At 42.8% G+C, this 120,090-nt stretch overlaps 3 protein-coding genes, 1 long non-coding RNA gene and 1 other non-coding gene across 5 annotated transcripts in view; 3 read left to right on the plus strand and 2 right to left on the minus strand.

The window, feature by feature from the left end:
- Positions 1–21,389, plus strand: part of LOC135503630 (uncharacterized) — a 25,410-nt gene extending 4,021 nt beyond the window's left edge. The window contains exons 2-4 of the long non-coding RNA XR_010449978.1: positions 6,624–6,943; positions 10,293–10,426; positions 21,166–21,389. This is a non-coding gene — a long non-coding RNA (uncharacterized LOC135503630). The remainder of the gene's footprint in view (positions 1–6,623; positions 6,944–10,292; positions 10,427–21,165) is intronic.
- A 7,413-nt stretch (positions 21,390–28,802) lies between these two features.
- gpr157 (G protein-coupled receptor 157) lies at positions 28,803–39,525 on the plus strand. The gene is made up of 4 exons (XM_064922066.1): positions 28,803–29,365; positions 36,155–36,368; positions 36,661–36,855; positions 38,430–39,525. Exons 1-4 carry the CDS (start codon positions 28,992–28,994, stop codon positions 38,667–38,669), a joined length of 1,023 nt encoding a protein of 340 aa, XP_064778138.1. The 5' UTR covers positions 28,803–28,991; the 3' UTR covers positions 38,670–39,525.
- An 8,713-nt stretch (positions 39,526–48,238) lies between these two features.
- Positions 48,239–73,661, plus strand: ca6 (carbonic anhydrase VI). Its single transcript, XM_064922068.1, is given in 13 exon segments — positions 48,239–48,608; positions 50,278–50,457; positions 51,414–51,562; positions 54,590–54,685; positions 59,284–59,350; positions 60,544–60,574; positions 60,576–60,605; positions 60,841–60,928; positions 65,401–65,527; positions 66,953–67,036; positions 67,123–67,155; positions 71,383–71,588; positions 72,776–73,661. Coding segments are annotated over 13 exon segments (1,590 nt in total). The 5' UTR covers positions 48,239–48,523; the 3' UTR covers positions 73,190–73,661.
- Positions 54,827–54,902, minus strand: trnaa-ugc (transfer RNA alanine (anticodon UGC)). Its single transcript has one exon. It is a non-coding gene; the product is annotated as a tRNA-Ala (tRNA).
- On the minus strand, positions 73,525–108,903 carry LOC135503889 (solute carrier family 2, facilitated glucose transporter member 5-like). Its single transcript, XM_064922067.1, has 12 exons — positions 108,756–108,903; positions 107,482–107,580; positions 107,080–107,240; positions 106,206–106,330; positions 105,537–105,689; positions 105,173–105,298; positions 92,336–92,523; positions 90,836–90,946; positions 90,439–90,540; positions 87,596–87,671; positions 83,112–83,239; positions 73,525–76,492 (listed from the first exon to the last, which is right to left on the minus strand). Exons 1-12 carry the CDS (start codon positions 108,801–108,803, stop codon positions 76,268–76,270), a joined length of 1,542 nt encoding a protein of 513 aa, XP_064778139.1. The 5' UTR covers positions 108,804–108,903; the 3' UTR covers positions 73,525–76,267.
- Positions 108,904–120,090: the final 11,187 nt, after the last annotated feature.

The following is a 120,090-nucleotide window of genomic DNA, read 5'->3' on the forward strand; positions in this document are numbered from 1 at the left end:
TTGTTGGGGTTTAGGCCAGGTTGTTGGGGTTTAGGCCAGGCCAGGTTGTTGGGGTTTAGGCCAGGCCAGGTTGTTGGGGTTTAGGCCAGGTTGTTGGGGTTTAGCCAGGCCAGGTTGTTGGGGCCAGCCAGGTTGTTAAGGCCAGGTTGTTGGGGTTGGGGTTTAGGCCAGGCCAGGTTGTTGGGGTTTAGGCCAGGCCAGGTTGTTGGGGTTTAGGCCAGGTAACTGTGAAGCATGTTGTGACAACTGCTGACGTTTAAAAAAAGGTTGTTGGGGTTTATAAATAAAGAGGTTGTTGGGTTTGAGGTTGTTGGGGTTTGAGGTTGTTGGGGATTGATTGGGATTGAGGTTGTTGGGGTTTGAGTCTTCCATGAGGGAACGATTGATTGAAAATGAGCAAAAAAGAACATATCTTCAGTAGCGTGAGGATGAGGATAAATATCTGTAGTTATTCTCTAGCAGGACAGAGGACAGGACAGGGGACAGGACAGAGGACAGGACAGAGGACAGAGGACAGGACAGAGGACAGGACAGAGGACAGGACAGAGGACAGGACAGGGGACAGGACAGAGGACAGGACAGAGGACAGGGGACAGGACAGGGGATAGGACAGAGGACAGGACAGGGCAGAGGATAGGACAGAGGACAGGGCAGAGGATAGGACAGAGGACAGGGACAGAGGACAGGACAGAGGACAGGACAGAGGACAGGACACAGGACAGGGCAGAGGATAGGACAGAGGACAGGACAGGGCAGAGGATAGGACAGAGGACAGGACACAGGACAGGGCAGATGATAGGACAGAGGACAGGACAGGGCAGAGGATAGGACAGAGGACAGGGGACAGGACAGTGCAGAGGATAGGACAGGGGACAGGACAGGGGACAGGACAGAGGACAGGACAGAGGACAGGACAGGCCAGGACAGAGGACAGGACAGAGGACAGGACAGAGTACAGGGCAGAGGACAGGACAGGCCAGGACAGAGGACAGGACAGAGGACAGGACAGAGGACAGGACAGAGGACAGGACAGAGGACTGGACAGGCCAGGACAGAGGACAGAGGACAGGACAGAGGACTGGACAGGCCAGGACAGAGGACAGGACAGGACAGGACAGAGGACAGGACAGAGGACAGGACAGGACAGAGGACAGGACAGGACAGAGGACAGGACAGAGGACAGGACAGAGGACAGGACAGGACAGAGGACAGGACAGGACAGGACAGAGGACAGGACAGAGGACAGGACAGAGGACAGGACAGAGGACAGAGCAGAGGACAGGACAGGACAGGACAGAGGACAGGACAGAGGACAGGGACAGGACAGGACAGAGGACTGGACAGGCCAGGACAGAGGACTGGACAGGCCAGGACAGAGGACAGAGGACAGGACAGGACAGAGGACAGGACAGGACAGAGGACAGGCGGCTGATACTGTGCCAGAACTGGGGCCTGCCATCATTCTTAACATCTGCAGTTTTACTAAGGGGGGTCTTTCTCTCTCTGTCTCTTATTTTTACTGAGGGGGCAGGGGGTTCTCTGTCTCTCCTGATTGGGGGGGGTGCTCTGCTGCAGCTGCACTGACAGAAATCACATTGCCGCACTCACCTGATGTTCTTTCCTTGCACCTCAACCCTCCCCCTTCCCCTCCTCTCTAGTTTCCTTTTACTGTAGTCTCCCTCCCTCCCTCCCTCCCTCCCTCCCTCCCTCCCCCTCCCTCCCTCCCTCCCTCCCTCCCTCCCTCCCTCCCTCCCTCCCTCCCTCCCTCCCTCCCTCCCTCCCTCCCTCCCTCCTCTCTAGTTTCCTTTTTCTGTAGTCTCCCTCCCTCCCTCCCTCTCTAGTTTCCTTTTACTGTAGTCTCTCTCTCTCTCTCCCTCTCCATCTCTCTCTTTCTCCATCTCTCTCTCCATCTCTCCCTCCCTCCCCCTTCTCCTCCTCTCTAGTTTCCTTTTACTGTAGTCTCTCTCTCTCTCCCTCTCTCCATCTCTCTCTCTCTCCATCTCTCTCTCTCCATCTCTCCCTCCCTCCCCCTTCTCCTCCTCTCTTGTTTCCTTTTACTGTAGTCTCTCTCTCTCTCTCCCTCTCTATCTCTCTCTCTCCATCTCTCTCTCCATCTCTCCCTCCCTCCCCTTCTCCTCCTCTCTAGTTTCCTTTTACTGTAGTCTCCCTCCCTCCCTCCCTCCCCCTCCCTCCCTCCCTCCCTCCCTCCCTCCCCCTCCCTCCCTCCCTCCCTCCCTCCCTCCCTCCCTCCCCCTCCCTCCCTCCTCTCTAGTTTCCTTTTACTGTAGTCTCTCTCTCCCTCCCGCTCCATCTCTCTCCATCTCTCTCTCTCTCCCTCTCCCTCTCTCTCCATCTCTCTCTCTCCCTCTCCCTCTCTCTCCATCTCTCTCTCCATCTCTCTCTCTCTCCCTCTCCATCTCTCTTTCTCTCCATCTCTCTCTCTCTCCATCTCTCCCTCCCTCCCCCTTCTCCTCCTCTCTAGTTTCCTTTTACTGTAGTCTCTCTCTCCCTCCCTCTCCATCTCTCCCTCCCCCAATCTCTCAAGAGTCCCATTGCCCCTGCACAGTGCATCACAATCATACTGCTCTGCACCTATGTAATTCAGGACCCCTCCCCCTTTCCTCCTCCCCTTCCTCCTTCCTCCTTCCCCCTACCCCTCCTCCTACCCCCTACCCCTCCTCCTTCCCCCTCTCCCACTCCCTTCCTCTTACTCCTCCTAAAACTGTAAACTGTAGGCAGCAGCAGAGCACTGGTTCTGTTCTGTCCCACCATTACCACTCTCCATCATCCTTGAGCAATTTGCCTGAGTGAGGGAAAAGATTGTGTGTGTGTGTGTGTGTGTGTGTGTGTGTGTGTGTGTGTGTGTGTGTGTGTGTGTGTGTGTGTGTGTGTGTGTGTGTGTGTGTGTGTGTGTGTGTGTGTGTGTGTGTGTGTGTGAGCATCAGCCAGCCAGCAGAACAGAAAACAGCAGCAGCCCTGCAGTGTCCTGCAGCAGTGTGAACAGTTAGCTCAGTTGCTGAATTCTGCAGTGCTGGTTGGACTATTGTGGCAGTAGGCAGGCACACTCTAGTCAGCAGTCACATGGTGCAGAGAGAGAGAGGTAGCTACTGGCCAGCTTTGAGCGGTCTGTCTACAGGCTGGGGGTGAGTGAGTTGGGGAGAGGACAAGGAACGGGGGGGGGGAGAGATGCCTGCGTGAGCAGGAGGAGGCCCAGAAGGAGGAAAGGGGGGGGGGGGTGTACGACCATTCATTTACCAGATCAGCTGCCTGCCTGGCTGTCCTCCTCGCCTCTCATCCCTCTCTCCTCTCATCCTCTCTTCTCCTTCCCCTTTCTCCTCTCCTCCCCCTTTCTTCTCTCCTCCCCCTTTCTTCTCTCCTTCCCCTCTCCTACTCTTCCCCCTTTCTCCTCTCCTCCCCCTTTCTTCTCTCCTCCCCCTCTCCTCCTCCTCCCTTTATCTCATCTCCTCCCCCTTTCTTCTCTCCTCCTCCTCCCTTTTTCTCCTCTCCTCTCCCCCTAATGGTGCATTGTCCCATTCAGGCGCTAGCTCCACTTCCTGATGATGTAATAAATGCAGCAAGCTTTGAACTTGCTGGGGTAAGGGTTCTCTCTTTTTTCCCTCTCGTTTCCCCCACTGGCACGTTACCCTCCAAGAGGGAGGGATAGATGTGTGTAACTGTGGGGCAGTTGGGGCCTCCTTCAATATATGTGCCAGAAATTAACGCGTTAAAAGCGGGGAATGTGATGATATGATGAGGTTGTAACAACAGTTCGATTTTCATTTATTACAAAAAAAATAAAATTGTAATGCTTATTTAGGATTTTTTTTTTTTTAAAGCAGATAAATACGCATTATGAATGATTTGGTTATCATGATCTCACCAAACCAAAAGGGTATATAGTAATGAAAATATAAACTATATCTGATTTCATAAAATAATGCCACGGTATTAAAATGATCTTGTTCAGTGACAGCCCTATATTATCATCAACATCATCATAGTTCCTCCTGTCAGCAGGAATACACAGCTGATTAATACTAAAGTAGCTTTTACAGAAGAGTCGCTGAGCTGTACTGGAGGGTACAAGGGCATAATATAGCATATATTAAAACATGATACATTTACATGATAAACCCAGCTCTGATTTTATATATAAAATTTTTAAAAACGATCAACGATATCATGCAAAATCAACATGCAGCGGATTATTTTATTCTATAGCTTCTACTGGAACGAGATGTAGTGTGTATCCCAAACTACTATAGTGCACTACACGGGGATAGAGCAGTTCCACTCTGAGTTCCACTGGAGGGTACTGTGAGGTCATCACTGCACTAGCGGAAGTTGTGGCAGAATTGTGGAGCTATACCTTCTCTGTACCTTACTGGAGCTATACCTTCTCTGTACCTTACTGGAGCTATACCTTCTCTGGTTCCATCTCTCTCTCTCTCTCTCTCTCTCTCTCTCTCTCTCTCTCTCTCTCTCTCTCTCTCTCTACTGCAGAGGGGCGGCTGGGACACACATCCACACACATACACACACACAGAGTGAGAGGAGAGAGGAGAGAGAGAGGAGAGAGTGAGGAGAGAGAGAGAGGTGAGTGAGGAGAGGGGAGAGAGTGAGGAGAGAGGAGAGAGACAGAGAGAGGAGAGAGAGAGAGGAGAGAGACAGAGAGAGGAGAGTGAGGAGAGAGGAGAGAGACAGAGACAGAGACAGAGAGAGAGTGAGAGACCTTATAATTTTACAGTGATCTGGGATTTAGCATTTTACACAAAAAGTGACATGATACATAGAGTCAGAGATCTACCTGCAACACGTTGGGCGGTGCTCCAGATCTGGTTGCGCATATCCAAGATAAATCAGGAAAAGTATTGCCAAAAAACAATATCCTTGTCTTTTTTGCACGGCTGCAATATTCCTAATGATAGAAAAGGAGAAATATTATGCGACCTTCCCAGTTTAACATCTGGAGCCCCTTCCATTGCCATCTTCGACCACTGAAGGTAGTTCTTGATACATTTCATTAGAAATATAATGAGATTATTTTTGTAAATGTTTTTTTTTCTTCCTAAAACATAAAACTTACACTTTTTTATGTGAATTGAGCATCTTCATCCACGATGTCATGTCTTAACCATATTCATATGCATGGTTGCCATTGGTAACTAATATTCATGGTTGCCATTGGTAGTTCATATTCATGGTTGCCATTGGTAACTAATATTCATGGTTGCCATTGGTCGTTCATATTCATGGTTACCATTGGTAACTAATATTTATGGTTGCCATTGGTAGTTCATATTCATGGATGCCATTGGTAACTAATATTCATGGTTGCCATTGGTAGTTCATATTCATGGTTGCCATTGGTAGTTTATGTAGGCCTGTTGGTAATTAATATGCATGTTTGCCATTGGTAATTCATATTCATGGTTGCCATTGGTAGTTCATGTAGGCCTGTTGGTAATTAATATGATGGTTGCCATTGGTAGTTCATATTCATGGTTGCAATTGGTAGTTTATGTAGGCCTGTTGGTAATTAATATTCATGATTGCCATTGGTAATACATGTAGGCCTGTTGGTAATTAATATGCATGGTTGCCATTGGTAATTCATGTAGGCCTGTTGGTAATTAATATTCATGGTTGCCATTGGTAATTCATGTAGGCCTGTTGGTAATTAATATTCATGGTTGCCATTGGTAATTCATATAGGCCTGTTGGTAATTGTAGGTAGTCTGCAGTGTGTGTTTTCTGGATGTAAACGAGCAGCATCAGCAGAGTAAGGGCTCTATTCAATCCGCATTGCGGAAGTTCGGCTTTACAGCGTGATTGAAATTTAAAGGCAGTGTTCGTGCTTTCAGAGGAGACTGCATTGACGTTAAACACCACTACACATGTCTGCTCAATCTGAGATGACCTTCACATTCCTATCATGGAACCTGTTATGCTTCTGCTTGAATAAAGCCCTAGCACTATCCTACGCAGAGACTTTGGGAGAATCTCAATTGCATATTCCTTGCATCCCTCCCTCTCCCTCCCGCTTCATTCTCAAATCCCATTAGAGGGGAAGATCAGTAAGGGGAGGGGGACCTATGGCTTTCTCATCCAATGGGTTTTGAGAAGGGGGTTGAGGAGCGAGAAGAGAGGATGTAATTGAGATTCTCCCTGAGAGAAGGCTACCAGAGTCATGCAGATTCTACCACTATTACACATTTGCCAAACGATTTATAATTCCTGTAGCTGCTGGTCATTGAAGATGTTTTCTGGAAAAGTAAAACTCTGATTTTTGCACTTTCACTCCAGGAAATCCAGTAGGTCTATTCTACTGTAGTGAGTGACCTCTACTGCAGTGAGGGTGCGGAAAGATGAGATCAACAGACATTTCAAAAAGTGAAAACTATCTGAAGGGGAAATAGTACATACGTTTTAGAGGTCAATGTCATACATTTTCTGACTCAATATACATGTCAGTTTAAAGTTCCTCCAACAGTCGGTCTTTCTGGATCTTTCCACTTCTGTTGGTTTGTTTCTGATATGCTCCTACAAGGTTTTATAATCATACTATATGACCCCCCCCCCCTCACTCTCACTCTGCTCCTCCCCTCTCCTCCCACCTATAGTGTGTGAGTAGATTCACTCTGATGTCCTCTGCCTGGGCTGGCTGAGCTGTGCGTGTTGAAACATGCCTCGACGTGTACTGGCTCGCCTGGCCGAGGAAGGAGAGAGAGCCTTGAGCCCTGCCCTCAACGGTTTCACCATGCCCTGCTTGAAGTGACCCTCGGGCAGACAAACAAGAACCAGCAGAGCGGCTCAACACTGGCAGTTGACTGTCCTGGACACTCAGAGTGGACGGACACACTGAACAGAACCAGAACAGGACCCGGGATCTTCAGCGGTAGCCAGTCTATAATCTGTCCTCGATCCCAACACTACTTTACAGGTAAGTCCGATGTTTAATATGTTCCCTCCTGAATGGACTTCATTTAGCCTAATCAAACTGTAGGTACCCTCTACTAGCTCTCTCAAATAACTGCTGGTCTCTTACTTCTACACTACTGAGAAAATTGAGAAAATGGCATTTCACTGTTCCACTGACATGTAGCTACAGTATGTAATGGTAGTCTACTGTTCCACTAGCATGTAGCTACAGTATGTAATGGTAGTCTACTGTTCCACTAGCATGTAGCTATAGTATGTAATGGTAGTCTACTGTTCCACTAGCATGTAGCTATAGTATGTAATGGTAGTCTACTGTTCCACTAGCATGTAGCTACAGTATGTAATGGTAGTCTACTGTTCCACTAGCATGTAGCTACAGTATGTAATGGTAGTCTACTGTTCCACTAGCATGTAGCTACAGTATGTAATGGTAGTCTACTGTTCCACTAGCATGTAGCTACAGTATGTAATGGTAGTCTACTGTTCCACTAGCATGTAGCTACAGTATGTAATGGTAGTCTACTGTTCCACTAGCATGTAGCTACAGTATGTAATGGTAGTCTACTGTTCCACTAGCATGTAGCTACAGTATGTAATGGTAGTCTACTGTTCCACTAGCATGTAGCTACAGTATGTAATGGTAGTCTACTGTTCCACTAGCATGTAGCTATAGTATGTAATGGTAGTCTACTGTTCCACTAGCATGTAGCTACAGTATGTAATGGTAGTCTACTGTTCCACTAGCATGTAGCTACAGTATGTAATGGTAGTCTACTGTTCCACTAGCATGTAGCTACAGTATGTAATGGTAGTCTACTGTTCCACTAGCATGTAGCTACAGTATGTAATGGTAGTCTACTGTTGTTCCATGGTAGCATGTAGCTACAGTATGTAATGGTAGTCTACTGTTCCACTAGCATGTAGCTACAGTATGTAATGGTAGTCTACTGTTCCACTAGCATGTAGCTATAGTATGTAATGGTAGTCTACTGTTCCACTAGCATGTAGCTACAGTATGTAATGGTAGTCTACTGTTCCACTAGCATGTAGCTACAGTATGTAATGGTAGTCTACTGTTCCACTAGCATGTAGCTACAGTATGTAATGGTAGTCTACTGTTCCACTAGCATGTAGCTACAGTATGTAATGGTAGTCTACTGTTCCACTAGCATGTAGCTACAGTATGTAATGGTAGTCTACTGTTCCACTAGCATGTAGCTACAGTATGTAATGGTAGTCTACTGTTCCACTAGCATGTAGCTACAGTATGTAATGGTAGTCTACTGTTCCACTAGCATGTAGCTACAGTATGTAATGGTAGTCTACTGTTCCACTAGCATGTAGCTACAGTATGTAATGGTAGTCTACTGTTCCACTAGCATGTAGCTACAGTATGTAATGGTAGTCTACTGTTCCACTAGCATGTAGCTACAGTATGTAATGGTAGTCTACTGTTCCACTAGCATGTAGCTACAGTATGTAATGGTAGTCTACTGTTCCACTAGCATGTAGCTACAGTATGTAATGGTAGTCTACTGTTCCACTAGCATGTAGCTATAGTATGTAATGGTAGTCTACTGTTCCACTAGCATGTAGCTACAGTATGTAATGGTAGTCTACTGTTCCACTAGCATGTAGCTACAGTATGTAATGGTAGTCTACTGTTCCACTAGCATGTAGCTACAGTATGTAATGGTAGTCTACTGTTCCACTAGCATGTAGCTACAGTATGTAATGGTAGTCTACTGTTCCACTAGCATGTAGCTACAGTATGTAATGGTAGTCTACTGTTCCACTAGCATGTAGCTACAGTATGTAATGGTAGTCTACTGTTCCACTAGCATGTAGCTATAGTATGTAATGGTAGCCTTGTTTTGTTAATTGTTTTTTATTTTTTATTTCCCCTTTATTTAACCAGGTAGGCCAGTTGAGAACAAGTTCTCATTTACAACTGCGACCTGACCAAGATAAAGCAAAGCAGTGCGACACAAACAACAACACAGAGCTACACATGGAGTAAAACAAACATACAGTCAATAACACAATAGGGGAGGGAAAGAAAGACTATATTACAGTGTGTGCAAATGGCATGAGGAGGTAAGGCAATAAATAGGCCAATAGTAGCAACGTCATTACAATTTAGCAAATTAACACTGAAGAGATGCAGATGATGATATGAATGAAAGTAGAGATACTGGGGTGAAAAAGAGGTGGTGCTTGTTCCCCCCCCCCAAAAAAAAATCCCACAGAAAGAAACAGAAGTAGCTCATAAGTTATTACTGTGCCGTTACCGTTTGACCATGTGATCTCTGGGTAAAGGGGCATTTTTATCGTACAATAAGTGCATCTGTAACAGCAAGTTACCAATTATACACTTCCAGCCTCTGGATTGTCCTCTATGAATGACTAAAAACACACACGTTATTGTCATATGGGGTGGCAGGGTAGCCTAGTGGTTAGAGTGTAGAGGCGGCAGGGTAGCCTAGTGGTTAGAGTGTGGTTAGAGTGTAGAGGCAGGGTAGCCTAGTGGTTAGAGTGTAGAGGTGGCAGGGTAGCCTAGTGGTTAGAGTGTAGAGGCGGCAGGGTAGCCTAGTGGTTGGTTAGGGTAGCCTAGTGGTTAGAAGAGGTGGCAGGGTAGCCTAGTGGTTAGAGTGTAGAGGCGGCAGGGTAGCCTAGTGGTTAGAGTGTAGAGGCGGCAGGGTAGCCTAGTGGTTAGAGTGTAGGCGGCAGGGTAGTCTAGTGGTTAGAGTGTAGAGGTGGCAGGGTAGCGTAGTGGTTAGAGTGTAGAGGCGGCAGGGTAGCCTAGTGGTTAGAGTGTAGAGGCGGCAGGGTAGCCTAGTGGTTAGAGTGTAGAGGCGGCAGGGTAGCCTAGTGGTTAGAGTGTAGAGGCGGCAGGGTAGCCTAGTGGTTAGAGTGTAGAGGCGGCAGGGTAGCCTAGTGGTTAGGGTGCGGCAGGGTAGCCTAGTGGTTGGTAAGAGCCTAGTGGTTAGAGTGTGGAGCCTTGTGGTTAGAGCGTAGGGGTGGCAGGGTAGCCTAGTGGTAAGAGCGTTGGACTAGTAACCGGAGGGTTGCAAGTTCAAATCCCCGAGCTGACAAGGTACAAATCTGTCGTTCTGCCCCTGAACAGGCAGTTAACCCACTGTTCCTAGGCCATCATTGAAAATAAGAATTTGTTCTTAACTGACTTGCCTAGTTAAATAAAGGTAAACAAAATATATATATTTCCTATTGGCTGGAGAAAGTTTATAAATGACCTTTCCTTCTGAAAAGGAGCAAAAGTAAGTCAATGGACAATATTACTAATTTTTATTTTATTTTTTAAAAGGTACTTATTTTCTCTGCTCCTCTAGCCTAGCTCTTGGGGATTCCTCTTCACAGGGAAACCTCCTCTTCATCAGCTGAGACAGCAGGCTTCCTCCACTTACCTACCAGCTGCCACAGAGGAACCACAACGTTTATCAAGGTGGGAAGCAGGCAGACTTGGGTAGGAGACGCTATTCATTTTCTATTTGTGTTGCATGTAATGAACAGTGATCTGCCCTTTGATGTAGGCATATAGAAGGGAAGAAAAGAGCCCATCAACAGAAGTAATATTCAGTAAGTCCTGTAGTATTATTACAGATCAGATGTGTGTAATCAGGATCCCTGGATGTTCTTCCCATCTCGCCAAACTACACAACCAGGTTGGTAGTTACCGAGTCAACAGTGTTAGTGTTTTGTGGTAACTAGGAGTGTTAAAGCTCCCGATGTGGCACAGTGATCTAAGGCACTGCATCTCAGTGCTAGAGGCGTCACTACAGACCCTGGTTTGATTCCAGGCTGTATCACAACCGGCTGTGACTGGGTGTCCCATTGGCCCAGCATTGTCCGGGGAGGTCACCGTGGTAAAATAAGAATTTGTTCTTAACCGACTTGCCTAGTTAAATAAAGGTTAAATATTTTTTTAAAATTATAATAATAAAGCTTGATGCATTTTTGTGTGAGGTAAAGCTGTTGAATTACAAACACAAGCCAAGGTGAGACAGTGAGACAGACATATTGTAGAGAGAATGCGGCACTATTCAATCCATATTGCCGATGTTCTGCTTTATAGCGATTGACAATTAAAGGCGATGTTCAGCTTTATAGCGCGATTGACAATTAAAGGCGATGTTTAGCTTTATAGCGCGATTGACAATTAAAGGCGATGTTCAGCTTTATAGCGCGATTGACAATTAAAGGCGATGTTCAGCTTTATAGCTGATTGCGATTGACAATTAAAGGCGATGTTCAGCTTTATTTGACAATTAAAGCGATGTTCAGCTTTATAGCGATTGACAATTAAAGGCAATGTTCAGCTTTATAGCGCAATTGACAATTAAAGGCAATGTTCAGCTTTAAGCGATTGCGATTGACAATTAAAGGCGATGTTCAGCTTTGACAATTAAAGCGATTGACAATTAAAGGCGATTTTCAGCTTTATAGCGATTGACAATTGACAATTAAAGGCGATGTTCAGCTTTATAGCGATTGACAATTAAAGGCGATGTTCAGCTTTATAGCGCGATTGACAATTAAAGGCGATGTTCAGCTTTATAGCGCGATTGACAATTGACAATTAAAGGCGATGTTCAGCTTTATAGCGCGATTGACAATTAAAGGCGATGTTCAGCTTTATAGCGATTGCGATTGACAATTAAAGGCGATGTTCAGCTTTATAGCGCGATTGACAATTGACAATTAAAGGCAATGTTCAGCTTTTTATATGACAATTAAAGGCGATTGACAATTAAAGGCGATGTTCAGCTTTATAGCGCGATTGACAATTAAAGGCGATTTTCAGCTTTTATAGCGATTGACAATTGACAATTGACAATTAAAGGCGATGTTCAGCTTTATAGCGATTGACAATTGACAATTAAAGGCAATGTTCAGCTTTATAGCGATTGACAATTAAAGGCGATGTTCAGACTTTATATGTTCAGCGATTGACAATTAAAGGCGATGTTCAGCTTTATAGCGCGATTGACAATTGACAATTAAAGGCGATGTTCAGCTTTATAGCGCGATTGACAATTAAAGGCGATGTTCAGCTTTATAGCGCGATTGACAATTAAAGGCGATGTTCAGCTTTATAGCGCGATTGACAATTGACAATTAAAGGCGATGTTCAGCTTTATAGCGCGATTGACAATTAAAGGCGATGTTCAGCTTTATAGCGCGATTGACAATTAAAGGCGATGTTCAGCTTTTTGGCGCGATTGACAATTAAAGGCAATGTTCAGCTTTATAGCGTGATTGACAACTAAAGACAATGTTCCCTGCGGTCACAGTAAACACTAAGTATGCTTCATAGGGTCACGGTAAACACTAAGTATGCTTCATCTGGTCACAGTAAACACTAAGTATGTTTCATAGGGTCACAGTAAACACTAAGTATGTTTCATGGGGTTACGGTAAACACTAAGTATGCTTCATGGTCCCCTGCGGTTACGGTAAACACTAAGTATGTTTCATAGGGTCACAGTAAACACTAAGTATGTTTCATGGGGTTACGGTAAACACTAAGTATGTTTCATGGTCCCCTGCGGTTACGGTAAACACTAAGTATGTTTCATGGTCCCCTGCGGTTACGGTAAACACTAAGTATGTTTCATGGTCCCCTGCGGTTACGGTAAACACTAAGTATGTTTCATGGTCCCCTGCGGTTACGGTAAACACTAAGTATGTTTCATGGTCCCCTGCGGTTACGGTAAACACTAAGTATGTTTCATGGTCCCCTGCAGTTACGGTAAACACTAAGTATGTTTCATGGTCCCCTGCGGTTACGGTAAACACTAAGTATGTTTCATGGTCCCCTGCGGTTACGGTAAACACTAAGTATGTTTCATGGTCCCCTGCGGTTACGGTAAACACTAAGTATGTTTCATAGGGTCACGGTAAACACTAAGTATGTTTCATGGTCCCCTGCGGTTACGGTAAACACTAAGTATGTTTCATGGTCCCCTGCGGTTACGGTAAACACTAAGTATGTTTCATGGTCCCCTGCGGTTACGGTAAACACTAAGTATGTTTCATGATCCCCTGCGGTTACGGTAAACACTAAGTATGTTTCATAGGGTCACGGTAAACACTAGGTATGTTTCATGGTCCCCTGCGGTTACGGTAAACACTAAGTATGTTTCATAGGGTCACGGTAAACACTAAGTATGTTTCATGGTCCCCTGCTGTTACGGTAAACACTAAGTATGTTTCATAGGGTTATGGTAAACACTAAGTATGTTTCATGGGGTTACGGTAAACACTAAGTATGCTTCATGGTCCCCTGCGGTTACGGTAAACACTAAGTATGTTTCATGGTCCCCTGCGGTTACGGTAAACACTAAGTATGTTTCATGGTCCCCTGCTGTTACGGTAAACACTAAGTATGTTTCATAGGGTTATGGTAAACACTAAGTATGTTTCATGGTCCCCTGCGGTTACGGTAAACACTAAGTATGTTTCATAGGGTCACGGTAAACACTAAGTATGTTTCATGGTCCCCTGCGGTTACGGTAAACACTAAGTATGTTTCATGGTCCCCTGCGGTTACGGTAAACACTAAGTATGTTTCATGGTTCCCTGCAGTTACGGTAAACACTAAGTATGTTTCATGGTCCCCTGCGGTTACGGTAAACACTAAGTATGTTTCATAGGGTCACGGTAAACACTAAGTATGTTTCATGGTCCCCTGCTGTTACGGTAAACACTAAGTATGTTTCATGGTCCCCTGCAGTTACGGTAAACACTAAGTATGTTTCATAGGGTCACGGTAAACACTAAGTATGTTTCATGGTCCCCTGCGGTTACGGTAAACACTAAGTATGTTTCATGGTCCCCTGCGGTTACGGTAAACACTAAGTATGTTTCATGGTCCCCTGCGGTTACGGTAAACACTAAGTATGTTTCCCTGCACTAGTGCCCTTTTGAACAGATGACCTCATGTCTGTTCTCTTCATCTGTCTATTCTTCTCCCTCATTTTTAAAAATTTAACTAGGTAAGTCAGTTAAGAACAAATTCTTATTTACAATGACCCCCCCCCCCCGGCCAAACCCGTAACCCGGACGACGTACGATGGGACTCACAGCCGGTTGTGTTACAGCCTGGATTCGAACCAGGGTGTCTGTAGTGACGCCTCTAGCACTCTGGAGTCCTCATACAGTCCTCTGATCTGTCTATTCATAACCTGCCACTTCCTGATAGAAACAGCTTTTATCCGTTCATTTCTACAAGATGTTTAAGATGAAGAGATGGTTTCAAAGCCATCATCTTGAGTAGGGAGAGACACCATCTAATATGACAACATGTAGTGTAGCTGGTGTGTGGAATATGGTATCTCAATATTCTATAACATCTTATTGTTGACTTTGTTCTCAGCCTGAGGAATGAGACGGGAGTGTGACTGACTGCCAGACTGTTGTGTGTGTGAGAGAGACAGATAGAGAAAGACAAAGAGAAACAGAGAGCAAGACAGAGAGAGAGAGAGCGAGAGAGAGAGATGGTATGCTCAATGAAATGATCAAATATACAGACAACAAATTCCAATTGGCTATACTAAAACTCTTTAACATCATCCTTAGATCTGGCATCTTCCCCAATATTTGGAACTAAGGACTGATCACCCCAATACACAAAAGTGGAGACAAATTTGACCCCAATAACTCTCGTGTGATATGTGTCAACAGCAACCTTGGGAAAATCCTCTGCATTATCATTCACAGCAGACTCGTACATTTCCTCAGTGAAAACAATGTACTGAGCAAATGACAAATTGGCTTTTTACCAAATTAACGTAGGACAGACCATGTATTCACCCTGCACACCCTAATTGACAAAGAAATCAACCAAAACAGAGGCAAAGTCTTCTCATGCTTTGTTGATTTCAAATAAGCCTTCGACTCAATTTGGCATGAGGGTCTGCTATACAAACTGATGGAAAGTGTTGTTGGGGGAAAAACATACTACATTATAAAGTCCATTTACAAAAACAACAAGTGTGTGGTTAAAATAGGCAAACAATACACACATTTCCTCCCACGGGGCCATGAGGTGAGACAGGGATGCAGCTTAAGCCCCAGCTCCTCAACAATTGGCGAGGGCACTAGAACAGTCTGCAGCACCCGGCCTCACCCTACTAGAATCTGAAGTCAAATGTCTACTCTTTGCTGATGATCTGGTGCTTCTGTCACCAATCAAGGAGGGCCTGCAGCAGCACCTAGATCTTCTGCACAGATTCTGTCAAACCTGGGCCCTGACACTAAATCTCGGTTAGACCAAAATAATGGTGTTCCAAAAAACGTCCAGTCACCAGGACCACAAATACAATTAAAGGCGATGTTCATCTAGACACCGTTGCCCTGGAGCGCCACAGGTAACTTCCACAAAGCTGTGAACGATCTGAGAGACAAGGCAAGAAGGGCCTTATATGCCATCAAAAGGAACAGAAAATTTGATATACCAATTAGGATCTGGCAAAAAATAATTGAATCAGTTATAGAACTCATTGCCCTTTATGGTTGTGAGGTCTGGGGTCCGCTCACCAACCAAGACTTCACAAAATGGAACAAACACCAAATTGAGACTCTGCATGCAGAATTCTGCAAAAATATCCTCTGTGTACAACGTAGAACACCAAATAATGCATGCAGAGTAGAATTAGGCCGAAACACGGTATTTATCAAAATCCAGGAAAGAGCCGTTAAATTCTTCAACCACCTAAAAGGAAGCGATTCCCAAACCTTCCATATCAAAGCCATCACCTACAGAGAGATGAACCTGAGTCCCCTAAGCAAGCTGGTCCTGGGGCTCTGTTCACAAACACAAACACACCCCACAGAGCTCCAGGACAGCGACACAATTAGACCCAACCAAATCATGAGAAAACCAAAATATAATTACTTGACACATTGGAAAGAATTAACCAAATAAAAAAGAGCAAACTGGAATGCTATTTGGCCCTAAACGGAGAGTACACAGTGGCAGAATACCTGAGCACTGTGACTGACTCAAACGTAAGGAAATCTTTGACTATGTACAGACTCAGTGAGCATAGCCTTGCTATTGAGAAAGGCCGCCGTAGGCAAACCTGGCTCTCAAGAGAAGACAGGCTATGTGCACACTGCCCACAAAATGAGGTGGAAACTGAGATCCACTTCCAAACCTCCTGCCCAACATATGACCATATTAGAGACACATATTTCCCTTTGTACTTTAACCATTTGCACATGGTTACAACACCGTAACCATAATTATTTTCGAACTTCTGTGAGTGTAATGTTTACTGTTCATTATTTTGTTTATTTCACTTTTTATCTACTTCACTTGCTTTGACAATGTTAACATATGTTTCCCATGCCAATAAAGCCCCTTGAATTGAATTGAGAGAGAGAGAGGTAGTGAGAGAGAGAGAGCACTGTACTGACAAGCAAAACTATTTGTATTACAATGCACAGTTATGTCAATAAATATCACTCCTAGTGAGGTGATAAAAGAACAAGAAAGAAATTGCCATGGGTTTATTGTCAAACCTAATACTTCCCTGGTAACAGAACAATACCTCAAACCCAGCTCCTATAGAACATGTTAAAATGTGACTCAAGAAACCCACCAGTATTAGTTAACCCAGTTGTGGGTAACCCAGGGCGATAAGTCATGCCACAAAAAGACAACACGCCTAACTACCCTACACAGATAAGTAACAGTCCTAACTACCCTATACAGACTACCTAACTATACAGATAAGATAACAGACCTAACTACCCTATACAGATAAGATAACAGTCCTAACTACCCTATACAGATAACAGTCCTAACTACCTTATACAGATAACAGCTCTAACTACCCTATACAGATAAGATAACAGTCCTAACTACCCTATACAGATAAGATAACAGACCTAACTACCCTATACAGATAAGATAACAGTCCTAACTACCCTATACAGATAACAGTCCTAACTACCCTATACAGATAAGATAACAGACCTAAATACCCTATACAGATAACAGCCCTAACTACCCTATACAGATAAGATAACAGTCCTAACTACCCTATACAGATAAGATAACAGTCCTAACTACCCTATACAGATAACAGTCCTAACTACCCTATACAGATAACAGTCCTCACTACCCTATACAGATAACAGTCCTAACTACCCTATACAGATAAGATAACAGCCCTAACTACCCTATACAGATAACAGTCCTAACTACCCTATACAGATAAGATAACAGTCCTAACTACCCTATACAGATAACAGCCCTAACTACCTTATACAGATAACAGCTCTAACTACCCTATACAGATAACAGCCCTAACTACCCTATACAGATAACAGCCCTAACTACCTTATACAGATAACAGCCCTAACTACCCTATACAGATAACAGTCCTAACTACCCTATACAGATAACAGCCCTAACTACCCTATACAGCTAAGATAACAGTCCTAACTACCCTATACAGATAAGATAACAGCCCTAACTACCCTATACAGCTAAGATAACAGTCCTAACTACCCTATACAGATAAGATAACAGCCCTAACTACCCTATACAGATAACAGCCCTAACTACCCTATACAGATAAGATAACAGTCCTAACTACCCTATACAGATAAGATAACAGCCCTAACTACCCTATACAGATAACAGACCTAAATACCCTATACAGTAATAACCTTACAACCTACATCTATATAACCTCATCTGAATCTAACCTAAGTCTATATAACCTCATCTGAATCTAACCTAAGTCTATATAACCTCATCTGAATCTAACCTAAGTCTATATAACCTCATCTGAATCTAACCTAAGTCTATATAACCTCATCTGAATCTAACCTAAGTCTATATAATCTCATCTGAATCTAACCTAAGTCTATATAACCTCATCTGAATCTAACCTAAGTCTATATAACCTCAACTGAATCTAACCTAAGTCTATATAACCTCAACTGAATCTAACCTAAGTCTATATAATCTCATCTGAATCTAACCTAAGTCTATATAACCTCATCTGAATCTAACCTAAGTCTATATAATCTCATCTGAATCTAACCTAAGTCTATATAATCTCATCTGAATCTAACCTAAGTCTATATAACCTCATCTGAATCTAACCTAAGTCTATATAACCTCATCTGAATCTAACCTAAGTCTATATAACCTCAACTGAATCTAACCTAAGTCTATATAACCTATACAGACAGATAACAACCTCATCTGAATCTAACCTAAGTCTATATAACCTCATCTGAATCTAACCTAAGTCTATATAACCTCATCTGAATCTAACCTAAGTCTATATAATCTCATCTGAATCTAACCTAAGTCTATATAACCTCATCTGAATCTAACCTAACTCTATATAACCTCATCTGAATCTAACCTAAGTCTATATAACCTCAACTGAATCTAACCTAAGTCTATATAACCTCATCTGAATCTAACCTAAGTCTATATAATCTCATCTGAATCTAACCTAAGTCTATATAACCTCATCTGAATCTAACCTAAGTCTATATAACCTCAACTGAATCTAACCTAAGTCTATATAACCTCATCTGAATCTAACCTAAGTCTATATAATCTCATCTGAATCTAACCTAAGTCTATATAACCTCATCTGAATCTAACCTAACTCTATATAACCTCATCTGAATCTAACCTAAGTCTATATAACCTCATCTGAATCTAACCTAAGTCTATATAATCTCATCTGAATCTAACCTAAGTCTATATAATCTCATCTGAATCTAACCTAAGTCTATATAACCTCATCTGAATCTAACCTAACTCTATATAAGCTGTGTCAGACACAGGGGGCTGATGGTAGGCTCATGGTGTGTGTTAGTTACTGTCAGCCAACCAACCAGCCAGTCAGCCAACCAACCAACCAGCCAGTCAGCCAACCAACCAACCAGCCAGTCAGTCAGCCAGTCAGCCAACCAGTCAGCCAGTCAGCCAACCAACCAGCCAGTCAGCCAACCAGTCAGCCAGTCAGCCAACCAGTCAGCCAGTCAGCCAACCAACCAGCCAGTCAGCCAACCAGCCAACCAGTCAGCCAACCAACCAGCCAGTCAGCCAACCAACCAGCCAGTCAGCCAACCAGTCAGCCAGTCAGCCAACCAACCAGCCAGTCAGCCAACCAGTCAGCCAACCAACCAGCCAGTCAGCCAACCAACCAGCCAGTCAGCCAACCAGTCAGCCAGTCAGCCAACCAACCAGCCAGTCAGCCAACCAGCCAGTCAGCCAACCAGTCAGCCAGTCAGCCAACCAGTCAGCCAGTCAGCCAACCAGTCAGCCAGTCAGCCAACCAGTCAGCCAGTCAGCCAACCAGTCAGCCAGTTGGGAGGTGGTTGTTTCCCCGAACCAGAGTTCTATTCTGCTATAATGTATTAGTAAAGGGTTACATCAAGACTAAAGCAGGAAGGAATTCTTGTTGTCATGTGGTTACCGTCGCCACGGCAGCAAGCGTCTGGCTCACACGCATATACACACACACACAACCAACTGCATTCATTTAGCAACTGCAGCAAAAAGCAGGTCATGAGGTGTGTCTGTGTGTGTGTGTGTGTGTGTGTGTGTGTGTGTGTGTGTGTGTGTGTGTGTGTGTGTGTGTGTGTGTGTGTGTGTGTGTGTGTGTTAGTTATTCTATCCTTGTGGGGTCCTAAAATCCCCAAAAGTCCCCACAAGGACAGTAAAACAAGGACAATTCTGTCTCATGGGGACATTTCCCACATTTCCATGAGGACAAAGGCAATTTTAATCTTAGGGGATAGGTTTAGGGTTAAAATTAGGGTAAGAATTAGGATTAGGGTTAGGTAAAATAGGATTTTGAATGGAAATTAATATTAGGTCCCCACGAGGATAGATTAACATGATGTCTATGTGTGTGTGTGTGTGTGTATGTGTGTGTGTATGTGTGTGCGCGTGTTCCTTAGTCAAAATATTGTGTCTTTCCCTTGCTACCCCCCCCCCCCCAGAAAAAAATGACAGCATCCCCTGCCTAAGGTTAACACTCAGCACATGCTATAAAACACAAGTCAACAACAACTAAACAAGTAAACAACAACTCCAACAGCGCCATAACGGGCTCCTTTGTTTCATTCCAGAGGCACGTGACCTCATGGCTAAACTGCAATGCTAACTCTGTGTCGCACTCATAGCTGTGGATTTCAACAGTGATGCAGTCAGAGCCCTCCTCCCTTCAACTATGCTTGATTGCTTCTTCATAGGACAATGTGGTCACATACTCTAGCAGCTAGTGCTAAACACTAATTAATACTAATCCCCCCCCTTAAATCGTTCTAGTTTAATGTTCCAAGGACGAAGCACCCCTTCAGCGATGCAATATATTTTAAAAATTCTTAGTAAAGAGAGCCAGCCCCTAGTGAGCAGCACGAATACTACAGCTATTAACTGTGTTTGAGTAGAGTGCTGATCTCCCTTCCTTCATGCTCCTTGGCAGTACCTTCCCACCCTGCCACCCTTTACGGGTCCTCTATGTCTCTCTCTCTCTCTCCTCTCACTCACAAGCTACCTGAAGGCTCTCCCATAGCACTATTGTCCTGTCAGCAGAACCTTTGCCAGTGAGGGGCTGAGGAAGTGTATTGTACTGTAAGGAATGGACACTCTGTCCGCCTGCTCAAAATAACTCTGCAGTGAGGGAGGCAGACTGATAGCACAAGCGTGCACGCACACACACACACACACACGCACACGCACACGCACACGCACACACACACACACACGCACAAAAAAATAAGTTCTGAATCAAAACTAATCTTTTTGTTGCAAGAGTATAAATCACGGTAAGGCTATTTTTAGTTGAGGAGGTGTTTTTGGTTCATGTTGTGTACACTCACCGTGTACAGTGATTCTGTGCTTTTCCTCTCCTCTACGTGTGGCCAGAATACGTGTCACAAGAATACCAGTCAGAAATGGTTCTCCCAATGCATCATGTTTGTCCCTGCGAAACTTATTGTCCTGGCACAGCCCCTTGCTTTCAGTTCGTATCAGTGGTACATTCAAATTAATCTTCCCACAAAAGGCTCATTTCTGTGTTTGAATATAGCATGACTGGAAACTGATGGAGAGGCAAAAGGTTAACCTCTTAATTGACCGTTACCTCTTAATTGACTGCCATTCAGATTGTGACCTTTGCATGACCTTTACTGTATACATCTCATCTCTTTCAGAATGAAAGTCAAAGGAGGACTGCATCACTATTCCCCTTTCGAGGCAGAAACCTATTGAACTGACCATTCTCTGACAACGTCACAGGTCGGACCTGACAGTGACCACCGTGTGTGTGTGTGTGTGTGACGTGTGTGTGTGTGTGTGTGTGTGTGTATGTGTGTGTGTGTGTGTGTGTGTGACGTGTGTGTGTGTGTGTGTGACGTGTGTGTGTGTGTGTGTGTGTGTGAGACGTCTGTGTGTGTCAGTGTGTGTGTGTGTGTGTGTGTGTGGACTTGTGTGTGGTGTGGTGTTAGATTCCCTGTTGGAAACATAGCAGAGGGAAACTGTACCAGCCAGTGATGATGAAGAGGCCAGTAACGCCGGATCTGCTGGATGGATGTGGCTGCTGGGAGTGTTTCTCTGGCAGTGTCTTAGCTGGTTGTTGTGAGGGAGAGAACGAAGCAATCAGCAAGTATACTGCCGCAGAAACTCTTCGCACTACAAGCCCAGGCCCCTGGAATCAGCAAGAAGGCCATTGGCCCCCTGGAATCAGCAAGTAGGCCATTGGCCCCCTGGAATCAGCAAGAAGGCCATTGGCCCCCTGGATTCAGCAAGAAGGCCATTGGCCCCCTGGAATCAGCAAGTAGGCCATTGGCCCCCTGGAATCAGCAAGTAGGCCATTGGCCCCCTGGAATCAGCAAGTAGGCCATTGGCCCCCTGGAATCAGCAAGAAGGCCATTGGCCCCCTGGAATCAGCAAGAAGGCCATTGGCCCCCTGGAATCAGCAAGTAGGCCATTGGCCCCCTGGAATCAGCAAGTAGGCCATTGGCCCCCTGGCTCTCAGATGTCATTCCCCCAGAGCGACAGAAGGAATGAGGAAGAGAAGAGCACTATTTTTAGTATGATTATTACCCCTGGACTCGTGTGGGATGATAGACTGATAATGCTTTTGGTATATGTTGACATTGTGTGTATAACCTGAGTGTGTGTGCTATTCTGTTTGAAACCAATGCAATCCTCTAGCGCCATCTTGTGGCTCAGATGTTAAATTGAACCAAATTGGACATACCGATAATGTGTTGATGTGTAATTAAGTTATTATAGTTATTGCCGGTTTGTATCTCTTAAAATATATATTTGCAATGCTTTTTGCAATCACTTGCTCTGGGTTATTGAAAATAAACAGAAAATATTAAAAAATAACTGTCAATATAGTCACGTCTATACCTTGTCTTTGTCATTCGTCATTTCCTGTTTGATCTGCATTTTTATTTTACAATACCTGTCCAATCTTAGCACAGACCCAGGCTTAAAAATGATCTTGAGTCAAGAGAAACATTGTATGTGTGGTAGGTAGTCTTGTGGTTTAGCGCGTTGGGCCGGTAACCGAAAGGTTGCTGGATTGAATCCCAGAGCTGACAAGGTAAAAATCTGTCGTTCTGCCCCGGAACAAGGCAGTTTAACCCACTGTTCCCCGGTAGGCCGTCATTGTAAATAAGAATTCGTTCTTAACGGACTTGCCTAGTTAAATAAAGGTTTTCTAAAAAATGTATATTGGCTACAGTTACTTGAGTTTGTTTGACTGTCAGATCCATTTGCATTGTGCTGTTATCATGTAGCAAATTGCAAATCCACATTATACAAACATGGGAATATAAACATGGAAGTAAACATTAGATATGTAATCTGCTAACATTCACTACCAGTCAAAAGTTTTAGAACACCAGCCATTCATGTGTTTTTCTTTATTTCTACATTGTAGAATAATAGTGAAGACATTAAAACTATGAAATAACACATATGGAATCATGTAGTAACCAACAAAGTGTTAAACAAATCAAAATATATTTTATAATTGAGATTCTTCAAATAGCCAAACCTTTGCCTTGATGACAGCTTTGCACACTCTTGGCATTCTCTCAACCAGCTTCCCCTGGAATGCTTTTCCACAGTCTTGAAGGAGTTCCAACATATGCTGAGCACTTGTTGATTGTTTTTCCTTCACTCTGCAGTCCAACTCATCCCAAACCATCTCAACTGGGTTGAGGTCAGGTGACTGTGGAGGCCAGGTCATCTGATGCAGCACTCCATCACTCTCCTTCTTGTTCAAATAGCTCTTACACAGCCTGGAGGTGTGTTGGGTCATTGTTCTGTTGAAAAACAAATGATAGTCCCACTAAGCCCAAACCAGATGGTATGGGGTATCACTGCAGAATGATGTGGTAGCCATGCTGGTTAAGTGTGCCTAGAATTCTAAATAAATCACAGACAGTGTCACCAGAAAAGCACCCCCACACCATAACACCTCCTCCTCCATGCTTCACAGTGGGAAATACACATGTGGAGATCATCCGTTCACCCACACCGCATTTCACAAAGACACGGAGGTTGGAAACAAAAATCTCACATTTGGACTCCAGACCAAAGGACAAATTTCTAATGTCTAATGTCCATTGCTTGTGTTTCATGGCTCAAGCAAGTCTCTTATTATTATTGGTGTCCATTAGTAGCAATTCAACCATGAAGGTCTGATTCACAAAGTCTCCTCTGAACAGTTGATGTTGAGATGAGTCTGTTACTTGAACTCTGTGAAGCATTTATTTGGGCTGCAATTTCTGAGGCTGGTAACTCTAATGAACTTATCCTCGGCAGCAGGGGTAGCTCTGGGTCTTCCTTTCCTGTGGCGGTCCTCAAGAGAGCCAGTTTCATCATTGTGCTTGATGGTTTTTGCGACTGCACTTGAAGAAACTTTCAAAGTTCATAAAATTTTCCGAATTGACTGACCTTCATGTCTTAAAATAATGATGGACTGTCGTTTCTCTTTGCTTATTAGTGTAATTCAGTAGTGTAATTCAAATCAATATTTTGAAAAGTATAGAACAATGAAGATAATACTGTAGCTATAGATATAGAAGTAAAACATTTAAAACACAGGAAGAACAGCTATTTTATAAAAATAGGTACAATTTTCTTGTTTATTTAATTTACGGGTAGCCAGGGGCACACTCCAACACGCCGACATTTTACAAACTAAGCAGATATGTTTAGTGAGTCCGCAAGATCAGAGGCAGTAGGGATGACCAGGGATGTTCTCTTGAGAAGTATGTGAATTGAACCATTTTCCAGTCTTGCTAAGCATTCAAAATGTACTTTTGGGTGTCAGGGAAAATGTATGGAGTAAAAAGTACATGATTTTCTTTCGAAGTGAAGTAAAGTTTAAAAAATATATATAAATAGTAAAGTACATATACCCCCAAAAACTATTTAAGAAGTACTATACAGTATTTTTACTTAAGTATTTTACACCATTGCACACTCAAACTAAAGGGCAACAGTAGGGCCAAATATAGTCCTTACTGCTTCTTTTTAAAAGTCTTTAGTGCAGTTTACCCAACTGAATGGTTTCCGGGTGAATGTTTTAAGGAGAGTCAATGAGGGGTTAATATGTCCAGCAGAGAAACTTTTGTGTGGGTTTCCTACCAGTGTGTAACCAACATTAGCATGAGCAACAATAGTGCAATCCGAGGTTCGCTTTCAAAATAAAAGTCCCCCGATTGAAACATGCGACAACATTCCAACTTTTTTAGAATTTCTATGGTTCCCAAACTTTTTATAGTCCAGTACCCTTCAAACATTCAACCTCCAGCTGCGTATCTCCTCTAGCTCCAGGGTCAACGCACTCTCAAATGTTGTTTTTGACATCATTGTAAGCCTGCCAAACACAAGAATGAGTGTGAGTTTTTGTCACAACCAGGCTCTTGGGAAGTGACAAAGAGCTCTTATAGGATCAGGACACAATAATAATGTATAATTTTTCTCTTTATTTAGGACAGAACAACAGCCTCTGATGAGACACAGGGCGGGGGCCTACGCATATATGTGAACAAGAGCTGGTGCACGATATCTAAGGAAGTCTCAATGTTTTTCTCGCCTGAGGTGGAGTATCTCATGATAAGCTGTAGACCACACTATCTACCTAGAAAGTTTTCATATGTATTTTCTGTAGCTGTCTACATACCACCACAGACCGATGCTGGCACTAAAACCGCACTCAATGAGGTGTATACTGCCATAAGCAAACAGGAAAACGCTCATCCAGAGGCGGCGCTCCTAGTGGCCGGGGACTTTAATGCAGGGAAACTTAAATCAGTTTTACCTCATTTCTATCAGCATGTTAAATGTGCAACCAGAGGGGGAAAAAACCTCTAGACCACCTTTACTCCACACACATGTACAAATCTCTCCCTCGCCCTACATTTGGAAAATCTGACCATAATTATATCCTCCTGATTCCTGCTTGCAAAAATTAAAGCAGGAAGCATCAGGGACACGGTCTATAAAAAGTGGTCAGGTGAAGCAGATGCTAAACTACAGGACCGGTTTGCTATCACAGACTGGAACATGTTCCGGGATTCTTCTGATGCCATTGAGGAATACACTACATCAGTCACCGGCTTTATCAATAAGTGCATTGATGACCTCGTCCCCACAGTGACTGTACGTACATACCCCAACCAGAAGCCATGGATTACAGGCAACATTTGAAAGGCTGGTCATGGCTCACATCAACACCATTATCCCAGAAACCCTAAACCCACTACAATTTGCATAACGCACCAACAAATCCACAGATGATGCAATCTCTATTGCACTCCACACTGCCCTTTCACACCTGGACAGAAGGAGCACCAATGTGAGAATGCTATTCATTAACAACAGCTCAGCGTTCAACACCATAGTGCCCTCAAAGCTCATTACTAAGCTAAGGACCCTGGGACTAAACACCTCCCTCTGCAACTGGATCCTGGACTTCTTGACGGGCCGCCCCCAGGTGTTAAGGGTAGGTAACAACACATCCGCCATGCTGATCCTCAACACGGGGGCCCCTCAGGGGTGCATGCTCAGCCCCCTCCTGTACTCCCTGTTCACTCATGACTGCACAGCCAGGCACAACTCCAACACTATCATTAAGTTTGCTGATGTCACAACAGTGGTAGGCCTGATCACAGACAACGATGAGACAGCCTATAGGGAGGAGGTCAGAGACCTGACCATGTGGTGCAAGGACAACCTCTCCCTCATCGTGATCAAGACAAAGGAGATGATTGGGGACTACAGGAAAAAGAGGGTTTCAAGTTCCTTGGCGTCCACATCACCAACATGGTCCAAACACACCAAGACAGTCGTGAAGAGGGCACGACAAAAACCTATTCCCTCTCAGGAGACTGAAAGGATTTGGCATGGGTCCTCAGACCTTCAAAAGGTTCTACTGCTGCACCATCGAGAGCATCCTGGCGAGTTGCATCACCGCCTGGTATGGCAACTGCTCTTCTTCCAACCGCAAGGCACTACAGAGTGTAGTGTGTACGGCCAAGTACATCACCGGGGCCATGCTTCCTGCCATCCAGGACCTCTATACCAGTCGGTGTCAGAGAAAGGCCCTAAAAATTGTCAAAGACTCCGGCCACCCTAGTCATAGACTGTTTCCTCTGCTATCGCAAGGCAAGCGGTACCGGAGCGCCAAGTCTAGGTACAATAAGCCTCCTAAATAGCTTCTACCCTCAAGCCATAAGACTCCTGAACAGCTAATCAGCTGCTCCTACTCTATGTTATTATCTATGCATAGTCATGAACACCTTATTTGTTCATCTTTGTGAATAACTCACCACAGGTTAATGAGAATGAGAAGGGTTTGTGCTTGAAAGGATGCACATCACTCTGCAGTGTCGGGATGTATGGGAGAGAGTCTCAGTCTTAAATCGTTTTCCACACACAGTCTGTGCCTGTATTTAGTTCTCATGCTAGTGAGGGCCGAGAATCCACTCTCAGATAGGTACGTGGTTGGAAAGGGCATCAGTGTTTTAACAGCGCGATTTTCCAAGGCAGGATACTCTGAGCACAGCCCTATCCAGAAATCTGTCAGTGGCTTCTCATTAAATCACATTTTCACAGAACCGCTTGTTGCAATTTCGATGAGTCTCTCTTGTTCAGATATGGGTAAGTGGACTGGAGGCAGGGCATGAAAGGGATAATGAATCCAGTTGTTTGTGTCGTCTGTTTCGGGAAAGTACCTGCGTAATTGCGCACCCAGCTCACTCAGGGGCTTCGCTATATCATATTTGACATTGTCTGTAAGCTTGAGTTCATTTGCACACAACAAAAATCATACAATGATGGAAAGACCTGTGTGTTGTCCTTGTTCATGCAGACAGAGAAGAGCTCCAACGTCTTAATCATAGCCTCAATTTTGTCCCGCACATTGGATATAGTTGCGGAGAGTCCCTGTAATCCTAGATTCAGATCATTCAGGCGAGAAAAAACATCACCCAGACAGGCCAGTCGTGTGAGAAACTTGTCCTCATGCAAGTGAAAATGATGGTCAGTAATGAAAACGTTAAGCTCGTCTCTCAATTCAAAACAACGTGTCAATACTTTGCCCCTTGATAACCAGCGCACTTCTGTATGTTGTGAAAGCGTTACATGGTCGCTGCCCATATCATTGCATAGTGCAGAAAATACACGAGAGTTCAGGGGCCTTGCTTTAACAAAGTTAATCATTTTCACTGTAGTGTCCAAAACGTCTTTCAAGCTAGCAGGCATTCCCTTGGCAGCAAGAGCCTCTCGGTGTATGCTGCAGTGTAGCTAAGAGCCTCTCGGTGGATGCTGCAGTGTAGCTAAGAGCCTCTCGGTGGATGCTGCAGTGTAGCTAAGAGCCTCTCAGTGGATGCTGCAGTGTAGCTAAGAGCCTCTCGGTGGATGCTGCAGTGTAGCTAAGAGCCTCTCGGTGGATGCTGCAGTGTAGCTAAGAGCCTCTCGGTGGATGCTGCAGTGTAGCTAAGAGCCTCTCGGTGGATGCTGCAGTGTAGCTAAGAGCCTCTCGGTGGATGCTGCAGTGTAGCTAAGAGACTCTCGGTGGATGCTGCAGTGTAGCTAAGAGCCTCTCGGTGGATGCTGCAGTGTAGCTAAGAGCCTCTCGGTGGATGCTGCAGTGTAGCTAAGAGCCTCTCGGTGGATGCTGCAGTGTAGCTAAGAGCCTCTCCGTGGATGCTGCAGTGTAGCTAAGGGGCATCGGGAGCAACTGCTTGCACATGTGTTACCACTCCACTATGTCTCCTTGTCATTGTTTTTGCTCCATCAGTACAGATACCAACACATCTTGACCACCAAAGTCCATTTGATGTCCAGTACTTTAAAAATATCCTCTCCTGTTGTCCTGGTTTCCAGTGGTTTGCAGAAGAGGATGTCTTCCTTAATTGACCCCCCATAAACGTCTGTTGACTCATCCAACTATAATTCACTGGCTTGTATGTGAAGCAGTAACTTTTTCAAAACATCTCCAGCCATGTCACTGACGTGTCGTGAAACAGTGTTGTTTGATGAAGGCGTTGTCCGTATAGTTTTTGTTGGCCTTTTCATCACCCAAATGTATAGTCCCGTTGGAAAATCTAAATTAACTGTTTGAAAATGTGAATCACATTTTTATTTGGCATACCCCCGACGGCATTGCGCGTACACTTATCCCAGTTTGGGAATAGCCGATCTAGTTCAATTGTGTCATGAGTCCACATTCGAATCCCTTTGCATGTTTCGATGGGGGACCTTTATTTTGAAGGCAACCCGCCGATTCCATGAGTGTGCTCACGCTAATGTTGTTCATGACACACACATTAACTTTACAACTACCTGGGTACACTACAGTTTTCAGGACCCTTTGACGCGGTGACTTGTTCATCCAAGCAACTCGGCCTATTCGTTGATGGAATAAGTTTATATTGGAATGCTGGAAAACTATTCGTGCCTTGTAAGTGAGTGTAGATTGACCTAGCGCGCAGTAGTTTTGGATATCATGGCCGTTGATCAGACTGTTGTATACATTTCAGAACAGATAGTTATTTTGATTTCGTGTGCCCTGTCTTTTTTGGGCTCTTTACTTATTATCTTTACGTACATCATTTGGCCAGATTTGAGAACAACGCCGAGAACACTTCTGGTCTTCTTGTCCGTGGCTGACTTGTTGTCTGCGGGCTCGTACGCATACGGAGTTTGGAGTGTCTTTGAATCAAACTCTGTGGATTGCGTCGTTCAAGGAGCGATATCTACTTTCGCCAACACGAGTTCGTTTTTCTGGACTGTCGCTATCGCTATATATCTGTACATTTTAATCGTCAAGTCGAATCAAAGACAAGCTGACAGCTTCGTGTTATGTTTTCACGTTATCAGGTGGGTACTTGTGCTTGATTCATTTTCATATAATCAAAATAATAACAGTTGTATAAACTGTGAAATGTTTTGATTGATTAGATTTGAGTTTGGGATATGGTCTGTGAAATATCAAGGCCAAGAGTCACCTGATCCAGCTATGTTGTTTCTCGACTCTAGTATGACGCGTTTATGAATATTCATGAGGAATATATTACCTTACAATACCTGGGAACTTCAGCACTTCTGACGTTAAGACATTTCACCATGTAACTTGGTATTAATTCCGCGTTCACATGCGAGTCGCAACTATGAAACGGACATTTCCAACCGAACTGATAGTTATGTAGTTATGTAGTTATGCACGTGCTCCGTTTAAGGAATCAGCAAGTCAGACATTTCCGAGTTTAGTTCGGACTAGCATGTGAACGCGGCATATAAATTCTGTCACCTGGTATTGTACATATGGTATTATACATCGTACTACGAACTGTACTGTAAACTATTGATACTGTTTCAAACCTTATGAAAATTAGACTGAGCGTCTTCAGGGCTACACCTGAAGCACATGCGCACCTATTGTCTCCTGTTTACTCAATTTGGCTAAATTAACACCCAATTAATACTCAATTAATGGTCAATTAATACAGAATGACACATTAGAGCATGTTTTGCAGTACACCTTACATCCAGTCCACTGAAATAGAGTTGAATGGACACCACAGAAACATGATAGGTTTCTTATTGATAAACAATACAGAAAGGATAGTCTGCCTTTTGGACAATTCTTCACTGAGTTGCTATTTAAGCAATAAGGGCTGTTCTTAGGCACGACGCAATGCGGAATACCTGGACACAGCCCTTAGCCATGGTATATTGGCCATATAACACAACCCCCCCCCCCCCCAGGTGCTTTATTGCTATTATAAACTGGTTACCAATATAATTAGAGCAGTAAAAATATATATTTTGCCATGCCGGTTATATTCGGTCTGATATATCACAGCTGTCAGGACTTGACCCACCCAGTTTATATATTTTTTGTATATAACATCAAAACCCTTTCTCCACCTCAGAGCCCAGGCAGTGGACATGCCTTGTTACAATGCGTGTTGTGTTCTATAATGAATTCTCCAGTGATCCCTTTTCTATTGAACCTCGCACAACAGAACCATTTCACACAACAAGGCCATTCATAGTACATGAATAATAACAAACACACAGTTGAAGTCGGAAGTTTACATACACCTTAGCCAAATACATTTAAACTCAGTTTTTCACAATTCCTGACATTTAATCCTAATAAAAATTCCCTGTCTTCAGTCAGTCAGATCACCACTGTTTTGAGAATGTGAAATGTCAGAATAATAGTAGAGAATGATTTATTTCAGCTGTCATTTATCACATTCCCAGTGGGTCAGAAGTTTACATACTCAATTAGTATTTGGTAGCATTGCCTATAAATTGTTTAACTTGGGTCAAAAGGTTCGGATAGCCTTCCACAAGTTTCCCACAATAAGTTGGGTGTATTTTGGCCCATTCCTCCTGACTGAGCTGGTGTAACTGAGTCAGGTTTGTAGGCCTCCTTCCTTGCACACACTTTTTCAGTTCTGCCCACAGATTTTATATAGGATTGAGGTCAGGGCTTTTGATGTCCACTCCAATACCTTGACTTTGTTGCCCTTAAGCCATTTTGCCACAACTTTGGAAGTGTGCTTGGGGTCATTGTCCATTTGGAAGACCCATTTGCGACCAAGCTTTAACTTCCTGACTGATGTCTTGAGATGTTGCTTCAATATATCCACATCATTTTCTTTCCTCATGATGCCATCTATTTTGTGAAGTGCACCAGTCCCTCCTGCAGCAAAGCACCCCCACAACATGATGCTTACACCCCCGGGCTTCACGGATGGGATGTTGTTCTTCAGCTTGCAAGCCTCCACCTTTTCCCTCCAAACATAATGATGGTCATTATGGCCAAACAGTTCTATTTGTGTTTCATCAGATCAGAGAACATTTCTCCAAAAAGTATGATCTTTGTCCCCATGTGCCGTTGCAAACCGTAGTCTGGCTTTTTTTATGGTGGTTTTGGAGCAGTGGCTTCTTCCTTGCTGAGCGGCCTTTCAGGTTATGTCGATATAGGACTCGTTTTTCTGTGGATATAGTACTTTTGTACCTGTTTCTTCCAGCATCTTCACAAGGTCCTTTGCTGTTGTTCTGGGATTGATTTGCACTTTTTGCACCACAGTACGTTCATCTCTAGGAGACAGAACGCGTCTCCTTCCTGAGCGGTATGACGGCTGCGTGATCCCAAGGTGTTTATACTTGCATACTTTTGTTTGTACAGATGAACGTGGTACCTTCAGGCGTTTGGAAATTGCTCCCAAGGATGAACCAGACGATTCTTTTTCTGAGGTCTTGGCTGATTTCTTTTGATTTCTCCATGATGTCAAGCAAAGAGGCACTGAGTTTCAAGGTAGACCTTGAAATACATCCACAGGTACACCTCCAATTGACTCAAATGATGTCAATTAGCCTATCAGAAGCTTCTAAAGCCATTACATCATTTTCTGGAATTTTCCAAGCTGTTGAAAGGCACAACTTAGTGTATGTAAACTTCTGAGCCACTGGAATTGTGATAAAGTGAAATAATCTCTGTAAATTGTTGGAAGAATTAATATTGTCGTGCACAAAGTAGATGTCCTAATCGACTTGCCAAAACTATAGTTTGATATCAAGAAATTTGTGGAGGGTTTGAAAACCAAGTTTTAATGACTCCTACCTAGGTCTATGTAAACTTCCTGACTTTAACTGTTTATGTGATTATAGGTGCCAAATCAGACTTTCGTTCCAGTACTATTTGAAATCATTTGTAATACTTTATCTGGCCTTGATTGAGCTTGCCTGCTGCAACGGAAGCAATAGAAATAGTTGCAAAAGTGCAACCCCCATCCTGCACTCCAGACAGACAGACCAGAGCAAACGCTGAAATTATTCGTAAGACGTTGAATAGAATTTGAACCAAGTTTTGATCCCAGTACACTTTTTATATGAACCATCTCAAAAAGAGCAGTTGATTGAGGTTTCGGTACCTTCAGCTGTGTCCCAAATCATGCCCTTACAGTGCATTCGGAGAGATATCGGATCCCTGCCCTTTTTCCACATGTTGTTACGTTATTATTACGCCTTATTCTAAAATGGATTCGCTTGTTGTTTCTCCCTCATCTATCAACACGCAATACCTCATAATGATGAAGCAAAAACAGTTTTATTTAAAAAAAATCCTTATTTACATATGTTTTCAGACCCTTTGCTATGAGACGGCAGGGTAGTCTAGTGGTTAGAGCATTGGACTTGCAAGTTCAAACCCCTGAGCTGACAAGGTACAAATCTGTCGTTCTGCCCCTGAACAGGCAGTTAACCCACTGTTCCCAGGCCGTCATTGAAAATAAGGATGTGTTCTTAACTGACTTGCCTAGTTAAATAAAGGTAAAAAAAAAAAAAAGACTCAATTGAGCTCAGGTGCATCCTGTTTCCATTGATCATCCTTGAGATGTTTCTACAACTTGATTGGTGTTGTCTCTACCTTCTTGCCCTTTGTGCTGTTGTCTGTGCCCAATAATGTCTGTACCATGTTTTGTGTTGCTACCATGCTGTGTTGTCATATGTTACTGCCTTGCTATGTTGTCTTAGGTCTCTGTGTTGTGGTTTCTCTCGTCGTGATGTGTGTTTTGTCATTATTATATATATTTATTTTTAATCCCAGCCCCCGTCCCCGCAGGAGGCCTTCTGGTCAGCCGTCATTGTAAATAAGAATTTGTTCTTAACTGAATTGCCTAATTAAAGGTTTAAATAACAAACCATTGGAGTCCACATGTGGTCAATTCTATTGATTGGATATGATTTGGAAAGGCACACACCTGGTCTATATAAGGTCCCAAAGTGGACAGTGAATGTCAGAGCACCAAGCCATGAGGTCGATGGAATTGTCCGTAGAGCTCCGAGGCACGATTGTGTTGAGGCACAGATCTGGGGAAGGGTACCAAAAAAATGTCTGCAGCATTGAAGGTCCCCAAGAACACAGTGGCCTCCATCATTCTTAAATGTAAGTTTGGAACCACAGACTCTTCCTAGAGCTGGGCGCCCAGCCAAACTGAGCAATTGGGGAGAAGGGTCTTGGTCACAGAGATAAAACCTTCCAGAAGGACACCCATCTCTGCAGAACTCCACCTATCAGGCCTTTATGGTAGAGTGGCCAGACAGATGCCACTCCACAGCAAAAGGCACATGACGGCCCGCTTGGAGTTTGCCAAATGGCACCTAAAGGACTCTGACCGTGAGAAACAATATTCTCTAGTCTGATGAAACCAAGATTGAATACTTTGGCCTGAATGCCAAGTGTCACATCTGGAGGAAACCTGGCACCATCCCTATGGTGAAGCATGGTGGTGGCAGCATCATGTTGTGGGGATGTTTTTCAACGGCCGGAACTGGGAGATTAGTCAGGATCGAGGGAAAGATGAACAGAGCAAAATACACAGAGATCCTTGATGAAAACCTGCTCAGGACCTCAGACTGGGGCGAAGGTTCACCTTCCAACAGGACAACGACCCAAAGCACACAGCCAAGATAACGCAGGAGTGGCTTCGGGACAAGTCTCTGAATGTCCATGAGGGGCCCAGACTTGAACCTGATCAAACATCTCTGGAGACCTGAAAATAGCTGTGCAGTTCCCCTCTAACCTGACAGAGCTTGAGAGGATCTGCAGAGAAGAATGGGAGAAACTCCCTGAATACTGGTGTGCCAAGCTTGTAGCCTCATACCCAATAAGACTCGAAGATGTACTTGCCGAATACACTGTGTTTATGAATGGCCATACCCATGCCTCCTGTAAGACTCTGTTTCATCTGTATGTGCTACGAAGCAAAAATGTGTCTCATGAAGATTTACCGCTTCCTCCCTAATATATGAGTAGTATTTAGAATTTGAAAACCTTTTTTTCTACATTTTTAATTTATAAATATTGAAAAATGATACATTAATATTGAACTATTTTTGATTTTGTAAATGTTTCTATATATTGTTTAACATAATATACTCTACGAGCATATATATATATATTTCAGAGTGGGATCACTGGGTGAAAAAAAAAGAAGATATTTCAGTTATTTTTGTCTTTTTATTAATTTGCTAAAATTTCTAAATGTGTTTTTGCTTTGTCATTTATGGGGTATTGTGTGTGGGGGAGGGGGGGGGGGTTATTGTAATCCGTTTTAGAATAAGTAACAATTGATGACTACAATGTGGGTCAATGTGGAAAAGGTCAAGGGGTCTGACTACAATGTGTATATAATGGTATGTGGAAAAGGTAATCCAATGTGTATATAATTTCAATGTGGAAAAGGTCAAGGGGTCTGCAATGTGTATATAATGCCCTGCAATGTGGAAAACAATGTGGAAAAGGTCAAGGGGTCTGACTACAATGTGTATATAATGCCCTGGTCAATGTGGAAAAGGTCAAGGGGTCTGACTACAATGTGTATATAATGCCCTGGTCAATGTGGAAAAGGTCAAGGGGTCTGACTACAATGTGTATATAATGCCCTGGTCAATGTGGAAAAGGTCAAGGGGTCTGACTACAATGTGTATATAATGCCCTGGTCAACCGTAGTGTCCTATATAGGATGTCTGAATGGAATGAGTCCAGAAATATCCTTCAATTTATATTACGAGTCGTGAATTGAAGATGTTGGCCCTCGGTGAGTGGAAGATTACCTGAACACGCAGGGCGTCACGCTCTCCCCAGAACTGCTGACGTGAGGTTCATTGTCACAAGTGACGCAATGGGCTTGTTGAGCATTGCAGGCGGCTACCGACTGACTGATCTACAAATCACCTTGCATCACATAGAACTGCTCACTTATTATTTTTTAGATCAGTCAGTTACCATTTACCCCCAATGCATCATGGATTTGGTTCTCTCGAACACGGCCAACATCTCATCTTGGGTTTTAAAGGCTCAAAATTAAAGGGGGAGCATGTTGAAATGTTAGCCTTGATCCACACTGAGTGGTTCTGTTTCGTATAGTTAAACGATAGTGAAATAAAGTCGATTCAGTTTACATACAGGCTACTGAAATGTTACACTATATATGACTATGTGTGACTTTGCAGGAAGTGAGTTGCAGATTTTGGGGTTGCACTTTCAACATGTAGGCTATATAGCGAGGCCTATTAACAGCATGTCTTAGTAGCATGACATAGGTGCACATAATAATCACCAGACTTTAGAGGAAGTGCCTGGCTGGCAAGCTAGTCAGGAGGTTCACAATTAAATGTTTAATTAATTATTCCTGCTCCACCACCACCACCTCTTCCCTTGTCTCCTCCTCCTCTTCCCCTGTCTCCTCTTCCCTTGTCTCCTCCTCCTCTTCCCCTGTCTCCTCTTCCCCTGTCTCCTCCTCCACCTCTTCCCCTGTCTCCTCTTCCCCTGTCTCCTCTTCCCCTGTCTCCTCTTCTTCCTCTTCCCCTGTCTCCTCTTCCCCTGTCTCCTCTTCCACCTCTTCCCCTGTCTCCTCTTCCACCTCCTCTCCCCTGTCTCCTCCACCTCTTCCCCTGTCTCCTCCTCCACCTCTTCCCCTGTCTCCTCTTCCCCTGTCTCCTCTTCCCCTGTCTCCTCTTCCCCTGTCTCCTCTTCCACCTCTTCCCCTGTCTCCTCTTCCACCTCTTCCCCTGTCTCCTCCTCCACCTCTTCCCCTGTCTCCTCCTCCACCTCTTCCCCTCCTCCTCCTCCTCCTCCTCACCCCCCAGCTGGGGCATCCCTCTAGGTATCACAGTAGCAGCTCTGGCTCTGGGCCATATTGGCTACGATGCATCGGAAGTGTCTGTGGGCTGGTGCTGGGTGAGGATCCAGGCTCCAGACCATGTCCTGTGGATGCTGCTCACTGGGAAGATATGGGAGTTCCTGGCCTATCTCACCCTCCCAGTCCTCTACGTCCTCATCAAGAAGCACATCCACAGAGCGGTGAGGATCTGTTACAATCCATACCCCAGTACTATTGAAGTGGAAACCGAGGGGGGCATTGGGGAGGAATGCATGTAATTTAAAAATATATATATATAAAAAATTGACCAAAAAAAGAAAATGTTTTTGCTAAATTCACGATGATATCACTGCGGTTTTACATGGATTTCGCAGAGTTCTCCAGGTGGCTTTTTACTCATTTCAGTGTAAACTATCAGACAATTTCCATGGCAGGTCTCAAGCACATTTATCCACTTGATAAATATTCCTGTTTTCTCTCTATGTCGTCCAGCATGCTGCTCTGTCTGAGTACCGGCCCATCCTGGCCTGCAGTCCTCTGTCCCAGTCCCTTTCCAATATGGCCGACAGGAAGTTGACCCTTATCCCCATCATCTTCATCGCCCTGCGTATCTGGAGCACCGTGCGTTTCCTGCTGATGCTGGCCGACTCGCCAGCCAGGCAGAACCCTGTGCTCGTCACGCTACATGTGAGTTTGTGTTGGCACATCTCAAGGACTCCATGTTCTATCCTCACCAATGATTCTCATAACCTGCGGAAGCATGTGTGCAGTAGGGTTTCCGTTAGCCGGTAATAGCCGACTTTTGTTCCGATTTTAGAAAAGCCAATAAATAAAATTGCCACCGGCCCGATTGTCCAGGAGAAGAAGAAACAATCCTGTTGTGAAATAATGTTTTATAGCCTCTTCATTGAAGGAAATGCATTAGATTGGTCATGTTTATCGGCCTGTATGTTCATTAGCAAAATATAGTGGAATTAACTTGACGTTTTGTTTAGTATATTCGTTATGGATCTTATTTATCACATGGTCTTGGCGCTATCTAATATATTTTCCACTCAAGAGGTGCTGCTACAGCATCGTATGGTGCTTTCAAGACAACTGCAAACTCAGAAAAATACGAGGTCCAATCATGTCATCGGTGATCTTCAGGTCGGAAAGTTGGAGCTCCTAGAAAGAGACGTGACTTCCCGAGTTGGAATTCTGAATTGCATGACCATTGAAAACGACTTTTCCCAGTCGGAGCTCGTCCCCCCCCCCCCCCCTCCAGTTCAAAGTTGTCTTGAACGCACTGAAGTCTGAGATTTCCGAGTTCCCAGATGTTTTAAACGCGGCATCAAACGACAACGGAAGGCAGGCTTCATCAGCGCGACACACACCACTTTGGTTGGAGGCCGTATGCTTTTTGTCATAAACATATACTTAATCGTTTGAAACCTCAACTATTTTAATACATATTAAGCGGCACGTCTTACCTTGCTTTAAAGTAGCTTAGTAGATCTCTCATCTACATTTCACGGATATTTTCATCTTTGTCACATGAAACCGCTCGCATTTGCAGTGTGCCCTTTTGACTACGGTGCTTTTCCCGCGAATTGCATTATGGAACGAACATTCGCGCATTGCCTACTGCCTTCTGCGTATTGCTTCTCTTTATAATGTGAATAAATAATAGTTTATCAACATTTTAAGCTAAACGTTATGTGTTGCATCAAACTCTCTTTTTAACGTTTTTTAATGTTTAATTGTCCTACTGGTTGTAGATCCCAAATTCATATCTTCACACCAGGCTATTTGTTTCTCGACAAGGTGATCAATAGAATAGGTAGCCTAAACTTTTCTATTATAGTAGATTGACATAAGGCTAGTGATTTTTGCTGTTTATTATTCATCTTGTTGGCGGAGGAAAGGTAAATGCAGACAGTTATTTTAACATGTTCAAAGTGCACATCGGAATTAGTTGCGTTCTCGAATTGCATGTTCTGTTAATTTTAATGAAATGTTATGTCTGTCATTCAGAGCACAGTGGGTGAACACTAATCGGGTTACAGCACCCTGTAAAATGTCTAGTAAATTTAAAACGTTGTAGGTGAAATGTTCATCACATTTTCCTAATGGAAACCCTTGTATGCGTATAGAAACCTTTAGCAACAAATATCAGTACCTGTCTATCCATCCACCAACCCCTCTTTCCTTCATTCCATCTTTTACATTCATCCTTTAGTCATATATCCACCCGTTAATGGTTTCATCTGTTTCTCTAGGGCATTGGGAACACCTTCCAGGGAGCTGCAAACTGTATCATGTTTGTCCTGTTCACTCAGCCAATCCGCTCCCGTCTCTCCACCATGCTCTGCTGCTGCTCCTGCAGGGTCAGGTCTGGGGCCTCCCTCATACCCTCCAACACACCCAACCACAGTGGTTTGGGCCTGGATGTGGAGACGCCCTCACAACCAGAGGACACCCCGAATACCAGCTCTCGTGGCTGGCCGGACGGCTGCTGACCCTGGATCTGAATGGCTAGACGGAGCACGCTCCTACCCTGGCTGGCTTTCTGAGACACTTTTCACACTACTGAGCCGAGCTGTACTTTGCTGGCCACATCCTCTGCTATAGATGCCTGGTGCTGTGTGAAAGCAGAGCATCAGATCTAGCACCGACGTTGAGTTGGGGGGGTTGGAAACAAACTTCCGTACTGCAGTCCACTCATTAATGCAAGTGTGATGAGGACAATCAAAGCATTTAAGCATGTCGTTTTTGTTGGAAGAGATTACTTGCTGTGCTCAGTCACTAGCATTGGACCATCCATAAGGGTGAACGCCAAGGTCATTCTCGCGGTGAAGTTGTACATAGGGGCTCTGTTCAAAAGTTGTGCACTATATAGGGAATAGGGTGCCATTTGGGAAACACATGTGGATTTATTTTTAACGGATTTCCCCCCAAGGCAACATTTGATGTTGTTCTAACATATTGGTGTCTTCCTAATCTTGTATTAGAGAAACAGACAGTGCAATTTAATATTGTTATTTTTATACCAGGTTATCGTTGAGTTTATAGCATTGTTTAACAATGTACTTTTGTATATCATCTATACTGTTTTTGTAAATGGCACCATATCATTACTACCAATGACGTTTACAAAAGCCCACAACCTACTGAAAGCTGGCGTCGAATTTGTCTGTACGAAGACTCTATGTTCTGAAAATGGCTCTCGCTCAACATAGTATATTGGTATAGAGGAAGGTAAAGTTGTGCCTTATCAATAGCGATCTACTTTGCCTTCTTCTATTTTTGCTTTTTTAACTGACGTTTTTGAAATGTAAATCATAATAAAGACTAATAAATCCACTGAAGACTGATCTCTGAGCTACAACTGTCATTTTCCTCTGTCGACTTGATATCCTGAACAATGTATTTTAATTAGGCGATTCATTGCTTTTTGCGGAAAAATAACATTTTAAAGCAAAATTATTTTTTGGGGGGGCTATTGCGTCAGGCCTGGCCAAAAGTAGTGCACTATATAGGAAATAGGGTGCCATTTTGGATGCAGGGAAAGTGCTGCTGTGTTTAGGGGGAGAACTGCTCTCGACCAGGAGGTATTATTGTTTTATTGACCTTTCCAGAGGTCAAGTGGCTGCTGCAGGAGTCACTGATTGAAGAGGGAGGATGGTTGGTAAAAGTTGATTTATTGATCATTCTGTGGTCTCTCTAATTGTGATTGATTAGACATGTTGTGTGAAGATGAAAAGAGGAAGAAGATTGCTTTATTTTTTGTCACAAGACGCACAGAATAGTTTTTGTGTCTCTGGCTCGGTAGATGTGGTCCTCTGTGGGCAGTCGAACACTGTATGTGGTGTCATTTGCCATATGGGCAATCAGTCAGCCCTTCTCCTTTTATGTCCTAACCAAAACATACAGTCCCTACATTTGTGCTCTCGATGTTGCAGTTCAGTTTCCCTTATTTATTATGGGGTCAACAAACAACGGATTATTTGTTTTATAAAAACAACAACAAAGGCCTGAGGATAGACCCTATTCTAGCCTGGTGCCAGATGTGTTTGTGCTGTCTTGCCAACTCCTATGGTCAGTGGAGGCTGCTGAGGGGAAGCTGGCTCATAATGGCTGGGAACCATGTGTTTGATAGCGTTCTGCTGTATCCATTATACCACGAGCTTGTCCTCAACCATTTAATGGTGCCACTAACCTCCTGTGGGTTGTCACGTCATACGAGTTCTCTGTGGATCTGGGACCAGACGAGAAAGACCAACGCCTGTCCGTGTGGAAAGGGGGAAGGGCTATGGTCACATGCATCAGTTCTGTTTTAGATGGTCTAGCAGTTAAGAGTCTCGAGACAGAAACCTAGTGGTTTGGAAAGTTTAAATCCTGCATCTGACACACGAAAAAAAAAATCAGGTGAGAATTGAGCTGTCAACCATAGGGTTGCTAGTATTAAATCCGAGATGTCATTGCCTGACTGCTGTTGTGCCCTGGAGCCAATGCACTTAACCTACCACAACAGCTGCTCTGATGACATCCCACTGTGACAGTCCCCTGTCTAACCTGTGTGTGTGTGTTTCAGCGTGGGTGGGATAGAGTGGAAGTCACATTTCAGTTGCACCTTGTGTACAAATGACAAAGGGATCACATTTAAATATAATTTTCCTATATAGTATAGTTGACCTTTTGACCTATAGCCAACAGTCACAATGACAAAGCATCAAAACAAGTTGTATTCGTCACATACACATGGTTAGCAGATGTTAATGCGAGTGTAGCGAAAATGCTTGTGCTTCGAGGTCCGACAATGCAGTAATAACCAACGAGTAATCTAACCTAACAATTCCACAACTACTCCCTTATACACACACAAGTGTAAAAGGGATGAAGAATATGTACATGAAGATATATGAATGAGTGATGGTACAGAACGGCATAGGCAAGATGCATCATGACGAAGCATGATGATGGCTTGAAGGCTGTTGAGGAAGTGGAAGGACCTTGTCCCAAATGGAACACTATTTTCTATATATAGTGTACTACTTTTGACCAGGGCACATTTGGGACACTGTCCAAGGTCTGTTTATGCTGATGGAAACGGACAGTAAACGGTTTAGTACCCTTGAGAACAACCAGAGACTGTGTGTGTGTGGGGGGGGGGGGGGTTTGTAAAACGCTGCTGCATTTTTGTCCACGCATATGTCCCAAATGGGACCCTATTCCCGATTGTAGTGGGCCTCTGGTCAAAAGTAGGGCACTATGTAGGGAATAGTGACCCATTTGGAATGCTGGGTCATACTATGACTTAATCCATTGTGTTGGTCTTGGGAGTGATTGGGCACATTTGGCTGACATTGAAACGGCCTTTATCCCCATAGATAGAGGATGGTATGTGTTTTTCTCTCTGTCTGGTTGATGGCTATCTGCCCACTTCATTCATTAACTTATGACTGGGACCTATTGGAGCAGAGGGGCTTGTGGCTGGGGTTGGGGGAGTATTTACACACCATGTTAATGCAATGCCTTCTACCCACCACAGTGTCCATTACAGTGTGTTGATGGCTCTTTGAACCAATGCCAGGTAGGATGTATTAGGCCAAAGGTTGAAAAAAAAAAGAAATAGAAAAAAAAGTGTTTGGGTCAAAACGTGAAATATCTCAATTGTTAATTAGGGATGAGATCGATACGATGACTGAGTGATCTTTTCACCACAAACTAATGAGAGATCAACAGCGCTTCCTGCTGGAGGAGGAAGGTAATAACCTGTAATCAAGTCTATTTATGCAGTCTTGCCAACTTTGGCAATTAAATGCAGACCAAAGACAAAGTATTCAATCTAGCTAACAGCATTGCGATTTTTTTATGCACAATGACATGTACAATACATGTGATTGAAGCATACTTGAGTCAAGCATACTTGAAGGGGTGGCAGGTATCCTAGTGGTTAGAGCGTTTTAGGCCAGTAACCGAAAGGTTGCTGGATCGAATCCCCGAGCTGACAAGGTAAAAATCTGTCGTTCTGCCCCTGAACAAGGCAGTTAACTGTTCCCAGGCCGTCATTGAAAATAACAATTTGTTCTTTAACTGATTATCATTTTAAAATTAAATAAAAACTACTGGTTCACTAACTTATGTGTATTGCCTAGTAGATCGACAGCGCTATCTTTAGGGCACAACCGGTCTGTAACTACAGACAGTCTCTGCTCTGGAACGCCTCTGCGGTTCAGCACCGTGTGTCGATACAAACTAGTCCATAGAGCTGGACTACAATATATTGCCAGTGGGGGGTGCCAACATTCTGTGCAAATGTATATATCAAGGGTAAATAACAAAGACAGTACAGTGTGAAGATAAACTGCTTCTCCAACAGAAATCCCCGATTACACTTGTAGGCAATGTCACGGTGACGTTGGCTAGCGAAACTCAGGTTCACTTTCTAAATGTCATCGTGTCTGCGCATGTGCAGGCAATAAAATCAAAGTCACTCCTTGCGATATAAAGTTGATTTTGACGAAAAAGACATTGGCTCGAAACTAGGTTGTGCCTTTAGATTTCGAGAAAATTAACAAATGCTCTGTTTCGCAAGTGTTCCCGGAAGTCTTGTGATGTTGCACCTCTGGGTTTAGAAACTCTGTGGAAGTACTGCGGTTTTCCGGTACATTCCGCTTGAACATCAGATCAAATTGTATTTGTCACATACACTTGGTTAGCGGGTGTTAACGCTGAGTGTAGCGAAATGTTTGTGCTTCTAGTTCCGACTGTGCAGTAATATCTAACAATTCCCCAACATCTACCTAAAACACATCTAAAGGGGTGAATGAGAATATGTACATGTAAGTACACTTGAAGTCAGAAGTTTACATACACCTTAGCCAAATACATTTAAACTTTTATTTTTATTTTTTTACAATTCCTGACATTTAATCCTAATAAAAATTCCCTGTTTTAGGTCAGTTAGGATCACCACTTTATTTTAAGAATGTGAAATTTCAGAATAATAGTAGAGAGAAAGATTTAATTTAACTTGTTGGATTGTTGGAAAAATTGCTTGTGTTGTGCACAAAGTAGATGTCCTAACCGACTTGCCAAAACTATAGTTTGTTAATTAACAAGAAATTTGTGGAGAGGTTGAAAAACTAGTTTTAATGACTCCAATCTGAGGTGTATGTAAACTTCCGACTTCAAGTGTATATGGATGAGCGATGGCCGAGATGCATAGGCAAGGTGCAATAGATGGTATAAAATACAGTATATACATGTGATATGAGTAATGTTAGATATGTAAACATTATTAAAGTGACATTATTAAGAGTGGCATTGTTTAAAGTGACGAGTGATCCATTTATTAAAGTGGTCTCCATCTAGGCAAGCAGCTTCTCTGAGTTAGTGACGGCTGTTTAACTGTCTGATGGCCTTGAGATAGGAGCTGTTTTTTCAGTCTCTCGGTCCCAGCTTTGATGCACATGTAATGACCTAGCCTTCTGGATGGTAGCAGTGTGAACAGGCAGTTGCTCGGGTGGTTGATGTCCTTGATTTTTTTCTGGAGTCTTTCTGTTAATTAACATTGGATGCTGCATTATGATCCTAATGCATAATAGCTATGTTTTGCCTTGTTGGTTAAAGAACTTGACCAGAACTTGACCAGGACTTGAACTCAATGTGACTACAATATTATTCTGTACATAGGTTCCGTCACAATTTCACACCATTTAACCAACAATTGGTGAATTCAACAGCAAACTGAGAATAATCTACAGATGTAGGATCTTAATTTGAGCCAGTTTGCCACAGCATGAAAATAATCCTGCAGCAACAGGAAATGTAAATTGTTACGTGGATTATAAAAAAAAAATTGATTTAGGAGTATGTGGACACGCCTTCAAATGAGTGGATTCAGCTATTTCAGCCAAATGGTAAAGTCATGATTCATCACTGCAGAGTTTCCACTGCTCCAGAGTCCAGTGGTGGAGAGCTTCACACCACTGCTGGCAACGCATGGCCTTGCGCATGGTGATCTGAGGCATTGTGTGCGGGCTGCTCGGTCACTGAAACTCATTTCATGACGCTCCTGACGAACAGTTCTTGTGCTGATGTTGCTTCCAGAGGCAGTTTGGAACTCTGTTGTGAGTGTTACAACCCGAAGACAGATGATTTTTATGCGCTTCAGCTTCAGCACTCGGCGGTCCCGTTCTGTGAGTTTGTGTGGCCTACCACTTCCCTGGCAGCTCTAGAAGGGCATAAAGTTGATGAACTCACTTGTTGAAAAGGTGGCATCTTATGACGGTGCCACATTGAAAGTCAGTGAGCTCTTCAGTAAGGCCATTCTACTGCCAATATTTGTCAATGGAGATTGCATGGCTCTGTTCTCGATTTTATACACCTGACAGCAACGGGTGTAGCTGAAATAGCCAAATCCACTCACTTGAATGGGTGTCCACATACTTTTACATTTACATTTACATTTAAGCATTTGAAATAGCCAAATCCATCCAGTGGAACAGCCACACAATTGCATCTAAATGGGTGTCCACAGGTACTTTTGTATATAAAGTGCAGTTTTGACTGGGCTGAGCGGGAACTGTACTTCCTCAATGGTAGGGACCAGGCCAGAGGTGGATAGTGCCCTTTTTCCACATGTTGTTACAGCTTAGGCAAGCACCAGCCTTATTCTAAAATGGATTCAATAACCATCAATCTACACACAATTCCCCATAATGACAAAGTGAAAACAGATTCCTAGAAATGTTTGCAAGTTTATTAGGTGTTCAGATATTTTGCGATGAGACATGCAAAAATTGCCACCTGGTCATCCGGTGCATCCTGAGATGTTCCTAGAACAGACAACAGTGGTTTTATTTAGTATTTTTTACTTTTTCCACATTTTTTCACCCCTAAAATGGATTTTTTCTCCCCCATTTCGTGGTATCCAATTGTTTAGTAGCTACTTTTTATTTATTTTTATCTTGTCTCATCGCTCCCAGGGTGCATCCTGAGATGTTCCTACAACTTTTTATTTATTTTTTAAATTTTTACCCCTTTTTCTCCCCCATTTCGTGGTATCCAATTGTTTAGTAGCTACTATCTTGTCTCATCGCTACAACTCCCGTACGGGCTCGGGAGAGACGAAGGTTGAAAGTCATGCGTCCTCCGATACACAACCCAACCAGCCGCACTGCTTCTTAACACAGCGCACATCCAACCCGGAAGCCAGCCGCACCAATGTGCCGGAGGAAACACTGGTTAGCGCGCACTGCGCCCGTCCCGCCACAGGAGTTGCTGGTGCGCGATGAGACAAGGACATCCCTACCGACCAAGCCCTCCCTAACCCGGACGACGCTAGGCCAATTGTGCGTCGCCCCACGGACCTCCCGGTCGCGGCCCGTTACGACAGAGCCTGGGTGCGAACCCAGAGTCTCTGGTGGCACAGCTGGCGCTGCAATACAGCGCCCTTAACCACTGCGCCACCCGGGAGGCCGAGATGTTTCTACAACTTGATTGGAGTTCATTGGTAAATTCAATTGACTGGACATGATTTGGAAAGGCACACACCTGTCTATATAAGGTCCCACATGTCAGAGAAGAAACCAAGCAATGAGGTCAATGTAATTGTCCATAGAGCTCCGAGACAGAGTTGTGTCGAGGCACAGATCTGTGGAAGGGTACCAAGAAATATCTGCAGCATTGAAGGTCCCCAAGAACACAGTGGCCTCCATCATTCTTAAATGGAAGAGGTTTGGAATGACCAAGACTCTTCCTAGAGCTGACCGCCTGGCCAAACTGAGCAATTGGGGGAGTAGGGCCTTGGAGTTTACCGAAAGGCACCTAAAGGACTCTCAGACCATGAGAAACAAAATTCTCTGGTCTGATGAAACTAAGTTTGATCTCTTTGGCCTGAATGCCAAATGTCACGTCTGGAGGAAACCTGGCACCATCCCCTTTGGTGAAGCATGGTGGAGGCAACATCATGCTGTGGGGATGTTTTTCAGGGGCAGGGACTGGGAGACTAGTCAGGATCGAGGGAAAGATGATTGGAGCAAAGTACAGAGAGATCCTTGATGAAAACCTGCTCCAGAGCGCTCAGGACCACAGACTGGGGTGAAGGTTCACCTTCCAACAGGACAACGTCCCTAAAAACACAGCCAAGACAACACGGGAGTGGCTTTGGGACACGTCTCAGTATGTCCTTGAGTGACCCAGCCAGAGCCCGGGCTTGAACCCGATCGAACGTATCTGAAGAGACCCGAAAATAGCTGTGCAGCGACACTCCCCATCCAACTTGACTGAGCTTGAGAGGCTCTGCAGAGAAGAATGGGAGAAACTCCCCAAATACAGGTGTGCCAAGCTTGTAGCGTCATACCCAGGAAGACTCTATGCTGTAATCGCTGCCAAAGCTCGTTCTACAAAGTACTGAGTAAAGGGTCAATGCAAATGTGATATTTCAGTATATGATTTTTTTTATTATTTTCAAACATTTCAAAAAAAATTTTTTTTGCTTTGTCATTATGTGGTATTGTGTGTAGACTGATGAGGGGGGACGGACGATTTAATACATTTTAGAATAAGGCTGTAGTTTAACCAAATTTGTCAAAAGTCAAGAGGTCTGAATACTTATACCATGAGGGATGACACACACACACACACACACAGTTTGTGGTTATTTGATTTTCTTTCATGCAGTTTCAGGCCTGTTGTAACAGGTGGTGTTCCCAGGAAATTATACCTGTTTGCCCACTCTCTCTGTATTCAGACCCGTCTGACGGTTGTTTAATGTGCTGATGGGTGTTTTTTTTAACCTTTATTTAACTAGGCAAGTCAGTTAAGAACAAATTCTTATTTTCAATGACGGCCTAGGAACAGTGGGTTAACTGCCTGTTCAGGAGCAGAACGACCTTGTCAGCTCAGGGATTTGAACTTGCAACCTTCCGGTTACTTGTCCAACGCTCTAACCACTAGGCTACCCTGCCGTGTAATGCATGAAACATCTGTTAGATGAGACTCATTGCTCTGTCTCAAATGCCAACCTGTTCCCTATATAGTGCACTACATTGCTATGGGTTCTGGTCAAAAGTAGTGCACTGAGTAGGGAATAGGCATTTATGGACTAATCCACTTTCTGACAGGGTAACATCCCCTCTGCACACATTATTGTGACAGATGACAACATGACTGTACTTGCAGGATGTTTCTGTGGAATTGATGATAGCAGGCTTGGCTTTCCTCATCGCAAAGCCAGGCAGTGAAAAAAAGTATGTTGTGGGAAATTGAACAATATTTTCTAATACATTATTATCGTCAAGGGCAAGTTTGCCTCTCAAAATATTTGGTGAAGCACCTGTCAAATATTTCATAATTTTGTCTACAAATTCAAGGTGAATTTTTTACAAATTCAAAAATGTATGAAATGATTAGAGATCAATATAAATGATTATTTGTATATTTTTTTTGACTGTTAGTGTTAAAAGTTCCATGTCCACCATTGTCCCTATAAGCCCACATTTTGACACAATTACCATTATAACCATAACAATAAAAGTAATTCTATCAATGTAAAATGTGTATACAATATTATCTCAATACTTTTAATCAATAATATCAACTAAATAAATGAACTGGTCTGTTTAGATTATGAACAAACGTTAACAAGAACCAGATTCCCTTGATCATGATGGTCGTGACGCATCCAAATTAATCCTCAGTTTAAAAGAAACAATATTATTTACATTAAGTACAATTTACATCAAGAATAAACAACTGGACAACGAGGGAGCAACAAACATTCAAAACTAAAGAGTAAAGAGCATTTCATGACATTTCATTCCATAGAACTCTCATGCTTCCCAAGCAAAAAGATCCATGAGCCTATGTCAATATTTGTATACAATGAGTCACAATTGGGGAAGTGTGCTGTTACCATTTCATTTTTGTAAAACATTTTGGTTAAAGCTCAAGTAATCAATAGTCAACCAGAGGTTGGTGCTCTTGTGTAACACTGTGGTGAGCAGCGGGGAGCAGTTAGCCTGGGGCGTTGGTTTCACAGAAGTTTCAATACCTCCTTTCAGTTGCAGTTGGACAGAGAGAGGGAGAGGGAGAGGGAGAGAGAGAAACAGAGAGAAACAGAGAGAGGGAGAGGGAGAGGGAGAGAGAGAGAGAGAAACAGAGAGAGGGAGAGGGAGAGAGAGAGAGAGAAACAGAGAGAAACAGAGAGAGGGAGAGAGAGAGAGAAACAGAGAGAGGGAGAGGGAGAGGGAGAGGGAGAGAGAGAGAAACAGAGAGAAACAGAGAGAGGGAGAGGGAGAGAGAGAGAGAAACAGAGAGAAGTGAGGGACGTGTGTATGTGGGTGTCAAGAGGATTTCCATTGAAATGGAATACTTCAGTCTTTTAGTTCATTTCATGTTGGTAAGCTTTGCCTCTGCTGGGATAGATGGAATACATTGGACATATACAGGTATGGATTCATTGATTACCTATTTCCTTTTCGTTATCCATTGTGTTTTTGTTTTTGTTTTGGGGGGGAGGAACACAAAGTCTTGAACTCATTCTCAGATATTTCAATTTATTTTTCGTGTCTTTATTTGTAGAGATTATTAACTCTAGGATATTTTAAGTCTGAAAAAAAGTATGAATATAAATAGTTGTAGTTTTAGACATGATAAAACTGATGAAAGTGTTTGCAATGTGTGTGATATATGTCCAATGTACCACGGCTAAGGTCTGTGTCCAGGCACTCCGCGTTGTGTCTTGCCTCAGGACAGCCCTTAGCCGTGGTACATTGACCATATATCACAGATCCCCGAGGTGCCGTATTGCTGTTATAAACTGGTTACCAACGTAATTAGAGCAGTAAAAATACATGTTTTGTCATACCTGCGGTATACGGTCTCATATACCACGGCTGTCAACCAATCAGCATTCAGGGCTGGAACCACCCAGTTTATAATTGCTGTTTGAATCATATAGATCTACCGCTCACGATGACAAACAGGTGGCATGACGATTTGATCCCCAGTGTAGACTGTAGACGTATGTGATTACAGCTAGGAACAATATCATTTGTGTTCGTTATCATAGTGTGTAATGTCTGAGCCTTTTCAGACAGCCATTTGTGTTCGTGACAGACGTACAGTTTACCGTAATACCTCTCTTACAAACCATCACTCAGACATTTGGCTTTAGAGGTTTTGTGGTTACATCAAGGTGCTGTGAAGGTAGAGGGAGAAACAGAGGAACTTTATACAGTAGTGTTCCGTTGGTTCCTTCTCTCCTCTGCGTGAACAAACTGGCCTCTGTGGGAATGTCTACTCGGGACTATAGTTGGGAGGCTTGGGTAGCCAGTTTTTAGACATTGGGCCTATTTCACATTGTTGTATTGTTCATCGTCGTCGTTACCATCCATCCGTTCTGTTTCTCCTCCTTCAGAAGGGGCCCTGGACCAGGTGCACTGGGCAGAGGAGTATCCCGGGTCAAGTTCACATTGTTGTATTGTTCATCGTCGTCGTTATCATCCATCCATCCGTTCTGTTTCTCCTTCTTCAGAAGGGGCCCTGGACCAGGTGCACTGGGCAGAGGAGTATCCCGGGTCAAGTTCACATTGTTGTATTGTTCATCGTCGTCGTTATCATCCATCCATCCGTTCTGTTTCTCCTTCTTCAGAAGGGGCCCTGGACCAGGTGCACTGGGCAGAGGAGTATCCCGGGTCAAGTTCACATTGTTGTATTGTTCATCGTCGTCGTTATCATCCATCCATCCGTTCTGTTTCTCCTTCTTCAGAAGGGGCCCTGGACCAGGTGCACTGGGCAGAGGAGTATCCCGGGTCAAGTTCACATTGTTGTATTGTTCATCGTCGTCGTTATCATCCATCCATCCGTTCTGTTTCTCCTTCTTCAGAAGGGGCCCTGGACCAGGTGCACTGGGCGGAGGAGTATCCCGGGTCAAGTTCACATTGTTGTATTGTTCATCGTCGTCGTTATCATCCATCCATCCGTTCTGTTTCTCCTTCTTCAGAAGGGGCCCTGGACCAGGTGCACTGGGCGGAGGAGTATCCCGGGTCAAGTTCACATTGTTGCATTGTTCATCGTCGTCGTTACCATCCATCCGTTCTGTTTCTCCTCCTTCAGAAGGGGCCCTGGACCAGGTGCACTGGGCGGAGGAGTATCCTGCGTGTGGCGGCCGCAGACAGTCCCCGATCGACATCCAGAGGAGGAGTGTGCGTCACAACCCCCGCATGCTGCAGCTCGAGCTCACTGGATATGATGCTCAGAAGGGTAACTTCCTCATGAAAAACAACGGACACTCAGGTAAAAAAGGTGTTTGGGATGGTGTACCCCCCCCCCCCCAAAAAAAAACCCACCCGGAAATGATGTACAATTAAACAAACTTCATATTCCCTGTGAACTTTTTAAGTTTTAGACTTTACTGTTTTGTTATAGTGGATGAACAATGAACATTCAATACCATTGAAACATATTTTTTCAATAATAACATCTTAAACATCTTAAACATCTAAATTAGTTAGTATTGGTCCCTTTAGCCTAATCTCAATGGGGACTAAGTTAACTTGGATAAAAGCATCTGTAAAAATGGCATATATTAATTAATTAATTAATTAAATGGCATATATTTATAAATTAATTATTTAAATAAATGGCATATCTTTATTAATTAATTAATTAATTAATTAATTAAATGGCATATATTTATAAATTAATTATTTTATTAATTGGCATATCTTTATTAATTAATTATTTAAATAAATGGCATATCTTTATTAATTAATTAATTAATTAATTAAATGGTATATATTTATAAATTAATTATTTTATTAAATGGCATATATTTATAAATTAATTATTTAAATAAATGGCATATCTTTATTAATTAATTAATTCATTCATTAAATGGCATATATTTATAAATTAATTATTTTATTAAATGGCATATCTTTATTAATTAATTAATTAATTAATTAAATGTCATATATTTATTTATTAATTAATTAAATGGCATATATTTATAAATTAATTATTTCATTAAATGGCATATCTTTATTAATTAATTAATTAATTAATTACTTAAATGGCATATATTTATAAATTATTTAATTAAATGGCATATATTTATTTATTAATGAATTAAATGGCATATATTTATTTATTAATTAATTAAATGGCATATATTTATTAATTAATTAATTAAATGGCATATACTTTAATATTATTGTAAATATTAAAATGTCTTGTTGTGTTGTGGACAGTTGAAATCGTCCTCCCTCCCAGCATGGTGATTACCAAGGGTCTCCCCGGGGGCTACACGGCCGTCCAGATGCACCTCCACTGGGGTGGCTGGGACCTGGAGGAGAGCGGGGCAGAGCACACCCTGGATGGCATCAGATACATGGCAGAGGTACGCTAGTGTTACAGATACATTAACCCCCCCCCCCCAAGAAAAAATAATAATCTGTTTCTGATCAATTTAAAACAGCAGAGCAAATAGAGGTGGGCTTGACTTGACCATAGTGGAACTAAGGTCTTAACAGCAGCCTTTGTACCATCATGGCACTCGTTGCCACTCCTCGTCATGGCAACATCAAAAGGAGTTGACCTGATAGCACAAACAGTTCTGAGACCAGGCTACCTCTAACTCAACAGTGCATCGCCATTATAGCCATACAACGGTCACAAGTCTAGCAGGGCAAATGTATTCAAATATTATTTTATTTGATATTGATGTTCAAGGTCATTCGCAGCTGGGAGCTGAATTGCTGTGTAAATATTGTAGGCTGAACCAGCTGCACTATCACGAAACAACACATCCCACTTTCAGTTTCTGAAGAATGTCAATACTACATTTTATTATCCATAAAACAGTCCAGCAGCGCAAATGTTCAATATATTTATATACGTATACAGTACCAGTCAAAAGTTTAGACAAACCGACTCATTCAAGGGCTTTTCTTTATTTTTACTATTTTCTACATTGTACAATAACAGTGAAGACGTCAACACTATGAAATAACACATATGGAATCATGTAGTAACCCCAAAACAATTCAACAAAGAAAAATATATTTTAGATTCTTCAAAGTAGCCACCATTTTCCTTGATGACAGCTTTGCACACTCTTGGCATTCTCTCAACCAGCTTCATGAGGTAGTCAACTGGAATGCATTTCAATTAACAGGTGTGCCTTCTTAAAAGTTCATTTGTGGAATTTATGTACTCCTTAATGTGTTTGAGCCAATCAGTTGTGTTGTGACAAGGTAGGGGTGATATACAAAAGATAGCTCTATTTGGTAAAGACCAAGTCCATATTATGGCAAGAACAGCTCAAATAAGCAAAGAGAAACGACAGTCCATCATTATTTTCAGACAGTCAATTTGGAAAATTTTAAGAACTTTGAAAGTTTCTTCAAGTGCAGTCGCAAAATCCATCAAGCACAATGATGAAACTTGCTCTCATGAGGACCGCCACAGGAAAGAAAGACCCAGAGTTACCTCTGCGGCAGAGGATAAGTTCATTATAGTGAACTACACCTCAGATAGCAGCCCAAATAAATGCTTCACAGAGTTCAAGTAACAGACACATCTCAACATCAACTGTTCAGAGGAGACTGCGTGAATCAGGCCTTTGTGGTCGAATTTCTGCAAAGATACCACTACTAAAGAACACCAGTAACACCAGATAATTGCTTGGGCCAAGAAACTCGAGCAATGGACATTAGACCGGTGGAAATCTGTGCTGGAGTACTGCATCACATGACCTGGCCTCCACAATCACCCGACCTCAACCTAATTGAGATGGTTTGGGATGAGTTGGACCGCCGAGTGAAGGAAAAGCAGCCAACAAGTGCTCAGCATACGTGGGAACTCCTTCAAGACTGTTGGGAAAGCATTCCAGATGAAGGTGGTTGAGAGAATGTCAAGAGTTTGCAAAGCTGTCATCAAGGCAAAGGGTGGCTACATTGAAGAATCTAAAATCTAAAATATATTTAGATTTGTTTAACACTTTTTTGGTTGCTACATGATTCCATATGTTTAATTTAATCGTTTTGATGTCTTCAATGTTATTCTACAATGTAGAAAATAGTCAAATAAAGAACTTGAATGAGTAGGTGTGTCCAAACTTTTGACTGGTACTGGAAATATATATATTGATAGATAGATATATGCTAGTAATATGTACTATAATATATATTCTGCTGGACTATTTGTATGGATGACTGTTGTATGGATTATTTACATAATCCTCTTGGTTCCTGGAGGAACATAGGGCCTGTATTAAAGTTATCCTCTTGGTTCCAAGAGGAACATAGGGCTTGTATTAAAGTTATCCTCTTGGTTCCAGGAGGAACATAGGGCCTGTACTAAAGTTATCCTCTTGGTTCCCGGAGGAACATAGGGCCTGTATTAAAGTTATCCTCTTGGTTCCTGGAGGAACATAGGGCCTGTACTAAAGTTATCCTCTTGGTTCCCGGAGGAACATAGGGCCTGTACTAAAGTTATCCTCTTGGTTCCTGGAGGAACATAGGGCCTGTACTAAAGTTATCCTCTTGGTTCCTGGAGGAACATAGGGCCTGTACTAAAGTTATCCTCTTGGTTCCAGGAGGAACATAGGGCCTGTACTAAAGTTATCCTCTTGGTTCCTGGAGGAACATAGGGCCTGTATTAAAGTTATCCTCTTGGTTCCTGGAGGAACATAGGGCCTGTACTAAAGTTATCCTCTTGGTTCCCGGAGGAACATAGGGCCTGTACTAAAGTTATCCTCTTGGTTCCTGGAGGAACATAGGGCCTGTACTAAAGTTATCCTCTTGGTTCCTGGAGGAACATAGGGCCTGTACTAAAGTTATCCTCTTGGTTCCAGGAGGAACATAGGGCCTGTACTAAAGTTATCCTCTTGGTTCCTGGAGGAACATAGGGCCTGTACTAAAGTTATCCTCTTGGTTCCCGGAGGAACATAGGGCCTGTACTAAAGTTATCCTCTTGGTTCCTGGAGGAACATAGGGCCTGTACTAAAGTTATCCTCTTGGTTCCAGGAGGAACATAGGGCCTGTACTAAAGTTATCCTCTTGGTTCCAGGAGGAACATAGGGCCTGTACTAAAGTTATCCTCTTGGTTCCAGGAGGAACATAGGGCCTGTACTAAAGTTATCCTCTTGGTTCCTGGAGGAACATAGGGCCTGTACTAAAGTTATCCTCTTGGTTCCTGGAGGAACATAGGGCCTGTACTAAAGTTAACTAATGTTGCCAGGCTTGCGCTGCTTTCTCACCCTCTAACAATAACAAGTGGATCTTCTTGAGTTGTTGATTGGATAAAGTACAGATTAGTTTGAGTCGCTGTACATATGGATGTTTACAAATTAAATTACTTCCAACCCGGTGTTTGACAACTGGATCAACTTTCAACTTACACAATTTGTCCTCTGTGTTTGCAGCTCCACGTTGTCCATTATAACTCTGATAAGTACAAGAGCTTTCAAGAGGCCAGCGACAAGCCGGACGGACTGGCAGTTCTAGCCTTCTTCTACGAGGTGAGATCTGAAGACGGTTGTTTATTTTCCTGTTCTTATTTTACGTTCTTCTTAATATAATAAATAATATATCCCATTTAGCAGACGCTTTTGTCCAAAGCGACTTACAAGTCGGCTGGGGCCACTACTTTTACATATGGGTGGTCCCAGTGGGAATCGAACCCACGACGCTTGGCGTTGCAAGCGCCATGCTCTACCGACTGAGCCACACAGGACCCTTGTGAATTCCAGTATATGAACTCGGAACAGATGACACATAGAACAGCTTTGTGGGTAACTGGCCCGGTGCCTCCTGGCCCGGTGCCTCCTGTCATAACATTTGATAGTATAACAGTATCGGACATCCTGCCTGCGCAGTTAATGGGCCCATTGATTGGGCAATTGCGTGCTGTTTGGCCCACTGAGTTGGCTTCTAGAGATAGGAACAAGTGGCAGCCAGCCAGCCAGTCACCCAGTCATTAATTCAGCCAGCCAACCAGTCAGCCAGTCAAACCATCAACCAACCAGTCAGCCAGTCAGTAAGCCATTAATTCAGCCAGTCAGGCAGCCAGCCGGCTAGCCAGTCAGTTCCAACACTTTGCTGCGGGTTAGAGGTCATCGCTTAGGCAACGCTGCCACAGGGCACAGGCATCCTCCCCAGCTACCTAATGGACTGCAGCTGTGTAGCGGGTGGGTGCTGGTGTTCTATTGCCCTAGTACTGATAGTCCTGCTTACTGAGACAATGTTCTAGTCACACATACAGCTGGAGTTTTCTCCCACCCCTAGCTCTCCTTTATGCCTTTTTATTTTATTTTTAAAGGTGAGTATATTTCATATTTTTTGTTTTTCATTTAGACGTTAAAGAGAGGTGATGAGAGATACATGGAATGTGAAGAGACAAACATGGGAGTGTACTGACAAGTAGGAAATATGTGCTGCAAGCAACAGCAGTAATCCGGTAGACCAGCCCGACCCCAGCCACTGCTGATGTGCCTATTGCTCCACAGCCAACTGTCATTGTCACAGTCTCACACACAGGGATGAAACACAGCTGGACATGTCCATCACCTCTAGCTTCTCACTCGCTGTCGTCATGTTGCCAGTCTGTCTCTCCTGCAGTCATGTTGCCAGTCTGTCTCTCCTGTAATCATGTTGCCAGTCTGTTTATCTCTCCTGTAGTCATGTTGCCAGTCTGTCTCTCCTGTAGTCATGTTGCCAGTCTGTCTCTCCTGTAGTCATGTTGCCAGTCTGTCCCACCTGTAGTCATGTTGCCAGTCTGTTTATCTCTCCTGTAGTCATGTTGCCAGATTGTTTATCTCTCCTGTAGTCATGTTGCCAGTCTGTATATCTCTCCTGTCGTCATGTTGCCAGTCTGTTTATCTCTCCTGTAGTCATGTTGCCAGTCTGTTTATCTCTCCTGTAGTCATGTTGCCAGTCTGTTTATCTCTCCTGTAGTCATGTTGCCAGTCTGTATATCTCTCCTGTCGTCATGTTGCCAGTCTGTTTATCTCTCCTGTCGTCATGTTGCCAGTCTGTTTATCTCTCCTGTAGTCATGTTGCCAGTCTGTTTATCTCTCCTGTCGTCATGTTGCCAATCTGTTTATCTCTTCTGTAGTCATGTTGCCAGTCTGTTTATCTCTCCTGTGGTCATGTTGCCAGTCTGTTTATCTCTTCTGTAGTCATGTTGCCAGTCTGTTTATCTCTCCTGTAGTCATGTTGCCAGTCTGTTTATCTCTCCTGTAGTCATGTTGCCAGTCTGTTTATCTCTCCTGTAGTCATGTTGCCAGTCTGTTTATCTCTCCTGTCGTCATGTTGCCAGTCTGTTTATCTCTCCTGTCGTCATGTTAGCAGTCTGTTTATCTCTCCTGTAGTCATGTTGCCAGTCTGTTAATCTCTCCTGTCGTCATGTTGCCAGTCTGTCTCTCCTGTAGTCATGTTGCCAGTCTGTTTATCTCTCCTGTAGTCATGTTGCCAGTCTGTTTATCTCTCCTGTAGTCATGTTGCCAGTCTGTTTATCTCTCCTGTAGTCATGTTGCCAGTCTGTTTATCTCTCCTGTAGTCATGTTGCCAGTCTGTTTATCTCTCCTGTAGTCATGTTGCCAGTCTGTTAATCTCTTCTGTAGTCATTTTGCAAGTCTATCTCTCCTGTAGTCATGTTGCCAGTCTGTAAATCTCTCCTGTAGTCATGTTGCCAGTCTGTTTATCTCTCCTGTCGTCATGTTGCCAGTCTGTTTATCTCTCCTGTAGTCATGTTGCCAGTCTGTTTATCTCTCCTGTAGTCATGTTGCCAGTCTGTTTATCTCTCCTGTAGTCATGTTGCCAGTCTGTTTATCTCTCCTGTAGTCATGTTGCCAGTCTGTTTATCTCTCCTGTAGTCATGTTGCCAGTCTGTTTATCTCTCCTGTAGTCATGTTGCCAGTCTGTTTATCTCTCCTGTAGTCATGTTGCCAGTCTGTTTATCTCTCCTGTAGTCATGTTGTCAGTCTGTTTATCTCTCCTGTAGTCATGTTGCCAGTCTGTTTATCTCTCCTATAGTCATGTTGCCAGTCTGTTTATCTCTCCTGTAGTCATGTTGCCAGTCTGTTTATCTCTCCTGTAGTCATGTTGCCAGTCTGTTTATCTCTCCTATAGTCATGTTGCCAGTCTGTTTATCTCTCCTGTAGTCATGTTGACAGTCTGTTTATCTCTCCTGTAGTCATGTTGCCAGTCTGTTTGTCTCTCCTGTAGTCATGTTGCCAGTCTGTTTATCTCTCCTGTAGTCATGTTGCCAGTCTGTTTATCTCTCCTGTCGTCATGTTGCCAGTCTGTTTATCTCTCCTGTAGTCATGTTGCCAATCTGTTTATCTCTCCTGTAGTCATGTTGCCAGTCTGTTTATCTCTCCCGTAGTCATGTTGCCAATCTGTTTATCTCTCCCGTAGTCATGTTGCCAGTCTGTTTATCTCTCCTGTAGTCATGTTGCCAGTCTGTTTATCTCTCCCGTAGTCATGTTGCCAATCTGTTTATCTCTCCCGTAGTCATGTTGCCAGTCTGTTTATCTCTCCCGTAGTCATGTTGCCAGTCTGTTTATCTCTCCTGTAGTCATGTTGCCAATCTGTTTATCTCTCCCGTAGTCATGTTGCCAATCTGTTTATCTCTCCCGTAGTCATGTTGCCAGTCTGTTTATCTCTCCTGTAGTCATGTTGCCAGCCTGTTTCTGTTTCAGCCAACGTGTGGTTGTTTTTCCAGTTCTGTTCTACCATAATGAATGCGTGGCCACGCACAACACCCTCATTAAGTTTGCAGACAGCATGACAGGGTTTTGCCTGATCACCGACAAGCATGAGGCAGCCTACAGGGAGGAAGTCAGAGACCTGGCAGTGTGGTGCCAGGATAACAATCTATCCCTCAATGTCAGCAAGAGAGAAGAGCTGATCGTGGACTACAGGAAATGGAGGGCTGAGTACACCCTCATCCACATCTACAGGGCTGTTGTGGAGCAGGTTGAGAGCTTCAAGTTCCTCGGTGTCCACATTACTGAGGAACTATCGTGGTCCACAGACCAACACAGGCATGAAGAGGGCATGACAAAGCCTCTTCCCCCTCAGCAGGCTGAAAAGATTTGGCATGGGCCCTCTGATCTTCTAAAAATTTCTACAGCTGCACCATCGAGAGCATCTTGACTGGCTGCATCACCGCTTGGTATGACAACTGCTTGGCATCTGACAGCAAGGCGCTACAGAGGGTAGTACGTACGGCCTGGTACGTCAGTGGTACAGAGCTCCCTACCATCCAGGACCTCTATACCAGGCGGTGTCAGAGGAAGGCCTTAAAAATTGTCGAAGACTCCGGCCACCCAAGTCATAGGCTGTTCTCTCTGCTACCGCACGGCAACCGGTAATGATGCACCAAGTCTGGAACCAACAGGACCCTAAAACAGCTTCGGCCCACAATCTATAAGACTGCTAAATAGTTGACTCACATACACTGCTACTGTTTATTGTATATCCTGTTACATAGTCACTTCATCCCTAGCTATATGTACATATCTACCTCAATGACCTCCTATCCCTGCACATGGACCCAGTACTGGTACCCCATGTATATAGCCAAGTTATCATTTCTCATTGTGTATTTATTGTATATAGCCAAGTTATCATTTCTCATTGTGTATTTATTGTAGATAGCCAAGTTATCATTTCTCATTGTGTATTTATCCTTGTGTAATTATTTTCTTATTTATTCTTCATGTTATTATTTAAAAAATCTTCTACTCTTTCTTATTTTTTTCCTCTCTCCTCATTGGTGGGAAGGGCCCGTCACTAAGCATTTCACTGTTAATCTACACCTGTTGTTTACGAAGCACGTGACAAAAAAACAACACTTTATTTGACATTTTATTTTATATAAAACCTTTAGCCAGTTAGTTTGATGGACATTTTTGAGGACACTTACTACCGGCGATTTCATCAACAACCTAACTCATTCTCTCGTTGTTGTCTAGTTGCAGTCAGGCCGGGTTTCTTCTTTAGCCAGTGTGGTTGTTTTTGCCTCATTTTGGCAAGGAGACCATGTCGCCAAGGAATGCAGAATCCATCACTTACCTGTTCGTAGGTTTGATTGTGTTTCTGTCCGTTACAGGACGGACATTTTGAGAACACCTACTACAGCGATTTCATCAGCAACCTGGGAAAAGTCAAGTACGCAGGTGGGTTTTCTTTGGATTATTACTGAATCTATCTACATTAATATCAGTATTACTGAATCTATCTGCATTAACAACAGTATTACTGAATATATCTACATTAATTTCAGTATTACTGAATCTATCTACATTAATATCAGTATTACTGAATCTATCTACATTAATTACAGTATTACTGAATCTATCTACATTAATATCAGTATTACTGAATCTATCTACATTAATTACAGTATTTATTACTGAATATATCTACATTAATTTCAGTATTACTGAATCTATCTACATTAATTACAGTATTTATTACTGAATCTATCTACATTAATATCAGTATTACTGAATCTATCTACATTAATAACAGTATTTATTACTGAATCTATCTACATTAATATCAGTATTACTGAATCTATCTACATTAATATCAGTATTACTGAATCTATCTACATTAATATCAGTATTACTGAATCTATCTACATTAATATCAGTATTACTGAATCTATCTACATTAATAACAGTATTACTGAATCTATCTACATTAATAACAGTATTTATTACTGAATCTATCTACATTAACAACAGTATTTATTACTGAATCTATCTACATTAATAACAGTATTACTGAATCTATCTACATTAATTACAGTATTTATTACTGAATCTATCTACATTAATAACAGTATTTATTACTGAATCTATTTACATTAATATCAGTATTACTGAATCTATCTACATTAATATCAGTATTACTGAATCTATCTACATTAATATCAGTATTACTGAATCTATCTACATTAATAACAGTATTTATTACTGAATCTATCTACATTAATTTCAGTATTACTGAATCTATCTACATTAATATCAGTATTACTGAATCTATCTACATTAATTACAGTATTTATTACTGAATCTATCTACATTAATTACAGTATTTATTACTGAATCTATCTACATTAATATCAGTATTACTGAATCTATCTACATTAATAACAGTATTTATTACTGAATCTATCTACATTAATATCAGTATTACTGAATCTATCTACATTAATAACAGTATTTATTACTGAATCTATTTACATTAATAACAGTATTACTGAATCTATCTACATTAATATCAGTATTACTGAATCTATCTACATTAACAACAGTATTACTGGTGCTCAGTTTCTGTTTTCACCTGTTGGGATGTTGTACAGGCCAGTCCATGAACATATCCAGCCTCAATCTATCTACATGAGAACCTGAACCATTTATTCAGGTATGAATCTATCTACACCCCTCCCTGTTAATATCCTGTGGACAGTTACTGACACACCTATCACCCATCTCACAACCAGGTACTATACCCATGGTCTCTCACAACCAGGTACTATACCCATCACCCTTCTACAACCAGTACTATGACCCATCATCCAGCTCTCACAACCAGGTACTATACCCATCACCCTCTCTCACAACCAGGTACTATACCCATCACCCTCTCTCACAACCAGGTACCAAGGCTCTCTTACCACCCCTCCCTGTTACGAGAACATCCTGTGGACAGTGTTCGACACACCCATCACCCTCTCTCACAACCAGGTACTATACCCATCACCCTCTCTCACAACCAGGTACTATACCCATCACCCTCTCTCACAACCAGGTACTATACCCATCACCCTCTCTCACAACCAGGTACTATACCCATCACCCTCTCTCACAACCTGGTACTATACCCATCACCCTCTCTCACAACCAGGTACTATACCCATCACCCTCTCTCACACAACCAGGTACTATACCCATCACCGTCTCTCACAACCAGGTACTATACCCATCACAACCCTCTCTCACAACCAGGTACTATACCCATCACCCTCTCTCACAACCAGGTACTACCCATACCTCACAACCAGGTACTATACCCATCCTCTCTCACAACCAGGTACTATACCCATCACCCTCTCTCACAACCAGGTACTATACCCATCACCCTCTCTCACAACCAGGTACTATACCCATCACCCTCTCTCACAACCAGGTACTATACCCATCACCCTCTCACACAACCAGGTACTATACCCATCACCCTCTCTCACAACCAGGTACTATACCCATCACCCTCTCTCACAACCAGGTACTATACCCATCACATCCTCTCTCACAACCAGGTACTATACCCATCACCCTCTCTCACAACCAGGTACTATACCCATCACCCTCTCTCACAACCAGGTACTATACCCATCACCCTCTCTCACAACCAGGTACTATACCCATCACCCTCTCTCACAACCAGGTACTATACCCATCACCCTCTCACACAACCAGGTACTATACCCATCACCCTCTCTCACAACCAGGTACTATACCCATCACCCTCTCTCACAACCAGGTACTATACCCATCACCCTCTCTCACAACCAGGTACTATACCCATCACCCTCTCTCACAACCTGGTACTATACCCATCACCGTCTCACACAACCAGGTACTATACCCATCACCCTATCTCACAACCTGGTACTATACCCATCACCCTCTCTCACAAGCAGGTACTATACCCATCACCGTCTCTCACAACCTGGTACTATACCCATCACCCTCTCTAACAACCAGGTACTATACCCATCACCCTCTCTCACAACCAGGTACTATACCCATCACCCTCTCTCACAACCAGGTACTATACCCATCACCCTCTCTCACAACCAGGTACTATACCCATCACCCTCTCTCACAACCAGGTACTATACCCATCACCCTCTCTCACAACCAGGTACTATACCCATCACCGTCTCTCACAACCAGGTACTATACCCATCACCCATCACCTCTCACAACCTGGTACTATACCCATCACCCTCTCTCACAACCAGGTACTATACCCATCACCTCTCTCACAACCAGGTACTATACCCATCACCCTCTCTCACAACCAGGTACTATACCCATCACCCTCTCTCACAACCAGGTACTATACCCATCACCCTCTCTCACAACCAGGTACTATACCCATCACCCTCTCTCACAACCAGGTACTATACCCATCACCCTCTCTCACAACCAGGTACTATACCCATCACCCTCTCACAACCAGGTACTATACCCATCACCCTCTCTCACAACCAGGTACTATACCCATCACCCTCTCTCTCACAACCAGGTACTATACCCATCACCCTCTCTCACAACCAGGTACTATACCCATCACGCTCTCTCACAACCAGGTACTATACCCATCACCCTCTCTCACAACCAGGTACTATACCCATCACCCTCTCTCACAATCAGGTACTATACCCATCACCCTCTCTCACAACCAGGTACTATACCCATCACCCTCTCTCACAACCAGGTACTATACCCATCACCCTCTCTCACAATCAGGTACTATACCCATCACCCTCTCTCACAACCAGGTACTATACCCATCACCCTCTCTCACAACCAGGTACTATACCCATCACCCTCTCTCACAACCAGGTACTACAACCAGGTACTATACCCATCACCCTCTCTCACAACCAGGTACTATACCCATCACCCTCTCTCACAACCAGGTACTATACCCATCACCCTCTCTCACAACCAGGTACTATACCCATCACCCTCTCTCACAACCAGGTACTATACCCATCACCCTCTCTCACAACCAGGTACTATACCCATCACCCTCTCTCACAATCAGGTACTATACCCATCACCCTCTCTCACAACCAGGTACTATACCCATCACGCTCTCTCACAACCAGGTACTATACCCATCACCCTCTCTCACAATCAGGTACTATACCCATCACCCTCTCTCACAACCAGGTACTATACCCATCACCCTCTCACACAACCTGGTACTATACCCATCACCGTCTCACACAACCTGGTACTATACCCATCACCGTCTCTCACAACCAGGTACTATACCCATCACCCTCTCTCACAACCAGGTACTATACCCATCACCCTCTCAAACAACCTGGTACTATACCCATCACCGTCTCTCACAACCAGGTACTATACCCATCACCCTCTCACACAACCTGGTACTATACCCATCACCCTCTCTCACAACCAGGTACTATACCCATCACCCTCTCTCACAACCAGGTACTATACCCATCACCCTCTCACACAACCTGGTACTACACCCATCACCGTCTCTCACAACCAGGTACTATACCCATCACCCTCTCTCACAACCAGGTACTATACCCATCACCCTCTCTCACAACCAGGTACTATACCCATCACCCTCTCTCACAACCAGGTACTATACCCATCACCCTCTCTCACAATCAGGTACTATACCCATCACCCTCTCTCACAACCAGGTACTATACCCATCACCCTCTCTCACAACCAGGTACTATACCCATCACCCTCTCTCACAACCAGGTACTACAACCAGGTACTATACCCATCACCCTCTCTCACAACCAGGTACTATACCCATCACCCTCTCTCACAACCAGGTACTATACCCATCACCCTCTCTCACAACCAGGTACTATACCCATCACGCTCTCTCACAACCAGGTACTATACCCATCACCCTCTCTCACAACCAGGTACTATACCCATCACCCTCTCTCACAATCAGGTACTATACCCATCACCCTCTCTCACAATCAGGTACTATACCCATCACCCTCTCTCACAACCAGGTACTATACCCATCACCCTCTCTCACAACCAGGTACTATACCCATCACCCTCTCTCACAATCAGGTACTATACCCATCACCCTCTCTCACAACCAGGTACTATACCCATCACCCTCTCTCACAACCAGGTACTATACCCATCACCCTCTCTCACAACCAGGTACTACAACCAGGTACTATACCCATCACCCTCTCTCACAACCAGGTACTATACCCATCACCCTCTCTCACAACCAGGTACTATACCCATCACCCTCTCACACAACCAGGTACTATACCCATCACCCTCTCTCACAACCAGGTACTATACCCATCACCCTCTCTCACAACCAGGTACTATACCCATCACCCTCTCTCACAATCAGGTACTATACCCATCACCCTCTCTCACAACCAGGTACTATACCCATCACGCTCTCTCACAACCAGGTACTATACCCATCACCCTCTCTCACAATCAGGTACTATACCCATCACCCTCTCTCACAACCAGGTACTATACCCATCACCCTCTCAAACAACCTGGTACTATACCCATCACCGTCTCACACAACCAGGTACTATACCCATCACCCTCTCACACAACCTGGTACTATACCCATCACCCTCTCTCACAACCAGGTACTATACCCATCACCCTCTCTCACAACCAGGTACTATACCCATCACCCTCTCACACAACCTGGTACTACACCCATCACCGTCTCTCACAACCAGGTACTATACCCATCACCCTCTCTCACAACCAGGTACTATACCCATCACCCTCTCTCACAACCAGGTACTATACCCATCACCCTCTCTCACAACCAGGTACTATACCCATCACCCTCTCTCACAATCAGGTACTATACCCATCACCCTCTCTCACAACCAGGTACTATACCCATCACCCTCTCTCACAACCAGGTACTATACCCATCACCCTCTCTCACAACCAGGTAACCCTGCTCTCTCTCTCTCACAAACCATCTGATTTGTAAAATTAACCTTTCAATTCTCCACATCAATTTTCTTTGAAATGTTACTCAACTTTTTTGTTGTTGAAATTTGTACCTAATAGCCGTGAATGAAAATGAGATTAAACAGCCCTGTGATTGATTGATTTATCGATTACTTGATTGGTTAGTTCATTGATTGCTCTCCCTGCTGTCTCACAAAACTGCTGATGTGTAAATTAAACCGTTACATGTTTCAACAATGGACGTGAACTCTTACACTCTGCTCCTAGCCTCCTTAAAAAGCAGATGAAACAGCCCTGTGAAAGATTTACTGAGTCATCCTTTTATTCATTCATCCTTTTATTGATTGATTGATTTATTCATTATTTAATTAATTGATTAATTGATTCATTTTTTAATTAATTGATTCATAAACTCTCTTTCCTATCCTCCCCCCCACATCCAGATCAGAAAGTTGGAAAGTACTCTGATGGACATGGACAATAAGACTTTGTGGAATGATTACCGCATGGCCCAGCCACTCAACGATCGCGTGGTCGAGTCCTCCTTCCTGCCTCGCCTGGGGAAAGGCAGTATGTGGACAGAACCTACTCTTAGGGAATTAAGAAGATAAACTAAACAGGAAAATATGATTATGTATCTATGTAGATATAGGTCCTGCTGTATATGATAAGGAATGGATCAATTCGTTGTCCTAATATGGCTGTAGCCTCCGTTTGAAAAAGGAAGCACTGTATCTACAGATGTAGGATCTTAATTTGAGCCAGTTTTCTACAACAGGAAAATTATCCTGCAGCAACAGGATACGTGAATTATTATGTTGATTATTATAATTAATTAACATTTTTTTATAGTGGGTGATACATCTTATAGTGGGTGATACATCTTTTGTTAGGGAAAACTTGAATTTCAAATTGGAAATGACAAACTTTAAAAAGACTTTAATACACTACGAGTTTGAATTTCCTGCTTAGCAGGAAAATTCTCAGCAACAAAAGAGTGATCAAATTGAGATCCTACATCTGTATACGGGCCCTGGTGTGTGTGTTAGGGAATGGATAGTCTTGTGTTGCCAGACAGTAATTTTGCCTTTGCTCTTCTTACGATCTTTCTGTTTTCCGAGTAACCCTTGGGACATGAAATGACTGAGATCAATGTTAAGGAATGGATCAACTTAACAGGCAAATAGATACAGATAAGATATATCTCATATTGATGCTCAACACATGTCTTTAATATAGTGGATTTCTAAGATGATGCTCATCTCACAGTATGTTTTAAGATGATTTATGATGCTCTACATATGGAACCCATCTGAGAGGAATCAGCCTCAAGGCCTTTCCCTGACCATGTTCACTTCCTCTTTCTCTCTATATCTGTCTCTCCCCCCTCTCGCTTCCCCTCGCCCTATCTCTCTTTCTTTCCCTCTCTCCCTATCTCTCTTTCTTTCTCTCTTTCCCTCTCTTTCTCTCTCTAACTCTCTCTCTCTCTTTCCCTCTCTCCCCCTCTTTCACTCTCTATATCTTGCTTCCCCTCTCTCTATCTCTCTTTCTTTCCCTCTCTCCCTATCTCTCTTTCTTTCTCTCTTTCCCTCTCTTTCTCTCTCTAACTCTCTCTCTCTCTTTCCCTCTCCCCCTCTTTCACTCTCTCTATATCTCGCTTCCCCTCTCTCTATCTCTCTTTCTTTCCCTCTCTCCCTATCTCTCTTTCTTTCCCTCTCTCCCTATCTCTCTTTCTTTCTCTCTTTCCCTCTCTCTCTCTCTCTCTCTCTCTCTCTTTCCCTCTCTCCCCTTCTTTCACTCTCTCTATATCTCGCTTCCCCTCTCTCTATCTCTCTTTCTTTCCCTCTCTCCCTATCTCTCTTTCTTTCTCTCTTTCCCTCTCTTTCTTTATCTCTCTTTCTTTGCCTCTCTCTCTCTCTCTTTCTCTCTATATCTCTTTCTTTCCCTCTCCCTCTCTTTCTTTCTCTCTCTCTCTTTCTCTCATTCTCCACTTAGCATTCTGTCGCCAAGATGAAATCGAATCAAAGCTTCTGAAGATCGAGGGTCTGATTACTTCTCTTGGAAAACACATACATTCAAGTGAGATATATCTTTATTGACATTTAAAAGTATAACAATGAGTGAAGGTTCATATGTAAACTGACTCTGTGTTTTTGTTAATGTAGGTGAAATTGGGGATGCAAGGCCTTCCAAACAAGGTGAGTACTGTAGTTAGGTATTGGAGTACACCGTACTCTACGAGGTTGCTCTTATATGTTACGTGCAATAACACCAATGTGTCATTACAATGTTATTACAATGTTATTACAATCAGGGGTTGGAACAAACATTATTTTCCAATCGTTTTGTTCTGAACAGAAACACTATTTTTATAGTTTCACTCCACTGTTCCGACCCACAAAATAATGTTCTGAACTGGTTCAAACCCCCAAAAAGTACTGGTTTATTGCGTTCCTTTCTGTTCCTTTAAAAAAAAAACAACTGTTAAATCAACAGTATTTGACATTTAGCCTATTAAACTACTTCACCAATCAGTGACAGAACAGCTATTTCCATGTTAAAATATTAGGGGGGGGGGTCATTTTCTCTATTGTTTTTGATGGTAGGCTACTCTGGTAGGACTAAATTAGGATCAAAGAGCCACGGTAGCCATCACGGTAATTAGCCATCAAATAGCCACGGTAGCCATCACGGTAATTAGCCATCAAATAGCCACGGTAGCCAACTTGACCACTGTCTGAAACTGTAACTTGAAGCGGGTGCAGCCTCGTTGTTCACAGTAAACGCTTGCTGGATGTTGCACATCATTTTCACAACATTAAAGTTTGCGCTCAGCAGACCTGAAATTTGCTCAGTGCCAAAAAAAGGGAAAATTGGTTACAATAGTAGTCACACTAGTAGTCACACTCGTAGTCACAATAGTAGTCACAATAGTAGTTACACTAGTAGTCACAATAGTAGTCACAATAGTAGTTACACTAGTAGTTACAATAGTAGTTACACTAGTAGTTACACTAGTAGTCACACTAGTAGTTACAATAGTAGTTACACTAGTAGTCACACTAGTAGTTACAATAGTAGTCACACTAGTAGTTACACTAGTAAATACAATAGTAGTCACACTAGTAGTTACACTAGTAGTTACACTAGTAGTTACACTAGTAGTTACACTAGTAGTTACAATAGTAGTTACACTAGTAGTTACACTAGTAGTCACACTAGTAGTCACACTAGTAGTTACAATAGTAGTCACAATAGTAGTTACACTAGTAGTTACACTAGTAGTTACACTAGTAGTTACACTAGTAGTCACACTAGTAGTCACACTAGTAGTCACACTAGTAGTCACAATAGTAGTCACACTAGTAGTCACACTAGTAGTTACACTAGTAGTCACACTAGTAGTTACACTAGTAGTTACACTAGTAGTTACACTAGTAGTTACACTAGTAGTTACAATAGTAGTTACACTAGTAGTCACACTAGTAGTCACACTAGTAAATACAATAGTAGTTACACTAGTAGTCACACTAGTAAATACAATAGTAGTTACACTAGTAGTCACACTCGTATTCACAATAGTAGTTACACTAGTAGTTACACTAGTAGTTACACTAGTAGTTACAATAGTAGTTACACTAGTAGTCACACTAGTAGTTACACTAGTAGTTACACTAGTAGTTACAATAGTAGTTACACTAGTAGTTACACTAGTAGTTACAATAGTAGTTACACTAGTAGTCACACTAGTAGTCACACTAGTAAATACAATAGTAGTTACACTAGTAGTCACACTAGTAAATACAATAGTAGTTACACTAGTAGTCACACTCGTATTCACAATAGTAGTTACACTAGTAGTTACACTAGTAGTTACACTAGTAGTTACACTAGTAGTCACACTAGTAGTTACACTAGTAGTTACACTAATAGTTACACTAGTAGTTACACTAGTAGTCACACTAGTAGTCACACTAGTAAATACACTAGTAGTCACACTCGTATTCACAATAGTAGTCACAATAGTAGTCACACTAGTAGTTACAATAGTAGTCACAATAGTAGTTACACTAGTAGTTACACTAGTAGTTACAATAGTAGTTACACTAGTAGTTACACTAGTAGTCACACTAGTAGTTACAATAGTAGTTACACTAGTAGTCACACTCGTATTCACAATAGTAGTTACACTAGTAGTTACACTAGTAGTCACACTGGTAGTTACAATAGTAGTTACACTAGTAGTTACACTAGTAGTCACAATAGTAGTCACACTAGTAGTTACACTAGTAGTTACAATAGTAGTTACACTAGTAGTTACACTAGTAGTTACAATAGTAGTTACACTAGTAGTTACAATAGTAGTTACACTAGTAGTTACACTAGTAGTCACAATAGTAGTCACAATAGTAGTCACACTAGTAGTTACACTAATAGTTACACTAGTAGTCACACTAGGAGTCACACTAGTAAATACAATAGTAGTTACAATAGTAGTTACAATAGTAATTACACTAGTACTTACACTAGTAGTTACACTAGTAGTTACACTAGTAGTTACACTAGTAGTTACACTAGTAGTCACACTAGTAGTCACACTAGTAGTTACAATAGTAGTCACACTAGTAGTTACACTAGTAGTTACAATAGTAGTTACACTAGTAGTTACACTAGTAGTTACACTAGTAGTCACACTAGGAGTCACACTAGTAAATACAATAGTAGTCACACTAGTAGTCACACTAGTAGTTACAATAGTAATTACACTAGTATTTACACTAGTACTTACACTAGTAGTTACACTAGTAGTTACAATAGTAGTTACAATAGTAGTTACACTAGTAGTTACACTAGTAGTTACAATAGTAGTTACACTAGTAGTTACACTAGTAGTCACACTAGTAGTTACAATAGTAGTTACACTAGTAGTTACAATAGTAGTCACACTAGTAGTCACAATAGTAGTTACAATAGTAGTCACACTAGTAGTCACACTAGGAGTCACACTAGTAAATACAATAGTAGTCACACTAGTAGTTACAATAGTAGTCACACTAGTAGTCACACTAGTAGTTACAATAGTAGTTACACTAGTACGTACACTAGTAGTTGCAATAGTAGTTACACTAGTAGTTACACTAGTAGTTACATTAGTAGTTACACTAGTAGTTACACTAGTAGTCACACTAGGAGTCACACTAGTAAATACAATAGTAGTCACACTAGTAGTCACACTAGTAGTTACAATAGTAATTACACTAGTATTTACACTAGTACTTACACTAGTAGTTACACTAGTAGTTACAATAGTAGTTACAATAGTAGTTACACTAGTAGTTACACTAGTAGTTACAATAGTAGTTACACTAGTAGTTACACTAGTAGTCACACTAGTAGTTACAATAGTAGTTACACTAGTAGTTACAATAGTAGTCACACTAGTAGTCACAATAGTAGTTACAATAGTAGTCACACTAGTAGTCACACTAGGAGTCACACTAGTAAATACAATAGTAGTCACACTAGTAGTTACAATAGTAGTCACACTAGTAGTCACACTAGTAGTTACAATAGTAGTTACACTAGTACGTACACTAGTAGTTGCAATAGTAGTTACACTAGTAGTTACACTAGTAGTTACATTAGTAGTTACAATAGTAGTTACAATAGTAGTCACACTAGAAGTTACACTAGTAGTCACACTAGTAGTTACAATAGTAGTTACAATAGTAGTTACACTAGTAGTTACAATAGTCGTTAGAACACAACTACAGGTATATTTAATGTATAGTGGAACATTTTACGCAAAGTTGCTCTTTTATGATCTATTTAGAGTAATTCTATTTACAGTACTTCGCTTTGGAGTACTTATATTTATACTATTTCTATGTGGATAACTTATATTTACAGTACTTATATTTAGGGTACTTATATTTATACTATTTCTATGTGGATAACTTATATTTACAGTACTTATATTTAGGGTACTTATATTTATACTATTTCTATGTGGATAACTTATATTTACAGTACTTATATTTAGGGTACCTATATTTATACTATTTCTATGTGGATAACTTATATTTACAGTACTTATATTTAGGGTACTTATATTTACAGGACTTATATTTAGGGTACCTATATTTATATTATTTCTATGTGGATAACTTATATTTAGGGTACTTATATTTAGGGTACCTATATTTATATTATTTCTATGTGGATAACTTATATTTAGGGTACTTATATTTAGGGTACTTATATTTACAGGACTTATATTTAGGGTACTTATATTTATACTATTTCTATGTGGAGAACTTATATTTACAGTACTTATATTTAGTGAGTTGTTGTGTGATGCAGTAGATATGTATCATTCCTTCTTCTGTGTCAGCTGTTAACCGTATCACCCCTGTCCCCCATAGAGCCCAGAGTGATGTCTCCCCTGGTGCTCCACTTCCCAGAGAGGAACACCGAGAGCTATGCCCGGGCCCACCTGGCTCACTCCATGGACCTGCACTCCTTCACCGCCTGCATGCACCTGAAGATGCGCCCTGGAGAGATACACACTGTCCTGTCATACTCCAGCCAGGGCAACGACAACGAACTGATGATCACCATGGGATATGAGGTGAGCGGGAGTCAGGGAGGGAGGGAGTTATGGAGGGAGGGGAGGGGAGGGAGTTATGGAGGGAGTCAGTTTGGGAGGCGAGGGGAGGGAGTTATGGAGGGATGGGAGGGAGTCAGGGAGGGAGGGGAGTCAGTGTGGGAGGCGAGGGGATGGAGTTATGGAGGGAGGGGAGGGAGAGGAGTCAGGGAGGGAGTCATGAAGGGAGTCAGTGTGGGAGGCGAGGGGAGGGAGTTATGGAGGGATGGGAGGGAGTCAGGGAGGGAGAGGAGTCAGGGAGGGAGTCATGGAGGGAGGGGAGGGAGTCAGGGAGGGAGGGGAGTCAGGGAGGGAGTCATGGAGGGAGTCAGGGAGGGAGAGAGTCATGGATGGAGTCCGTGTGGGAGGCGAGGGGAGGGAGTTATGGAGGGAGGGGAGGGAGAGAGTCAGGGGGGGAGGGGAGTCAGGAAGGGAGTCATGGAGGGAGTCAGGGAGGGAGGGAGTTATGGAGGGAGTCAGTGTGGGAGGCGAGGGGAGGGAGTTATGGAGGGAGGGGAGGGAGTCATGGAGGGAGGGGAGGGAGTCAGGGAGGGAGGGGAGTCAGTGTGGGAGGCGAGGGGATGGAGTTATGGAGGGAGGGGAGGGAGTCAGGGAGGGAGAGGAGTCAGGGAGGGAGTCATGGAGGGAGGGGAGGGAGTCAGGGAGGGAGGGGAGTCAGTGTGGGAGGTGAGGGGATGGAGTTATGGAGAAAGGGGAGGGAGACAGGGAGGGAGGGGAGTCAGGGAGGGAGTCATGAAGGGAGTCAGTGTGGGAGGCGAGGGGAGGGAGTTATGGAGAAAGGGGAGGGAGACAGGGAGGGAGTCATGGAGGGAGTCAGTGTGGGAGGCGAGTGGAGGGAGGGGAGGGAGGGAGTCAGGGAGGGAGGTGAGTCAGGGAGGCAGTCATGGAGGGAGGGCAGGGAGGGAGGGCAGTCAGGGAGGGAGGGAGGGAGTCAGGGAGGGAGTCAGGGTGGGAGGGGAGTCAGGGAGGGAGGGCAGTCAGGGTGGGAGGGGAGTCAGGGAGGGAGGGCAGTCAGGGTGGGAGTCAGGGAGGGAGGGAGGGAGTCAGGGTGGGAGTCAGGGAGGGAGGGAGGGAGTCGGGGTGGAGTAAGCGAGGGAGGGATGGAAAAGTCATCAGCAGTCGTATTTCTATTTTTCATGTGATCCATCCAGGTGGGTCTGTGGATCGGCAACGAGTTTGTCAACCTGCCCCACAACTTCCACTCCCGTGACTGGGTCAACTACTGTGTCACCTGGTCGTCCCACTCCGGGGGGGCTGAGCTGTGGATCAACGGGCTGGTGGGGGAGGAGCAGTACCTCCGGAGGAGATACACAGTCAGCCCAGCAGGGGTCTTCATCCTGGGGAAGGACCAGGACGGCTTCCTGGGGATCTCTGACACGGACGCCTTCGTGGGTCAGATGACGGATGTCAACGTGTGGGACTACGTTTTGAACTCGGCTGAGATCCGGGAACAGATGTCCTGTGAGAACACCACCTCTCCCAGGGGGAACGTGCTCAGCTGGGGGGTCACTCCTATGAGTCTCTATGGGGGGGTGCAGCTAGAGACAGATTACAGGTGTCCCTGAGGTGAGCGGACAGCTGAAGCACAGGGAAGCCTGGGTGGTGTTCAGTAGGGCACAACGTAACAAAACATTTTGCAACGGAAATAAAATGTTTAAAAAAATCATAGTTCTTATTGGACAAGTTCAGGAAGTGCAGTACCACCGTGTTCCGTGCCATTTGAAAACGTTTTGTCTCTACTGAACATGACCCTGTTTCTCACAGAGCAGAGGATTCCCACTATCAACACAATGTAGTTCTGTTTGGTCTGTTATTATGTCCAGTCAATATATCAAATCTATCCTTTACTGCTGATGACTATTGGGTATGAAGGATAAGTCATCTGTTTGAGACATGGGTATCAGGTTTAGTAATGACAATGTTTATTGTTTAAGTGAAGTAAAGCACAGAAGATCTCTGAACGTCCGTGTGGGCTCAGGGCATCAGCCATCTATCGTAATTCATATCTATGTTTCCTCAATAAAGTTCTATATTAAAGCATTTTGTATGTTTATTTCATCCACTATAACAGCCTTGCATTGTTGGACAGGCTGCAGAGCCAGTGAACTATAACACAGTCACAGACATATCACCATAGAAATGAAACATTTAAAGGCCCAGTACAGTCAAACTTCTGTTTTACTCCCTGTGGTCTGTATCATATTGTACAACAGCTGATGAAACACTGTGTTTCTTGATTTAAAAAAAAAAAAAAAAAAAATTGTTTTTATCAGTGTTATTTCCTGATCGTTACTGGTTGAAAATATAATCTTCACAGTACCTTCTAATCAGCTTGTTTGCATATGGGCGTGAGTTTCGGCTTGCCTGGTGATGACACCAGGCAGTAAATTGCTTAATAGACCAATAATAAAGCGAGTTCCAAACCTGTCTGCCAATAACAGCTTGTTTTAATTCCCCCCACTCAGACCCCTCCCAGACAATCTTAGCATAATTCTTCCTTGAGAAATAGTTTTTTTGTTGTTGCTAAGAAGCAATACAGTAAGGTACTTACAGGGGAGGGGGTGTTTTCAGGCCTATTTTCCCACACTACAGACTATCGGTCTGCTAAAGAAGGATTAATAAAGGGCCCAGTGCACTACTTTATAGTCTTAGAGATGTGTTTCCTGTCTGATTCCGCGTTTGGTTAATTATGTTTGTCCCCCATGAGACACTGTAGGAAGCCTATTTCACTTCCTCCAAATCTTCAGAGTGAAACTAAGATAACTGGACTGTGACTTCTTGGTGTGATCTGTATTTATTAAATTATGCAGACGTTATTATGTCAATACCAAATCACTTCTGGGTAACAGGCCTACGTGGCATTGATTTGAGTCAGACAGTTATTCCAGTGTCAAAATTGACTACAAAGTGGAAACAGGATCATTTTGGTCATAAAGTCAGTCTCGTCTAAAATGGAGTTTGGAACATCTGTGCATCACAATAGGAACATTACGGTTTGGGTTTTGATTTGACGATGTCTATTTCCCCACTAACATGTGGTGAACAGCTGCGGTGATTTCTCTCTATCCAATAGCATAGACAGTGAGACAGACCTGCCCAGCAGCTCCGAACATTGTTTACATAAGAAAACATGTCACACATTTGTTTTACTTGAGAAATACTGTACCAAACACCCTCGTTAGATGTAAAATTGCGCAACTAAAAGATCCTCGGCAAAACTTAAGAACGTATTACAGATTTCTTGTTTTAGTTGCGCAATTTTACATCTAACTAAATGTGTGACATGTTTTCTTATGTAAACAATGTTCGGAGCTGCTGGGCAGGTCTGTCTCACTGTCTATGCTATTGGATAGAGAGAAATCACCGCAGCTGTTCACCACATGTTAGTGGGGAAATGGACATCGTCAAATCAAAACCCAAACCTTAAATGTTCCTGTTGTGATGCACAGATGTTCCAAACCGTAATGTTTCTATTGTGATGCACAGCTGTTCCAAACCTTAATGTTCCTATTGTGATGCACAGATGTTCCAAACCTTAATGTTCCTATTGTGATGCACAGATGTTCCAAACCTTAATGTTCCTATTGTGATGCACAGATGTTCCAAACCGTAATGTTTCTATTGTGATGCACAGCTGTTCCAAACCTTAATGTTCCTATTGTGATGCACAGATGTTCCAAACCTTAATGTTCCTATTGTGATGCACAGATGTTCCAAACCTTAATGTTCCTATTGTGATGCACAGATGTTCCAAACCGTAATGTTCCTATTGTGATGCACAGATGTTCCAAACCGTAATGTTTCTATTGTGATGCACAGATGTTCCAAACCGTAATGTTCCTATTGTGATGCACAGATGTTCCAAACCGTAATGTTTCTATTGTGATGCACAGATGTTCCAAACCTTAATGTTCCTATTGTGATGCACAGATGTTCCAAACTTTAATGTTTACATATCCTACATTACTCATCTTATATGTATAGACTGTACTCTATATCATCTACTGCATCTTGCCATCTTTATGTAATACATGTATCACTAGCCACTTTAAACTATGCCACTTTTATGTTTACATATCCTACATTACTCATCTCATATGTATATAATGTACTCGGTACCATCTACTGCATCTTGCCTATGCCGTTCTGTACCATCACTCATTCATATATCTTTATGTACATATTCTTCATCCCTTTACACTTGTGTGTATAAGGTAGTTATTGTGGAATTGTTAGGTCAGATTACTCGTTGGTTATTACTGCATTGTCGGAACCAGAAGCACAAGCATTTCGATTCACTCGCATTAACATCTGCTAACCATGTGAATGTGACAAATAAAATTTTATTTGAACTCCATTTTAGATGAGACTGACTTTATGACCAAAATTATCCTGTTTACACTTTGAAGTCAACTTTGACACAGGCCACTTTCAAAGGGATTCATTGCTGTTTCTGTTGCCCAGAAATGATTTGGTATTGACATAATAACGTCTGCATTGGGCGTATAGTTTAATAAATACAAATTACACCAAGTGGTTCCAGTCCAGTCTGTCAACCTTCAAATAGAACAACCTGTTTTTTTTGTTCTTCTCCTTTCTTCTCTCAAACAGAGTCCTTAAACAAACGGCCTCAATCCTCCTCCTTAGAAGGCAGTGACCTTGAATGCGTCGCCTTCCCTGCCGTCTCCGGTCTCTGGTTTCAACGGAGCATTTCCCACCTGTATCTCCACCTGGTTCCTGTCAGCGAACATCTGACTGATCTCCAGGAAGGTCTTGTTCTTGGTCTCCGGGACGATCAGCCAGATGTAGAACAGTGTCGCCAAGCAGATGAAGCAGAAGATGATGAAACTGTTGGAGCCCAGGCCACTCTGGAGGGCAGAGATAGATATGTAGAAACACAGACAGAAAGAGGAAGACATTCAGGTCACACACAACTTCTGGACATAACAGCGTATATACTCTATGGTACTGTACTGATGATGAAAATATTGGTGCTCGGGTCTCTCTGGAGACGGACATACAGAGGTAGAGACATAGAGGTAGAGGTAGAGAGATAGGTAGAGGTAGAGAGATAGGTAGAGGTAAAGAGATAAAGGTAGAGAGATAGGTAGGTAGAGGTAGAGAGATGTAGAGATAGAGAGATAGGTAGGTAGAGGTAGAGAGATGTAGAGATAGAGAGGTAGAGAGATAGGTAGGTAGAGGTAGAGATGTGGAGAGATAGGTAGAGGTGGAAAGATAGGTAGAGGTGGAGAGATAGGTAGAGAGAGAGAGAGATAGGTAGAGGTAGAGAGAGATTAGTAGAGGTAAAGGTTGAAGTAGAGATATAGAGGTAGAGATCAAGAGATAGGTAAGTGGGTGTAAAGAGAGATAGGTAAGTGGGTGGGTGGGTGTAAAGAGAGATAGGTAAGTGGGTGGGTGGGTGGGTGGGTGGGTGTAAAGAGAGATAGGTAAGTGGGTGGGTGGGTGTAAAGAGAGATAGGTAAGTGGGTGGGTGGGTGGGTGGGTGTAAAGAGAGATAGTTAAGTGGGTGGGTGGGTGTAAAGAGAGATAGGTAAGTGGGTGGGTGGGTGTAAAGAGAGATAGGTAAGTGGGTGGGTGTAAAGAGAGATAGGTAAGTGGGTGGGTGGGTGTAAAGAGAGATAGGTAAGTGGGTGGGTGGGTGTAAAGAGAGATAGGTAAGTGGGTGGGTGGGTGTAAAGAGAGATAGGTAAGTGGGTGGGTGGGTGTAAAGAGAGATAGGTAAGTGGGTGGGTGGGTGTAAAGAGAGATAGGTAAGTGGGTGGGTGTAAAGAGAGATAGGTAGGTAAGTGGGTGGGTGGGTGGGTAGGTAAGTGGGTGGGTGGGTGTAAAGAGAGATAGGTAAGTGGGTGGGTGGGTGTAAAGAGAGATAGGTAAGTGGGTGGGTGGGTGTAAAAAGAGATAGGTAAGTGGGTGGGTGGGTGTAAAGAGAGATAGGTAAGTGGGTGGGTGGGTGTGGGTGGGTGGGTGTAAAGAGAGATAGGTAATGTGGGTGGGTGGGTGTAAAAAGATAGAGATAGGTAAGTGGGTGGGTGGGTGTAAAGAGAGATAGGTAAGTGGGTGGGTGGGTGTAAAGAGAGATAGGTAAGTGGGTGGGTGGGTGTAAAGAGAGATAGGTAAGTGGGTGGGTGGGTGTAAAGAGAGTGATAGGTAAGTGGGCGGGTGGGTGTAAAGAGAGATAGGTGGGTGGGTGGGTGGGTGTAAAGAGAGATAGGTAAGTGGGTGGGTGGGTGGGTGTAAAGAGAGATAGGTAAGTGGGTGGGTGGGTGTAAAGAGAGATAGGTAGGTGGGTGGGTGGGTGTAAAAGAGAGATAGGTAAGTGGGTGGGTGGGTGTAAAGAGAGATAGGTAGTGGGTGGGTGGGTGTAAAGAGAGATAGGTAAGTGGGTGGGTGGGTGTAAAGAGAGATAGGTAAGTGGGTGGGTGGGTGTAAAGAGAGATAGGTAAGTGGGTGGGTGGGTGTAAAGAGAGATAGGTAAGTGGGTGGGTGGGTGTAAAGAGAGATAGGTAAGTGGGTGGGTGGGTGTAAAGAGAGATAGGTAAGTGGGTGGGTGGGTGTAAAGAGAGATAGGTAAGTGGGTGGGTGGGTGTAAAGAGAGATAGGTAAGTGGGTGGGTGGGTGTAAAGAGAGATAGGTAAGTGGGTGGGTGGGTGTAAAGAGAGATAGGTAAGTGGGTGGGTGGGTGGGTGTAAAGAGAGATAGGTAAGTGGGTGGGTGGGTGTAAAGAGAGATAGGTAAGTGGGTGGGTGGGTGTAAAGAGAGATAGGTAAGTGGGCGGGTGGGTGTAAAGAGAGATAGGTAAGTGGGTGGGTGGGTGTAAAGAGAAATAGGTAAGTGGGTGGGTGGGTGGGTGTAAAGAGAGATAGGTAAGTGGGTGGGTGGGTGTAAAGAGAGATAGGTAAGTGGGTGGGTGGGGTGTAAAGAGAGATAGGTAAGTGGGTGGGTGTAAAGAGAGATAGGTAAGTGGGTGGGTGGGTGTAAAGAGAGATAGGTAAGTGGGTGGGTGGGTGTAAAGAGAGATAGGTAAGTGGGTGGGTGGGTGGGTGTAAAGAGAGATAGGTAAGTGGGTGGGTGTAAAGAGAGATAGGTAAGTGGGTGGGTGGGTGTAAAGAGAGATAGGTAAGTGGGTGGGTGTAAAGAGAGATAGGTAAGTGGGTGGGTGTAAAGAGAGATAGGTAAGTGGGTGGGTGGGTGTAAAGAGAGATAGGTTTCCGATGATGTTCACATCGTCAGGAACATGAGGTTGACTTCCGTCGACGGGCTTTTTGTATTGGGGGAGAGAAGGGCGTGTTTCATAGTTCTCAACCAATGTCTGTTCACTTGGGCGTGGCCACTGAGTGAGCAGGGTTTACTTATGAAAACAATTCTCTCATTGAGAATCAAAAATTACATTTAATCTTTTCACAAATTGTTTCATATTTAAACATTTAAATTTCACAATAATTCCATGTGAATCTGTCGTTCTATCATCAGATATAATGTCCCAGACAACAACTGGCCTGACATCATATTATATCATCCTATCATCAGATCTAATGTCCCAGACAACAACTGGCCTGACATCATATTCTTTAAGTACAAACGGACGCTTCCAACTGGTTGGATTACATAAATATTGTACCTTTCCCCAACCTTTTGATGTTACCAGACTTTCTCTATGTTAACAAAGGGCTTTCCAAGAGTCCATTCTGTAGAGTGGAGAGAAAAGGGGGAAATGTATTTATGGGAGGTCATGAACCTCACCCAACAGGGCAACGTCATGACAACTGACTCTGAGTAAAGCCTGTGTGTCTATGTATGTGGATGACTAAACACTATACACGTCAACTACTACACAGTGTGAAATCACTGCAACACTTAGCTTAGCTTAGTGATGAGCTTTGAGGGCACTATGGTGTTGAACGCTGAGCTGTTGTTAAGGAATAGCATTCTCACATTGGTGCTCCTTTTGTCCAGGTGTGAAAGGGCAGTGTGGAGTGCAATAGAGATTGCATCAACTGTGGATCTGTTGGGGCGGTATGCAAATTGGAGTGGGTCTAGGGTTTCTGGGATAATGGTGTTGATGTGAGCCATGACCAGCCTTTCAAAGCATTTCATGGCTACAAATCAAATCAAAGTTTATTTGTCACGTGCGCTGAATACAATAGGTATAACTTACAGTGAAATGCTTACTTACAGGTTCTAGCCAATAGTGCAAAAAATTTATTACAGACGTGAGTGCTACGGGTCGGTAGTAATTAGGCAGGTTACCTTAGTGTTCTTGGGCATAGGGACTATGGTGGTCTGCTTGAAACATGTTGGTATTACAGACTCAGACAGGGAGAGGTTGAAAATGTCAGTGAAGATAGCGCATGCTCGGAGTACACGTCCTGGTAATCCTTCTGGCCCTGTGGCCTTGTGAATGTTAACCTGTTTAAAGGTCTTACTCACATCGGCTGCAGAGAACGTGATCACACAGTCGTCCGGAACAGCTGATGCTCTCATGCATGTTTCAGTGTTACTTGCCTCAAAGCGAGAATAGAAGTTATTTAGCTCGTCTGGTAGGCTCGTGTCACTGGGCAGCTCTCAGCTGTGCTTCCTTTTGTAGTCCGTAATAGTTTCCAAGCCCTGCCACATCCACCAAGCGTCGGAGCCGGTGTGGTACGATTCAATCTTAGTCCTGTATTGACGCTTTGCTTGTTTGACGGTTCGTCGGAGGGCATAGCGAGATTTCTTATAAGCTAGAGTCCTTGAAAGCGACGGCTCTATCATTTAGCTCAGCGCCAATGTTGCCTGTAGTCCATGGCTTCTGGTTGGGGTATGTACGTACGGTCACTGTGGGGACGAGGTCATCAATGCACTTATTGATGAAGCCAATGAGTGATGAGGTGTACTCATAGACCGAATCACTGGTGCTTCCTGTTTTAATTTTAGCTTGTAAGCAGGAATCAGGAGGATAGAATTATGGTCAGATTTGCCAAATGGAGGGTGAGAGAGAGCTTTGTACACGTCTCTGTGTGTGGAGTAAAGGTGGTCTAGAGGTTTTTTCCCCCTCTGGTTGCACATTTTACATGCTGATAGAATTGAGGTAAAACTGATTTAAGTTTCCCTGCATTTAAGTCCCCGGCCACTAGGAGCGCCACCTCTGGATGAGCGTTTTCCTGTTTGCTTATGGCGGAAAACAGCTCATTGAGTGTGGTTTTAGTGCCAGCATCGGTCTGTGGTGGTATGTAGACAGCTACAGAAAATACATATGAAAAATCTCTAGGTATATAGTGTGGTCTACAGCTTATCATGAGATACTCCACCTCAGGCGAGAAAAACTTTGAGACTTCCTTAGATATCGTTGTAGATAGCTGTTGTTTACAAATACACATAGACCCCACCCCTTGTCTTACCAGAGGCTGCTGTTCTATCCTACCGATAGAGTGTATAACCCGCCAGCTAGCTGTATGTTATGAATGTCGTCGTTCAGCCACGACTCGGTGAAACATAAGAGGTTGACTCCTGTATGTATTGACATAACACACACACTATACACACACGCACACCCGGATAGTGTGTATTAATAGAGTAGTGGCCTGAGGGAACACACTTAATGTATTGTGAAATCTGTTGTAAAATGTATTTGAATGTTTAAAAATTGTATTATAATGTATATTACTGCCTTAATTTTTGCCCGACGCCAGGAAGAGACAGCAGCTACTGGGGATCCATAATAAATAGAAATACATACAAATACAAATGGTCCATAAACACTACAGAGACTTGTGGATATATATATATCTATAAATATATACATATGCACTGCTCAAAAAAAAAGGGAACACTTAAACAACACAATGTAACTCCAAGTCAATCACACTTCTGTGAAATCAAACTGTCCACTTAGGAAGCAACACTGATTGACAATAAATTTCACATGCTGTTGTGCAAATGGAATAGATAACAGGTGGAAATTATAGTCAATTAGCAAGGCAACCACAATAAAGGAGTGGTTCTACAAGTGGTGACCACAGACCACTTCTCAGTTCCTATGCTTCCTGGCTGATGTTTTGGTCACTTTTGAATGCTGGCGGTGCTTTCACTCTAGTGGTAGCATGAGACAGAGTCTACAACCCACACAAGTGGCTCAGGTAGTGCAGCTCATCCAGGATGGCACATCAATGCGAGCTGTGGCAAGAATTCTGTCAGCGTAGTGTCCAGAGCACTACCAGGAGACAGGCCAGTACATCAGGAGATGTGGAGTAGGCCGTAGGAGGGCAACAACCCAGCAGCAGGACCGCTACCTCCACCTTTGTGCAAGGAGGAGCAGGAGGAGCACTGCCAGAGCCCTGCAAAATGACCTCCAGCAGGCCACAAATGTGCATGTGTCTGCTCAAACGGTCAGAAACAGACTCCATGAGGGTGGTATGAGGGCCCGACGTCCACATGTGGGGGTTGTGCTTACAGCCCAACACTGTGAAGGACGTTTGGCATTTGCCAGAAAACACCAGGATTGGCAAATTCGCCACTGGCGCCCTGTGCTCTTCACAGATGAAAGCAGGTTCACACTGAGCACATGTGACAGACGTGACAGAGTCTGGAGACGCCGTAGAGAACGTTCTGCTGCCTGCAACATCATCCAGCATGACCGGTTTGGCGGTGGGTCAGTCATGGTGTGGGGTGGCATTTCTTTGGGGGACCGCACAGCCCTCCGTGTGCTCGCCAGAGGTAGCCTGACTGCCATTAGGTACCGAGATGAGATCCTCAGACCCCTTGTGAGACCATATGCTGGTGCTGTTGGCCCTGGGTTCCTCCTAATGCAAGACAATGCTAGACCTCATGTGGCTGGAGTGTGTCAGCAGTTCCTGCAAGAGGAAGACATTGATGCTATGGACTGGCCCGCCCGTTCCCCAGACCTGAATCCAATTGAGCACATCTGGGACATCATGTCTCGCTCCATCCACCAACGCCACGTTGCACCACAGACTGTCCAGGAGTTGGCGGATGCTTTAGTCCAGGTCTGGGAGGAGATCCCCTAGGAGATCATCCGCCACCTCATCAGGAGCATGCCCAGGCGTTGTAGGGAGGTCATACAGGCACGTGGAGGCCACACACACTACTGAGCCTCATTTTGACTTGTTTTAAGGACATTACATCCAAATTGGATCAGCCTGTAGTGTGGTTTTCCACTTTAATTTTGAGTGTGACTCCAAATCCAGACCTCCACGGGTTGATAAATTTGATTTCCATTGATCTTTTTTGTGTGATTTTGTAGTCAGCACATTCAACTATGTAAAGAAAAAAGTATTTAATAAGAATATTTCATTCATTCAGATCTAGGATGTGTTATTTTAGTGTTCCCTTTATTTTTTTGAGCAGTGTATTACAATATATCCAGAATCTCTCTTTGTTGACATCAACATGACTTGTTTTACTATGAACAATATATCCAGAATCTCTCTTTGTTGACATCAAAATGGCGTCTTTCCGGCTTGGAGAACTGACCTCCATGAAGGGGAACACCAGTCCCACAGTGAAGTTGGACAGCCAGTGGATCGACCCTGCCACCATGAAGGCTGCTGGTCTGGACGACTGGCGGAACATCTCTGTGGTCACCACGTAGGGAATAGTACCTTGGGACAGAGGTCAGAGGTTAGACATCCACAATGTTGCAATGTTCCGGCTTAACACCAATGAGGAAGTACGTCACTGCCTTATCTGCTTCTTCATACCCCAAAAACAAAATAGAGATTACGAAGATGGTTTTTAATGAGTGTATTTCTGAAGTGGCTAGTTTGCATCAACTACCTTCAATAAAACTAATGCAAAGGTTTCGCCAGCAAACTTTGGTTTCCAATCACGATGTTATGGCATGTCTGCCTCGTGATTTGTAAAGAGGAAACAGACCATAGTCCCTGCTGTTGCCTAGGGTCAGGATTCTGAGACTAGTGACAGGTCTACGTTAGAGACTAGTGACAGGTCTATGTTAGAGACTAGTGACAGGTCTATGTTAGAGACTAGTGACAGGTCTATGTTAGAGACTAGTGACAGGTCTATGTTAGAGACTAGTGACCGGTCTACATTAGAGACTAGTGACAGGTTTATGTTAGAGACTAGTGACCGGTCTACATTAGAGTGACAGGTTTATGTTAGAGACAGTGGTTAGAGACTAGTGATGTTAGAGACTAGTGACAGGTCTATGTTATGACAGGTCTATGTTAGAGACTAGTGACAGGTCTATGTTAGAGACTAGTGACAGGTCTATGTTAGAGACTAGTGACAGGTCTATGTTAGAGACTAGTGACCGGTCTACGTTAGAGACTAGTGACAGGTCTATGTTAGAGACTAGTGACAGGTCTACATTAGAGACTAGTTTAGGGCTATGTTAGAGACTAGTGACAGGTCTATGTTAGAGACTAGTGACAGGTCCATGTTAGAGACTAGTGACAGGTCCACATTAGAGACTAGTGACAGGTCTACATTAGAGACTAGTGACAGGTCTACGTTAGAGACTAGTGACAGGTCTACATTAGAGACTAGTGACAGGTCTATGTTAGAGACTAGTGACAGGTCTGTTAGAGACTAGTGACCGGTCTACGTTAGAGACTAGTGACAGGTCTACGTTAGAGACTAGTGACAGGTCTATGTTAGAGACTAGTGACAGGTCTGTTAGAGACTAGTGACTGGTCTTTAGAGACTAGTGAGACGTCTACATAAGACTAGTGACATGTCTATGTTAGAGACTAGCGACAGGTCTACATTAGAGACTAGTGAGATGTCTACGTTAGAGACTAGTGACAGGTCTATGTTAGAGACTAGTGAGATGACTAGTGAGATGTCTACGTTAGAGATTAGTGTCGTTAGAGACTAGTAGGTCTATGTTAGGGACTAGTGACAGGTCTGTTAGAGACTAGTGACAGGTCTGTTAGAGACTAGTGACAGGGTCTAGTGACCGGTCGTTAGAGACTAGTGACAGGTCTATGTTAGAGACTAGTGACAGGTCTGTTAGAGACTAGTGACAGGTCTACGTTAGAGACTAGTGACAGGTCTGTTAGAGACTAGTGACCGGTCTACGTTAGAGACTAGTGACAGGTCTACGTTAGAGACTAGTGACAGGTCTATGTTAGAGACTAGTGACAGGTCTATGTTAGAGACTAGTTACTGGTCTTTAGAGACTAGTGAGACGTCTACATAAGACTAGTGACATGTCTATGTTAGAGACTAGTGAGATGTCTACGTTAGAGACTAGTGAGATGTCTACGTTAGAGACTAGTGAGATGTCTACGTTAGAGACTAGTGAGATGTCTACGTTAGAGACTAGTGACAGGTCTACATTAGAGACTAGTGAGATGTCTATGTTAGAGACTAGTGACAGGTCTATGTTAGAGACTAGTGAGATGTCTACGTTAGAGACTAGTGAGATGTCTACGTTAGAGACTAGTGACAGGTCTACGTTAGAGTCTAGTGACAGGTCTACGTTAGAGACTAGTGACAGGTCTACGTTAGAGACTAGTGACAGGTCTACGTTAGAGACTAGTGACAGGTCTACGTTAGAGACTAGTGACAGGTCTACATTAGAGACTAGTGACAGGTCTACATTAGAGACTAGTGACAGGTCTACGTTAGAGACTAGTGACAGGTCTACGTTAGAGACTAGTGACAGGTCTATGTTAGAGACTAGTGACAGGTCTACGTTAGAGACTAGTGACAGGTCTACATTAGAGACTAGTGACAGGTCTATGTTAGACTAGTGACAGGTCTACGTTAGAGACTAGTGACAGGTCTACATTAGAGACTAGTGACAGGTCTATGTTAGACTAGTGACAGGTCTACATTAGAGACTAGTGACAGGTCTATGTTAGACTAGTGACAGATCTACGTTAGAGACTAGTGACAGGTCTATGTTAGAGACTAGTGACAGGTATACGTTAGAGACTAGTGACAGGTCAACATTAGAGACTAGTGACAGGTCTACGTTAGAGACTAGTGACAGGTCTACGTTAGAGACTAGTGACAGGTCTACGTTAGAGACTAGTGACAGGTCTACATTAGAGACTAGTGACAGGTCTACGTTAGAGACTAGTGACAGGTCTACATTAGAGACTAGTGACAGGTCTATGTTAGAGACTAGTGACAGGTCTACGTTAGAGACTAGTGACAGGTCTATGTTAGAGACTAGTGACAGGTCTACGTTAGAGACTAGTGACAGGTCTACATTAGAGACTAGTGACAGGTCTAGTGACAGGTCTACGTTAGAGACTAGTGACAGGTCTACATTAGAGACTAGTGACAGGTCTATGTTAGACTAGTGACAGGTCTACATTAGAGACTAGTGACAGGTCTATGTTAGACTAGTGACAGATCTACGTTAGAGACTAGTGACAGGTCTATGTTAGAGACTAGTGACAGGTATACGTTAGAGACTAGTGACAGGTCAACATTAGAGACTAGTGACAGGTCTACGTTAGAGACTAGTGACAGGTCTACGTTAGAGACTAGTGACAGGTCTACAGGTCTACATTAGAGACTAGTGACAGGTCTACGTTAGAGACTAGTGACAGGTCTACGTTAGAGTGACAGGTCTATGTTAGACTAGTGACAGGTCTAGTTAGAGACAGTGACAGGTCTACATTAGAGACTAGTGACAGTCTATGTTAGAGACTAGTGTTAGACTAGTGACAGGTCTATGTTAGACTAGTGACAGGTCTATGTTAGACTAGTGACAGGTCTATGTTAGACTAGTGAGGTCTAGTTGACAGGTCTACGTTAGAGACTAGTGACAGGTCTACGTTAGAGACTAGTGACAGGTCTACTTTAGAGACTAGTGACAGATCTACATTAGAGACTAGTGACAGGTCTACGTTAGAGACTAGTGACAGGTCTACATTAGAGACCAGTGGCAGGTCTATGTTAGAGACTAGTAACAGGTCTACGTTAGAGACTAGTGACAGGTATACGTTAGAGACTAGTGACAGGTCTATTTTAGAGACTAGTGACAGGTCTACATTAGAGACTAGTGACAGGTCTACATTAGAGACTAGTGACAGGTCTACATTAGAGACTAGTGACAGGTCTACATTAGAGACTAGTGACAGGTCTATGTTAGACTAGTGACAAGTCTACGTTAGAGACTAGTGACAGGTCTATGTTAAACTAGTGACAGGTCTACGTTAGAGACTAGTGACATGTCTATGTTAGAGACTAGTGACAGGTCTACGTTAGAGACTAGTGACAGGTCTATGTTAGACTAGTGACAGGTCTACGTTAGAGACTAGTGATATGTCTATGTTAGACTAGTGACAGGTTAGAGACTAGTGACAGGTCTACGTTAGAGACTAGTGACAGGTCTACGTTAGAGACTAGTGACAGGTCTACGTTAGAGACTAGTGACAGGTCTACGTTAGAGACTAGTGACAGGTCTATGTTAGACTAGTGACAGGTCTATGTTAGACTAGTGACAGGTCTATGTTAGAGACTAGTGACATGTCATGTTATGTTAGAGACTAGTGACATGTAGACTAGTGACTACGTTAGAGTCTAGTGACAGGTCTACGTTAGAGACTAGTGACAGGTCTATGTTAGAGACTAGTGACAGGTCTATGTTAGACTAGTTGCAGGTCTATGTTAGACTAGTGACAGGTCTACGTTAGAGACTAGTGACAGGTCTATGTTAGACTAGTGACAGGTCTACGTTAGAGACTAGTGACAGGTCTACGTTAGAGCAACATCATCTCTGTACTCACTGGGAATCGGACTTATGGGAACAGACAGAACAGTCTATGACTAATTGACCAATTAATTGACTAATGCTACCGTATAGATGGTATGTATTCTATATGCACCAGAACCTGACATTATGTCTTGTTCTGGTCATGTTGTTACGTCATGTTCTGGTCATCATTATTATTATACTGCCTATCGCAGGTTTAAAAGGCAATTGAATATTCAAACCATTACAGTGTGTCTGACCACACATGAGGTTGACTTACTGGGTCCGACCGCGTGTCCAACAACATAGACGATGACACAGGCGATGCTGACGTAGGGCATCCACTCCGTACTCTCCTGTGTGTCAACAAAACTGGGGCTGTTATCATAAACCCACTTTGTTTACAGCTGTTCACTTCCTCGTTCTCTCTATATCTCTCTATATCTCTCTATAACTCTCTATATCTCTATTTAACTCTCTATAACTCTATATCTCTCTATATCTCTCTATATCTCTCTATAACTCTCTATATCTCTATTTAACTCTCTATATCTCTATATAACTCTATATCTCTCTATATCTCTATAAAGCTCTCTATATCTCTCTATAACTCTATATCTCTATAAAGCTCACTATATCTCTATATAACTCTCTATATAATGCTCTATATCTCTCTATATCTCTATATAACTCTATATCTCTCTATATCTCTATAAAGCTCTCTATATCTCTCTATAACTATATCTCTATAAAGCTCTCTATATCTCTATATAACTCTCTATATAATGCTCTATATCTCTCTATATCTCTATATATCTCTCTATATCTCTCTATATCTCTATATAACTCTCTATATCTCTATATAACTCTCTATATCTCTATATAACTCTATATCTCTCTATATCTCTCTATATCTCTCTATAACCCTATATCTCTATACAACTCTCTATAACTCTCTACATCTCTCCACAACTCTCTATAACTCTCTATATCTCTCCACAACTCTCTATATCTCTCTATATCTCTCTATATCTCTCCACAACTCTCTTTATCTCTCTATATCTCTCTATAACTCTACATTTCTCTATATCTCTATATCTCTCTATATCTCTCTATAACTCTATAACTCTATCTCTCTCTATATCTCTCTATAACTCTATAACTCTCTATGTCTCTCTATATCTCTCTATATTACTCTCTATATCTCTCTATATCACTCTCTATACTGTATCTCCATATCACTCTCTATACTGTATCTCTATATCTCTCTCTATATCTATATAACTCTCTATATACCTCTCTATAACTCTATATCTCTCTATATCACTGTAACTCTCTATATCTCTCTATAACTCTCTATATCTCTCTATAACTCTATATCTCTCTATATCTCTCTTTATCTCTCTACATCTCTCTATAACTCTCTTTATCTCTCTATATCTCTCTATATCTCTCTATATCTCTATATCTCTCTGTATCTCTATATATCTCTCTATAACTCTATAACTCTCTATAACTCTATATCTCTCTATATATCTCTATAACTCTATATCTCTCTATAACTCTATAACTCTCTATAACTCTATATCTCTCTATAACTCTCGTTATCTCTCTTTATCCCTCTATAACTCTATTACTCTCTATATCTCTCTTTATCTCTCTATAACTCTATATCTCTCTATATCTCTATAAAGCTCTCTATATCTCTCTATAACTCTATATCTCTATAAAGCTCTCTATATCTCTATATAACTCTCTATATCTCTATATAACTCTCTATATCTCTATATAACTCTATAACTCTCTATAACTCTATAACTCTTTGTCTCTCTATATCTCTCTATAACTCTCTATATCTCTCTATAACTCTCTATATCTCTCTATATCTCTCTATATCTCTGTAAATCTCTCTATATTTCTCTCTAAATCCCATCCCCAGTAGACCCCCCCCATCACTGCTCCCAGGGTTGAAGTCTTAGGCCCTCAGCTCAGTCTAGTCCTGTGCCAACTGGTGGATACCTGATTTATGGGACTATAATTCTGCAAACTTTGTATCACGTTACCAGTATTAACTGCAGGTGCAATAAAGCATTCACACTAAAGGCTTTAGGGGTTTTAGCTTGTTGTGTTTGGCTGGTGTTATGGGAGTTGTCATTTCAGCTTGTAGCGTTTGGCTGGTGTTCTGGGAGTTGGAGTTTTAGCTTGTGGTGTTTGGCTGTTGTTGTGTTTGGCTGGTGTTATGGGAGTTGGAGTTTTAGCTTATCGTGTTTGGCTGGTGTTATGGGAGTTGACATTCTAGATTGTAGTGTTTGTCTGGTGTTATGGGAGTTGTTCAAGCTTGTAGTGTTTGGCTGGTGTAGTGTTTGGCTGGTGTTATGGGATTTCTAGTTTTTGCTTGTAGTGTTTTGCTGGTGTAGTGTTTGGCTGTTGGGAGTTGTAGTTATAGCTTGTCGTGTTTGGCTGATGTAGTGTTTGCTGGTGTTATGGGAGTTGAAGTTATAGCTTGTTGTGTTTGGCTGGTGTTATGGGAGTTGTAGTTTTAGCTTGTAGTGTTTGGCTGGTGTTATGGGAGTTGGAGTTATATCTTGTAGTGTTTGGCTGGTGTTATGGGAGCTGTAGTTTTAGCTTGTAGTGTTTGGCTGGTGTTATGCGAGTTGTAGTTTTAGCTTGTAGCGTTTGGCTGGTGTTATGGGAGTTGTAGTTATAGCTTGTAGTGTTTGGCTGGTGTTATGGGAGTTGTAGTTTTAGCTTGTAGTGTTTGGCTGGTGTTATGGGAGTTGGAGTTATAGCTTGTAGTGTTTGGCTGGTGTTATGGGAGCTGTAGTTTTAGCTTGTAGTGTATGGCTGGTGTTATGGGAGTTGGAGTTATAGCTTGTTGTGTTTGGCTGGTGTTATGGGAGTTGTAGTTTTAGCTTGTAGTGTTTGGCTGGTGTTATGGGAGTTGTAGTTTTAGCTTGTAGTGTTTAGCTGGTGTTATGGGAGTTGCAGTTATTGTAGTATGTCTCTAACAACAACAGATTTACTATATATGCCTAGTGCAATAGGCTTTGGACCCGATGGCTTTGGTCCAAAGTAGGGCACTATGAAGGGAAAGGGGTGTGATTTGGGTGCAGTGTGGCTTACCTGGAAGGTGAGGGCCACAGTGAGGAGAGCACAGGACACACAGCAGATCCCAAACCCAATGAGGAGGAGCAGCCTCCTGCCTGCAGCCTCCACAATGAACACCTGTTGAACCACAGTCACAAACATGAAGCAAAGGTCGAAGGTGACTCCTGAAAACTGAAAGCATTTACTTGTGAGTCTATGGCTGCATTACACAGGCAGCCCAATTCTGATCTTTTCCCACAGATTAGTCTTTTGGCCAATCAGATCAGCTCTTTTGTCAATATTTGAGCAAAAGATCAGAATTGGTCTGCCTGTGTAAACCCAGCTTTATGTTTCTACAGTACGTTAAAAATGTGTGTTCAATTGAACTGAGCCCTTCAGTACAGTGTTGGAGACTGGAGAGGGTATTTCGTACCGCGGTGATGGTCATGAAGACGTTGACAGCCCCAGTTCCAACTGTGACGTACTGGATGGCACTATCCGGGACCCCCGCTGAGCTGTAGATACTGTCAGCATAGTAGTATATCTGAGGAGAGGAGGGACAGGGTTCTAGCTTCAGATAATTTAATGGCAAAATTAGGGTTCTGGAAACTTTACAGAGATTCCCAGGTTTTCCAAAAATCCCGGTTGAAGGATTCCTGGCTTATTCCCTCCCAGTTCAGGGAATCGTCCATCCAGGATTTATGGAAAACCGGTGACTTTTGGGAATTTGCAACCCTTGCTCAAAATAATGATTTCTCCCACACGAGGGTAATCAGATCCATATAATATCAACAATAGTGGATCTGTAACGCAGATGTTTCAGGGGACCAAGCTTGTGTGAGGAATAAACTTGTCCCCAGGAACTGAAGACTTGCTTTTGCTCCCTTGCGGTAGCTTACCTTAGCATTAGCTCAGCGGGATAACACTGTCTTGTGGTACTCAGGAAACCTGGGTTTGAATCCCGGATGGTTACACACATAGAGATAGTATAGAGATTGCATCGTTGTATCTGTCCCATTAGGGCGTCTGTGAGAGCGCGGATAACGCCATTGAGGCCATCTCCATTTTGAAGTAGTCCATTTTCTACTTCTGAGTTGGTAAACAAACTGAAAGGGTGCATACTGCCACCTGGAGGGTGTTTGAACAGGTATGAAGCCAAGGCTGGTGATTTACTGCCACCTGGAGGGTGTTTGAACAGGTATGAAGCCAAGGCTGGTGATTTACTGCCACCTGGAGTATGAAGCCAAGGCTGTTTGAACTGCCACCTGGAGGTTTGAACAGGTATGAAGCCAAGGCTGGTGATTTACTGCCACCTGGAGGGTGTTTGAACAGGTATGAAGCCAAGGCTGGTGATTTACTGCCACCTGGAGGGTGTTTGAACAGGTATGAAGCCAAGGCTGGTGATTTACTGCCACCTGGAGGGTGTTTGAACAGGTATGAAGCCAAGGCTGGTGATTTACTGCCACCTGGAGGGTGTTTGAACAGGTATGAAGCCAAGGCTGGTGATTTACTGCCACCTGGAGGGTGTTTGAACAGGTATGAAGCCAAGGCTGGTGATTTACTGCCACCTGGAGGGTGTTTGAACAGGTATGAAGCCAAGGCTGGTGATTTACTGCCACCTGCAGTTATGAAATGTTTTCTCACAAGTATAAATAATTGTCTGATCCCTCCTGATGTCCTGGATGGAATTATGTGATCCTTAAACCATAGGCTGTCCCACCCAATAGACTACTTCAAAATGGTGAAAGTCCTGAATGGCGCTGCCCATGCTAAAACAGGCTTTTGGCCACTAGAGTTCTCTGTACATCTCTATGGTTACACCTTACCTCATTGATCCCCAGACAGCTGCTCATGTTCGTACACATTTGACTGTGTTAGCCCGCTGGTCTAAAACCATTAGCTCAGCTCTTCTGGTCTCATACGCATGTTTTACCGCGTTGATCCCAGACAGCTGTTGACCCATGTTCATGGCTACGATGGAGATGAGCTGCCAGCGCAGGGAGCGGAGGGACAGGAGGTTGAGGACGGACAGGCGGCCCTCGGCTTGTTCTGATTGGTGCTCCAGCCTCATCTCATCCATCTCTCTGTCCACATCCTCCCAGCCTCGTAGACGCTGCAGCGCTGAGGGAAGGGAACGCACAACCTCCTCATCAGTCAGTCAATCAACCAACCAAGCATTATGTATCTATCTACCCCCCCTTTCATTATGTATCTATCTACCCCCTTTCATTATGTATCTATCTACCCCCCCTTCATTATGTATCTATCTACCCCCCTTTCATTATGTATCTATCTACCCCCTTTCATTATGTATCTATCTACCCCCCCTTTCATTATGTATCTATCTACCCCCCTTTCATTATGTATCTATCTACCCCCCCTTTCATTATGTATCTATCTACCCCCCTTTCATTATGTATCTATCTACCCCCCTTTCATTATGTATCTATCTACCCCCCTTTCATTATGTATCTATCTACCCCCCTTTCATTATGTATCTATCTACCCCCTTTCATTATGTATCTATCTACCCCCCTTTCATTATGTATCTATCTACCCCCCTTTCATTATGTATCTATCTACCCCCCCTTTCATTATGTATCTATCTACCCCCCTTTCCCCTTTCATTATGTATCTATCTACCCCCTTTCATTATGTATCTATCTACCCCCCTTTCATTATGTATCTATCTACCCCCCCTTTCATTATGTATCTATCTACCCCCTTTCATTATGTATCTATCTACCCCCCTTTCATTATGTATCTATCATTATGTATCTACCCCCTTTCATTATGTATCTATCTACCCCTTTCATTATGTATCTATCTACCCCCCCTTTCATTATGTATCTATCTACCCCCCTTTCATTATGTATCTATCTACCCCCCTTTCATTATGTATCTATCTACCCCCCTTTCATTATGTATCTATCTACCCCCCTTTCATTATGTATCTATCTACCCCCCCCCTTTCATTATGTATCTATCTACCCCCTTTCATTATGTATCTATCTACCCCATTATGTATCTATTTCATTATGTATCTATCTACCCCCCTTTCATTATGTATCTATCTACCCCCCTTTCATTATGTATCTATCTACCCCCTTTCATTATGTATCTATCTACCCCCTTTCATTATGTATCTATCTACCCCCCTTTCATTATGTATCTATCTACCCCCCCCCTTTCATTATGTATCTATCTACCCCCCTTTCATTATGTATCTATCTACCCCCCACCTTTCATTATGTATCTATCTACCCCCCCTTTCATTATGTATCTATCTACCCCCTTTCATTATGTATCTATCTACCCCCCCCTTTCATTATGTATCTATCTACCCCCCTTTCATTATGTATCTATCTACCCCCTTTCATTATGTATCTATCATTATGTATCTATCTACCCCCTTTCATTATGTATCTATCCCCCCTTTCATTATGTATCTATCTACCCCCCTTTCATTATGTATCTATCTACCTTTCATTATGTATCTATCTACCCCCCCTTTCATTATGTATCTATCCCCTTTCTACCCCCCTTTCATTTTGTATCTATCTACCCCCTTTCATTATGTATCTATCTACCCCCCTTTTCATTATGTATCTATCTACCCCCCTTTCATTATGTATCTATCTACATCTACCCCCTTTCATTATGTATCTATCTACCCCCTTTCATTATGTATCTATCTACCCCCCTTTCATTATGTATCTATCTACCCCCTTTCATTATGTATCTATCTGCCCCCCCTTTCATTATGTATCTATCTACCCCCCTTTCATTATGTATCTATCTCTCCCCCCCCTTTCATTATGTATCTATCTACCCCCCCCTTTCATTATGTATCTATCTACCCCCCCCCTTTCATTATGTATCTATCTACCCCCCTTTCATTTTGTATCTATCTACCCCCTTTCATTATGTATCTATCTACCCCCCTTTCTAATTTCCCCCTTTCATTATGTATCTATCTGCCCCCCTTTCATTATGTATCTATCTACCCCCCTTTCATTATGTATCTATCTACCCCCCCCTTTCATTATGTATCTATCTACCCCCCCCCTTTCATTTTGTATCTATCTACCCCCCCCCTTTCATTATGTATCTATCTACCCCCCCCCCTTTCATTATGTATCTATCTACCCCCCTTTCATTATGTATCTATCTACCCCCCTTTCATTATGTATCTATCTACCCCCTTTCATTATGTATCTATCTACCCCCCCTTTCATTATGTATCTATCTACCCCCTTTCATTATGTATCTATCTACCCCCCCTTTCATTATGTATCTATCTACCCCCTTCTTTATGTATCTATCTACCCCCCTTTCATTATGTATCTACCCCCCTTTCATTATGTATCTATCTACCCCCCCTTTCATTATGTATCTATCTACCCCCCTTTCATTATGTATCTATCTACCCCCTTTCATTATCATCTATTCTACCCCTTTCATTATGTATCTATCTACCCCCCCTTTCATTATGTATCTATCTACCCCCCTTTCATTATGTATCTATCTACCCCCTTTCATTATGTATCTATCTACCCCTTTCATTATGTATCTATCTACCCCCCCCCTTTCATTATGTATCTACCCCCCTTTCATTATGTATCTATCCCCCCTTTCATTATGTATCTATCTACCCCCCTTTCATTATGTATCTATCTACCCCCCCCTTTCATTATGTATCTATCTACCCCCTTTCATATGTGTATCTACCCCCCCTTTCATTATGTATCTATCTACCCCCTTTCATTATGTATCTTCTTCACCAAGCATTATGTATCTATCTACCCTATCTATCTACCCCCTTTCATTATGTATCTATCTACCCTTTCATTATGTATCTATCTACCCCCCCTTTCATTATGTATCTATCTACCCCCCCCTTTCATTATGTATCTATCTACCCCCCTTTCATTATGTATCTATCTACCCCCCTTTCATTATGTATCTATCTACCCCCTTTTCATTATGTATCTATCTACCCCCTTTCATTATGTATCTATCTACCCCTTTCATTATGTATCTATCTACCTTCCCTTTCATTATGTATCTATCTACCCCCCTTTCATTATGTATCTATCTACCCCCCTTTCATTATGTATCTATCTAATTTCTTTCATTATGTATCTATCTACCCCCCTTTCATTATGTATCTATCTACCCCCCCTTTCATTATGTATCTATCTACCCCCTTTCATTATGTATCTATCTACCCCCCTTTCATTATGTATCTATCTACCCCCTTTCATTATGTATCTATCTACCCCCTTTCATTATGTATCTATCTACCCCCCTTTCATTATGTATCTATCTACCCCCCTTTCATTATGTATCTATCTACCCCCCTTCATTATGTATCTATCTACCCCCCCTTTCATTATGTATCTATCTACCCCCCTTTCATTATGTATCTATCTACCCCCCTTTCATTATGTATCTATCTACCCCCTTTCATTATGTATCTATCTACCCCCCTTTCATTATGTATCTATCTACCCCCTTTCATTATGTATCTATCTACCCCCCTTTCATTATGTATCTATCTACCCCCCTTTCATTATGTACCCCCTTTCATTATGTATCTATCTACCCCCCTTTCATTATGTATCTATCTACCCCCCTTTCATTATGTATCTATCTACCCCCCCCCCCTTTCATTATGTATCTATCTACCCCCCCTTTCATTATGTATCTATCCCCCTTTCATTATGTATCTATCTACCCCCCTTTCATTATGTATCTATCTACCCCCCCCTTTCATTATGTATCTATCTGCCCCCTTTCATTATGTATCTATCTACCCCCCTTTCATTATGTATCTATCTACCCCTTTCATTATGTATCTACCCCCCTTTCATTATGTATCTATCTACCCCCCGTATGTATCTTCATTATGTATCTATCTACCCCCCCCCTTTCATTATGTATCTATCTACCCCCCTTTCATTATGTATCTATCTACCCCCCCCTTTCATTATGTATCTATCTACCCCCCCTTTCTATTATGTATCTATCTACCCCCCCCCCCCCTTTCATTATGTATCTATCTACCCCCTTTCATTATGTATCTATCTACCCCCCTTTCATTATGTATCTACCCCCCCCCTTTCATTATGTATCTATCTACCCCCCCTTTCATTATGTTCTATCTACCCCTTTCATTATGTATCTATCTACCCCCCTTTCATTATGTATCTATCTACCCCCCTTTCATTATGTATCTATCTACTCCCCCTTTCATTATGTATCTATCCCTTTCATTATGTATCTATCTACCCCCCCCCCCTTTCATTATGTATCTATCTACCCCCCTTTCATTATGTATCTATCTACCCCCTTTCATTATGTATCTATCTACCCCCCTTTCATTTTGTATTATCTACCCCCCCTTTCATTATGTATCTATCTACCCCCCTTTCATTATGTATCTATCTACCCCCCTTTCATTATGTATCTATCTACCCCCCCTTTCATTATGTATCTATCTACCCCCCTTTCATTATGTATCTATCTACCCCCTTTCATTATGTATCTATCTACCCCCCTTTCATTATGTATCTATCTACCCCCTTTCATTATGTATCTATCTACCCCCTTTCATTATGTATCTATCTACCCCCTTTCATTATGTATCTATCTACCCCCCTTTCATTATGTATCTATCTACCCCCCCCCCTTTCATTATGTATCTATCTACCCCCCTTTCATTATGTATCTATCTACCCCCCTTTCATTATGTATCTATCTACCCCCTTTCATTATGTATCTATCTACCCCTTTCATTATGTATCTATCTACCCCCCTTTCATTATGTATCTATCTACCCCCCTTTCATTATGTATCTATCTACCCCCCTTTCATTATGTATCTATCTACCCCCCTTTCATTATGTATCTATCCCCCCTTTCATTATGTATCTATCTACCCCCCCTTTCATTATGTATCTATCTACCCCCCTTTCATTATGTATCTATCTACCCCCCTTTCATTATGTATCTATCTACCCCCTTTCATTATGTATCTATCTACCCCCCCTTTCATTATGTATCTATCTACCCCCCTTTCATTATGTATCTATCTACCCCCTTTCTATTATGTATCTATCTACCCCCCTTTCATTATGTATCTACCCCCCCTTTCATTATGTATCTATCTACCCCCCTTTCATTATGTATCTATCTACCCCCTTTCATTATGTATCTACCCCCCCTTTCATTATGTATCTATCTACCCCCTCTTTCATTATGTATCTATCTACCCCCCTTTCATTATGTATCTATCTACCTTTCATATGTATCTATCTACCCCTCTTTCATTATGTATCTATCTACCCCCTTTCATTATGTATCTATCTACCCCTTTCATTATGTATCTATCTACCCCCCTTTCATTATGTATCTATCTACCCCCTTTCATTATGTATCTATCTACCCCCCTTTCATTATGTATCTATCTACCCCCCTTTCATTATGTATCTATCTACCCCCCCCCCTTTCATTATGTATCTATCTACCCCCCTTTCATTATGTATCTATCTACCCCCCTTTCATTATGTATCTATCTACCCCTTTCATTATGTATCTATCTTTCATTATGTATCTATCTGCCCCCTTTCATTATGTATCTATCTACCCCTTTCATTATGTATCTATCTACCCCCCTTTCATTATGTATCTATCTACCCCCCTTTCACCAAGCATTATGTATCTATCTACCCCCTTTCATTATGTATCTATCTACCCCCCTTTCATTATGTATCTATCTACTCCCCCTTTCATTATGTATCTATCCCCCCTTTCATTATGTATCTATCTACCCCCCTTTCATTATGTATCTATCTACCCCTTTCATTATGTATCTATCTACCCCCCCCTTTCATTATGTATCTATCTACCCCCCTTTCATTATGTATCTATCTACCCCCCCCTTTCATTATGTATCTATCTACCCCCCTTTCATTATGTATCTATCTACTCCCCCTTTCATTATGTATCTATCTACCCCCAACCTTTCATTATGTATCTATCTACTCTCTTTCATTATGTATCTATCTGCCCCCTTTCATTGTATCTATCTACCCCCCTTTCATTATGTATCTATCTACCCCCCTTTCATTATGTATCTATCTACCCCCCTTTCATTATGTATCTATCTACCCCCTTTCATTATGTATCTATCTACCCCCCTTTCATTATGTATCTATCCCCCCCCTTTCATTATGTATCTATCTACCCCCTTTCATTATGTATCTATCTACCCCCCTTTCATTATGTATCTATCTACCCCCCTTTCATTATGTATCTATCTACCCCCTTTCATTATGTATCTATCTACCCCCTTTCATTATGTATCTATCTACCCCCTTTCATTATGTATCTATCTACCCCCCCTTTCATTATGTATCTATCTACCCCCCTTTCATTATGTATCTATCTACCTACCCCCTTTCATTATGTATCTATCTACCCCCCTTTCATTATGTATCTATCTACCCCCCTTTCATTATGTACCCCCCTTTCATTATGTATCTATCCTCTACCCCCCCCCTTTCATTATGTATCTATCTACCCCCCTTTCATTATGTATCTATCTACCCCCCCCTTTCATTATGTATCTATCCCCTTTCATTATGTATCTATCTACCCCCCCTTTCATTATGTATCTATCTACCCCCTTTCATTATGTATCTATCTACCCCCTTTCATTATGTATCTATCTACTGCCCCCCTTTCATTATGTATCTATCTACCCCCCTTTCATTATGTATCTATCTACCCCCCCTTTCATTATGTATCTATCTACCCCCCTTTCATTATGTATCTATCTACCCCCTTTCATTATGTATCTATCTACCCCCCTTTCATTATGTATCTATCTACCCCCCTTTCATTATGTATCTATCTACCCCCTTTCATTATGTATCTATCTACCCCCTTTCATTATGTATCACCAAGCATTATGTATCTACCCCCCTTTCATTATGTATCTATCTACCCCCCTTTCATTATGTATCTATCTACCCCCCCCCTTTCATTATGTATCTATCTACTCCCCCTTTCATTATGTATCTATCTACCCCCCCCTTTCATTATGTATCTATCTACTCCCCTTTCATTATGTATCTATCTACCCCCCCTTTCATTATGTATCTATCTACCCCCCTTTCATTATGTATCTATCTACCCCCTTTCATTATGTATCTATCTACCCCCCTTTCATTATGTATCTATCTACCCCCCTTTCATTATGTATCTATCTAATTTCCCCTTTCATTATGTATCTATCTACCCCCTTTCATTGTATCTATCTACCCCCTTTCATTATGTATCTATCTACCCCCTTTCATTATGTATCTATCTACCCCCCTTTCATTATGTATCCCTGTCTACCCCCCTTTCATTATGTATCTATCTACCCCCCTTTCATTATGTATCTATCTACCCCCCCCTTTCATTATGTATCTATCTACCCCCCTTTCATTATGTATCTATCTACCCCCCTTTCATTATGTATCTATCTATCCCCCCCCTTTCATTATGTATCTATCTACCCCCTTTCATTATGTATCTATCTACCCCCCCTTTCATTATGTATCTATCTACCCCCCTTTCATTATGTATCTATCTACCCCCCTTTCATTATGTATCTATCTACCCCCTTTCATTATGTATCTATCTACCCCCCCTTTCATTATGTATCTATCTACCCCCCCTTTCATTATGTATCTATCTACCCCCCCCCTTTCATTATGTATCTATCTACCCCCCTTTCATTATGTATCTATCTACCCCCCTTTCATTATGTATCTATCTACCCCCCTTTCATTATGTATCTATCTACCCCCCTTTCATTATGTATCTATCTACCCCCCTTTCATTATGTATCTATCTACCCCCCTTTCATTATGTATCTATCTACCCCCTTTCATTATGTATCTATCTACCCCCTTTCATTATGTATCTATCTACCCCCTTTCATTATGTATCTATCTACCCCCTTTCACCTTTCATTATGTATCTATCTACCCCCCCCTTTCATTATGTATCTATCTACCCCCCTTTCATTATGTATCTATCTACCCCCCCCCCCCTTTCATTATGTATCTATCTACCCCCTTTCATTATGTATCTATCTACCCCCCTTTCATTATGTATCTATCTACCCCCCTTTCATTATGTATCTCTATCTACCCCCCCCACCTTTCATTATGTATCTATCTACCCCCCTTTCATTATGTATCTATCTACCCCTTTCATTATGTATCTATCTACCCCCTTTCATTATGTATCTATCTACCCCCCCTTTCATTATGTGTCTATCTACCCCCCTTTCATTATGTATCTATCCCCCCTTTCATTATGTATCTATCTACCCCCCTTTCATTATGTATCTATCTACCCCCCTTTCATTATGTATCTATCTACCCCCCCTTTCATTATGTATCTATCTACCCCCCCTTTCATTATGTATCTATCTACCCCCCTTTCATTATGTATCTATCTACCCCCCTTTCATTATGTATCTATCTACCCCCCTTTCATTATGTATCTATCTACCCCCCTTTCATTATGTATCTATCTACCCCCCCCCCCTTTCATTATGTATCCTCTATCCCCCCTTTCATTATGTATCTATCTACCCCCCTTTCATTATGTATCTATCTACCCCCCCTTTCATTATGTATCTATCTACCCCCTTTCATTATGTATCTATCTACCCCCCCCCTTTCATTATGTATCTATCTACCCCCTTTCATTATGTATCTATCTGCCCCCCCTTTCATTATGTATCTATCTACCCCCCTTTCATTATGTATCTATCTACCCCCCCCTTTCATTATGTATCTATCTACCCCCTTTCATTATGTATCTATCTACCCCCTTTCATTATGTATCTATCTTTCATTATGTATCTATCTACCCCCCTTTCATTATGTATCTATCTACCCCTTTCATTATGTATCTATCTACCCCCCAACCTTTCATTATGTATCTATCTACCCCCTTTCATTATGTATCTATCTACCCCCCTTTCATTATGTATCTATCTACCCCCCCTTTCATTATGTATCTATCACACTCCCCCCTTTCATTATGTATCTATCTACCCCTTTCATTATGTATCTATCTACCCCCCTTTCATTATGTATCTATCTACCCCCCTTTCATTATGTATCTATCTACCCCCCCTTTCATTATGTATCTATCTACCCCCCCTTTCATTATGTATCTATCTACCCCCCCCTTTCATTATGTATCTATCTACCCCCCCCTTTCATTATGTATCTATCTACCCCCCCTTTCATTATGTATCTATCTACCCCCCCTTTCATTATGTATCTATCTACCCCCTTTCATTATGCATTATCTATCTACCCCCCCCTTTCATTATGTATCTATCTACCCCCCTTTCATTATGTATCTATCTACCCCCTTTCATTATGTATCTATCTACCCCCCTTTCATTATGTATCTATCTACCCCCCTCATTATGTATCTATCCCCCCTTTCATTATGTATCTATCTACCCCCCTTTCATTATGTATCTATCTACCCCCCTTTCATTATGTATCTATCTACCCCCCTTTCATTATGTATCTATCTACCCCCTTTCATTATGTATCTATCTACCCCCTTTCATTATGTATCTATCTACCCTTTCCCCCCTTTCATTATGTATCTATCTACCCCCCACCTTTCATTATGTATCTATCTACCCCCTTTCATTATGTATCTATTACTCCCCTTTCATTATGTATCTATCTACCCCCTTTCATTATGTATCTATCTACTCCCCCCCCTTTCATTATGTATCCCTTTCCCTTTCATTATGTATCTATCTTATATTATGTATCCTACTCCCCCTTTCATTATGTATCTATCTACCCCCCCCCTTTCATTATGTATCTATCTACCCCATTATGTATCTATCTACCCCCTTTCATTATGTATCTATCTACCCCCCCTTTCATTATGTATCTATCTACCCCCCTTTCATTATGTATCTATCTACCCCCCTTTCATTATGTATCTATCTACCCCCCCTTTCATTATGTATCTATCTACCCCCCTTTCATTATGTATCTATCTACCCCCTTTCATTATGTATCTATCTACCCACCTTTCATTATGTATCTATCTACCCCCCTTTCATTATGTATCTATCTACCCCTCTTTCATTATGTATCTATCTACCCCCCTTTCATTATGTATCTATCTACCCCCCTTTCATTATGTATCTATCTACCCCCCTTTCATTATGTATCTATCTACCCCCTTTCATTATGTATCTATCTACCCCCACCTTTCATTATGTATCTATCTACCCCCCTTTCATTATGTATCTATCTACCCCCTTTCCTTTCACCAATCATTATGTATCTATCTACTCCCCCTTTCATTATGTATCTATCTACCCCCCCCTTTCACTATCAATCATTATGTATCTATCTACCCCCCTTTCATTATGTATCTATCTACCCCCCTTTCACCAATCATTATGTATCTATCTACCCCCCTTTCATTATGTATCTATCTACCCCCCCCCTTTCACCAATCATTATGTATCTATCTACCCCCCTTTCATTATGTATCTATCTACCCCCTTTCATTATGTATCTATCTACCCCTTTTCATTATGTATCTATCTACCCCCCTTTCACCAAGCATTATGTATCTATCTACCCCCCTTTCATTATGTATCTATCCCCTTTCATTATGTATCTATCTACCCCCCTTTCATTATGTATCTATCTACCCCCCTTTCATTATGTATCTATCTACCCTTTCATTATGTATCTATCTACCCCCCTTTCATTATGTATCTATCTACCCTACTTTCCCAATCATTATGTATCTATCTACCCCCCTTTCATTATGTATCTATCTACCCCCTTTCACCAATCATTATGTGTCTATCTACCCCCCTTTCATTATGTATCTATCTACCCCCCTTTCATTATGTATCTATCTACCCCCCTTTCACCAATCATTATGTATCTATCTACCCCCTTTCATTATGTATCTATCTACCCCCCTTTCACCAATCATTATGTATCTATCTACCCCCTCCTACCCCTTTCACCAATCATTATGTATCTATCTACCCCCCTTTCATTATGTATCTATCTACCCCCTTTCATTATGTATCTATCTACCCCCTTTCACCAATCATTATGTATCTATCTACCCCCTTTCACCAATCATTATGTATCTATCTACCCTTTCATTATGTGTCTATCTACCCCCTTTCATTATGTATCTATCTACCCCCCTTTCATTATGTGTCTATCTACCCCCCCTTTCATTATGTATCTATCTACCCCCCTTTCATTATGTGTCTATCTACCCCCTTTCATTATGTATCTATCTACCCCCTTTCATTATGTATCTATCACTCCCCCTTTCACCAAGCATTATGTATCTATCTACCCCCTTTCATTATGTATCTATCTACTCCCCCTTCATTATGTATCTATCTACCCCCCTTTCATTATGTATCTATCTACCCCCCTTTCATTATGTATCTATCTACCCCCCTGTCATTATGTATCTATCTACCCCCCCTTTCATTATGTATCTATCTACCCCCCTTTCATTATGTATCTATCTACCCCCCCTTTCATTATGTATCTATCTACCCCCCTTTCATTATGTATCTATCTACCCCCCTTTGTATCTATCTACCCCCTTTCATTATGTATCTATCTACCCCCCTTCATTATGTATCTATCTACCCCCCTTTCATTATGTATCTATCTACCCCCCCTTTCATTATGTATCTATCTACCCCCCCCTTTCATTATGTATCTATCTACCCCCCTTTCATTATGTATCTATCTACCCCCCCCTTTCATTATGTATCTATCTACCCCCCCTTTCATTATGTATCTATCTACCCCCCTTTCATTATGTATCTATCTACCCCCCTTTCATTATGTATCTATCTACCCCCCCCTTTCATTATGTATCTATCTACCCCCCCTTTCATTATGTATCTATCTATCTACCCCCTTTCATTATGTATCTATCTATCATTATGTATCTATCCCCCCCTTTCATTATGTATCTATCTACCCCCCTTTCATTATGTATCTATCTACCCCCCTTTCATTATGTATCTATCTACCCCCCTTTCATTATGTATCTATCTACCCCCCCCCTTTCATTATGTATCTATCTACCCCCCTTTCATTATGTATCTATCTACCCCCTTTCATTATGTATCTATCTACCCCCCTTTCATTATGTATCTATCTACCCCCCTTTCATTATGTATCTATCTACCCCTTTCTTTCATTATGTATCTATCTACCCCCCCTTTCATTATGTATCTATCTACCCCCCTTTCATTATGTATCTATCACCAATCATTATGTATCTATCTACCCCCTTTCATTATGTATCTATCAATCATTATGTATCTATCTACCCCCTTTCATTATGTATCTATCTACCCCCCCTTTCATTATGTATTATCTATCCCCCCCCCCCCCCTTTCACCAAGTCAACTTGAGGATTCCAATCAGTGACATTTTGGTAAATGGCCCAACGCTACCTGCCACTTCTATCTGTCTGTCTGTCTGTCTGTCTGTCTGTCTGTCTGTCTGTCTGTGTCTCTCTGTCTGTCTGTCTGTCTGTCTGTCTACCTCTCTCTCTCTCTCTACCTCTCTCTCTCTCTCTACCTCTCTCTCTCTCTCTGTCTGTCTGTGAAAATTGGCAGAGGTTGTGAAATGAACGGTCAGGTGTGTTACCTCTCCGGGCGGTCTTGTCGTCTCCTCTCTGGATCAGCATGTACCTGGGGCTCTCTGGGAAGAACGGTAGTAGCAACAGCTCTACCAGGGCAGGGATACCTGTTAGACCCAGCATGAGAGGCCAGCCTGGGGAGAGGACAGGACACACACACCGTACTGCGCCACAGACAATCCAGCTACAGGTCAACCTCTCTAACCTCTAGGCCGGCGGTTCCCAAACTCTGGGTTGGCGGTGTTGGGTAGGCCCGTGTGACATTAAAAACATGACTTTTCAATTCGTCGCGGTCCCCCAGAAATCCCCTGACATCAATGTGGCGTTGTGTACCAGAACTTTTTGTGGAACCTCTGCTCGAGGCTGCCCTACCTGTGTTGTTTCCCAGAATGCTCCTGATGCCTAACACCTGTGCACTGAGGATCCCGATGGTGATGAAGAGCTGAGGCACGACGCCGATCGCTCCTCTCAGGTTCTTAGGAGAGAGTTCACCCAGGTACATAGGCACCACGTTGGACGAAAGACCTAGAGGAGGGGTGACGACAGAGAATGCATCTGGCTACGGGCTGCATTTCAATTAGCATCTGATTAATAAATAAGGTAATGTTTTTATTTAACCTTTTATTTAACAAGGAAAGTCAGTTAAGAACAAATTCTTATTTTACAATGACGGCCTGCCCCCAGCCAGACCCTCCCCTAACCCAGACAATTGTGCACCACCCTACGGGACTCCCAATCACTGCCAGTTGTGATACAGCCCGAGATCGAACCAGGGTCTGGAGGGACGCATCTAGCACTGAGATGTAGTGCCTTAGACAGCTGTGCCACTCGAGAGCCTCGTGAGACTGCCGTTATTAATCAAATTTAATCAGAAACTGACACAGTTCATATAGATATAGCTACGAATTCGAAGTATGTGTTGTTCTTGAATAAAAGTTGGAAAGATAAGAAAATATTAAATGAGATAAGATATACAAACTTTTCTGTCCATTAAACGTGATCAAAATTAGTGTGATAGAGTTGTTGTTGTTTTTTGCTGACCTGCGCAGATCCCCACTATAATCCTAGCCACGATGATGATCTCATATGACTTAGCGATCTCGCTCACTCCCATCATCACAGCAGGAACAACGGAGAAGATGTTATTGAAGAGGAGGGTGCCTTTCCTGTCGGACAAATGTTTCATTAGAGATAAACAAAAAAATAGTATTTCATGCTGATCAAAGCCAGCTACAGTATGTATGTTTTCTGAACATTTCAATAGATCATTTACAAGTCTATTCCAGTTGTATTTGAGTTTTTATGAACAGATACTTATTATTTGGATGTATAGACAGTTAATGCATCTTTAATAACCGGGTCATTACTGTGGAAGGACCACCAGAAGGCAGGCTGGGCTCACGGATAATAGCCCAACAAGGCATGGGAGACAAGGTAACCAGAGGCAATTAAGCACAGCTGACGGTACTAATGACATATTCTCCTTCCCCTATAAGAGAGAGAATGGAACTAGCAGAGAGAGGAGGGGAAAACTATCTCTGGAAGATGGCCACAGAGACAGAGACAGAGACAGAGACAGAGACAGAGACAGAGACAGAGACAGAGAGAGAGAGAGTCTCTCTGGAAGATGGCCACCGGGAGAGAGAGAAGCTATGCAGAAAGAACCACTAAGACGGTGACAATCCCGTGACTTTTTGTTGTAGTTTAAAGATAATCATGTTGTGTTCCTGTTTCATCTGGAGAAGAAGATGGATGTTTTTCCTTGGGAGATTTTCATTGATTATGTTGGAGTGTTTGTGTTGACCAAATGCCCTCAATAGTGAACTGTGTTAAATCAAGAAAACCTACTCCTGACTCGTTTATTCCACCTTCCCGCTTTAGAGTGACGCCCAATGACTTGGTCCGCTCACATTACCTTCCTAGTTTGTTGACGAGCGGGGCCACCATCAGTGAGCCACACAACCCTCCCAGGGGAAACATGGAGACAGACAGAGACCACAGCAGGGTGAGGAAGCTGTCCTCCATAGGTCCACCGTAACGCTCCACGTAGGTAGTGTTGTAGAACTGTTGTATGAACTGGACAAAGACACATTTTTATTGTATTTTATATAGGAAGTCCCCATTAAGGTCAAAATACCTTTTTTTTAAACAAAATCAATTACCCCGTCAACACAACAATTAAATTTAGCCCAAATACAATAGTTAGAAATGTGAAGTTTCAGTGCAGTTTATTCAGGGAAATAGATTGTATTGAAATGAATGTATTATTTCATTTTATTTTATATACTTCAGATAAATTCAGAGTGGTATAAATTACCAGCGATGGAGAGTTGATCACAGCCACGTTGTATCCATACTGGAAGGATGATCCAAAGGCAGATATGAGGGTAGCCAACATCAGGACAACAGTCAGCTTCTGTCACGTAAAAAGGAGAACATAGCACCAGTGTCACATCCTGATCTGTTTCACCTGTCTTTGTGCTTGTCTCCACCCCCCTTCCAGGTGTCGCCCATCTTCACCATGGGACCCCTGGGTATTTATACCTGTGTCTTCTGTCTGTCTGTGCCACTTCGTTTTGTTCGTTCAAACCTACCAGCGATTTCCCTTGCTGCTCACGGTTTTGACCTTTCCTGACCTGACCCGACCCTGAGCGTGCCGTTCTGTACCTTTACCCCACTACTCTGGATCACCGACTTCTGCCTGACCTGACCCTGACCCTGACCCTGCCCTGACCCTGAGCCTGCCCTGCCCTGAGCCTGCCCTGCCCTGAGCCTGCCTGCCCTGAGCCTGCCTGCCGTTCTGTACCTTTACCCCACTACTCTGGATCACCGACCTCTGCCTGACCTGACCCTGACCCCGCCTGCTGTTCCGGTGCCTTACACCCTCCCTGAATTATTGACCCCTGCCTACCCTGACCCTGAGACTGCCTGTCGTCCTGTACCTTCGCCCCCACTACTCTGAATTATTGACCCCTGCCTGCCCTGACCCTGAGACTGCCTGTCGTCCTGTACCTTCGCCCCCACTACTCTGAATTATTGACCCCTGCCTGCCCTGACCCTGAGACTGCCTGTCGTCCTGTACCTTCGCCCCCACTACTCTGAATTATTGACCCCTGCCTGCCCTGACCCTGAGACTGCCTGTCGTCCTGTACCTTCTCCCCCACTACTCTGAATTATTGACCCCTGCCTGCCCTGACCCTGAGACTGCCTGTCGTCCTGTACCTTCGCCCCCACTACTCTGAATTATTGACCCCTGCCTGCCCTGACCCTGAGACTGCCTGTCATCCTGTACCTTCGCCCCACTACCCCCTGCCTGCCTTTGACCTGTCATTTGCCTGCCCCTGTTTAAAGAATAAGCTTTTGTTTCTTCAACACTGTCTGCACCTGGGTCATACCTTCTGCAAATAAGCACACATTTTCTACCTTATCGCTAACACTTTTCATGCAGTAGTTATGTTTCCTATTTAGTAACATACTATCCATGTGCTAAGCATAATTTTAAAAAAAAGTTTAAATTTTTTGAAAAAAATCAAAGTATACATCGTAACATAATTTTGGGATGTTCATCACAATGTAAAGTCATTTCCTCACCCCTCTCCTCTCTTCCAAAGGTTTCCCCAAATTATTTTCTTCTTCCATGGCTCTGGACTTGAGGTTTCTATTGTCCCCTCTCTCAGCCACAGAGAGCAGAGCAGTGCTGCTCTGACAGCTCCACAGATAGCAGACCAGTACTGCTCTGAAAGCTCCACAGACGTACTTTGGACATTGGATCAGAGGATCAGACTGTAGATTAGAGTTTACTACCCCCCTCGTGTTAATACTTCAAACGCAGTGTTTTGTTGCCTTTATGGCATGTTGAGGTGTCTCCAGAAAGGGTTCACACCTCTTCACTTTGTTTCACATGATGTTGCTGTTACAACCAATCAGAGGATCAGAAGGTAGAGTGTGCCTTGTTAAAAGTACATTTTGGGGAATTTCTTTCCTTCTTGATGCGTTTGAGCCAGTCAGTTGTGTTGTGACTTGGTAGAATAACAGCGAAGACATCAAAACTATGAAACAGCACATATGGATTCATGTAGTAACCAAAAAAAGTGTTAAACAAATCCAAATATATTTTATATTTGAGATTCTTCAAAGTAGCCACCCTTTGCCTTGATGACAGCTTTGCACATGCTTGGCTTTCTCTCAACCAGCTTCATGAGGTAGTGACCTGGAATGCATTTCAATTAAGAAGTGTGCCTTGTTAAAAGTTAATTTGTGGAATTTCTTTCCTTCTTAATGCGTTTGAGCCAATCAGTTGTTGTGACAAGGTACCTTTATGTGACAAATCAAAGTTTATTTGGATTTGACTTGAAATTCACCTTTCTGCAGTACACTAACCTAAAACACAATGTCAAATATACACTGGAGTTGCTTACCAGTGGCCTAGTTACAGATTTGACTTGAAAATTGGCTTGAAAATCTGTGGCAAGACTTGGAAATGGCTGTCTAGCAATGATTCGCAGTCAATTTATAATCCAGGTGTGGAAAGCTCTTAGAGACCTACCCAGAAACACCTCACAGCTGTAAACACTCTTAGAGACTTACCCAGAAACACCTCACAGCTGTAAACACTCTTAGAGACTTACCCAGAAACACCTCACAGTAAACACTCTTAGAGACTTACCCAGAAACACCTCACAGCTGTAAACACTCTTAGAGACTTACCCAGAAACACCTCACAGCTGTAAACACTTCGAGACTTACCCACAAACACCTCACAGCTGTAAACACTCTTAAACCCAATCTCACAGCTGTAAACACTCTTAGAGACTTACCCAGAAACACCTCACAGCTGTAAACACTCTTAGAGACTTACCCAGAAACACCTCACAGCTGTAAACACTCTTAGAGACTTACCCAGAAACACCTCACAGCTGTAAACACTCTTAGAGACTTACCCAGAAACACCTCACAGCTGTAAACACTCTTAGAGACTTACCCAGAAACACCTCACAGCTGTAAACACTCTTAGAGACTTACCCAGAAACACCTCACAGCTAGAGACTTACCCAGAAACACCTCACAGCTGTAAACACTCTTAGAGACTTACCCAGAAACACCTCACAGCTGTAAACACTCTTAGAGACTTACCCAGAAACACCTCACAGCTGTAAACACTATTAGAGACTTACCCAGAAACACCTCACAGCTGTAAACACTCTTAGAGACTTACCCAGAAACACCTCACAGCTGTAAACACTCTTAGAGACTTACCCAGAAACACCTCACAGCTGTAAACACTATTAGAGACTTACCCAGAAACACCTCACAGCTGTAAACACTTAGAGACTTAGAGAGCTTAAACACTCTTAGAGACCAGAAACACCTCACAGCTGTAAACACTCTAGAGACTTACCCACAAACACCTCACAGTAAACACTATTACCCAGAAACACCTCACAGCTGTAAACACTCTTAGAGACTTACCCAGAAACACCTCACAGCTGTAAACACTATTAGAGAACCCAGAAACACCTCACAGCTGTAAACACTATTAGAGACTTACCCAGAAACACCTCACAGCTGTAAACACTCTTAGAGACTTACCCAGAAACACCTCACAGCTGTAAACACTCTTAGAGACTTACCCAGAAACACCTCACAGCTGTAAACACTCTTAGAGACTTACCCACAAACACCTCACAGCTGTAAACACTCTTAGAGACTTACCCAGAAACACCTCACAGCTGTAAACACTATTAGAGACTTACCCAGAAACACCTCACAGCTGTAAACACTCTTAGAGACTTACCCAGAAACACCTCACAGCTGTAAGTGAATACTTATGTAAATGAGATATTTCTATATTTCATTTTCAATACATTTGAGAACATTTCTAAAAACATGTTGTCACTTTGCCATAATGGTGTATTGTGTGTAAACGAGTGAGAAAAATAAATATTGAATTAATTTTGAATTCAGGCTGTAACATAACAAAATGTGAAATAAGTCAAGCAGCCCGGCAACCAAGGAATACTGAAGGCACTGTATGTACCATGTACCTGTATGTACCATGCTGCATTGTTGTGGTACTATGTTGCACACTGAATGTACCATGGTGCATTGTTGTGGTACTATGTTGCACACTGTATGTACCATGGTGCATTGTTGTGGTACTATGTTGCACACTGTATGTACCATGGTGCATTGTTGTGGTACTATGTTGCACACTGAATGTACCATGGTGCATTGTTGTGGTACTATGTTGCACACTGTATGTACCACGGTGCCTTGTTGTGGTACTATGTTGCACACTGTATGTACCATGGTGCATTGTTGTGGTACTATGTTGCACACTGAATGTACCATGGTGCATTGTTGTGGTACTATGTTGCACACTGAATGTACCATGGTGCATTGTTGTGGTACTATGTTGCACACTGAATGTACCATGGTGCATTGTTGTGGTACTATGTTGCACACTGAATGTACCATGGTGTATTGTTGTGGTTCTATGTTGCACACTGAATGTACCATGGTGCATTGTTGTGGTACTATGTTGCACACTGAATGTACCATGGTGCATTGTTGTGGTACTATGTTGCACACTGAATGTACCATGGTGCATTGTTGTGGTACTATGTTGCACACTGTATGTACCATGGTGCATTGTTGTGGTACTATGTTGCACACTGGATGTACCATGGTGCATTGTTGTGGTACTATGTTGCACACTGTATGTACCATGGTGTATTGTTGTGGTTCTATGTTGCACACTGTATGTACCATGGTGCACACTGAATGCACCATGGTGCATTGTTGTGGTACTATGTTGCACACTGAATGCACCATGGTGCATTGTTGTGGTACTATGTTGCACACTGAATGCACCATGGTGCATTGTTGTGGTACTATGTTGCACACTGAATGCACCATGGTGCATTGTTGTGGTACTATGTTGCACACTGAATGCACCATGGTGCATTGTTGTGGTACTATGTTGCACACTGAATGATGGTGCATTGTTGTGGTACTATGTTGCACACTGAATGTACCATGGCAGAAAATAAACAACAATGTGCCATTTCAGTGTGCTGAAAAATGTTGCACACTGGATGGTGTTGGGCTTTGATAATGCGAGATGTCACGAATCTGAATTTATTGGCTGAAAAATAGTCTGTGTGTGGTTGTGTCGGGACTAGGTGTGTGGTTGTTTCACGCGGGACTAGGTGTGTGTGGTTGTGTCACGTGGGACTAGGTGTGTGTGGTTGTGCGGGACTAGGTGAGTGTGTGTTGGAATCAGAGAGGAGTAATGGAGTAAAGTGCTTTACTATTGCACACCAAACTGATAAGCCCAATACACGCGGAGGACACTATACCAAACAACCCAAAACCACAGGGTGTCCAGTATAGGTACACCACGACCTAATATGTACACACGTGACAATCCCGCACAAAACAAGCGCGGGTCAAACTACTACCTATAGGGAAGCTAATTAAACCAAAACACACACAGGTGAAACTAATAAGACAAAACCAACAGACAAACGAAAAAAGGGATCGGTAGTGGCTTGTAGGGTGTGTGTGGTTGTGTCGCAGAGCAGGAAGAGACAATGGCGGAAGTCATGACAGGTTGGCTTGGTTTTATATTGAAGAAGAAGAAGAAGAACACAAATCCAAACTCAAATAAGCCCATTTAATTTCACTTTAATTTTACAGGGAAGACGAGGAGGTCACTTTTACAAATGTGTCCTGTAATACCAAAAATATTAAATCCTGTATATAGCCAATCTATTTATAAACATTATAGCCAATCTATATACAGTATATCAGTGCATTTGGAAAATGTCTTCCTGTTAAAATTAAAGGTGAAATAAATGGGTTTATGTTGTTGATTTAAGTTTTTTTGAGCAAGGGGTTTGATTTGGCCTTCTCAATCAGAGTCTTCGTTGTCTTCTTCAATTGAATGGGTTTCACTGTGTATTTCGTGGGTGAACCTGTCTCTGTGTTAGTGTTCACCAGATAGGCTGTAATAGGTTTCACGTTCATTTTGTTGTTGTCTAAGTATTTTCATGTAATCGTTATTTGTTTCATTAAAAAACATGAGTAACCAACACGTGCATTTGTCCGACTCTTGCGACAAACGAAGAATTACAGCCCCGGTGACTTTTTCATATTGTTAGGTAGACTTATTCTAAAATCGATTAAATACATTTTGTTCTTCATCAATCTACACACAATTTAATGACAAAGCAAAAACAGGATTGTAAATTTGAGCAAATTTATAAAACATAAAAAACTGAAATATTACATTTACATAGATACCCTTTACTCAGTACTCTGTTGAAGCACCTTTGGCAGCGATTACAGCCTTTCTTCTTGGGTATACTACAAGCTTGGCACACCTGTCTTTGGGGAGTTTCTCCCATTCTTTTGCAGATCCTCTCAAACTTTGTCAGGTTGGATGGGGAGCATCACTGCACAGCTATTTTCAGGTCTCTTCAGATATGTTCGATCGGGTTCAAGTCCGGGCTCTAGCTGGGCCACTCAAGGACATTCAGAGACTTGTTCCAAAGCCACACCTGCGTTGTCTTGGCTGTGTGCTTCGGGTCGTTGTCCTGTTGGAAGGTGAACCTTCGCCCCAGTCTGAGGTCCTGAGTGCTCTGGAGCAGGTTTTCATCAAGGATTTCTCTGTATGTCTCTGTACTTTGCTCCGTTCATCTTTCCCTCGATCCTGACTAGTCTCCCAGTCCCTGCTGCTGGAAAACATCCTCACAGCATGATGCTGCCACCACCATGTTTTACCGTAGGGATGGTGCCAGGTTTCCTCCAGACGTGACACTTGGCATTCTGGCAAAATAATTCAATCTTGGTTTCATCAGACCAGAGGATCTTGTTTCTCATGGTCTGAGAGTCCTTCTGGTGCCTTTTGGCCAAGTCTAAGTGGGCTGTCATGTGTCTTTTACTGAGGAGTGTCTTCTGTCTGGCCACTCTACCATAATGGCCTGATTGGTGGAGTGCTGCAGAGATGGTTGTCCTTCTGGAAGGTTCTCCCATCTCCACAGAAGAACTCTGGAGCTCTGTCAGAGTGACCATCGGGTTCTTGGTCACCTCCCTAACCATGGCCCTTCTCGCCCGATGGCTCAGTTTGGCTGGGCGGCCAGCTCTAGGAAGAGTCTTGGTGGTTCCAAACTTCTTCCATTTAAGAACGATGGAGGCCACTGTGTTCTTAGGGACCTCCAATGCTGCAGGCACGTTTTCTACCCTTCCCCAGATCTGTGCCTCGACACAATCCTGTCTCGGAGCTCTGCTGTCACGTCTACTCCCTCTCTGGCCTCTAGGTCACCAGGCTGCTGGTTATCCCGCACACCTGTCACAATGGTTCTTTCCTCGGGTGTTATTGACTGTTTCATGTTGGTGCGTTGTTTGTGTTAATTGTTTTGTTTATTCATTAAAACACTCACTCCATGTACTTGCTTCCCGACTCTCAGAGTACTCGTTACATCTGCGGACAAATCCTTCGACCTCATGGCTCATTTGCTCTGACATGTACTGTCAAGTGTGGGACCCTTATATAGACAGATGTATCCCTTTCCAAATCATGTCCAATCAATTTAATTTACCACAGGTGGACTCCAATCAAGTTGTAGAAACATCTCAAGGATGATCAATGGAAACAGGATGCACCTGAGTTCAATTTAGAGTCTCGTTGCAAAGGGTCTGAATAGTTATTAAAAAAGGTATTTGTTTTCTATTTTTAATACATTTTGCAAACATTCAAAACAGTATTTTTTGCTTTGCCATTATTGACTATTGTGTGTAGATTGATGAGGAATATGTTTTATTTATTCCATTGTAGAATAAGGCTGTAACGTAACAAAATGTGGAAGAAGTGAACAGGCCTGAATACTTTCTGAATGCACCGTAAATACACATTAAAATACAAAAACACAGTGTCACGTTCTGACCTTTATTTCCTTTGTTTTGTCTTTATTTAGTATGGTCAGGGCGTGAGTTGGGGTGGGCAGTCTATGTTTGTTTTTCTATGATTTGGGTATTTCTATGTTTCGGCCTAGTATGGTTCTCAATCAGAGGCAGGTGTTATTAGTTGTCTCTGATTGAGAATCATACTTAGGTAGCCTGGGTTTCACTGTGTGTTTGTGGGTGATTGTTCCTGTCTCTGTGTTTGCACCAGATAGGACTGTTTTTTTTCTTCACATTTCTTGTTTTTGTAGTCGGTTGTTCATGTGTACTATTTCTTATTAAAAGGAAACCATGGACACTTACCACTCCGCATATTGGTCCTCTGATCCTTTTCGCCTCTCCTCTTCGGTAGAAGAGGAGGAAATCCCTTACACACAGTCATGGGAAGCACAAATAAAACATCCCAACTCACCCAGAAAAACAGATACGTTCCTCTACAAACACGTACCCAATAAATACTTTAAATTGCCCGAACGGCACCAGACCATCAAGATAAAACATATTTTTTATTTTGTTACAGCCAATAAAGTGTATTAAAAAGCATATTTACCTCGCTCGGTGGAGACCCTAGGAACCTCAAGACTTCACCAATCCTGTGAACGGATTCGGCAACTTCGGTGTCTATACTGCAACAGCAAATTTAGATTAGAGTAATGTAGAGATCTATGGATCTTTAGCCAAGTCCAGCCAACCTTCTGATACAGGATACAGTGGTGAGTATCAAAACTGTCACCTGTCACAAAACAAAAGGGCATTATGGGGAGATGGCATCCAAAGGTTCAAGAGTTTTAGCAGCTGCACTTTGATGAATAATATCATCATAATCAACAACAGATCAAAAGGTTGACTGAATGATCTGCTTCCTACCGCTCAGAGAAAGGCACCATCTGTTTCAGTAGAAAAAATAACAACTTGAAATCTTAGCTTCTTAACCAGATCATCTTATATGTTGTTTTTTAAACATCAAATCTACGTTCGATTGGAGAACCATCTAATGAGTGAACATGCAGTTCATCTGAAACATTCTTAAGAGAGTTTGAAAACAGCGTATTTTCTTTTTACCTGTATTAAGCACAAGTTTTAAAATCAGCAATCAATTCCTGCATACGGTAACTATAACCTGGGAGTGTAGTTTTGACACAGCCAGAACAACAGTTGGGGTAATAGCATACACAATATATAATATCATCTACCTATAGATGAAGTTTACCTTTAAAAAAAAAAAAAAAAAGATTGACCAACGGTGTTTCTATAAATAGTGAAGAGATCAGGTCCCAGAATCCACCCCTGTGGTACACCTTTATGTACTTCAAGACATGCAGACTGAACCCCGTCAATGACGATGGCTAAGCTCATCATGATACCATCAACAGGCCTATCAAGGACTTGTTCAATAAAATACCATGATCAACAGTATCACAAGCTTTTGACAGGTCCACAAATAAAACAGCACATTTCATTTTAGAGTCTAAAGTATCGACACGATAATTAACAGCTAAACTGGTGACTGTAATAATTAAATGCCCAGGACTAAACCCTGTGTCCTAAACCCTGTGTCCTAAATCCTGTGCCCTAAACCCTGTGTCCTAAACCCTGACTGTAGTGGTTGTTGTAATAGTACTGTGTCCTAAACCCTGTGTCCTAAACCCTGTGTTCTAAACCCTGTGTCCTAAACCCTGTGTCCTAAACCCTGCGTCCTAAACCCTGACTGTAGTGGTTGTTGTAATAGTACTGTGTTCTAAACCCTGTGTTCTAAACTCTGTGTTCTAAACCCTGTGTCCTAAACCCTGTGTTCTAAACACTGTGTCCTAAACCCTGACTGTAGTAGTTGTTGTAATAGTACTGTGTCCTAAACCCTGTGTTCTAAACCCTGTGTTCTAAACCCTGTGTCCTAAACCCTGTGTTCTAAACCCTGTGTCCTAGACTGGTTTACATTCTAAATACATTTCTCAGATTAAAAAAAAATAGCAAAGTTGTACATTTACCCAGGATTCAATAATCTTATCCAGACCAGGAAGTCTTGAAATGGGGTTGATAAGTATTGAGATCACGCCATTTAGAAAACATATCCTTCATCATGCTGTCTATCTGAAACTCGATAGACATGAGAGGCATGGACTTTATGGCTCATCCACTCTCTGACAGGGCAGCTATAGATTACATAACAGCCTTTTTGTTTATAAACTGTAGAAACAGGAAGTGGAGAGACACTGGTTTAAAGATGAGGTAATGCTTATTACATGGCGCTGTAACTATTTAAGAAGACCATGGACGGGTCCTAGCCAGGCTTATGTAACGGATGTGAAACGGCTAGCTAGTTAGCGGTGGTGCGCGCTAAATAGCGTTTCAATCGGTGACGTCACTTGCTCTGAGACCTTGAAGTAGTAGTTCCCCTTTGCTCTGCAAGGGCCGTGGCTTTTGTGGAGCGATGGGTAACGATGCTTCGTGGGTGACTGTTGTTGATGTTTGCAGAGGGTCCCTGGTTCGCGCCCGGGTATGGGTGAGGGGACGGTTTAAAGTTATACTGTTACACTTACCTGACTGTAGTCACGCAAAAACCAGCGGACAATAAAATAGAAATAGAATATAATAAATTCTTCATTTGTTAACTTCTGTGAGAAACTGACATTGTATTCTGTCTATAGCTGGCCCGGCAGAACTTTAGTGTATGTGTTGCCATAGCGAGAAATTAAATCTTTAACCCCACGGTGGTGTCACTTGACTTGAGATCCTGCTGCTACTATGTTCAACAGCAACCCTTCCCCCTCACTTTCACTTTAGGACTTGCTATTTTCAATAGCAGAGAACTGACAGCAGATGGCGCCGTTGTGGCTCTATTGGGCTCAAAGTCACTGCAACAAGCAGTCAGTCGTCAAATAAAATCCAATGTTATTTGTTCACATACATGTGATTAGCAGATGTTATTTGCTGGTGTAGCGAAATTGCTTGTGCTTCTAGCTCCGACAGTGCAGTAATCTCTAATATCAAAGAAATATTTAAGAAATTACACAACATATACCCAGCTCGGATGGTTGATGTCCTTGATGATCTTTTTGGCCTTCCTGTGACATCGGGTGCTCTAGGTGTCCTGGAGGACAGGTAGTTTGACCCCGGTGATGCGTTGGGCAGAACGCACTACCTTCTGGAGAGCCTTGCCGTTGCGGGCGGTGCAGTTGCCGTACCAGGAGGTGATACAGCCCGAATAGGATGCTTTCAATTGTGCATCTGTAAAAGATTGTGATGGTTTTAGGTGACAAGCCAAATTTCTTTAGCCTCCTGAGGTTGAAGAGGCTCTGTTGTGCCTTCTTCACCACATTGTCTGTGTGGGTGGACCATTTCAGTTTCTCAGTGATGTGTACGCAGAGGAACTTAACTTTCCAACTTCTCCACCGCGGTCCCATCGATGTAGATAGGGGGGTGCACCCTCTGCTGTTTCCTGAAGTCCACGATCATCTTCTTTGTTCTGTTGACGTTGACTGAGAGGTTGTTTTCCAGACACCACACTCCCAGAGCCCTCACCTCCTCCTTGTAGGCCGTCTCGTCATCGTTGGTAATCAAGTCTCCTCATGGAGGAGGGATGCTCATCATATTCTAGAATGGCCCTTTGGTTCAGGTCTGCCTAGCTGCGTGACAGTAGTAGGCTGCATCACAGCACTAGCTCTATCTAAATTCATCTTTATCAATTCCTTGCTCCTTCTCTCCTCGCCTCGTTCACAAAGCCCATTGGAGAAGAAGATCCTGATGGTCGGGACCTCTTTAACACGGCCCCAATCTCTTTAACACGGCCCCAATCTCTTTAACATGGCCCCTCCTCTTTAACATGGCCCCAATCTCTTTCACACGGCCCCAATCTATTTAACATGGCCCCAATCTCTTTAACACGGCCCCAATCTCTTTAACACGGCCCCTCCTCTTTAACATGGCCCCTCCTCTTTAACATGGCCCCAATCTCTTTCACACGGCCCCAATCTATTTAACATGGCCCCAATCTCTTTAACACGGCCCCAATCTCTTTAACACGGCCCCTCCTCTTTAACATGGCCCCTCCTCTCTAACATTCCCTTTCTCTCTAACATAACCCTTCCTCTAACATGGCCCCTCCTCTCTAACATGGCCCCTCCACTCTAACATTCCCTTTCTCTCTAACATAACCCTTCCTCTAACATGGCCCCTCCTCTCTAACATGGCCCCTCCTCTCTAACATGGCCCTTCCTCTAACATGGCCCCTCCTCTCTAACATGGCCCCTCCTCTCTAACATGGCCCCTCCTCTCTAACATTCCCTTTCTCTCCAACATAACCCTTCCTCTAACATGGCCCCTCCTCTCTTACATGGCCCCTCCTCTCTAACAAGGCCCTTCCTCTAACATGGCCCCTCCTCTCTAACATGGCCCCTCCTCTCTAACATGGCCCCTCCTCTCTAACATGGCCCTTCCTCTAACATGGCCCCTCTCATCATTCAAGATGAAACACTGCCAGCAAAACGCCCTCTATTGTACTCCATGCACCAGACAGCAATTTAGTCAGAGTTGGTTTGATTTAGTGTGTAATTCATTTAGCACAAGATTATTCATTCTCCAGGATATTCCTTTTTAGAAATTGAGTTTTAATCTCTAAATTGTTACTATAGGCCTCTTGCTGGATGATAATTGAATTGGTACATCATGCATGGACAAGACCAGAAAATACTTTGCATGGGACTTTTTTTCTTACAGTCAAAGTATAATTAAGAAATGCAGGCTATTCTGGAACATTTTCAACAGTTTATGGGACTGGGGTACACTCCTTTGGAATTAATGGCTTTACAAGGTAGAGCCTGGGGTGTAATAAGGAAAGTGGTACCAGATTCAATAATTTGTTACATAATACATACATAATAAAATCCCATTACATCCGGGATAAATTAGAAATGACATATATCAGGCCTGCACTTCAACCCGGCTAAACAAATGTGCATCACCT

Source organism: Oncorhynchus masou, chromosome 18, assembly GCF_036934945.1.
Source record: "Oncorhynchus masou masou isolate Uvic2021 chromosome 18, UVic_Omas_1.1, whole genome shotgun sequence".
Classification (NCBI taxonomy): domain Eukaryota; kingdom Metazoa; phylum Chordata; class Actinopteri; order Salmoniformes; family Salmonidae; genus Oncorhynchus; species Oncorhynchus masou.

Coding starts and splice junctions, on each gene's coding strand:
- gpr157 (XM_064922066.1), top strand. CDS start 28,992: ATGGCCGTTGATCAGACTGTTGTATACATTTCAGAACAGATAGTTATT. Junction 29,366..36,154: donor TTATGTTTTCACGTTATCAG/GTGGGTACTTGT, acceptor CTCACCCCCCAG/CTGGGGCATCCCTCTAGGTA. Junction 36,369..36,660: donor AGAAGCACATCCACAGAGCG/GTGAGGATCTGT, acceptor TATGTCGTCCAG/CATGCTGCTCTGTCTGAGTA.
- LOC135503889 (XM_064922067.1), bottom strand. CDS start 108,803: ATGGAAGAAGAAAATAATTTGGGGAAACCTTTGGAAGAGAGGAGAGGG. Junction 106,331..107,079: donor CTCGTCAACAAACTAGGAAG/GTAATGTGAGCG, acceptor TTTGTCCGACAG/GAAAGGCACCCTCCTCTTCA. Junction 83,240..87,595: donor TGGACACGCGGTCGGACCCA/GTAAGTCAACCT, acceptor CTCTGTCCCAAG/GTACTATTCCCTACGTGGTG.